Consider the following 144179-nt stretch of genomic DNA (forward strand, 5'->3'; position numbering starts at 1 on the left):
ATTCATACAGATCAACCACGATTACATACGAGTACAGTATGTTCTTTTAATTAGTTCAAGTAAAATGTTTAATTACTATTTGTTGGTATAAAAAATGTCCATTAAACTATTATTATTATTCTAGTGCTGAATAATTACAGCATTAGGAAAAAGTAAAAGAAAGTGACTGTACTACCACAAGGAGAAAATGCCTAAGAATATAGATTTATAGGAGATTAAATAATCATGATCAGCTACCAAAGGGGCTATGAAACTGTACTCTGGCATTATCCAGTTGGGTAATTTCTGAAACTGGTATTCATAAACAAATCCTGTTTGCTATTTGAAAGACATGAATCTTTTCACAGCTGTTCCAGGATAATTTACATATGCTTTAAATATAACAAATGACTCAAGAGAACATTATTCAGACATGCAAAATGAAGAAAGATTTATAGCGCACTGGCTCAGTCAGTAATATATAAAAAGAATATTCCGCTTATCACAATTCATATTGTTTACACCAACTTCCTCAGTTAAGAGTTGTGTCAAACAACTAATATAGCAGAAGAATGAAAATTGTAAATGATTATTTTGTTTACTTTTTTAACTTTTTTTTAAAATATGCATAGCAGTAACACACCATCATTTTTAAATCAATTTGGCTGAGAGACCAGATTTAGCATTGAAATGCTGAAATGAGTAACAGCATGTGAAAGACAGTTAAATTCTAAATTTAATGTGCTACCTGATCTTCGGGTTTGAATTTAAGGATGTTGAAGACAGCATTTTTTAAGTTTGTTAAAGAGATTTATTCCACAATTCCTTAATTCTTTTTACAGAGGGAAGTACAAAATCCATATTCTTTATAATGACTAGAGACATCTGGACAGTTAGTGCTTCAAGAGACAGTAAGTTGTTCCTATTGCAGTATTTATCATATAATGTTTATATTGTGACCATCATTGATGTGTCAGTAATTATGACCAAAATAAGTTTCTTTGAAAAACTGCATTAAAGATGACATTAGCAGTTTAAAGAAATGTTATTTAATATGAACTTCTACCAAACACATTACAAAACAAATCTTATCAACACATTTGAAAGTCAATGTTGTCGTTGCTAAACAAACATTGCTAATATATTTCAAATGGTTTAAATGTATAAATGTGGGGATTACTGTATGTTGGTTCCATCATGCATTTCAATTACAAGTTAACAGAGAATAAACAGAATAAACAGTGGACTAGGGCAACTCTATACTGTGGAACCTCACAGTTCTCCTAGTTTAATGCCAACTAATACACATTTCTTTTTGTTTACTTTGTATCAGTTTACCAGGCTCCTAAAATACAGCAGCATGTCTCTAGTGTGTATTCAATTTCCCTTTCTAGAACCAAGCTTTGATTTGAAACACAAAGATGAAGAAAGAAAACTGGATTTGTGTGACTCCAGTAAGACATGTGATGAAACGAGATCACAAGGGAACAAGCCCGGAAAGAAGGCAGCTCAGTTTGACACTGATGTGCGCACCCTAATCTCATCTCCAAAATGGCTGAAACGTCATGGCCTGAAGGAAAGTGGGCTTAACCTCTCTCAGGTCCTGTCAAGGATCGGCTTTAAACACCGTGAAGGTATGGGCGGGGCAGACAATGTGCGCATACAGAGACATCAAATATTTGAAATCTGACTTTCAAATAAAAAAACAACATTAAATTGACAAATATATGCTTCTCATTCTTCATCCATCTGCATGTGACTTCTGTGTCATTAGTGCTGTGTTGGCATTTTCCATTTTTACTGTTTGTTAGTACTGTAGGTTAATGAATGTTATGTTGACGAATAGTGTCACTGACTCACAATAAATCTGTTGGCACTAGTTATTGATACAATTTTTGTGGTGTAAATAAGAAATAGGATGGACTGAGTTGAATAGAATTTATAAACAATACAGACTTATACTAGGAGAACAAATTATATACTTACAGTGAGACAAAAATCAATTTAACACAAAAATGGATGATTTTAAATGCACCATTTATTTATAAAAGGCAGGTTTCAACATCAAAAAGCAGATGGTTGATGATCAGTAATGATACATGTGTAGCTTCCTTAATTGTGTTTCTTAAAATGAATATGGACAAACAAATCATGGACTCTTAATTTGAATACAGACCTAATGGCAAAAATCAACTTGAAATAATCATTAGTTATGATTAGAACAGAAAAGTCTGAGTTCTGCTTCACACTGTTTTAACTCTGATGATGTTGCTATGTAAACCTTTTCAGGAAACATAACATAATATATGCCTTTTGACTACAGGATTAATGATGTAACTTGTTATTTATGTTTTTTTTCAGATTATGTTCTTACTTTGCAAAAACCAGTCTCTTCTCAATATGGTGAAGGCTTGTTTTCCCAGTTCAAGAAAGATGGCAGTATTTATAATGTAAGTATATTTATGCTGGCACGACAACCTGTACATAATTAGTGCATACAATGATGATTTTCCTGATTCATGAAACAAAAATAATTGCTGCATTTACCATTCTTTTTACCACACTGGAAACATAAGCTTTTGTGGACACATGGAATGCAAAAAAATCCCTGTACCATTTGTTAAACAAAATAGAAATTTAAGGTATCTGTAGTAGTCAAGCTTTTGTGTAAGGGAATAAGAAGGCATTTTCAACAAATGAGACTTTACCATTATTAGAATCCAAACCAGGAATCAGAAAATTCTGAGAGAGGAAGTTCAAGAGAGCCAACTTTATTCAAACTGCAGAGACTGTACAGGGACCATCACACAAACAATTCTCAAAAATCAAAAGTGGAGGAAGCTGCTTAAGTAGACCTTATTTGAACCGCAAAAGTTGTTCAGTTTTTAAAAGGCTACTTATTATAACAGATGTTTTTTACTATTTGTTATCATATCTCAGGAACCCCGCCAAGCGAATTCTGTCCTCAATCCCCCAATTACACTCCCCTTCTTTTTTCCTTTACTACGTATCTTGTGTGTTCCTCATTAGTACGTCTTTCCTGTGCTCATTAGTGTGCGTTCAAGGTTGGGCATCAGCCTGCACGGCCTGAGCCTCTCACCATTAAGAACAAGAGCTGTTTTTATCTGTTCTCTGTAATTTCCTGCATATGTTCTCAATGATACAAATTAAAAGCCAGAGCTGATTTTGTGTGCTTAGTACATGTGCTTTTTGTGTACCTCAGCTAACAGCCAGAAGAAATGAGCTTCAAGAGATCGTAGAAAGGCTGACGAGAAAGATGAAACTGTATAAACAGAGACTGGACTGGTTGACCAGTGGGAGTCGGCAGGTTTTTGGTGTGATCCAGGAACGATCTGCCACTCTTGTCCTTGACTTTGGCAACATATCCAAGACTCAGTTTGATCTGAGCTGTGAAGCAGTGTGTCATGTCATCAAGGAGCAAATATCACAGATTGCAAGATTTAACCTTATTTGGTAAGATTAGCCCTGACACAACTCCTGATTGAATTGTACTAAGAATAATCTGTACCTGTAATGTTATTTATACACTGTAGTATAAATGGTTAGTTTATTACATCTTATTAATGCTAACCATAATTTCAACTCTAAGTAGAAATTATGAACTATGTACAGATTATCCTGGTTGAGTATGACATTTACAATCAGATGTGCTCCATCTTACCTTTTTAGTACTCAATTGAATTTATTTCCAAACCTTTAAATCTACTGCCATACAACTGATTTGATCTGCCTTGAAATTTACAGCTGTGCTCCGGACTTGAAAATGTGGCAGACAAAAGCAGTCCATACATCTGGAGCTAACATTGACTCTGCGGTAGAATGGATATGGAAATTAAAGAATGAGCCGGCCACCTCTCAAAGCAGTACCGCAGAAGCATTGCTAATGGCCATGAGTGATAAAACAGTAAGGGAGGATCCTTGTTAAACAAAATGAACAGTTTGTTCTCTTCAGCAGGGGTGAGGTCCATGCAGCCTTGAGAGATATTCATGGGGGATCTATCCAAATAAGAAGGGATCCCTTTTGCACACATCAATACTTTGTTTTTTTGGCATTATTCGGTCAAATACTGCAGAGATGCAGGAAGTCAAATCGCAGTTCAGTGAGGAATTGTGATGAATTTTAATTTGTTACGGAAAGGTCATTTCCAGAGAACACTAAAGAAGATGCATACAAGGGGTGTGCCTCATGTGCTCTGAATTTAAGGAGTGCTGCAGGGAGTTTTGATAGTCTGATTAAAACTCTTGTCACTGTCTATTATTACCACAAATGGGCACTTATAAGTGACCACTGGATACATAATGAAACTATCACACATGGCATAGTGGCTATTCCTGATAATTATATCTCCACCTAAGTTCTTTCTTAACTAAAGTTATTTCTGAGATGTCATGTACAAGAGCTATTTCTGAAATGTCACAGACAACAGGTGTCTGTTTAAAATGCACTCAAGCCAGGTTAGAGGAATGACCCCAGGCAAGGGTCAGATTTCAACAATACTAAACATGATGCTCTTTTATCTGTGAATAACACATAAAGACATAACAGCCTGTTCATAAATCTAGGAATTAACCATTCTTCAGTGAAGCCATTCTACAGACATACATTGGCAGTAAAATGCAAGCTACATACTGTAGCCTGTTACGCAAAATTAAATTGTTGTTTTTAATTACATTTTGGTTGTCATAATAGAGAATTATATTTATAAGAAAATGTATTGTTTTATATCAGATCATTTTGAAATCAATAGCACATAAAATTCAAATTAAAGCTGAAAAATGATGTCTACCATATTTTTATTGTTGTTTTAGGCTTTAGATTTACTGCAGTATATTCTCATTTTCTTCTCTTTCTTTTTGTGATATCTAGATTGAAGCAGTTTATCTATTTGCTGTTGGAGATTTCAAAGACAATTTGATAGATCTGTTGAGGAATAAATTGGTGAATAGTGTGTGCCCCATCCACACAATATCTTTTAATGCTAAGAGTGAAGAAACTGTTCAGTTTTTAAAGGGTGTAGCCCATCTTACAGCTGGGAGGTAAGAGCAACCGAATACATGTTCCAAAAGAATTTCACGAGATGTCATTGTTCATTAAATATACTTTACATTATTTATTACACTTTAAAATAGCAAATGACCTTGTTTCAATAAAAGGGTGCTACCACGTACGACTGCAGATGTAAAGAATGGATTTCTTACTGCTGAAAAATTGAACTTTTGAGCTAATTTTACAAGGAGAATTATAGTCATTAATAGAAAAATGCAATAAATCATTAAGTGAAACATCTTCATATTTACTTAAATCGACAGACCCTGTCAAATCTGTCAAAAGCTTGTTTGCTTTGCTTCCAGTTAAATAACATAATTCCCCTAATTGCCTTTAGAGAGATAAAGTATGTAAAGTGAACACTGAGTTAACATTTTATACAATGCTTTTATTGACTTTAAGACTGTTTAATTTGCTCAGATGTGTGAAATATGATATTAAAGTAAATCATTATAGGACTTTGGCGTGGTTTTTTCTCTCAGGAAGAGCTTACACTGCATTTCGATATGAACTCATAGAGCAAAAAAGAAACTTTTTGCATACACACAGACTGAATGAAGACTGACTTACTATTATTGTGTTTCAATCGTCATTACACCTTTGAAACATGAAACAGAGCTTGTCTTTGTAGGTTCCATGCTTTTGCAGAACTACATGGCTCTGAGCCCTTCGTGTGCGTTGGGGAAAAAGAAGGGGATGAGAACTGTCACACTCCCCACATGTCAAGGAGACTAATTGGGGGTGTGCCTCCAGGTAATGCTGTTCCAGTTCTTTCCTTTCCATTTAATACAGTCACTTTCCCCACTGTCTGTATGGTGGCACATTTAAAACAAAGACATTTGATGTAACTAGGTGCACAAAAAAAATGATTTGAAAGAAAGAAAGTTTCTAAAAGAAAGTTTATTACAAGACATTTCTTCTACATTACACTTTAGATGGCTTAGCCTTACATTTTAGAAAAAAAGGCACAATAAAGGAAGGTGCCACATTCATGTCACATTCTCACAAATGTCACATCTGAGTTATCACAGGCACTGTACAGTAGGGCCTATAATACAGTTGGTTAATACAGGCGGTAGCCCAGCACTAGTAATAGCCTCAATGTTACCCTACTCTGTGGTACCTCAGCACATTTACATCCTGTTCTCACAGGCGCTGGTGTCAGGGAGGATGTCTTCTTAATCTGGAGAGAGATGGAGGAGGCGAGAACCACCGCAGCTCAAGTTCAGGCGATATTACTGGAATCTCACCCGCGGTTTCAAGGTGGAGACTTTACTGCGTCTTCTTCTTTAGCCACTATCAGCAAACCCCTTTTTGAGCTAATCGCAGCACTTATACACTGTGTTTTTATCTGGTCCCATACGGCAAAGTGCAAAAAAAATACAGTATAAGAAGCCTGACTAAATGGAACAGTTCCTTTGTTTTTCAATCCATTGACTTTACATCACCTCTTGAACTACATGCTGTCTTTTGGGACTAATAAAGCTATTTTTTTTGCTTCTGTGCAGAATTCATAGCTGGTTTTCTCCTTTATATTTAAATATTTAGATCTTAGCAAAATCTAGATTTAAATAATACCTTGCACCTTTATGAACTGCTTTGGGAGTCAATGTGTCTCTAAAATCAAATTTCATAGCCTTATTTGATTATTAAAACACTTTGGATTTGCCAGAATAATAGTTCACATTTTTGCTGAGTTTTAGTTTGATGATAATTTAGTACTGTTTTTTTAGAAGCATTGTGGGTTGTGATATTAAGAGATGATAATGTGTCAGTGCTGTTACAGTAAATATATTTATATCCATAGATTATCCTACAGTAGATATGTTTGTCCTCATCTGTGATGCCTCAGTGTGCTTCTAATAAGATGTTGCTATGGCGCTGTTTACGTATTGACATCAACAAAGCCATTTTCTCCGGAAACACATTTCCCTCTTGAGCGACCTTGTTATTGTTACTTTACCTGTAATACATATATTTTGTGCCTGTAATGACATGAACACAGACATCTCACATGAAGAGCTGTCTCCTCATTTCCTGGGTGGTGAGTGGTGAGTGTTTGCTGTACAATACTACTGTTAGTGTTAGAGAGCTGGAATAATGACAGACTGAACTGTCAGTGTGAAGCATGTTAGCATGGTGTTCAGTGCTACTGCCTCACAGCTCAGGGGTATGTGTGCATTAGGCATACACCTAATGAAAGGATCAATGGATTAACGGGCTGGTTCAGTTCACTAGAGTGTCCTGAATAAGGATGATCATTCCCTTTTTAAAACAGAGTACCCAAGAATTAGGCATACAGTATTCATGGTAACACCATAATTTCAGTTGCTATATACAATATATACTTGTATAGGCTTTCTGGCAAAGGAAATAAAGGCTAATCGGTTGCATGGAATAGCACTTTTGTGTGATAAATTAATGATAACTTTTGAGTGATTTACATAATTCTGGGTCTATAAATAACAACAAAATATATTTTCTTCCCATTCATCCATTTTTAATGCACAATGATTTTTTTATTTTATATATCTTTATGCACCCTAGAACATCCAGGAGATAGAAGGACTGAAATGCCAAAATCAGAAGACTGTATGAGCTCCAAAACCTGGCTGACAAAACACGGACTGAAGGCCCAGAACTTGTTGTTCTATGACGCTCTGGCTGATTGTGCCTTTCGCCATTCTGACGGCATTGTTGATATCAAATCCAAGCCAGACGATGAGAGTCTTCAAACTGATGCCGTGAGTAACATGCTTAAACAAAGTGATCATTCCACAATGATCATGTTTCCTGCCACCATAATGTTATTTAAAATTCAAATGTAATTTATGGTATATTGGTTCTTAAATCATAGTAAAATCCTACAAATCATCATGGATTCAATGCTTCAGCCTAATGAAGTATTCCTTAATCTGATGTCAGTGTACAGTGTTCTGTATATAGCCTCTTGAGAATATACAGCAGATCGCAGAAATGCTCTTTTGACACCTCAGGTTAGGTTAGCATTCACACACTACTTCGACCATTTTTAAGCAGAGCGCTGGATTTTGGGACCCAGTTCAGGTTTAGGACGAGTGGTGTTTTGCTCCTATCTGAATTTTCTTTTCTGAAACTCCCTGGGGCCTGGATGGCATGGTACACCGCGCGGTAATTGGATCCCAAAACTGAGTCAGACGGATCAAAAGTTGTACCCAAGCATTATGGAATCTCATTCAAATGCAATAGCTTTTATCAGTGGTCTTGATTGTTTCCCACTCATACGTTTTGGTTTGGGGAACATGTCAAAATCCAATGCCTAGAAATGTTCAGATATACAGTAGAGTCATAAATGACATTTTGGAAATTAAGTTTATGACATTATGGTAAACTCATTTAACTCTCATTTAACTGTTTCAGTTACTTCAGTAAAAAGCGTTATGACAGATAAAAAAAAATAGAAGGTTGGTTCATTCAGTGAACATTTCATTAGTGCTCACTGAATGTGTTTCATATTTCAACAGTAATGCTGATTCAGTTGAAATTGATGTGTTCAGTGTCCAGAGTCCCTTCAGGTTTATGATACAGCCCATTGTTTGAAATAGTAGCTGAGGTTTGTAAAATCAACAGTAATAAATCTGTTGCTCTCCACAGAGGCAAACCATTTTTATTCAAACTTGCTGCTAATCTAATATTTGCTCTACTGACACACTTATTGAATCTCTCTTTTAGAGAGATATGATAAGTTACACTCTAACTTCTATTGACCTACTGTATTACCATTTTGCTTTGCCATCCTAAGACATTTGAAAACAAAGTTACCTAGCAGTTAAGGTCTGTCTTCGATGGGATTACGTTATATTATTATAATTTGCTTCTATAATTAGTCCTTAATTAGAGTACTTAGAGTTTTAAAAATGCACTACTCCAAAGTTATTGTTTCCTTCAAATTCACTATCGAGAATACAAAAGCACTTACTTCTTAACTTTCTGCCCTTTGTTTCTGAATAAACTTCTGTTATTAGGTAACTTGTTTATGAGAAATAGACACAGGTAGGAATTACAATGTATCAGACTTTTTTTCTTCTCCACATGTCCACAGGAGTGAGGGCAGTTTTGAAAGTCGGAAATTGGTACAGGGGTATTAGCAATTACAAATCCCATTCAAGCTTTTGGAGTCTCATTTAATCTTTCAACTCCACCAATGCTATTCACCCACTCCAGATAATCCAGAAATGCGCGCGACTCCCATTTCTTCAGCCTCTACACTGGTTCTCACTTGCTTGAAAGACATTTGTGCTTCCCCACTGTTGTCTCAGCCATTCTTTCTTTAACTTTAGGCTCTCTCCCTGCACTTCATCCCACATTCCCTGCTCCCCCTTTCCCCCCACATTTCCTGTGCCCCCCCCTCCATTTTTCTCCTTCTGAAGCACATTTATCCTCCATGCTCACCTTTCAGTGGTAGAATGGACCATCTAAAGAAATCAGAAATCAGAATTGTTGCTTCCCCGTCCACTCGGTGCTTTCACATGACTCATCTGTTTATAAAACACGTGTGACATCTCAAGCATGAACTAGATCTTACACCAACTTGTACAAATGTAACAGATTCTCAAAACGGTAACCTAACTTGCTGTAACTTGCTTTCTATAAACATGGAATACATACTAACAGGGTGTTTACATTGCAAAAGCTACATTACATTGTTGTGTCCAAAGCTATAGACTGTTGTAGTTCTTGCTGTTTAATTTTGATTGTAAAACTCTTGCAGTGCTTTTCCGTTCTGTTCTAGTCTTATTGATATTTTATGAATTCAGTTTATTATTTTTCATATTGTTTCTACATGTATCCACATGTTTCCTATATTGTAAGTCACTCTTGATAAAGACAACTGTTAAGCAAATAAATCAAACTGGGCGCAGTAGGAAAAAGAAGGAACTTATTCTGCAAGCTAAAGTAAAAGGAGCTGTCCTCTCCACATCTTCACCAGGAGAAGAGGATCAAGCTGGTCAATGCCAAATACTGCGAAAGATTTGCTCACACACAATGGAAAGATGGGTCCATGGTCCATGTTTATGTTTCAGCTGAGAAGTGTAAATGGTATGAAGACAGGATGAATGCAGCTCTTGAGAATTTGCAGAAGAGGTACGTCTATTTCTGGTGGATTAGAGCTTGTTTTATAAGGATTTTCCAATTGCTTTTTGGTGACATCCTGGGATAGGCTCCAGGCCAACCTGACCCCGATTTTGATAAGCGGTTATTGAAAGTGATGTGATTTTGCAGGTCTTCTAGATACAGTATGTTACACTGGTTCAAAACTGGTTGATACGTTTGGATTTTCTTTGACCCTTCCCATATAACTGTGTCTCTCATTGCTGAATTGGGTTTTGTGGCAGGCTGGAGTGGCTTCAAAAAGGCAGCAGGGAACTTTTTGGAGCCATTCTCGAGGATCAGGTGTATGTCCTTGTGGACACCTCCGAATCCATGAAGGACCAACTTCCCACACTGAAGGAAAAAATTTTCCAGCTTATGCAGGTAAAAATAACAATAACAGCAACAACAACAACAACATTAGAAGAACATAAAATCTCTGCAAAAGCTTTCTTTTTAAGCTACTCATCATTTTGTATTCATACCACTATATCCTACCATAATCAGCATAGATTTCTGTCTTTTTAGGAACAGCTTCGTCATAAAGCGAAAGTGAACTTTGTCCAGTTTGGCTCACGGGTGTCTGCTTGGTGGGATAGACTGGCTGAGGTGAACGAGCAAAATTTGGAGAATGCCTGGTATTGGGTGAAAGGGCTCCAGGTAAAAATGAGATAAAAATGTGTGTGCTCACAAAGTGCATGGAGTGTCTAGATCATTGTTTTTTTCTAAAGTTAAATATCATGATGACCCCAAAGCCCTGTAGTGGTGTACTTACTGAAGTGATGACCTTTTCCTGCAATGCAGGTAATGCTCTAATTGTTATAAAAACAGTTCTTACAAAATAGATGTGTTGGATACACTGGAACATTTGTTGTGCTGTTTTGGAAATATTGCACTATGCTGCTTTTAACAAAAACAATGTAGTCACAGTGAATATTCATCCATTCTTTCGGTCTCCAATGTTAGCTAAATTAAAGTCTTTTAGAAAAATTGTTTTTATATGAATTTAGTGAGTAATACCTTGGTTCCGGTGGGTTTGAGATTTCCAGGTGGATATCACACGGATTCATATCAGGTAACACAGATAGTGAGTTTCATCACTTCAGGTATTAGGGAGCCCATTAAAAACATTTTAATGTTAAATGTAAGTGTTTAATGATTTCCAGATTCTCTAGGTTTTGTTTTGCATCATAAGGCCATTTGCACATTTTTTCACAGCGAATACCTTTTTATTGACTTCATATGATGCTGCTGTGAACAACATAATACAGTTATGCAGACTGTGAAAATAATTTTTACAGTTATTTTTAACTATGTCAAATTTGCTTTTATTTCTTTGCTCAGGGTTATGTGAAGTAACGTGGAAAAACTTGACCTGTCTTATGATGTTTTTCTGAGTTTTACTAGGAACTTACAGTATGAGCCTGAGGGTATTAGGGATGTCTTTTGAGGGTCGGAGGTGGCTGGGGCAGAGTAAGTTAATATTTCCAATTGAATTTAGAGAATGTAATGAAGATAAAGAATTGGAAGTTTAGGTTTTTTAGGAAACACAAAAATAATATATTTTTAGATGTTACCAGTGGGCAAAAAGGTTGTAGTTTTAAATAGCTGCTTCCAAAGGGATTTAATTTGCTCTAGGTTGGGGGCTCAACCAACACACTGGGTGCATTGAGACTGGCTTTGGCAGATGTTGGCACTGATGCAGTGTATCTCCTAACAGATGGAAGACCAGATCAGGTATTCACTAATTGAAAGTATAAGACTGTTATTTTATTTTTGCATTCATTGCCCAGAGTGTGTGAAAAATTACCAACTACTGTGAAAAGTAATTAGAACTATTTTTTTTACAGTATTTAAGGAGGATGGTAAATTGGCCCATTGTTTTTTATCTAAGAGATGGAAAAGTATGTTGTTTCAAATATTTTAAAGTACTGTAACTGCCTGCCAAATGTTACCATTACTCTGGGTCTTAATGTATGTCTTTATATCCTAAAGCCAGTTAAAACTTTTTTGAGCTTTATTTTCCCCCTTGATATTTGAAAAATATGTAGTGCAAATTCCTTACATTGCAAGTCAAATAGCCATCCGTTTTTTAAATTGGGGAGAGGCGTATTTAATGTATGTCTAAGCTTCGTAACTTTAGAAACAAGCACATTTTACTCAATAATTGATAATCACGTCTACTGTAAATGACAGCATTTTCTTCTGTATCTTGTATATCCTAAACTCGGCACAGCCTCCAAAGACAATCCTGGCCCAGGTACAGCTGCACCCACCAGTTCCTGTTCATACCATCTCCTTCAACTGTGATGACCTGGAGGCCAACAGGTTCCTGCATGAGCTCTCCAGAGAGACTGGAGGTCGTTTCCACTGCTACCATTCCGATATCAAAGAGCCGGGAGCACCCCTTCCATTTGTGGTAAATAATACCCACATCACCTGTCATGACTTGCCATGGATCTCTATTCCCACTGATGAATCCTTGGATTCTCTGTCAGACGCACATTAAATCTAGGATTGCGCCCTTAATCCCACTAGAAGGGGGTTACAGATACAGTTTCACAAAATTACATCACATTACTTTCACTTTATTCTTGTTATGTTAACATCATGTAACTTTTTACAACTGTTATTTTATTATTAACTTCTACTAACTACACTTCTACTAACCACAGTGTGTTCCAGATGATTTACTTACTACCAATGTGGATAGATGCTCTGAACAGCCTCCTCTGATTTATAACCTTTCATATTTTTTATGATCTAAGAATGACTTATAGAAAGAAAATATAAAATAATTTATGGTGCCTTATGATCACGTTTGACAAAAATGCAGTATTTCTAACAAAACGTGAATGATGAGGAGAACTGAAGTTATGCTGAAGTTTTACTGCACTCCTCATAAATCAATCAACTTTGGAATGTTTTATCTGTTTTTCTTGTGATTTCTGTTTATTTAGAGTGAAGACACCTACATTTTAAAGGAAGAAATTGAACAAGGAAAGGAGGACTTGGAGAAGGTACTGAAGCTCCGTGCGGAGTGTATGGTGTTGGATTGGTATCACAATGGCGCCAGTCACACAGTAAAAAGGTTGGGTACTTTGTTTATTGTAAAAGATTTTATGGAAGGAACTGCACAAATGAAAAGGGGGATCATGATGTTTTCTTTTATGTTTTTGATTGAACGCAGAAGGCTGGAGAGAGCCCACAGTGCTTGCAGATTGCAGACCCCTTGTAAGGATAAAGCCCCTGCAAGGCCTCAGTCAGCTGTAGATTGGGCTGCCGCCTCTCATCACGGTCACAGGCATCTCAGTCGCACCCACAATCCCGCCGAGCACAAACCACACAGCCTGTGTAGACAGAAGATGCGACATGCTGGTGGGTAAATACGTGGCGATAAAAACAAAGTGTTGGAGTTATTATTAATGAAGTTAAATAAAAAAATTAAAAACATGAATGATAAAAATAGGGTGGCATGGTGCTTAGCACTGCTGCCTCAGAGTGCTGGAGCCCTGGACTCAGTTTCCAGGGTCTTAGGTGCATGGAGTTTGTATGATCTAACCGTGCTCACGTGGGTTTCCTCCATGTACTCCAGCTTCCTCCCACATTCCAAAGACATGCTGACTGGTAGGTTTATTGGCATGTGTGCTGTGCAGGGGCCAGGCGTCCCATCCAGGCTAGGATAGGCTCTGGCTCCCCCATGACCCTTTATTTAATAAAGCAGTCAGAAAATTGATGGATCTACAGGATTCCCTAGAGGGAAGGAGAGGATCCAGCTTTGCTCCCTTTGTTTTCTTCTCCTCCGAGCTCACATGGTTTTCTGTTACTGTATAATATTGTACAGTACAGATGTCTGTGAAGTACTCTGAGTCACCATGTTGTAAATGGTGCTAGAACTAATTCATTTATCAAAACACAAAACAGATTTTCAATATTTATCTGGTCCCCTAATTTCTCTTGTCATTTTCAGGGAACATGGAGATAGACTTTACTTTTATGCTTCTATTTCTTTATTATACAAGACATTTCAGAGCTCTGAGGTGTTCTATATAATGCATTTTTTTCACGGTTCTTCATTACACACATATATTGTTAGATACTCTGAAATACTGTGCAGTTAACTTGAAATATTATTTTGCTTTTATGCTCAGTTTGTATATTGCTCCCAATGACCTTGGCAAATGAACTGACATTTGGACTAGGATTGTAAGAATACAGATAATAGGTAGTGGACTAGGTGCAAGTGATCCCATAATGCTTCAGAACTACACTAAATTTGTATTTTAGTTAGTCTCAAACACAGCAATCCAAGTACTAACAAATATTCTCCTGGTGCATATAGTACTAGCATTAAACTCAATTACAACTAGTTCCAACTGGTGGCAGCTGCCTTATTATGTTTCGATATACTGTAGGTTATTGAATTAAACCATCAGATAATTTGGACTAAGAAGAAGAGTTAAAAATAGTTATGAGAATTAAAATAAGTAAACCCCCTTCAAGATATTTTGTTCTATTTTCATAAAACAATTATTTAAATGGACACCAGGAATTTTGAATTGAGAACATTCAAAGCTTTTAGCAGAACATCTGAATTTATAATAAGCTGTTAAATGTAATTATATAATACACAATAATTATGTGCCTAAATTGTCACAGCATGGTCTGTAAAATGAAATAATGGAAGTAAATTTAGTCTTTAACCTATACATGTACTGGATAAAGCACTCTTTCTTTTTTAAAAGCTCATCTCACTGCTTGTAAACTGTGAACATGCTGTATGGTACTATATACTGTCACATCTGTCAAGTACTGTCACATCTGCTCCAAAGGCATTTTCAAGTAGAATAATGTCCAAACAACAGCATAATCACCTTAAGAAATTATTGCAGATGTGACAATAGATTAGTGAGACTTAAATAGTTGGAAATATCACTTAACTCTATTTTATGACACTATAGTTGTTTTAATATTTTTGTACTTAAGTTATTTTTGAGCATGATGTTCCTCTACCACTGAAGCATAATAAATGTACAGTTTTATTTGAAAAATATTAATATTTGAGGCAGGGTGTTTATTTTTATGTCATCTGCCTCAACTTCTGTTCAGAATAGCCTGTGATTAAGCATATACTATTATCTAATAGATAACAGGCTGATAAAAATTCTGTTGTGTGGCATGTTAGCTGACATTCTTCTGTGTGGAGAAAGTAAGCTGGGTATCATGTATTTTATTGTAGGCCTATAACTGGGAAAAGTAACTTTCTAATGCTGAATTAACATGTGGTTGGATCTATGGATTTTACAATAGAGTTTGTTTTTGCCACTTTGAGTCCCTTAAAAAGTTATACATTTTACACTAGTTTCTCTCATCTTCCATTACCTTTTTATGAACTCAACAACTTGAAGTTCTAGTTCTGCTGAAAACCTTTTTATACATGACTTCCAGCCACTGTTCTTAGTCTATGAACACAGTGGGTATTACACCCTTAAATAGCTTGACAGCTCATTACCACACCTAATTGCATTTACAGATTTTATATATTTCTGTTCTGATTAATAGAGTTTGTTAATGAAATCCATTGCACTTGTTTATCTAATTAATCTGTCAGAATTGTTATTGTGATCTAAAAATGTTGTTTGAATATTATTTTGAATACGAGCATTTCCTTTATTACTGAAGCTGTGCTTGATCAATTTAACATTTTGAAACAGAATAAATTAGAGGCTGTTTGCAAAATGTGGTGTCTGAAAAAATCCCTTTATCCATCCACTTTCTAACCACTTCATCCAATTCAGAGTCGCAGGGAGCCGGAGCCTGTCTGGCCAAGCAACATGGTCAAGGCAGGATACGCCCTGGATGGGATGCCAGTCCATCACAGGGCACACACTCACACCAGGGCCAGTTTTCTCAGAAGCTAATTAAACTGCCAGTATGTCTCTGGACTGTGTGAGGAAACTGGAGCACCCAGAGGAATTCCACACAAACAAGGGGAGAACATACAATTTCCACACAGATAGCACCCCAGCAATTGAACCCAGGGCCCTAGCACTGTGAGGTAGCAATTCTAACCAAACCATGGCACCATGTGACACCTGTCTTTATCCTTATTTGTATATTAAACCTGAGATTCACATGATCCTCAACAGAGAAGTTAATGCTGAAAGTAACTTGGGAACTGACTCATGACAGGTAAGATCTTTCATCTCCTCGTTTCTAATTTCAGCACATACAAAAACCAGCCTGTTAAGATTCCTGAGCAATGGAGTAGACATAAGTGAGATCAATAGTGTTCTGGATGAATGGATGCTCCCAGAAACGTTGTCTGTGTTCAAAATGAATGTAGACAAACAAAGTCAAGTTCTAAATGGTAAGTTTAGAAATGGACACGTCAGTGTTTTCAATGTTCAATAGGATTTGTGTGTATATGTTGAGTAGAAATGTTCATTCACCATCTTTTAAAGGAAAAAATGTTATTTTCAATAGTTTCTCATGTTTAATTGGTCATTGTGTGTAGTCTATAATTCTTCTATCTTCTATATCTGTTTCTGATATCTTGTTGCACCACATCTTTCTAAAACTATTTCTTTAGAAGCTCAACCTAAAGTGAATTGTCAGTGTTAAAGAGATTTTAATCACAACAAAACAGTACAGTAAGTAAAATGATTATAGAAGGCGTACTAATGGCTGGTTCCTAAAATACATTTGTGAACACCCCCCACAAAAACGTTTTTGAACCAGCTTTGCTTCATTTCATGCAATTGGTTAATTTAATGCTTGTATGACTTGAGCTTTATTTTCTAACCTAGGTCTTAATGTAATACCTCTTGATAAGACCCAGAAGAAGGCAAGAAGAAGAAAACCAAAGGAGTAAGTTAATACTTCCATTCTCAATTCTCATGTCTAACAGAAATACCATTAAGATGTCATAATTTAAAACAAGTAGGTTTGTTTCCTGCAGTATAGTGTAATGTGTGCAACATGGAGTAGGGAAAGGCAGGGGACATGCTGTGTTTATTAATTAAGAGCTAAAGTAAAAAAGAAATATTATAGTACTCCACATCTGCAGAAGACAGAGTCACAGGTAGTAGGAACTCTGCCCTATTACCCCCAACATTGTGGACTGTGACCCCGCGGCCCAGAGGAATTCCTGGGCATGAGAGACCCCCATTCACTAAAGGTCCATCAGCCCATCACCCTGCGGTCCCTCTATTCACATCACCTCTCTCTCTTTCTCCCATGGAGAGGCCCCAAGTGCCGCAGAAATACAGAGACATACAGGGAAACCCTAACAAGAGTACAGAGAACTACAAAGTACTTACAAAGCATAACAAGGCTTCAGGGCTCCATATTGGTCACAAGATGAATGTTCTCTTTTATTAAATGTATTATGTTTCAAAAATATGTATTTGTTAAATGGAAAATGTTTCCACTTTGAATGGGTCTTTTTCAGTTGTTAACATTAAAGTTGTTGATAGTCGGTTCCAGTTGCTTGTTTGTGATGGACCTCTGAACTGACCTTTGCTCTGCTCGTGTCTTTGTGAAAGATCTCTGGACATGTCCTCTGCTCGCTGGCTTAAAGCGAATGGTTTGGTTGCCAGGAGACTGACCATAATCGATGCTTTAGCCCCTACAGCTGTACCACAGACCACCAGATACGTTCCAATACTGGACAAATACATCTATTCTAAGGTGTTTGATGAGGTAAGGCTCATAGTTATAATTTAAACCACATTGAACACGCTCCATTAAAATGCATTTTATTTTCATTTTCACTCATATTGTTAATATACTGTTCTTATTTCTAATGACACAGGCAAATTAAAACACAAACAGAGCAATTTGGGTTTATATTCCTTCTTCTAAAAGGATGATTTCTCTGTTATTTGCACCGTTGACATTAAAATAATCAGAAAAGTTTGTAATAAGAGAAAACAAGTTTATTATGTTTATTATGTGTGCTCCTAACAATGAAGCTTTAGCTCTGATTATTGCTCTAATCATAATACTACTGTATTCCTCTAATGCCTCTTGGTGTTGAGGTTTTCAGAAAATACAAATGACAGTATTTTTATTTTATTGAGCTTTCTAGCACTTTTGTTTTTTTTCAGATGAATGAAATGCTACAGTATGTAACTGCAATGGATTTTTCTGTCGATGACATGATAATGTACAGTATTTTCTCTGTATTCTCCTGCAAACCTCCGTCTTCCTTGCACTGTAATTAACACCATTCACCACTAGGGTGCAGTTGTGGCACATTTACATAAAAATACCTTTAGATGTCTAGAATTGTTGTTATTCAGTATTTGAAAAAGTTTAAATTAATTGAAAAGTGTTTTACAAAAAGGATTCATAAACATGGAAGATGTCTAAATTGAGTGGGGGGGGAGTTAACAAATGAAAATGAATATTTTAGATAACGTTAATGATTTATTTAAATAGAAATTTCACATTTCCCACTATTTAATGAATAATTAATAAATGTGTCAAATTAATACAATTAACTTATTCTATTCATTGACACGGTCATTAACTCAATTTTTAATTGAGAGAGTGAGTTAGTGCAGAGTTCAAAGCTGTTTCTTATATTCATGGAAGTCAAGTATGTTGTTATACACTTCTGTTGAAAACAAAGCAGGATTACAGAATTCTAGCTCATTTTAATCTCATTTTGTACGTAAAAAAAATTTTGTTCCTAAAACAATGCATTCATTTGTAACCACTGAAGGCTTGGTGTGACTAATATAGTAACCTGCCATGGTGGTTATGTGTACAAACACAGTGCTCTCTGAGGAGCTTTGGTAAATTATGCATGTTTGAATTATCCTGTATGCAAACAAAGCAAGTTTGTACTTGTTTTTGTGTTTCCTGGAACATAATTCTCCTTAATTTGTCTGGTAGATCATGTGCTTCACATTTATAAATATAAGCCTCTAAGGCGTAGGTTGTCTTAAGCCACCATGTTTACACTGCTATTTAACAAATGTAACTGTAATAATGTTTACCCTTTTTTGTTTATCATTGCTTTTTGTTTATTATTACTGTTTATTTAAAGTTCTGTTAAAAGAATTCCCCCCCAAAAAACTTTGTCTCTAAATCAAAATATACCAAAACAAACTCCTTATGCCTGCCAGAGTCCTAACTATACTTTTACAGAAACCCTTTTCCTAACTATATGAGAGGTCGAACTAATACCAGACCTCTAAAGAATAATAACAGTTAACTATAATTCTTTTACTCTCTTCTCTCTCCGTCTCTCTTCATCAGTGTCCCCTTCTCAAAGAGCCTCTCACCTCCTCTCTCCCTTCTGGTTTATACCAGATGCCTCTCATCAGCTTTGTCAGCAGGTGTACTTAACTGTGGCCTCTCAATCTCATTTTCACCGAGCGACTGCACCTGGTTCTTTCCAAGCCCCGGAATGGCTTCTCCCCACAGAAGCCTTCCAGGGACACCTCAGCTGATCCCTCCAGTCGGGAATGTAGCTTCCCTAATAGTGCTCATATGAGGCCCTTGGTTAGAGAGATAATGCGTGATTTAATGAGTGTCATGCAAGCTGTGTATGATTTAACTCTGTATGAATAGCAAGACAATCCATCCTGTGTGTAGTCTATTTTTCTTTTCCAGAGAACTGATTTGTAGCTCTCTGTGTTAACCATACAGTCACTGCTAATGTCTAATCTTGAAATAAAAAACAGTACCCTCTTACCATGCAAATACCACTCCAAATCTTAAATGCCCCCCTCTAATTTCTGTCCTACCTTCTCCTCAGGTCTCCTTAGCTCCAAATAGAAAAAGCATTCTACCATAATAGAGAACTGACCTTCAGTCAACTTAAGTTCATAAACCATGTTCTGTGGCCCAGCTCATAGTGAAACGTGCATGATGCTGAGTGAGAGGTGCACACTCTTTTCCTCACAGTTGTCCTCACAGCCTGATTATAAACTATGTGTGGTAGGACCTCTTGTAATTTTATAAACTGTGTTAAAGAAAAAACAGAATGATGAACATTTCAAATTACTGGTAAAATTTAAAAAATCTGTATCAAACCTGGAATTAAACAGAAGCTTAATTTCAAATAATTGTGAATTAGTTCAACAGGATACCTGAGTGCTCAATGGCAGAGATTTCAAAATCACTGAATTTTTTCTTCATACAGAAGATGCCTGCCTTAAAGAAAATCCAGTGTTCTCTAAAAATGTATTGTCTAAACGTAGGTTGAGGGGTTAGAAATAACTTTTTACTTTGCGAAAGAAAATGTAGTAACATTATACAGACATCACAAAATATAGTAGTTTGAAATACACCGATTGTAAGACTGAAGAGATTGTGATATTTGTGTAAGAACAGTAGAGGGTGTCCTAACATCTCCACTGACTAAAATGATTCAATTATAGGCTGTAATGCTAAAAAATGTCCTATAATTCTTTTTTTTTTGAGTTTTGAATACTTACTAGGAAAACTAGGAGCTGTAGTACAGTTATTTGCATACATTTCTCCAATTCTAACAATCAAGAGAAACTTTTGAAAAACAGAGCTGAACAGATATGTTTGACACACCACTTATATTTCATATTTTTTTAGGCATTAGCACACCACAGGTTTGATAAGCCAATAAAGTTTTAAGTTTGGTTGCTGGTATATGATTTAAATAATACATAAATAAAAATAAATTATTGACGTGCCAGAATCTCAACAACAGTGAAAGAGATAATATTAAGCACTGTTTCTAACTCGTGCAAACTAGAAAGCAGGTAATCTTATTTGAGTCATTATAGGATAGAGGTGCCCAGTAAAGGTGCTCCTTGCTCTTGTAAGAAACGTGGTGATTGGACCCCTGAGCCAGAGGAGATTCAGGTTCAGATTTCTAGTGATTGGGCCAGAAAATTCATGGACCCAGTTGCTGATGGGGAAAGTAAGACACCAGTTCTCTTCAGTACAATGTTCTCAGTACAGCTCATTTCAGTTATATAAATAGATTGCCAGCTTTACTGTGTGTTTTAAGCATTGTCAATCACATATCAGCCTCATAAAACCCTGGTTTTAATCCTATACTCAGAGACCAAATTATAGTGGACATTTGAAAGGAGGCACTAGACGTGATTATGATAACCTTGATGCAAGAGCTGGGGTAACTAACCAGCAGGTGCAATTTCTCTTCCTCCAAAGCACATGAAGACAAATGGTGATTTCCACATTCTCAGTGTGTCTGTGACCTCTGGGTGGCAAGACTCTTCGGTCGCTCTGTGCTGAAATGTTTTTTCAAGGTTAACCAGTGACAGTTAGCTGTAGCAGAGTGTACTGGCAGCATTTATTGAACCTCATCAAACTTCATAATTTATTGTTGCTGTTACAAAATTTATAAAAAGGAATTCAAGATTCAGCAGTATAGTTCAGATTGACAGTGTTTCTGGTGCTTAAAGTAAGTGATCTCTGCATTCCTGCACTAATTGATTTTTATATTTTTAAGCAAAATAACTGAATCAACCCTGATGACTGTGTACATTTGTGCTGACCAAGAAACCGAAGGGAAAAATGTATTTAGGAACAAATACAATAGTATATTAGAATGGTTGTGCTCGCCCCGATGTAAGGGACTGCTTAGGATAGAAAGTAGCAACAAAAGAGGCTGCCATGGCAACCCTTCATTAAGGGGATGCACTACTCCTCTTCCATCGTAGGGGTGAGCTCAGGACCTCACCTAGATAATATCAAACAGATTAGCCTGTTGCTTTTTCATCCCTAACATGCCCCTTCTGCAATGTTTTGCCAAATTTTGTGTGCTGCCCTTCCTTTTTCATAATGCAAAAGGGAAGGCTACGAGGGATTGTACTGTATTTGATATTATAAACATACGTTATTTACTATACATATAACTTGTGTTACATTAAATATGTATATGTAGAATTAACCAAATGCCCAATGTTTTATGTTATTAATGTACATGTATTATTTCTGTACAGGGAGTATTCACGGTACGCCACTCACATATGCATTAATTATTTTGCTTTATATGCTTTAATTTAAAGTTGTTAAAGTATGTTTCTTATTCATTTCATTTTATAGTAAAGCTGATTTTCAATCAAAATGAATTGATGTTATATGGTGGAAAAAATGAGAGTGTGGGAAATTTAACTCTATGATTGCATTTGGAATGTCTCTTGCATTATTTTGACTTAACTGTCTTTTCATTTAACTTTCTAGCTTTCCAGCTAATTTTTTCCTCCACTTAACGAATTGTTTCCTTTTCTGCAGATTTGAAGACATTTAGGAACTCTCCTTCCTCAGTTTCTCACAATGTTCTGTCCGGGCTTCAGTGTTTCAGTCCATTTTTAAAATATATTAACCTTAAAATATATTAACCTTGGCTGCAGGTGCTGCCCTTTGCTCATGTCAGCGGAAGTAAGCAGCAGCTCACTCTGGTTAACCCTCAAGCCGTGAATCTAGAAGGCTACAAGAAGAAGCTTGAACACGCTTTGAAATCCTATGAAAGGTGAGCCTGTTCCCCTGTGCCCACTTTTCAGCATTATGTTCACAAGCAAAAAAAATCAATAGAGTTCCAAGGGCTTTGAACAACAGTTTCCCCTTCGTTTGTGTGTGTTCACAGTCTTAATATTCTCAAAGGCTGACAACGCCTTATTCCTTGCCATCTTGTCCTCACACTATGCAGTGTTTGATGCTTTTCAAAAGAGGACAGTACTATAGGAAATTATTCTATATTGCTTCTCTAAAGTGAAAAGGAAACAGTCTTTCTCTCATTTATGAACATAGACACTACAATGAATATGAATCTGTGTTTTAGGATCATCATGTTATGACCCTGTTGCTGTATTAGCATGTTCATTGATTTTTAGGTATGACATCTTTAGGATTCTGTAGTAGAGGGAGAATCAAGTGATAAAAAACACAGGCAAATGATAGCACAGATTCATTATAATAGTTTTTACTTAAATTTAGCATGATTAAAAAAAAAAACTTTTATTCTGCAGGCGCCTTAACTTAATTGTATGGAGAGCACTGACCCAAGAAGAAAGAGATAAGTATGACATTTCTTAAAATGAAGTGTTTTAATAATAATATAATAATGGTAATTAAGATGCCTTCCTTAACAGTAGCTATACATACAGTACGCATACAAAATTGACATATAAGTACGGTATATAGTGGTATTTCATTATAAAAAATAACGATAATGAAAAGACTGTGTACATGAGATAAACACTTTAGGTAGCTCTCTTTAAAATAATTTGTTTTGATTTTTGTATAATTGTTTTAATTGTTTTCTTTTTTAAATGCTTTGACCATCTGGAGCTAAACACTGTCATTTAGTTGATTTTTGTAATGTTTTATTTGAGAATTTTTCCCAAACGTGGTATATGTTTGTTCCACCCACCCACTTTAAGAAAGATCTGGGCAAATAAAATCTGTTTCCCCGAGGTTTGGCAGTGAGAAGCCGGTGACGTTCAAAGAGCACAGGGAGGCCTTGCTTCAGGCTCTGGACAGGCTGGGCTGGCCGATTGCACAGGAAGATGTGTCACTGCTGGAGGATGAGATAGACACTTGTCTCTCCTTACTGCAGCAGGCCTCTGACCTGCAGAAAGCTGTAAAAGGGGAGGCAGATTCAGGGGGCTCTACAAAGTGTAGACAGCCTGACGTGAGTAAAGATTTTCTGTCTGTTGTACTCATTGGCTTTTACAGTAAGAAGCTTGAGCACATTAAACATTTTTGATTAAGGTGAACAAGTTCTCCTCATGCTCGAAGTGTAAAAGAAATGTGGTGAAAGTACATTTACAAAGGTTTCATGAGATCCAGCATTCTGTCCTATATCACTGTTCCAAAGTTACATTTTGGCCAAAGGTATTGTAAAAAGAACAAATAATTGTTCTGAATTATTAAGTAACAGTGTTACTTTTAAAGGTAAAGTACATTCATTGCTTCAATGTTTCTCATTTCACCTCAGACGGCCATGATCACACTGATCTCTCTGTCTGCATTCTCAAAGAAGGGTTTCTTAACTCCCATAGCAGAAAGACATCAGAAACAAAAATTATCCTGAAAGGTGGTTCACACCTTCCCCCTTCTCTCAATGACAGACTTGTTTTCATGTAATCTTCTCTATTCACATGCACGTTTCGACTTCACCCCTCTCCACTTTGCACCACCTGAATGGCCTCTCTACCTCTCTCCTCTCCCGCCTCCTCCACTCTCCCAGCTTTTGTTCTCCTGCGCTATTTAATCTTTGTTTTCTGCTCTTTCTTTCTCAAGACCCGAAGAAGGCTCCACAGCCGAAACGTTGTGTTTTCTTTCTTCTCTTTTCAGCATGGAATAAACCTATTACTTGTTCCTTTGCAGCCTATGCATGCTGATGCAGCTACCCACCCAAACTATATTATTTCTATCTAACTAAGAATATTGATTTTCAATACAATAGAATCTCTATGAAAAAAATATTTCAGGGACATTTACTGTGTGGAAAGAAGGATGCTGAAAGATTTTTAAAAAAGCTTTTCTAAAAAGTGTTTATTTGAAAGAAATTAATAATAGAAGCATCTCATTGGCAATCATTTGGACACAAATAACCTGTTTTATCCAACCCTTAAAAAGTTAATATTTATTTTTTGTTTTCTTTTAAAATCGGATGTATAGATCATTTTGTGTGATATAACAAGTAGTTGGCTTAATTTATAAAAACCTAATTCTTAAACATAGTGATGTATATACCTAGATTAGATTTTGCTGAGTTGTGTAAGAAAGAATTTAAAAAAATACAGTGTAACCTGTAGTTGACATCAGTAGAAATCTGCTTAAAAGTCATGCATGTAGGATTTGATTATTTTCCTGGCTGGTACAAAAATATTTTGCTTTTTGTACAGTATTCCGGAACAGTGCTCTAAATGCTGTTTGGCAAGATGTTCATAAAAATGCAATCACCCATCAGCCATCTAATCAGTGTCATATTCAGCAATAAGTGATCTCCTGCAGCAGGTGTTTGGTTTTGAGAGGGGGTGCTTACACTGGAAATAGCACTGAAACAAGCTAAAAGCGTATAGCAATCAAATACTGTGTGATTGGAAGCGAACTTACATATCACTCAGGCATTTTGCTCAGACACAGCCTAGAAATTGATTTTCTCAGATTATAATTTAATAATTTATAGATGCAGAATTGAACAGAATGGCATATAGGTTACATACTGTACTTACGCAGGTTAAAACAAAAACTGGTTAGAGAAAAAAGCAAGAACAAAAACAAGCATTTTTTTCTGTTAAGGTTGTAGTTGGTTAATATTTAAAGCTCATAAGATCTATTGCAAGAAAGACTAGTGTTTGTAAATCTTTATATTATTTATGTCTAGTTTCCAAATCTGAACATTTTTATTATACATAGCCACTGTATGACATTGTATTGTCTCAGACTTCATCATCACAAAAGACAAGTAATCCAAAAGTCCCAGTGGTTTTGCAAAATCGTTCCAGGTCCTTTATCCTTAAAAATACATTTCTTTGGGTCCACATGCGCAACACTTTCAGTAAAAAATACACCATAATGCAGTATCTCACCAGTTTTATGTAAATCCATACTATATGAACAAATAATAGAAATATCCTGGTTACAGTATAGCATAGATGGGAATACTTCATCCTCACTATGTTTAACCTGGTATAACCTTGAATTTAAATGTATAGTGCATTACTTTTATTTCATTATTTCACTCAGTGCCTTATGGTCACAGAGTCATTTGCAGGAATACTGCTTTTCTCTGCATTCGCTAAATTAGAGATTATAGTGTAAAACTGGAAAGAATTGCAAGTAACTACAATAATTTAAAAATGAAAAAATTGACGATTAAAAATGTCAGCTGTCCTAAAAAAACATTGTTAAGAAAAAAATAACCCTTTAATTCAGGAATTTACACTGTTGACAGTTACAGGAATTTCAAATGCAGGAAAATTCTATTAAATAAGCCATTGTAATTGATGTTATTATCAACATCCAGTTTTCCTAGATTTAATTAAAATGTGTATGGCCTAGTTCTAAGACTTCAACAACTAGGTGTTGAATTCGAAATATAGCAATGTTTTCATGAATTCAGAGCCAGTGTATCCTTTTTTAGATCAATTTCATTTCTACAGTAAAGCACATTCTGTTATGTTCACTATTACAGCAAACATCTTTAACTTTGAATTAGCTACTTACTCTAATTGATCATAAATTGACACAATGACACAATTAATTACTTGCATCAATTTAATGTTTTCTTGTATTAAACCCAAAGTTAAAAATAAAATAAGAGCTGAAAGAGGGTATAAATGAGAACAATGAAAATGAACATTATAATTTGGTAAGCATGTTAAATTTAATTTAATATAACAATATAATAATATCACACACATTGTCCATAATGTTACATGTTGCCCATGTTAATGGAGTTTTTCCCAGAGCATGGCTGGCAGCTTGAAGAACTGGTGCTTCTTTATTTTTCAAATTTGGTACCTTTTAGTTTATTCCTGAAACATTTTTCATCTTGATTTTCAAGCGTTACTTGCTATCTAACTACAGTATAATGTACTTGGAGCCTGCATTTTCAAAGGCATTAAATGGAATTCTTTTGCCAATTTTTTTTTTATTGTTTTATTTTTAAAACCTTCTGAATATTTAAATTCACCATAATATGATTTGTGACACCATTATTTTTCTTGTTTGGTCAAAGAGTTCTAACAATGTAGTCAAGTAAGATTTAAATGATCTAAATCCATGTTAACTGTTCCTTGCAATCTTATTGCCATACAGATGATCCTCTAGTGTAGTTCTTAGTGTTTATTCCATAGCCTTTCACGCACAGTAAGTGAAGTACAAGCTGTTGCTCTATAATTACCTGGTGTGGTTTTGTCACGCATTTCTGGATGGATGCTACTGTACATGAGCAATTTTCCAAGTGTGTAAGTCTCTCTTGAGAGACTGCTGGTGGAAGGATTTTTCTGAAGCAAGAAGCAGGCATGTTTGAAGCAGGAATTCAAAACCCAGCATGTTTAGTAAGGGGTCAAGTTCTATTAGTTCTACTTCTGCACTCTCTCGCTCTGTTGGCTATGAATGTATGTAAGCACCCTTGAGGCTACTGGGAAGTCATTTAAAGACAATGCAGTAGTAGCTGAACCAATGTGTTAATTGGTAGCTGTGTTAGATGAACCAAGAGGATTAAATTTATGTCCCCTAAGTTTATTAGCATCCTTGGAAGGGCTGCATTTCAGCGAGGAAATCTAAAAGTGGCTGCTGCTACCAAAATTTCTGAAGAATTCTTTAAGTCCGTTTTTTGTTTTTGTGTGTTGCCATTGTAATAAAGTGGTACCAAGTTCCCTAGGAAGTGAAGAATAATCAGTTATGTTTTAGTCTAACTAAGTCTTTACAAGCGAACATTATTTATCGATCATTTAATTGTCATTCGTCAGTCAGTTATTGGCATCTCACGTCAAAGTGAACTTTTGGTGTTTCAAACTTTGCAACCCCCTTGTTTTTGAAGGAAAATGTATTAGATCATATATTCTGTTTATTGTATACAGTAAGAAGATCCAATGTGTTGAGCAAAAAAAAACTTAAATTATAGGATACTAGGAAAACATAAGGCATAGGTTTACCTGTGTAAAAGAGAAAAGATCAGGGAACCAAAGATGAAAGTTATGAGCATTCTGCTGTTGAAGGACTAGCTTTATAACACTACATATTCATCAGTGCTTTGTCCTGTGTTGACTTACGTTGTGTTTAAAAATAAAGTACAGCATGAAATAAAAGAAATGCCTGCATGTTTGCTTTTGCAGGAAAGAGAGAACCAAATGAGAAACACTTCTGCTGTGCCTAATAAACGCAAAAGGATGTTGGACACACTCAGAGGTCAGAAAATCATTGCAAGGTCAGAGATTGACGGTTTTTATTATCCAGGTGAGTTTCCTTTCGCTTCACTTTATTTCAGTGAATGTGTGAGACCTGTAATCTACTCTAGAACTCGTTCACTTTTCACTGTTCTTTGCATTGTATTCAACAGCATTCGAATTATGAAACATGTATCCTATACCAGAAAATATGTATATACCATGTTTTTAATGTCTTCTAGCATATTTTGACTTTGTGTATATGTTCAATTTAAGGTACTGTGATTAAATGCCTAAACTCCAAAAAAGCTACTGTAGACTTCACACGTGGAGACACTCAAATTGTTCCTCTGGGCTTTTTGATTTCTATTGGAGGATCTGGACCTTGTCCTCCTCTTGCGGTAAGAATCCAGATAGAACTGTAGTGTTGCATTTTATTATTGATCACATGACTGCAACACTGATTAACTCTAGGAGACGGCAGCCAGAGACTTGGTATTCTATTTACGTGTCACAATGTCATTTGTTCCTACAATTTGAGGACTTGACACTGCTGAATTGCGTCCTTCGTCTCTTCCATTTTATGGAACAAAAGTCTTGTCAGAGTCCTAATTATAAAGAAATGCTTATTATACCCTGTTATTGAACTATCAGAATTATTGGTGAGTGCTGATTGGAGAATGATGTAATGTAAAAGGGTGCTGGCAGAGAATCTAAAGAAACACTTCATAGACAAACGCTTGCATACAATTATTGTTGCTGCTTGTACCAGGCTTTAGCACCTTGCTAGGTTGCTGTTGTAGTTTCTCCATTATGAACTGACTTGATTGGTAACTCTTCCAGTAAAATAGCTTTTTAAAAGGCATGTTGAAGCTGAATGCCAAAACATGGGAACATAACTAGTAGGGCACAAAGGAGTGAAAAGGTTACAAACTTGGGAGTTGAAAAAGTCCCAGGTCTTGCAGGGATGAAGAGAAGTAAAGAAGTATGATGTACTGTATATCAGAAGTTAAAATAGTTCAAGATTCTTGTTTGAAATCTTATGCTTTCAGTGAAACATTTGACCGTTTCCTGTGAAAGTGTAAAGGAAGAATAAATCATCAATCAGACTAGGCCTGAAAAGATTTCTAGAGTTGAAGATGTAAGATGAAATACTGTAAACTCTGGACAAATGAAAATACATTAAGATGCTATTGACCTTCAGCTACAGAATGTAATTTGTTCCTCTCCAGTTGTTATTCTATAATTTGTTATTCGGTAAGTGATTCCTCAATTGCTGTCATCATGTATTCTTCATGAGATGGTTCAGGACAGAAGGTTTAAATCAGCGTTTTTGGTTAAATGTGAGTTAGGTTGTGTGCTGAGTTATGATTGATTACAGTTAAATTTGACATCGTACAAATCCAGGCTCCTGATTCTTTATCACAGGTTGGGGATTTTGTGTTTGTTGGAACTGGGACAGAGGATGCAGGTGATTGCTTTGTCCCTGGGGTTGTCATAGCAACTCCTCGCAGAACTGAGGCATCAGATAAACTGTACACTGTTCTGAAATACAACAACAGAAAAGTAAGTACAATACGCAGAATTCAAAAGGGATGTTATATCTTGGGTAAAATTAAGGCAATACTGATAACATGCGGTACGTGTTTTCCTTTTATGTGAGCCATCTTGACATTTTTTACATCTGTCCTGGACATACTGATGAGCTGCATCAGTCAAAGGAAATGTTTTTCATTGCATTTGAATATATGCAATTTCCCTGTTCTTATTCCTCATTCTGAATTCCCCAAATCAATCTGTGGGTTACGCTGAAACATCTCTGCAAATATAAAGCCGAGTGCTCAACTGCTTCTTTCTAGTTTTAGGCATTTTTTTCCAAGTTGTACTATGTAGATGGTAGTACTTAGTTTAATCAAAGTACTGTGAAAGTATCAAAGTGGGCTAATGCAAAATAAAACCTCCATACTGAAAGATTATAAAAGAAAATCAGAATGGATGAAACTAAGTTTTAAGTTGTGTAACAGAAAAGTAGACAATGTGGTAATAAAGTAGTTTACAGTACATGTACTTACATTTTATTCTGTACAGCAGAATAACTATTGTCTGAAATTTGTTCTAACAAATGCTTTTTTTTGCTATAAGAGTATATATGAGTTTAATATATTAATATTCATATTTGACAGAAATCCTGATATATTTGTTTTCCGCTTGTTTGTGTTTGATTGTTTGGCACAGCCTTGTGGTGAAGTAGTAAGTGCTCTACGTTTGTATCTCTGTGTTCCTGTAGCCTTGAGCAAAATACTGCACTCACATTGCTACAGTAATAAGCCCAGCTGCATGAATGTTTTCAGATGTATGTTGCTTTGCATAAATACCTCACCCAAATAATTTACCCTCTGGGTACTCCAGTTTCCTCCCACAGACCAAACAGATGCTACTAGGTTGATTGGCTTCTGGGAAAATTGGCCCTGGAGTAAATGTGTGTGAATTTATGTCTGAGTGTGCCCTGCAATGGACTGACATCCCGTCCAGGGTGTATCTAGCCAATTGCTTGCTGGGATAGGCTGCATCTCCCCCATGGCCCTGTAGTGGTAAAACAGATTAGAAAATGGATAAATGGATGGGTGGGTGCAATGCAGGTCTATTTAAAATTTGAGGTGAAACCACCTGATGCTAGAGAGGTGTTAGTGAGGAAACAAAGAGAAGGGGGTCGAAGGCAGGAGCCTGGAAGAGTTGTGTGGGTTCTGTGTACAAGTGATAGGTTTAAGCATTGGAGCAAGGAGAAAGAGAGCCAGAGTAACCTACAGTAAGAGATGGCAGCAGAAATATGGGAAGCAGGAGAAGGTGGGAGGTGAATAGGCTGAGTATGGGGGACGGTGGGTGAGGCAGGAGATGAAGTGTTGAAGAGTTTGCAGATGTCACAGATTTTAGAGGAAAAACAGGAGGCACGGTAAAGTCCTTGGATGAGAGAGGAAAGGGGAAGAGGGTTGGTAAGGGAGGAAAAGGTGAATAAGAGGGTTGTTTGTAAAATATTGAATGTTTTAAATTATGAGTGACAAAAGTGTACTTTGAAGAGAAGGAATAAAAAGTAAAGAGTGAAAGATAACCAAAGCAGAGTTCAACCTACATTTCTGGCTGAACACAGTTCTGGTTTAGCAGAACAAAGGAGAGCCAGGGATAGGAAGGGGATGAACAGGCATAGTGAGAAGAGCTGGGATAAGAGCAGCAAAGAGAATGGGACTAACAGTCTCAGTTAAACTTAAAGAATGAGTCAGGCTACTTGTACAGATTGAAAATAAAGTAAAATTAAAGAGTGATAGAAAAATGTGACAATAGGATCTGGTGGAGGTGGGAGACATGAGAGAGGGAAGGAGATAAAGTAGAGTTCAGAATATAAGAAGTTACAAATTAAAGGAGGCTGTTCTGCTCATCTAGCCCTTTTGTTGGGTAGGTAGTAGCTAATAGACCCAAGGATCTTAATCAGCCATTTCTTGAAAGAAGCCAGGATATCAGCTTCAACAACATGACTTAGAATACACGGGTAGAATTAGAATAGTCAAGACGAGTGACTTTGAGTGTGACGGGGAGCCGTCTGTAAAGATAAGATCCAGTTGAGGAGTTTTGTGACCTTTGTGAGTAGTTGGAGATGAAGAAAGGGAGAAGCCTGAGAGCTCAGGAAAGGAAGTAGACCAAAGATAACTAGTAGGTTCAGTTCTTATAGAAGGTTAGCAACACCAGAGTTCGCCTCAAATGGCAGAAGACTTGGCTGTGGTTGAGGAGAGAGAATTAGTGAGGAATTCAGGCAGGAGGGAGATGGTATGAGGTTGGGAGTGAAAAGAGAGGACCAGGAGCTGGGAAATAATGAAGAGGACTGGAGCAGAGAAGGAACGGAAAGGAGAGGGAAAGAGGGAGAGTTTGCTTCTCATCCTGGAGCAGAGGCACTTGTGAGCAAGTTTGATCAAGCCTCTGGCCTCTTCTTGGCATCCTCCTCTTATTGGACTCCTCTTTCTGTCTGAGGGGCTTCATGGCCTGCGGTGCTTCTCTGTATTGGTCACTATTGGTGCTGCAACCAACACCCATGGAATTTGACCAATTAGTATGTTTTTGTTTTAATTTTCTGTCTCTCCTGATTTGCAGGAGCACTCTCCACGAAGAAGAATCATTAAGATCAGCCAGACTAAATATTCCTTTGCCTGCCGTTACATAAGGGAATGCCAGATGGTGGATTACACAATGTAAGTAATTTCTAGGTTTTTTTGATGGTCCATTTTTTGTGGTTATTTTTAATTTCATTCTGTTGAACACTAACATAACGTTGAGCCTTGGGGATTTTACCATGAAGACCCAACTATGCTGAGACCATGCTGTGTTTTTGGTATAGGACAGGTGTTTGCATTAGTGCTATTAGCAGTACTCTGAATAATAGTTAATACCACAGTGCCAATCTTTATTGAATCTACTGTTGTTTATTTGTTCATGATTTTAACTTTATGTGTCAAGTAAAATAGTACAGGTTTGGAGAAAAATATAAAATTTTGCTAGTTTGCTGTTTATGTACTGTAGTTTCTGATTTTCTTTGCGTGTATAGCACTGTTGACATGATCTATATCTGCATGGCTTTTTTTCTGAAATGGAAAAAGAAACGGGGAGTGGCACAGTGGTGTAGTGGTTAGCGTTGCTGCCTCGCAGCGTTGGGGACTTGGGTCCAATTCCAGACTGCTATCTCATGGAATTTGTATCTTCTCCCAGTGTTTGTTTGGGTTTCCTCCTGTTGCTTCAGTTTTCTCCCACAGTTCAGAGACACACTGGTAGGTTAATTGGCCTCTGCCTTTTTGTGAGAGACAGCACAGTAAGTGATCAGACTCATCTCTGTCGCATGTTTGTCGTTTGTGTTTTAAACACTACAGTGTTTGTTATTTTCATTTCTAGTCCAAGTGTGCAGTTTGTGAAACCAGTTCCTAAAGTCTCATCCCAGAGCAGGAAATCAGGCAGTGTGTCATCACCAGAAGAGGAAACAATTAACACAGAGCATAAGAAGAGGAAGGATAAGCTGAAAAATAAGCACAGTGGGAGACCATCAGACAAGAATGACATTTCTGACAGTGACATGACCCAGGAGGAGGACCAGGAAAGCTCATCAAGTGATGAAGGTGGCAATCAGTTTAGTAGTCAGGGATGTAAAATAATTTGCATTTTAGAGGAGGCTAAAATTATGATTTTGCTTTGCTCTTCTGTATAAATCATTTCACCTTCTATGTCCTTTTTACTCCCTTTGATCCAAAAGGTTAGTTGTCATGATAAAGTAATAACTATTCTAACATTACCTCTCCGGTTCTCAAAACTGAATTTCTCAGAATTACACAATGCCATTGCATTTTTGGACAGCTCATAAGTATTTGTTAAACTAAAATTATCTTCCCCTTTCCTAAGGTAATTTAAAATTTAAAGCTGACAGAAGTGAAAGAATATTTGAATTATGTCTTTGTTCCTCAAAGCCATTCTGCGCTTTTCTACTGGGTACATGTTTATATTCTTTAATTTAAATTAATTTTTCTTCTTGTGGCACGTCCTTGGCTCAGATTTGATACAAGCAGGAAGCAATTTCAACATTTGAATTTAATTTAACACCTGTGTTGAGGAGAGCAACAGGCTGGCTGTGCTAATTGTTTTGTTTACCTTCTGGCCTCCTTGTTTACAATAATTTGTTGCTTCTCTGCATCCAGCGTTGCATTTGAGTTCTTCAGTCAGCATTTAGATGCACAAAGAGAATGAGAATGAAAATGAAGGAATTCTCAGGGTCAAAGCAACTTTTTTATTTCTCCATCTCCTTTGAAGTGTCCTCGGGATTAGCATATCATCACCCACCAGAACATTTCCATCTGTTGCTGCAGACTTTACTTGCAAACAATTATTTTTCATCTTCTCTTCTTTGATCTTTCAAAACTTTTCTCATTTATTTCAGGATAGATGTTCAGAATCATAAATTTGAACACAGGCAGCTCTGTGTTAATTTGGCTAGCATGAGCCACTCTAGGTCTCCCTTCTAGGTGTCTAGACTAGAGCAATGTTTGAAGACTAATACAATGACAAGAAAGATTGTTTTTATTACCTGAATGGTTCAATAATTCTACATTATTATTTTTGCTATTGGTCTGATGCTTTTATCCTAGATGTCTTACATATACTGTAATTATACAGTTTGAATTGAAATATTATTAACTCACAGGTACTTGTGAATAAAGTGTCATGCTTAATGCTATAGATGAGCTAGTATCTACACAGTGCTGGCCACACTTTGTATCTCTTGTCATTTAGAGCCAGTTACCATGGTAATTATTCAACAGTAGTATTGTACCACCTGGAGGCAATTATCCACTTTGCTCACCTCAGGTGGTTCAGGAAATCATAAGCCATGACCTGGCAGTGGTCAGGAACTCTGTAGATTTTGCTATGTTTCAAGCTTTGCCCCGAGTTACCAAGTTCTCTCTGTGTTTGCTTCCTGTATTCTGCACCCTGCTTCGCCCTGACTTCATTCATTGGATTCTCTTCTGGAGCTTTGCACTGTGTTGGTTTTGAACTTCGCTTGTCCCTGTTTATGTAGCTGTAAACAGTGTGCCACTGTGCTGCTTAATCACACTGCTGTTTGCCTGTATTTCTGTGCCTGCTCTTGGGTTCATTTTATGAAAATGTGTCACTGCTTCACCATCTTCAGCAGAAATATATTAGATTGAGAAGTACTAATTACAGGGGTCTATAAAATTGCATTATACAGATTAAATACGCTGAAAAGCGAAATAGTATTAAAGGTATAGTATAAAACATCCACCACAGCAAAGACTTTGCATGATTTCTATATATCAAAACAGTACATATGAACGGTAAATTGTTACAGTTGAAGAATAAGCACAATCATGATCCACAAGCATTTCTGCAGGTATTGTTGTCACGTCTGGTTATGATAGTATGCAAATAGCAAGCAAATAGATTATATGATTCTTTAGTTAGGAACAGATATTCTGTCATATGATGGTTAAGATATTGTGCAGTCCTGATATTTGCACAGAGTCTGAGAATGAGTATGAGCAGAAAAAAAGCAGAGAGGTTAGCCTGGTAAGGCTAAAATCCAGTTTTGAAACAGCTGCAACAGAAACCCAAAACTGAGAATAATACTATAGTAGGGGCTCGGATACTGAGCTGAATGATCAGTTATTAAAAATAAATAATTATAAACCCCTAACTGTGAACGATATGCCAAGAATATATTTTACAATGGAGGAGGAAAAGAAGCAGGGAGGAAAAAGAACAACCGCTGGACAAGATGAGGTCTCCTTAAACAGTCCCATGAGCAAGAGGTGAGAAGGAGAGCTGAGAGGAGGATGGACGATGAATTCTAAATCACCTTGAAATCACTCTAAAGAATGAGGGTTATGGGAAAGAAAAGAGAAGTCATAATTTAGAAAGTGAGCAGAAAGGTCACAGTATGATGGAGAAGAGTGCTGGAATCTGTTCTGAGGGGGTGCAGTTCTACATTGTGAACCTGAAACATTTTACAGAGACAGAAGAGAGCAGAGGACACACAGAAAGAGCAGGGCTGAAGATGGCCATTATCCAATTATCCAAGCTCATCCAAATGATGGAGGGAATATTTTTTTTACTAGTTCACAAACACACAATTTGAAATATTTCTGAGAGTGTATTTTCAGAACTGTATTTGTAAATGTTATCATTTTGTAAATTTGTCTCAGGCCTTTTTATTGATCTCACAGGCAGGCAGAAGCCTGGAAATGAGCCACAGAGCAGCAGCTCTTATCTGTGCAGATCTCAGGAGAGGTCAGTTGATTTGCCGGCCTCACTGATGGGGACTCCACTCTCTAAGAGGCTGTCTACCCCCTTAGCCTCATATTGTTCTGAGAGATCAGAAGCCCAGGCTGCGAAACCATCTTCTACAAATTTGCTGGAGAGAACTGCGTCTACCAATAAAAAACTAGAGGAGCTGGTTCAGGAGCTGCAGAAGGCTTTGACTGAACACAGGTCACAGCAAGAGGTACAGTATGTGACAAGCAGTATTTTCTCCATAATTTTTTTTTATCCTACTTTAAATGCAACTTTCTGCAGTTGTTTTCCCCACCTCTTTACATTTCAGGAGTCTGCATGAAAATTTACCCTTACTTTATTGTTCAGAATATGTGAAGAAATTTTCATTTCTCAGAACTACTTTACCATACTTTGAATAATGGTACCGTTATCTGTGAACTTTAAACTGTAGTGAAAGACATTTCACATCTAAATGGTCCAATATTTTTATTCTCTTTTTAAACATTTCGCATCAAACACTTTTTTTCCAATTTACATTTTTTTCTTTCACTTTTAAAGGAAGAAAAAGTAAACATTTTTTACATAAACAACATGGTACTATATTGTTTTTTTCTTGTAATCAGTACTTGAGATCCAGGTATTTTGTATTATCAAGTATAGCAGTCTTGTAAAATGAGAAACCACACTGTAATTCTGGTTTTGTAGTAGTAGTAGTAAATAATAATAATAATTATAATAATAATAGCTTACACTTACATAGCACTTTTATGCAGACTGCGCTCAAAGCACTAATGTATATTACCCATCTGTATAGTGCGAGGGCAGCCGAAGTGTGCCAGTATGCTCACCACATACCAGCTTTTAGTGGGGAGAAGAACAGAGTGATGAACTGATAGATGGGGATTTGTTAGGAGGCCATGATTGGGAAAGACCGGTTGGGCAATTTGGTCAGGACAGTGGGGTTAACACCATTCCTCTTTTTGAAATACTAACCTTCTGATAGTTAATAAAGGCTTGCTCTATTGCGTAATTATTGTAATCCAATTCTACATCAACATATTTTCGCTAAATTACTTAATCTCTGTGCCAGTTGGGCCTTTGGTTTGCTGTTCATTACACAAGTTCTAGAATCAACTACTGGAAATATTGGTTAGTTCCTGCAATATTATTACTTTTGGATGTGACTGTGCGTGATCATTTATAATGGTGTACAGTTGACCCTGATCGTTATAACGCTACATGCTAATGTGTTTTTATAGCCTTAATGGGAACAGGGGTTAGATGGTTTAGAGTTAGATATCGTAGAATCAGCGATGTACTGTAGCTAATCAGACTAATTCTGTTTGTTTTATTCTACTGATTTTTTTTTTCTTGTAGCAAATTCAAAAGTGTGTTCAAGACCTTGCCAGCCTGAAGCTGCATGGAGAGTCTGATTTCCTTGCAGAGCAGAAACAATTAACCACTCAGCAGAGGGAGTTTCTGGAAGGGCTGGAGAAGCTGACTCATTTCTCACACAATGGAGCAAGCCAACAAAAGGGTAAGGAAGCACTGTGCTCCACTGCTGTGAAAATGAAGAATGGAGGCTGTTTCAGGATGCCAAGGCAGAGCACAACCTTAAAATCTGTCTTGAAATGGCTTGATGCCCAGTTAAAACCTTTGGGTTATCTTTGCCTAAAGGTCTGCAGTTCCTGTATTATTTATTAGTGAGGCTATCAAACAAGGTGGAATCAACATTTGTCATCTCAGTTTTTATTTAGCATTCTGCACCAAAACATGTATTTTGCATATCTTCCATTTATGTATGTGCAGCGCCTGCAGAAAGTCTAGACCCCTTTGAACTTTTTTCACATTTTTCTGTGTCAGTACCTCAGCATTTCCTACATTCTAATGAGGGTTGTGTCCTCTCATACATACACTATACTGTAATTTACAGTTTTCAGGGGAAAAGTATTTGATTAAAAATACAAAACTGAAATATCATAACTGGATAAGTTTCCATCCAGCTGAATTAATACTTGATTGACGAACTGCAATTAGTTTGCCGGATAGGTCTTTACGAACCTTGTTTATCTAAACTTGGCAATATGTGACCATGCTTCTTTGCAAAACTGTTCAAGCTCCGTCAGGTTTCTTAGAGAGCATTAAAGGACAACAATCTTGAAGTCTTCCCACAGCTTTCAGGATCTTTGATATTTTTATACCTGTCCCCAGAGATGTGCCTTTCCACAATTTTGTCCCTGTGTCCTTTAGAAAGCTCCTTGGTGCTGTAGGGGTTTTGTGAATTTACTAGCACTATATTTAGTTGTAACAGTAAATTGTTTACAGTAAAAAAGTTTACAGTACTGTCACGATTATAGTCCCCCCTCCTAAAGGGTGCTCCAGCCCTTTCACTCAAGACTTTATTCTCTGCACCTGTTTCCCATTCCCAGCCCACCTTAAAAGCCAGGCGCTGACGCTCTTCCGGGCTCTGCATCTGATTTCCATATCGTGCGAGTCCGGGACCTGGAAGCGCCTGGTCCCGTTAAGGTTTTAACCTCTGTTCCCGTTCCTGTTCCCCGTCCGCCGGTTCCGACCCGGCCTTCGTGGTTTTTAACTTGTTCTGATGGATCTCCTGGTTTTGGACTTACCCTTGCGTTTTGGATTATCCCTAAGGACTACTCTCTCGGATTGTTCGCCTCGGCCACACCTTCCCCGTGCACCAGCGCACCTTGGACACGCCCCCTGTCTTCAGCCCCGTTTTCCTGCATGACGTTTCCCTAGTGTTTCCCTACTCCGTCGGACTGTGTCGTCCGCATAGGGTCCGGAAAGAACTGTTCGTTACAAGTACTTTGGCTTAGGAATCAATTGGCAAAGCAACACGGAGTCGTCACAAGTATTTACAACACATGGAATACATTTATTGATACATTGAAACAATGTGTACATAAAATATTCAAAATATTAAGCTGAGACAGAAAAGATATATAAAAACAGGTCTATTACGTTAGTATACTGTTGGTTACTCTAACTTCCTCATCAGTCTCATTAAGTTAATCAACATTGAGGCACTCTTAAGTAACTATGGCTAGTAAATGAATTAAACTGATAATAATGTGTTAATATAACAATTTTTTTCTCAAGAGGGTGAATACTGAATTATACTCATCCACAACCGTGGATTTGTAACAGAAGGATGGGGAACAGTTGACTGGGTCCATCCCAGCTCTGTCCAATCCATGCTCTGCTGGCTCAGTGCCACTCCAGTCCTGAGGCAGCTGGAGACGTCAGGGAGAGAGAGAGAAGGATCCCGCTATAGCCTCGCGTTGACAGTCCATTCCCTCAAATGGATTGTCCAGGTTAGCGTTGAGCTGAACTGGGACATAGTCTGTGCACAGGGAGGGAACTGCTCAGTCGGGGAGAGTCACACAAAAACGGGAGAAAATCAGTTTGCTCCCGGTGTAGTGGCTGCTGTTGAACTATGCTCTGTGCAGGTGTATCGACAAAAAGTCCAACCGTTTCTTTTCGGTGATCAAGCGCATGCACGGTGATAGCTAGGCTAGACCTCAGGCAGAATTCTGGTTTTATGTACAGGCTCACCCTCTAACTCGGCGCTTGGGGAAAAAGTTCCAAAAAGTCCCGAAGTTTAGACAACAAGTGTAGTGGGTAAGTGGTTCTGTTGTCAGCTAGGTTGGTTCAGCAGAGAGAGGAGGGTGGCGGAATTAGAGGAGATGCACTGCTTTTTAAGTTGGTGATTGGTCAAGAAGCTACCAGGTGGAGTGGAGACCCAGGTCCCTGATTGGTTGTCGTCTTGCTAGATGATTGACCATGCCCTGTGATTTTTAGGATTATCTCCAGACGTGCTAAATTAGGAGTGCTATTACAAGGGAGGTGGACACTTATCCAGCAAAGCTATTTTAATTTTTCTAAAAAGTTCTTTTTTTTTACTCGGAAGGTTAAGGATATTATTTGTAGATAAGAAACATTTCAGTTCTTTTTAATTACAGGCTTCAAGGCAACAAAAGGTGAAAATTGTGAAAACGGGGTGTAGAATTTCTATAGGCAAAACGTCTGTTTTCCAGCAATACATCACTATATTTAGATTCTGAAGTGCTCAGGTGAAAATCAAAATACTTATTTTCTCCTGAACACTTGAAGGCTTGTGATGGAAACATTACAGCAAAATGAACTTTTGGAAAAATGACACCCACATTGGGCATTTCTGATGACACAGAACCTGAATAATTACAATTGTTTCTTGGGAAGTCTAAAGAATATTAATCAACCTGTTAGCAAAATTTGAATTATAAAAAAGATTGTATGTAAAATTATTCAGAGAAGCACTGTGTATAACTGATTAATTCCATGTTATTGTTTCAGGCAGAGATGCAGTTTATATTCCATACTCTGTTAATACTAAAGGAAGCTACCTTACAGATAACACTGATAAATCAATTTATATTAATAAACAATACTTTAGATGCATTCTTGTACAGTAGTTTTGTACCATTCTGAATGTGTTTCTTATGGTAAGTTTCACAGCTTTCATTTTACTAAATGAATAATGTTGGTACAATAAATATGAGCAAAGAAAGATTCTAGAATAAGTTCATACCTTTTGTTCTAAAGGGAACATGGAGTCAGACTTATAGAATTTAATGGGTATTGCATACAACAAAGGAAACTGTAGGAAGGTTAAACTCTCTATAATTGCCAGCTGAAAGTCTGTAGATAGTCATAATACAACTACTCCATGAAAAACAGAGAAATTTTGTTTTGTTAGAAGCTTTAAACAAGGTTGTGATTAAGAGTGTCACTGCTGTTAGGGAAAGATAATCACAATGCAATTTAGAATGATGGAAGTGGACATAAATTACTGCTTTCTATTTTAAAAAATGGTGTAGTACATTGATGAGTAGCATAGTGGCACAGTAGTTAGCATTGCTGCCTCTGGGCCCCAGGTCCAAAGACATACTGGTAGGTTAACTTGCTGCTGTGAGTGTGTGCTTGAGTCTGAGTGTGCCCTGTGATGGACTGGCGTCCCATCCAGGGTGTATCCTACTGTACCTTGCGCCTGTTACTGGTTAGGACAGGCTCCAGCTCGCCATCAGTCCTGTATTGGGCAAAGCAGGTAGAAAATGAATGGATGCATAAACTGGCAAACAGCCTTCTTCTCAGTTTGGGAAGTCCAAGTTCATTTTAATCAGTAACTTATATTTAATTAAAATTGGCTTGAATATACTAATTATTTTTTTATAGTTGTTATTTTGTGACTCCCTATGAGAATTTCTGGACCTAAAAATAATTTGTTTTAGTCAGTGATTATCTTTACCTGGCTATTTTTAAATTATTTTTAGAGTGCAATGATAGACACTTTAGATACAGTTATACTTAATACTGAAAAAGTTCAGTATTAAAGTATTATATAGTATTATATATTATATATCCTCTACTCAACAAAGAAATCAGTTAATTATTAATTTTCTTTTAAATAAATTCAATTAATAAACAATGGAATTTCTCAGTCTAACTTTCTCATGTAGAATGGATTAATTAGTAGCAAGCGTTAATCTCAAGGATTATTGATATGTATTTTAGCTTTAATACATTGTCCCTTTAGGTAACCATTGCTGGTAGTATAGTGCTCTTTCTCCTAATGCTAATGCATAATTTAATCACACACTTCTCTTTCAGCATCAAAGGTGGGGAACAGGTGATCCTCTTGTTTCTCTTGGTGTTTGTGACCTGACCTGATTAAAACACAAATCTCTAAAGTTCTGAGTTTAAGGTCTTATAATCCTTTGAACTTAGATGGTACTGCTCTGGTGTAAGTCATTGTTTCAGACACCTATTAAAAACAGAATAATCCGCTGTGACAGTTTCTGTCAGCAAGGAAGAGATTCAGCCAGTTTCCTCTATACGTACGTATTTAAAAGTGTAGATGATAATGGATGACCCATGGGTTTATCCAAGCAAAATAATTAGTACTTGCCTGTTGGTGCTTGTCTGCAGAGGCTTTTAATTGATCCCAGTGCATCTAGACTTAGTGAAAAGAAAATTCTGGTATGGAAAGCAGATTTATGTTATACTTGGACAGAAAAAATATGTTTCATACTACATAATTTTAATTTCATTGCATTGCTTTAAATCATCAAAGGAGACAGTTTGCTTTCTGAGCTTCAGGATTTGCCTAAAGCTACATGGTGCTGTGTGAATAGTGGCTTGAAAGCAGTAATGATTACTGTTCTTCATTTTATTTTACTATTAAAAATTTAAATTAAAGTTAAAATTTTAAATCTGAATGCCCCTCTAAATATAAAAACCCTACGAGTCTCAGAGTCTATTTTTTTTGTTTTTACTAAAAATAATTAAAAAACATTCATGTTTCTATCAATGATTGATTTATTGCTGTGTTTGTATTTGATTTATCACCTTATTGTATAGCATTTGCATGAAACATACAGTACCTGTACTCCATGCTATACCATTAAATTTGGATTGATCAAAATCCAAAATATTCAAAATCTGGAGATCACATCGAATTTTTCCTTTATTATGCTTCCATATGATAATGCACTTTAACTAACTACAGAAGAGGAGACATACATATATATTCTGTATTACCCCTACCAAGGAAAGAGCTTTTTTAAAGTATTGGGAGTGCCTATTCAGTAAAGTACTGTAGCAATGTAGTCTGTTTCTCATGAACTGATAAGCCTGTTTACTGCCAGAATACTGAAGGCAGATAAGGGATGCTGGGTGAAAGTGTGCTGGGACTCTGGGATAGACTGCTGATGGCTTCTGACTGCTGAGAGGACCGAACTGCAATTCATACCTTACTCTGCATTGCCTTTCTTAGAAACCTCTTCTATGTGGCAGCTGTTATGCCACTTACATTTAACATCCAAATGGCATCAAAAGATTAGTAACAATCTCATTGCAGCTGCTAATCCCCAGCTAAGAGACGCAGTGAATCCAGAAGCTTGCTTGGTCACAAATCCAGATATGAGTGCTTGGTGAATAATTAACAATCAGAAGAACAAGAGACATGTGAAAAAAGGCGGCTACAAAGCCCTGGAAAGTAGCCCTACAAGGCCACATGGGTGTTATTATAATCAGACGAGCTCCATAAACTGTTGAAGGGTGTTGAATCCAAGGCCCAGTACTGCACGGCAGCAATGCTGATCCCTGTGTGACCATGCTACCCAAGTGTCCATTCATCACTAAATTATTTAGTGGAGGATGAGGCTAGGTACTAGCCTATTGTCCTTGGGATCAGTGGAGACTAAAGTGATCAACAGTGGACATACAGTATTCAATATTGTAGTGTACTTTATAGAACCTTGTATGAATTTAAATTAATGAAGTTAATTAAATATATATTTTCTTTCCCTGTCAGACTGTATTGCAGATCTTTTATTTTCTAGATTTGAGAGACATCTCATCAGAATAAGAAAAAGGATTTTCAAACATGAACATTTTACTTGCTTAAAGTAACTGCCATTTGAAAATAGTGAAAAACATACAGTATATAAATTTCTTAGGAGAGTCATATCCCCCTTTATTAATGAAGAAAAGCCACATCTACTTGAAAAATAATGCTTTCTCATGTTTTATTTATAGCCTATGACTACAATTGCTTATTTGAGAATTTGTGTGCCAAGTGCTTTTCTTTAGTGTTGTACTTTTATAAGCTTTAAATTAAAGCTTTACAGTTGGTACGTATTTTCAACTCTGATCCAAGAAAAGGGATTAGGAGGCTCAAAGAGGAGATGAGTTTTAATCTGTGATTAGCAACATTGGGCTGCAGATTGTTAAAAGGATTTCCCAGGTCTCTTTAGGCTGGCCTGGGGCTGACAGTTACTGTGGTGACAATGGGTGAACAAGTAAAACTCCATGTGATGAGTCCTCAGTTCTATGGACAGAACAACTGTCAATACGTGTCAGGCCAAGGACTGTTTTGCACTTATTAACAAATGTGAAATACGGGCATTTGTAAAGTTCATACTCATACACTTCTTTTTCAATGTTTAATATGAGAATAGCTGTCATTTTACTTGAAGACCTGTCTAATGTTGGAGGTCTACCAAGCTTATTTGTACTCATATTATGTTTTGGTTAAAGGGTTTGTAAATATTTTCAGTGATTGTGCATATTGTAATTAATGTGGCCTTTACCAAAATATTGTTAATTGCAGACCAGATTAATTAACAATTATAATTTAAATGCTTCTAGATATGTACAAATCATTGCTGACAACATATTTTCATTTCAAAACATTTGATGCATTTAATAATTGCCACCCATTTACATCACAAATATCCTGAATAATTTTAAGTGTTTTATATTTTCAAGCTTATACAGTAGCAACAATGACTAATGACTGAGAAGCAGTTGCGTCTTTTTTAGACTGAGAGTTTTGAATCACTGTGATTTAATGTATTAGGTGGAATAAGGATGGTTTGAAGCACTGTTAAAACAGTGTTTTCTTGTTGTCCTGAGGTGCTTCACTGATTAATAACCTCTGAGTTCTCCTGTTATGTAACTAGAAATCTGCTGTGAGATCCTCTAAAGATATTCTGCGGGACTTGAAAATGATCACCTGCACTTCGTCGAGAAGCCATTAAGTTCAGATGAGGACTGAAGGCCTAGCTTGTTAATAGATCCTGAGCAGTGACTGCAAGACACATGATGATCAAAAGTCTTTGTGTTTATTTTTAAACTTCAGGTTTAAAAAGGCACAACGTTGCTTTATTTAGACTATACAGACACAATTAAGATGTCGGTACTTGAGGAAATACAGTGTGGAGTCAATACAAAGAAAACATTTCAATAGTGTTTGGAGCATGTTATATCAGTTGATTGGATTTATAAAGTTCTTATTAGGAGTCTAAATGTTGCACTTAGATAATGCATTAATTAACCAGTTTCTTTGGTCAACTAACATGGAGACCACCAAAAATGCTTTTTTATAAAATAAAGTATTTTGGTTTTGGTATTGATTAAATGTTTTAGCATAATTTTGAGTACTGAATCATTCATAATTGACTGTAGTGTGACTGTGACTTTGATTAGACACAGGTGATGAGGTGATGTACTGTACAGTAAGTCCACTGGTGAAAGTCAAAAAAGGAAATCCCATCCCAAATCCCAAATCTGCCTATCAAAACAACAGTGCTTTCATGACAGCAGTATGTCGGAGGTGTGAGGATGTGTAAGGATCCTATGGGAACATTGATTAATTCACATGACTGAACAAGGCTCCTCTAACAATCAAGCATCCCATACGGATTATCTAAATAGTATACGCTTGTATGCTTCAAACATAATACTAGTTCAGAAACAAAAAAACACTGTTTTATAGAATACATGAAATGTAATTCCAGATTTACACTTGGTCATACAGACTGGATGCTCAGGACTGGATGGATCATCAGTTCGCGTTCAGCAGAGACTGGACAAAGAGGAACCTGTCATAGAATGAGACTGGCACTAACAGATCATTGTTTTGGCACTTCAGGATTTGCAAGAAATGAAGTCAATACAATAAAGGAAATAGGCTCTATTCCTTTAAATGGGTACTTTCCCGTAATTCCAAGATTTCACAGACACATGGTAGTGCTGTTTTTTTAACAGCCCTGTTCATCTCTTAATCCAGTTGACCTCATTCACTTGGACTCATATTTTTTTATTGTCACATTCCATTCTGGATGGTTTTGAATATAAGGACAATAGATAGAATATACTTCTGAATATAGAGTATAGGGTCTGAAGGGCCTAGAGCAATTCTGTCTAGAATGTTTAACCTCCACTCCCTTTCAGACGTGCCAGAAGCTCATAGCATTGTAATCTGGGCCAGAGGAGGTTTTATAAAAGAAATGTGACAGTGTTTTCTGGACTTGAATTATTTCAGACAACTATGACTTTAGTCTTATGTTGCAGTATGACATTTTTGAATGCTTTCAGCAGGACATAATACATAATTTTCTTTCATGTTTTTGTTCCTATTTCATCTGGGGTACAACTAAAGCTGGAAGGTACTGAATTCGTCCTCAAAGGAAACTTCTAAGGAATTGGCAATAACCATCTCATATGCACTACTAGATAATGTAGTTTTGATCACATCATGTGAAATTCTATTATATTCAAAAAAGGATTTATAAAGTATATTACATAAACCTGTTATGTGTGCATGAAGTTTCAATATAGAATAATGACTGCAGCAAATAGCAGGAAACAGTATATAATTATATATGCACATAGAAAATTTGTATAACAAATAACATGAAGTGCAAATATGACATACTATTTTTTATATCCAGGATCTGACAGATTTTTAGGAGATAACTGGGTTTAATTTTTGTTTGTCAGGTACACTGCATTTATGGATCCTTCTCCCATAAATCAACCTCTGTAGGGGCCAAGAATATAATTTCTTCCTCTGTCCCATCAGCATGAATGGAGCCTGGCTTTGCAGAAAACATTGCTCTTCTGTCACGCAATGCACAGCTAGACCTCCATATTCTGTTAAAAGACTAGTTTTATGAATAATTATTTACATCAGACAATAACCCGTGTGATATATTTCATAGCCCTTTTTATGTGTTTTCTTTTAATTTATTCAAACTACTCTCAGTAGTTTGGATGAATTCCATTCCATCTGGAGAAGGCATCATTTTGTAACAATGTATTCTTTCAATCACCTTTCTCTTGCCCTTAATATAATCTCCTGAATCTTGTACTGTACATCGATAAAGTGCTGGATGTAAATTATTAAAGGGCCTGGAATAACACCATTCGCTCTAGGTGCGTTTTCGAAATGTCAGATGGGATAGCTTCTTTCTGCACTTGCGTTAATCTAAAAGATGAAAATACAGGCAACTTTGCTCGTATAGTAACACATTACTAAAAGTTAGTGTACTTGATTAATCCTGTTATGCGATATCAAGCCATTAACATTTGCTTCCACTTTACACGGTAATTAGCTGTGCATTCCACAGTACAGTACCATGGGAGAGTCCAATCTCTTTGAGATCAGCCAGAAGTGATTGGTGCAATGTGATTTTATGCTGTCCTCTCTTAATCTGTGCTCACCTTAAATCATTCTTTCATTCTCATCACATGCCCGAGCCATTCCTGTCTGTGTTGTCTCATCTCATCAAATAGAGATCTTAGTAAGTGATTTTATTAAGCCAGAAAACATGATTACTTTTCCTAAGGTGTATGTTATAGAAGGTGGAACTCAGGAAAACACCCCTGGGCCCAGAGAAACCTGAGCCAAAACAAAATTGTAGTATAACTTATTATTCATTTTATGTCCAGAAATGCTCGATGTTCAAAGATTATTCAACAAAAGCAGAGTATTTTCTTCTGCTTTAACTCAGTTATGTCCCTGGATGTGTGAAACAGTGGGATCACTCATTTTGAAACTGGCATCTAGTATATTCTCAAATTAGTGTCATTACGTGTGGAGATTTTGTCGAAGAGTGAACTGCTAAAGGACTCCTTGGCTCTTAATCCAGTTTATTTTGCTGTCAGGTCTTGTTATGTAAAGTGCCTGTTATGAGCAGAGTTGCTGATTTGCACTGTGATGTACTATGGCACAAAACGCAGTAGCTCCAAATTAGTTGCTTCAGATTTTTGTACTAATTACAGTATGGTTTCAGTGATGAATCTGAACATTTCAATATTTGTATTCAGTATAAGTACAAATCTTATGTGCTCCTTTAATAGATTATGTGGGTGAAGATGTGCTTTTAACTTCATGAGTCTGCTGTCTATGGCAACTTGTAGTGATATTGTTGCACAGTAGTAAGAAACCAGAACTCTTGTTGACATATTTCATAGATAAGAATGACCAATTTAACACCACGTCTGGATACTCACTCTCTTGTGTGGCATGCCTCTCTCTCTTTTTTCTTTATCTGGCATTTTTTATAAAAGCTACCTGTACATTATTAATGTACAGTCCGTACCATCTTAAGTAGTGTGGAGGAGAAGACACAGAACATTTGAAGCTGTTGTTTTTTAGATTATTTGAAATTATGCACTTTTTAGTGCTTTTCTCTTATTTTTTAAATATCACATCATATTTTTCTTTTTTCCTGGTCACTGAAAGGTGAGGCTGTGGCTGACATTCCTGAGTATGTGAACAGTGCCAGACTCAAACTACCCAAATTGAGTCCAGGACAAGAAGTCCTTGCCCGTTGGTCTCACGATGGCTGGTATTATCGCAGTAAGTCGATGCTGATGGTAGAAAAAATGGAATTTCTAAATATATGAGTGCAAGAGGGGACATTTATACAAAGCATTAATACCATGTGATTTTAACGATTGTGAAGCGCTCAAGGTCACAAATATTAGAAATTGTTTGCCCAAATTCTCACAACAATTAAAGTTAAAATAATAAAAGTACTAAAAAATAATCTTTGACAGGTTCAGTCATCCACTCCTGTGGAGACCAGAGCTACTTCCTGCAAAACAAAGAGGGAGAGTTGGAGAGAATCTGGAGAGAAGATATCATTACAGAGGGTCAGGACTCTGAAAATGTAATAAAGGTAAAGGAGACTTAGTCACCATGTACATAGATATGCTGGAACTTGAAATGATAAACATACAGTACAGTAATTCTATAATTTATATTTTGTTTATGACCATACCTTTCAATATTTGTATAGTGCATCTATGACTATAAATGTATTTATATTTAGATTTGTGATGTGACTGAATTTAGAACCTAAATTAGTTAGTGTGATTGATCGAGTAATATTCCTCCTTATTGATATAATGTATTGATATACTGTACATATTGATAGACAGTCAGGAACGTATAACGTCATATTCACTACACTACACTATTCTTACTGTAAATACCTTTGAGGCAATATAGTGAATTTCATTAGCCAGCATTATACGTACAGTACTTACGTTTGTTCGTACAAGATGGTCTAAATGAGAATACATCCCCACTTCCTTTCGAAGCATAAGGATGTTTGATTTGAGATACCAATAAAGCATCTTTGTGAAGAAAGATGACAGTAAAATATTCTATCAATGCCCAGAGCCTACCATAAGTGATACGTACAAATAGTCATATAAAGAAACATAGATTCATTACATGGAACTTCCCCCAAATCAGGAATCCATTTTATTTTTCGAAAGCATAAATAAGGAAGCAATCCATGATACCCAAGCACTAAGAAATGCAAAAGATTAAGGAGATCAGCAATCTTTAATTAATTATTTAAAATTTTCTTTTTTTGAATTTGTTTTTCACTCTTTTTTCATATACTGTCATTTTCATTATCTTGATACAAAAAAATATTTTGTACAAAACACATTGAGGAATTTAGAAAGGTTTTCCAATTATTATAAAAAAAACTAAATGGATTCTTATGGTCCTTGAATTGATAAGTTATTAACAGCCAAAGGAATGTGTTAAATGGCCTCATCTAATTTGGAATATTCTTGTTATATGCTTCTCAATTTGCATATGTTGTTAATTAGGAAGTGTTTCAACAACATTTTATGCTTTTTAACAAATGCTAAAAATGCTAAAAAAGTAAGCAATGAAAATAATTGAAACCATATCATTTTTCAAGATCTTCAATTGCTTTTTTACAGGACAGAAATATACTCCATTAAAAAATATTTTGTTTTGACTATATTTGTTTCTAACACTGCCTTTGCAAAAGATGTCACACGGGTGTGGATTTTGTAAACTTCAGAAACATTTTTGTTTCCAACAAACTGTGACAGCCTAATGTACTGTATGTTATAATAACTGTTTAACCCTAAGCTCTTAATTGTAAAAATACTATATGCTGTACTTACTTCCAGATAGAAGATCCTGTAATTGCTGTCCATCCTCTGTATCCTGAGTGCTATTGCCCTGGAGTGGTAATAAAAGTGATGGCTGACTTAAAGCTGGAGGTGAGATTCAACTGATGATTTCATCATTTACTAGAGCAATGTGAGTGCTAGTAGCCTGATTTCATTATTTGTTGTGACCTTAAATTTTAAACGTGTTGATGAATGAATCACAAACATTACATTGGAACATCCCAAAGAGGAAACAGTCTCACTATGGCCAGTTTATGTGGTCTTGAGACATTGACTTCTGTCCAGCAATCAGCTACTGAACTCTGATGTATACAGTACATCAAATTTTGCATTCCATCTTTAAAGATTTAATAGCTGTCGAACAGGCCAAAGGTTACAGAGTCGTGTCTTCTTTCTTTGATGTTTGGGGAGCTGAAGATGGAACTGTCCATTCCAAAGAATTGAACATAAAAAAGCAATGAACATACATTTAATTATTAATTCAGAAAAAGATGCAACAATTTCAGTTTGTTCTAATGGCCTAGACGTTTACGATGTATCTATGCATTTATCTATACATATCACCCACTAATAGCTTTAAATTAGACTTGAAATGTTTAGCTGGTGAGCAACTTGGAATAGGTTTTGCTCAGCCTGCTGAGGGAGTTTAGCCTAAGGAAATAAAAGCCTGGGCATAAGGACAGTCCGAAGGCTATTGGAACCCAGAATGGAGATTTCATCCCACATTCCTAGGGAGTCTCTCTTCCAGATGAGCATCTTGGATTCCCTCTTTGCTATTCCGTTATTTTCACTGAAATCTAAATGTGAGGGATATTTCAGAAGTGGACCCGACAAAGTTAAATCTGCATCTGTCCCTTTGTTTTCCTGTTGTGTAGGTCAGATATTATGATGGAACCGAAGGCCTGGTCTCCAGAGAGCAGACATATTTGATTCCTGCACAGAAGTTTGAGCAGGATGTGGCCTACATGTTGGAGTGTGAAGAACGATGGGTGGGGGAACCAGTAGTTGCAAGGGATGATGCAACTGGAACCTATCATCTTGGTAAATCTGTTTTATAGAGCAAAATAGTTTTGTACAATTAAGGTTTCCAATTCCAATTAAAAATGATATTCTGGAAATGCTAAATTGAAAAAATAGCATTACTTTAGCTCTGGACAGTTTGACAGTGTATTAAAGAAAAGGTGACACTTATAGTACATCACAGTCTTTACAGGGAAATAGGGATATGCTACTACCACCTATCTTCCTAATATATAACAGTGATATAGATTCTGGTATAGTTGGTAAACTTATCAAGTTTGTACATGATACCAAAATAGGTGGATTAGCAAACAGCTTTAGAAGCAACAATGGAAAGATTTAGAAAAATTCAGTATTGGGAAAACAATTGTCAGCTGATATTGAATGTAGATAAGTGTAGAGTGTTACATGCAGGTAGTAAAAGCTTAAATCATAGAAATAAGATGGGGAAACACCACCTATATACTATATAAAAATGTCTGATTATAATATGTTTATGTTGTGACGTTGCTTACATATTCTCGACAAAGTGGTGAAGCAACAATACAGGTGAAAGGAAATATTGTAAGGATACAGTATATTTACACTGTACACATGAAAAGCCAAACTCACATGTAATCAAGTCCACAAAAGACATAAATAACCCTCCCTTGTACGTTAATTAAAGTACTAGGGCATTTTCTTTAAGTTAATTAAAATAACATTGATCAAGTAAAAGAAATAACAGTAATCTCAAACTAATAGTTATCAGCTAAAATCTGCACTCTGCATCTGTGATTATTACATTCCACAATATTCACTGAGCCTGTAAAGTCACCTCTAGCCTGTCATGGCCCATGCTACCAGCACTTAACTGGGAGTGTACATTACAAGACCAAGTTGAGATGTGGTTGCTGGGTTGTGGGTACTTGGTCAGGCAGCTGGGAGAGACTTACTCACTGGCTTGATTCTACTATGCACTAGTAAGACCTTAATTAAATTGCTGTGTACAAATTGCTGAGTACAATTATGGTTAAAGAGGTTGCTGCTCTGGAATCAGTCCACATAAGACTGACCACCAGATATGATCAGAACATCAAAGGAATGTCTCTGACTCTGTCTGGCTAAAAGAACAAGCTATTTCAAGTTATGAAGAGAAAAATTATTCAGAATTCTCAAAGGCATTTACTGTATATAGCCAATCCAACAGACAGCAAACCTGGAAACACAAACGAAAGGACACACTATGGGAGAGTGAAAACTATTAAACGAATAGTGAAAATAAATTAGGGGGATATTTTATATAAAAGATTGTGGGAATCTGGAGCTGAGCTACCCAGCCTAATTGTTGAAACTTAGATCCTTTCTTCTAGAAACAAAATGAGCTAGATAGCTGAATTGGGTTCTCTTAACTTAAACTTTTCTTTATAATTCTAGGATTCTAGAATTCTTTATTGTTTATGATACTCACCTGCTATTAGAATCTTGACATGAAATTATTTCTTTTAAAAATGTTATGTCTCTCCTTAATAGCTGAGGTGCAGCAGCGAGTGGGAGATGGAAAGCACTATGTGGTTTGCTGGGCAGATGGCACAAGCACAGTGCAAAGAAAATCTTTCATCTTCGGAAAGTTTAGCCGCTCTTGCAAACTGGCAGAGGGTGACTTTGTGTTAACCCTAGCAGACCCCGTCTCACTGATCTTCCTACCTGGTGTTATTCAAGGGTTCATTGGCACTAACCTGGATGTTCAATTCATCAATGGAAAACGGTAAATCTATAAGATCTACAGTGCTTCAAAATATGACTTTTAGGATTTAAAAGTGCATCTTTAAGTGTTTATATTTTATTTATCAGTTATTTTACTGTTCTTTTTATCTCTAGTGAATAACAGATTATAACCAGCCCCTAAAAAGAGCACAAATGAGTAAAAGTATTAACCCCTTGTTCTTCTTTGCTGTAGAATTAAGAGTGAAAAAGTTATTATAAAGATTTTCTTTTACAGCAGACTATCTTGCCATCTGCTTCAATTTACAATGCTACAGCTTTGAGCATGTTTCTGTGCTGGAATAACAAAGTCACAAATGAGTTGAGTTATTGAGCTGGAACTGTGTAATAGGTGGTGGTTGATTGGGAAAGTGATATTTGTTATTGTTTTTTTTTTGTCTTGACAGCTGTCAGCATGTGGAAACCCATCACTGCTTTTGGCTCTCAGAGGAACAGTTTAATATAGAAGTACAAATGTATAATAACAAGTATTTGAAGCACCAACGTGTACAGGAGAATGAGGAAAATGAGAGTGAGGATGAATTGGCAGAGTCTGTTTACTCTCCTGACTCAAGTACTTCCAGTCACTAATTGTGCCACTTGATTGCTCAAGGAACACAGAACAATTGTTCTCATGAAAATTCACAAAGTATGAGGCTTTCTAAATGATAGTAAGGAACAAAAGACAACGAAACTGAGCTGTACGCTATTACAGGATGGCTGCGTATACCAGTATCTCTGAACAGAAAACCAATTAAATAACATTGATCAAATTATCCCACTGGGATAGACATATAGCAAATATTGACTACAATTCTTACCTCTCAAGAGTTTTAGCAGCTTTACATATGTTTCCATCTATCTCAGTTTGGGCTCATTATGCAGGAGTTATTAGTGGATATGTGCTGAATTATTATTTATGTGCCTTTATCATGAATGAGAACCCCTTGCCTGAGTGAGTAAGTACTAAACATAGAAGCCATGCGATCCCCACTCTGTCTTAGTATAAAAAAGATTTTTTTTTACATGTTTTGCTTAATTTTCATTAAGTCTTCAGGATGTAAATTAGAAAAAAATAAAATAAATCTTTAGCTTTCACCTCTCTAAGCCACTGCACACAGAAATTGATCAAACGATGAAAGGCCTGACAATCAAATTGTTCAAGACAGAACAATAGTTATGCTGATTCGTATTTGCAACAGTATTATTTTATCAGTCGTCCCAGGTTTCTTTCGAACCATATCTACTCCAAACACGCCCTCCCCCAGCTGTCTTGCACATTGTAGTCAAACAATTTGAGCTAAAACACAGCTTTTAACTGACTTGAAAAAGCACAGAAAAATTCACAAATCCCTGGCAAGTTGCTATGCTTACCTAGATCCCCGAGGTTTGAATATCAATCCATTCAAATAAGCAAATAAGCCCTTCTTTCCTTAAGTAACTTAAGTATCCATCAAGCACGTAATCTATCTCATACATATTCAGACACAATATTTTGCCAGTAAATAGGGTAATGTGGCAGCTTGCAGAATAACACTCGGCATTTAGTGTCTCATCAATAATCATTATAAACAGCGATGACATTTTAATGAAGCTGTAAGTCAGATTGCTTTTTTAGTGTTTTTTATTTCATTTTTTTCCCTTTTTTGATTTTTGAACTTTTGTTTTTTTACTCTGATTTTAAGGATTCTGATTTACATCTACATCTAACATTATACATCCATTAATTTGAAATTCATTGGGAACAACACTATTTGAGAGCATTGCTCTTCTTTTATAGTCAATTTTTAAAAGCCCGTGGCTTGTTTAATTGTATTCAAATGTAAAGTAACACTTCAAAATATTTGTTAAATTGATGTACAATACTGTTAGATTGTACTGTAGAATTGTTGAGGAGTTGTAATTCTTTGGGTGGAAATTAAAACAACATTTATTTTGATTTAAAATATTGATGCTGGTAACAATTTGATTACGTTTACAATATGCTTAGTATTCAGCAAATTGCAACTAAGTGTACTGATAATTGTAAAAGAACACTTTTTAAGCACTTTCATTTAATGAAAAATATTTGCATTTGAGCCTGCTGACAGGTTGAATTTTTGAATAAGACAATGGAGTACAAATATTGAATTGTATAGTGAAACACATTACATAACCAAACACATTAAATAATACATTTTAAATACTTTTTGAAGCTTTTTATAGTTCTCATTCTGTGTATTTTAAGAGATTTAACAGGAAAACAGAATGTAAAAAGTGTAGAAAGTAAATCAAGGGATGTTATGTTTAAATCATAAAATATACTAGAAGATCTAATTAGGTACAGTATACTGTGTACAATTGTGGTCACCACATAGAATCAGCCCAGTGAAGAGTGGGCAGATACTGTATATCCATAAGCTGAAAAGTGTCTTACTCTGACAATCTAAAAAAAATCATACGTTTTTTTTAATCATCGACTGAGAATATTATACAGGGACCAGATTCAAGTATTCAAAATCCTCAAAGGCACTGACAACGTCAACCAGAATCAACCAGAGGACAAGTGGAAACTAAGGGGAAATGCGATTAAACTGGGGAACAAGAGGCAGCTCTTTACACACAGGGTTGTGCGAGACTGTTACCAGCCACCCCGCTATGTTGTGGAAACTGATACACAAAGTTTCACAAATCTTTCTTATGTTCTTACAATAGAAAAATAACATTTTATAACATCTTGATGTTCGTTATTCTACAATAATATTATTTTTTATTATTATTTAATTCTACTTTAGTATTTTAGTCTTTACTATGTTAAACAGTTACTTCTTTTTTTTGCCATAGATTTGCCAAAATTCACCATATTTATGAAAGAAAAGGGAGTACCATCCATTTAAAACTATCTTAATACAATCGTACACCAGTTCAGAACGTTTGCAGGAGCAGTTGTCTTTATACGGAGCTAGCTATGCTTTGCAAAAGTATCTCGCTGCACGCACATGAATGTGGTCAGAAATGCTGTACGTTGGTTTGTAGTGCCCTGGTGTTTATACTGATGAATATTAAGAAGATGAGGTGCGTGACGTTTGAGAATTTACTGAGTGTGTGTGAAGGGGGGGGAGAGAGAGAGAGACAGAGATCGCGTCGTCGTTCGTTGACATCTCTGCCCGGAGCTGTCCGGCGTCCAAGGTGCTGACACAAACGAATCGCCTTTCGCATTTAACTGAAGTCTTCAAACTCTCAGAAGGATTTCTTGATGGCAGCACAACTATGGAATTATTGCGTGAACTTACTGAAGAGAGGAAAATAATGGTCAAATAAAACACGGGATTAAATGTGTTTCGCATCAATGGGATTATTCAAAATCCAACAGAAGGATTACTACAAGTGTCATTTTCTACAGATCTCCCCAAAAACGGCGTATTACATATATTGTACTACCAGGTATGGTTAATTTAATACACATAATTGCTTTTGTTTCGTTTTTGTTTTTTGCTTTGTTTTATTTTAGAATAAAAGTTTCCGAAGAAAACTACTGATGATTTAGGATATAATGTATGTGTTATGACCGTGCAAGTGCTTGAAGAGTGTGTTCACGCCTTTTGCACTTCAGACTAAAGCAAAACAATGTATCCGGGGGCATCTACAAAGTGAGATTAAAGTTTTGTAAAACATTGAAATACAACAAAATGGTGTATGCATCAAATTAAAGCTAATTCACCTTAATTTAGATTAAGATAGTTGAGTTATTTTGATAATGAAGTTAAGATATTTTGATGATGCTCGAACTTTTAATCTGTGATCAAGTGACATGGTTCAGAGACTGTTAGGATTCAAAATAGCCTAGGAGGTTATTCTGATCCATGCAAAGTACCTAACAAGATAGCAAAGGATCTGCTTACTTTTATTTAGCTGGGTTAACTCGAGGTTTTAACACTAATCTAAATGCGGCGCACACGTGTCTAAACTGCATTTTACACACCCCTGAGTTGGAGGCTGCAAAGATCTTGGCTAATATTTTAATTTACTAAATCTGTTGTGTCTCCTGCATCCTCACACTTGTTACCCATTTCTTAATATTCTGTTAAAGGTCACGCTGACCATTTCCACTTTAGTGTTAAGGTGAAACCATATTGTCTAAAATTATGTACCGCTCGAGTCAATAGTTAATTACGATAATCGTTGACACCAAGTGAAAGCAATCCTGTGCAGGACATGCTAGAATTAATTGCTTATTTATGTACTCACTTAATACCGCCTTAAAACAACTTAAGTAAACTTTTAGGGGTTCTTTTCACACAACAGCTAACACTCAAGTGCTTTTTTCGAGTATATTATTTCTTTTTTACATCTACAACATTAGGCTTTTTTAAATGCTCTAAGAAGAAAATAAAGGTAGTAAATCAAGTGCAATTTGAACATGGGATTAAATTTGAAAACAACTGACTTTCTACTAAGAAATTACAATATTTATGTGATCTGGCTCAATTCAAAGACAACCCGTTCCTGTAGTATTCAGAAGCGGGGACTTCTTGCCTGTTACTGTAGATATTTTACAGATATAGCTGTATCAAATTTACTTCACACATATTCTGAGGCATACAAATATTGTATGTAGATGTTTGCGACATCATCTGTCGGGAACTTCGTGCGCTATCGAGACAAAATAAATCGAACTGTGTGATATCCACACGGTAAAGTCTACTTAAAGACGGGAATATATGATGAACTAGTGTAAATACTGTATATGTAACAAGTAACTATGAAGAGGAAACCAGGGACCATGTCAGGGAGGCGATAAACAGGAAGTCCATCAAAGTAGCTATTTGAGACAGGTCCTGCGGATGAGAGGGAGACAGTTATGTATATCATTTTAATTCGCAGTCCGTTGTAAAATTACATATTTCCTTTTATTGTGTCACATTGTCATGGTTACCAGTCTAGTAACCATGGCAAGCTGCTTGGGTTGAAAGCAATGAGTCCAATAGATCTCCATCATTCAAAATGTTGCCAGAGAGACATCACAAAGACATACTGTATTTTCTGCAGTTTAAGGTGGAAAATTAATATCAGTCACACATCCCCTTGATTCTGTAATGTGCTAATTTATGTGTAAGATATCATTCAGTAAGCTTCAGAGTGAAAATGTAACGGAACACTGTTATGTCAAAAAGATAGCTATATTCTGTATGATAGAAGCATTTCATGTTCTGTTATTAAACTTTATTAAAAGCGAAGAAGTGGCAAATTAAATTAGAGTCAGTGACTCTGAGATAGTGGATAAGGAACACTATAAACAACTTTAAGCACACTGTAATTTTACAGCAATTGTCTTTTAAGCAAACTGCATATCAAAAGCTGAATTGAGGTGAAAAAACAATAAACCTTGACTGTATTGAACAACAATTGTATAAATACTTATTCCAGGATTTTAGTTGCATTAGTAAGCCTTTGTTTTCAATATGACAGTGACATGTTAATGTCCTGTATAAGATGGTGTATTACCCTCCCTATTTACTGTATTTCTTATCATTGATTACATTTACAGATATGTTTTACAGTGTACCGATATACACTTTTTTTACACAATTCATATCATATAACCCAGCATGTTCTTCATCATTGTACTTTTTATGGTTTTAATTTCAATAATCAACAATAACAGTCATTTAAACGTGGTTTTTAAAAGTGGTTATTGTTACAATGCAAACTGTAAAGGAGTAAAAAATGTTGGGGCTATTGGGCAGTATTAAGTGAAGGGTAAGATTTTTTAAATCCAAAGCTTTCAATTGGAGAGAGAGTCTGGTGGATAACAATGTCTGTCTCCAGTGCGAGTAGCAGTGCTCTTTCATCTTCTCATGAAACAGAGGGGGTGATGTTGCTTTCAGCATTGTCCCTGCTCTGAGCCACTCACTCATATTTTTGAACTACCAACCTTAAGTGCTCTTTGTGATGGGGAATCTAAGATCCCTAACTCTGGGGGTTTCATTTTGTGCTGAGTGATTTGAGGTCTCGTCAGAACTGAAAGGGAAATGTTTAGCTCTTTGGAAAGCACAACTGTGAGATAAAGCTGTCTGTAAAAATAGCACTCACGTTTATTTTAATACTGCAGGTTTAATTGAAACAAACACCAAAATAATCAAGTTTGTTGATTAAACTGAATGCTACTGTGTGAGGGAAAACCCATTCTTATGCTCTGCAATAGTGTTGGGAAACATTATATTGATATCGGAGCTCTTGACTTAACTGAAATGCTGATTGCAGTAGGAGTTTTGCTTGGATTGCATGGTGATTTGTCCTTGGCCATTTCACGTCACCAAATGCATATTGCTGCAGTCAAGGGTGGTTGAAATGTTTGACAGGGACACACGTTATGAAGTATAGCTGTACAGACCACACATTTTGGCATTATTCAGTATCTACATGTGTTAACGCTAAATCAGTTTACTCTACTGAAATTCTGCCCATTAGGTCGTTGGTCTAGTTATAAATGATGTTAAGCAGTGTACTGTTAAACACTTACATTTTGTATAATACTGACAGTGATTGACCGAGGGTTATACCATAAAAATGCTCTTTGATCCTGTCCAATGTTTGTTTAAAGTGTTAGTGGTAAAATGAGATGTGTATATGGAACCACTTGCTATATTACGTGGGTGTCACAACAAAAATGACATCACAGGCTGACAAACATGATCTTGATGGACGTAATGAAAAGGAGACGGCAAAATGTAGTTGATATTGTGAGCGGGATGTTAAATAATGCCAAAAAAGTTTAACTGGCCTCTTGGTAAACCCATTTAACCAGTACTAACTTAAAAAAGACACAGCATTGGCTAACCCCAGTCCAGCACAGTTTCATTACAGTATGTTTTCCCACAGTCCAGGAATGGTTGTAAACAATCTAAATTTGAAGAAACTAAATAGCATAAAGTCCCTCTTGAATGAGAGATGGCATTCAGCGTGACATTATATCCTCTAGATTCTTTGCACTCAAACTGAACTCTGTGTTCTTGGTGGGATTTCAGTGGGCATCATGTTTGTTTCCATATCACTTCTCATAAATTAAGATTTTAAAGGGAGATGTTCACATTGTTGCTCCATGTCATTAATGTGGTTTGAATGGGAAAATTAGCAAAGCACTGCACCTTCCTGTTTCCAGAAGGGTGGGAGAAAATACTGGCAGAAATCACTGATATTTTCTATTATACCCTTTTGCAAAAAGGTTGTTATGAAGCTGTATGCACTGTGAACTTTAATAGATTAGGTCGATTAAATAGTGTTTAAAGTGAAAACAGTAGTAGAATGTCACTCAACACTAGTTGAATTGAATTTACAAGAAGCAGGTGATACATCAAAGCAGATAATGCAATGTGCCTTTTTATCTGTGTACTGCAGCATTTTAATCACATTTCACCACTCAAATCGCAGGTGCAACAAAAGCTACTTGTTTTCTTTGCTTAAAGAACGGAAGCACATATATTGTCATTATTTACGTGAATTTATCGTTCTTTTTTGTGATTGACAAAAATGCTTGTTCATTAACAATTTTCACAGCTAACTGAAATAATCACAACTCAAAATCTTTTTACTGTCTCCCCAAATAAATGCATGATAATTATTACGCCACTATGTCATATTATGAGTCACTTCACTGTAGTCTGAGGTTAATATAGTTGCAAGTGTTCTCTTGTATTACATTAAATATGTCTTACCTTACATTCATAATTCTACATACTATTACATACACCTGTTACTTTGCATTTTGACTCTGCATGATTCATTTTAAAGGATTATCACTACTCAGACATTAACAGATATGTTCAAATATTTTACTTGAAAATCCATGTCAATTTACAGTAGGTTAAGGATTTGCACTAATGAAATAGTTCAGTATAGTAAGGACATTCTCAGCTGCCCAGGCCAGTCTTGCAGATTTCAAACTCATTTAATCATATCGGAAGAAAATAAGCGTTAAGTGCTCAGTGTAGAAGGAATGAATGGTATCAGCCCAGAAACCCAGATATAAACCTGTGAACTTTACTAATTGACTTTTGAACCAACTGAAACTTAAGAAAATGAGCAAAAGCTGAAGTTGTTTTTAACTGATATGTGTATTCTGTAGGAAAGGGTTTTATAACCTTTTGTATACTCTAAGTATATAAAGAAGTATATTTCCTGTATGTAATTTAAGGTTTTTTTTATGGGAAAGGGATTTTACTAATTTGCATCAAGGATAAGGATCTTTATTCTTATTGTTACACTTTATTTCTTTTAGAATTTCTGTGATTAATTCCAATTTATGCTTCATTTATTACAAATATGTAAAACAAGCATTGGGGATTATAATTCCAAGAACTGAAAGACTTAAAATTTAAAGAAGAAAAATATGTTTTCTATTTGTCCAATTCTTACAACAGCTCCAGAATGGCATATGTTTGATGTCTTTTGGAAATGACTACTTGACTAAGTCAAAAAAAAGATTGCATAAACCTGACAAATATTTCATAATTATACATTGATCATAACAGATATGTTTTTTTATGTGAGTGACAATATCACAAAACTGCAGGTCATTTAAACAAGTAATGACACCCCTTCCACAAGCAGATCAAATTTAATATTACAGACAGGATAAAAACAGACACCATAACCAGCCAATCATATGGTCTTTTAAAAGGCCTTATAACTCGAGACATTTATAAAAGCACACTTGACATACTAGTAATTTGATTGACTAATCCTTTTGTGAACACATTATTATTCGTCCAAACACAACAAACAACAAAGCCAAACAGAAAAGGACCTTTCCCTGCCCCACCTGATCTCCCCGAGACAGCAGACTCTGGTCCCTAGAATTCTCCCATGCTGCAAATCAAATATAACCGGCTCTGTCGAACTCCCTCTCTTCAAGCTTCTGCTTTGTGGTTTAGATTCTAACAATTCCTAGTGGGCAAGCTCTATCAAAGTAGAACAACAGGTCAGGATTCAGTGATGCCAGGAGAGGAAATTCAAAGGCTCCCTATGCAGTTCCCACCACTTTTTAGTCAGACCAGTCAACCAGATCTGTTTCTGTTGCTGCTGGAGGCCTGGATTACAGTGTGAACAGGGAATATCCCCAATTAGAAGAAGGGGCAAACAAGAAGAGACCTGTTCACATTGAAAGACACACTGGGCAGGAACATTAAGTGAATCTTTTGATCATACATATTTTTGGAGGCAGAATTTGAATTTGTACTGTCTCAGGAAGTAACCTTGTCTTTAACTTTGAGGTCACTGTTCCAAAGAGTGGCTCCTACTAAGAGTTTATATGAATGTTCTAATAAAAAAATACATGAAAATAAGTCTTTTATGTATTATGTCTTTGTTTTACCCATGGTATCAAGCAGATTATGCACTGGGTATATGAATAACTTCACGACACAGAGAAGGTCATGGGAACAAATTGCAGAATGGAGGCATAAGTATAGAAAAGAAGGCTTAGAAATTTGTTTTGTGATTGCTGGAACAAGTGAAGGCCATCATCATTGAAATATCTGTAAGAACGTGAATTACTTTCTCACTGCAATGTGAAAAAGAGAAAGAAGAATTGCTTGTAAGGGGTTTACGACTGCAACAAAATAGAAGAATATGTGGTACAGTATGTCTTCTGTGAATTTGTTTTTCTACTCAATATCAAATCTTATTTGCGTAGTTATGATAGCACAATACAGTCAATACAATATGTAAGGGGTACCCACAGTGTGAAACCTTGAAGTCTATATGGTGAAAACAGACTCTTCAAATGTACACCAGGGTACAACCACATAGATAATGGGTGTAAATTAAAATTCATCCATCAAAACAGTGCAAAACGTAATGGTTGTGATGCAGACTTGGGGCAATTAATTTCATAGGACTGCAACATTCAAATATAGTTGGGGCAAGGAGACATTCTCTATCTATAGAAATACATACTGTAATCTTAAGCAATGTATGATCTTGATTATTAACAACACCAATAGAGGTGGAAGCAGCAGACTGATGAACAGCCCGATCTACACGTTCCAAAGTCAAGGCACACAACAAACAAAGGTGCTTGATCAAACAGTCTTGAGGATTACTCGAAAAAAGTTCGGATTGAAAATCAGAAATTTGGACGGAAAAACAATGTACTCTGAGGACAATAAAGTATGTTTTCCAAATGCTATGGAAGTGCTCCCGTGTGATGTGGCCACTATTACTGCTGGGGGCCACCAGTGAAGCGTACAGTATGCTGACCACAGTTAATTTTTCTGCCCACAGCTGCCCGTCTGAGGCTGGATGTCCCTGACAAGCAGAGTGTGAGTGAGGATGGCAACAATCAGTACTCAGCAATCTTACCCTGCTGTGCATCGGCTATCTGTCAGGACAAACGATGACGACCTTGATAGGATCGAGAATGGAAACAGCAGGTAAAAATCCCCAAATGAAAAAAAAAAACATATCAATGGACTGACTCATCAATTTAAGACCAATTTCCTTCCAGAAATGTGCATATCTCTTTTGCTTCAATATGCTTCAATATGATATTCATTATTCTCCTTAATAGGACTCATTACATTTCAGTTAGCAATAACATTACTGAGGTATAATAACCAGTCACATACACTGAATACTGCATATTGGACTCCCATCTCTAGAATGTAAGTCTGTCTACATTTCCACATTCGGACGATTCTGGTGATTCCACATTGGGTAGATATAAACAAAATTCAAATTACCACACGAAGCCAGTTTAAATCAAATCCAATTACCCAAGAACAGAGATTTATTGTCAAATGTAAAATCGACTGATGTGAGATCAAAAACAAGGTACTGTTCCTTCTTTACTGGCGTGAATGGCATTAAATATCTCCATGTCTGCTGTTGCTGGAAATCTCTTCTCACATCAGGTACACACACTTGATTATAATAAAATAAAATCTAGATGGTATGAAAAAGCACATGCTGTAGGCTTAACTTATATGAGATAAAAGGTCCAAATAAAGACAATTAATTTGCCTTTAAAATTGGTTTCTATCATAGATGAATGGGAGACAGGTGACATCTACTGAGTTATGGGGAGCTTTTTGTTAAGTGATGATTTTGAATTTGTTAGCAAAAAGATAGTTAACTGCAGGGTAGAAATGTTTTCTGCTCCATTATAATGCAGATTTTTAAAATTCAGTGATGTTTTTGCTTCTATATTACTTAAATAAAGAGGTGTTATGGTACAATGCACTGGTAAGACAGACCTCATTTAAAATATTGTACTTGGTCAGCACAAAAAAAAATTGCTGCTCTTGAACCTGTGAAAAAAGTGCAAACAGAAATGCTTCCAGGCTCAAAGCAATGTAGAGTAATGTCAAAACATTGACAGCCTATAAGACCCGAATTGTGCATTGAACACAGAAGATTCTGAACTTATTCATGTACCCTGAAATGTTGTGATTGAATAAATGGAGTTTTTCTCAAAAACAGACGTTCTGGAGGAAGTGAAATTCTAAGCTTGCCCACTTCCACTCTCCTATCTCACCTTCTCAGCGTCCCTTTGCACAATCTTCTCACATCCCATCTTCACTCGGTGGCAGGTTTTGTCAGTCTCATCCCTACAGCAAGATTCGGCTTGGCACGTTACACCAAATAAACTGCCTCAATAATAATTAAAGCTGTTGCAGTGATTAAGAACTGACAGAATAAGTGAAATGATGAAAATAAAAAAAAATTGCTAATATTTTTTCCCTCTTAAACTAAGTTGTACAAACGACCTTAATGATCCAAACCATACGTTGAGTGAACTAAAGCAAAGATTTAACCAAAACAATGCAGGTATAAAAAAACTTCAATGACTATTAATGCCGTTTGGGGAAGTGGAAGGCATCCAGATGTTTTCTAGATCAGGCTGTACTTACAAACTGCAAAGAGGCAAGGTGGAAACAGGTTAGAAACAGATGCCACCGTGAGACTTTAAAAGAGTTACAGTATAGCGACTGAGATGGGAGAAAATGTTCACATCCCATATGCCAGTCATTCCACAAAGGGATTTTTGTTTTTTTTAAAAACATTTCAATTCCTGCATGGGGTTCACAAAAAGCAACCGTATAAACGTGACAAAAGCTGGTCAGAGATGGCAAACCTGAAAATTTGTGGTGTAAAAGCTATGTTTTACATCTTCTACATAGTCCATCACTCAGTAAACACCATCTCTGCTGTCACACATGATGGGGACATCATTATGTAACAGTCCTACTTCTCAGTTTGGACTGGGTCATTTGACTGAATGCAACATAAATGGGGCAAAGTATCGGCAAATTTTACAGGAAAACCTGCATAAGACCTAAAACTGGGATAGAAATTCACCTTTTAGCAGGACAGTGATCTAAAGCACAAGGCCAAAGTTACACTGTAATAAGTTTAGAATAAGAAAGTGAAAGTCTTTTAATGACTCAAAGTCCTAACCTGAATCCAACTGACAATCTGTGGAAAGACATGAAAACTGCTGATCATAAGTGATCGCCAATGAGACTAGAAAGAGCTTGATCAGATTTATCAAGAAGAATGAGCAAAAATAGTCCCAAGCTGGTAGACAAACTTGGTACTTACCCAAAAAGACTAATTGCTTCCACAAAATATTGAGTTAACAGGTGTGAATACTTATGCAATTAACATATTTAATTTTTTCCTCTCTAGTTTGAGCCGAAATGTATTGTACTTTATCTTACCCTTAGAAGAAGTTAGTTTTGAACACTCAAGCTTTAATTAAAATGTGAAATTAAAAAAGTGTAATCATCATTTTGTAATCTCACAAAATGGACACCATAGTTTCACGGATGTCGGAAGGGACGAACCGTGGAATGGCAGGAGAGCGGAGAAAGACCCTCTGCGCAGCGGCAGAACAGGGAGTTACCCAGGGCTCAGCAGAGCAGTTCTGGAGTGCTGTATAGAAACCTATGCCCTCAGGCCATGGACGGAGCGCGACCTGGTGCTAGGCGGGTCTCAGGACATCCGAACGTCAATGCTGAGCAAAGCAGAATAAGTGACCCGGAAATATATAGCCCCAGAGAGAGAGAGGAAGGAGAGCAAGCACAGGAAACTAGGGACAGGACAGAGAAGGAGCGCCCTCTGGCTGCAGAGGGCATGACACTTCCATAGGAAGGGTATATGGCTCCATATCTTCAGTGAAAGTGGCCCTTTTGCTAAACATTTTAAAAATCAGAATATCCTGCCGTTGGGGCCCTTTTTTCATTATGAAAAGGAATGAATGCATCAGCTCCTAAGGCAAGCTTCAGAGTGTCTAATGATATTCCTATGATAAGACGGATAGTCTTCATCAGCTGTGAAATCAAATTCTTTGAAGTCAGTGGAATATTGTGGATTAAGATGATTAATTATTAAGATTATATATTGTCTGCACTTGTCAAAATACAGTGTGTCTTTCACAATGTGAGTTCCCGCCATGTTCCAGTTTCTAGTTAGGTCATGAAGAGTGATTGCTTTTATGGAATGACGGTGTGTTCAGTCTGAAATGTGCCAAGGCAGACGGCCCGAGAGCTCAACCGGCTGCGTGTTTCTTCCTCAGGGCGCACTCACTGTGTGAGGACACCTCCTCTGAGCTGCAGCGAGCGGTCTCCATGGAGACCAGAGGGCTGCCTGAGTCCCGCAGGAGCTCCTTCACAGGGACCGGCGCCATGGCCAGGTAAATATGCAACCATAACGAGTGTCCTCTTCTGCAGCTGGTCCCTGGGAACACGTTCTCACCTCACCAAGGCCCTCCTAAACACAATCTGAGGAGCCTGCCCGTGTGGAAGAAAAACATTATATTAATTAATTCATTTCGGTCCTCCGGGGGCTATGGTGACCTGTGATTTCCATTCCATCTGTGTCCTTAATTATATAAATCAACAAATTATTTTCTCCCATTGGACCAGTTTGACTTTTTTTCCCCAGATCTCGTGCTGTTGATTATTAAAAGAATCCTGCAAAACGCTCTACAGCACAGTGATGAGAGTGCAAGACGAGAAGGCAGAGAAGTTTTTCTGCAACATACAGACATTTATCTTACTTTCAATCTTTTACATGTGCAGATAATATATATACAGTACAGTAGAGTCTCAGCATTTGTTAGGGTTCGGTGCAGAGGACTGTCACTAGTAGATAAATTCACATATAAGGTACAGGTGAAGTACCTTATAGAAAGGAAACACAGCATTTCTGCTGTGGAGCCTCACACCTGAAGAAGGCTCCACAGCTGAAACATTGTATCTCTTTTCTTTTCAGCATGGAATAAAACTTTACCTGTTCCTTTGCATGCTACGCACGCTCCCTACTTGAAATTCACATCTAACCAAGTCCACCCCTTTACCATGTATTACAGTATAGAATATGTACTGTATGGTTAAAAGACATAAGAAACCGTTCTTTATATGATAACTAAAGTACTAATGCATTGGCTTTACGTTAATTAAAATAAAATAACATTGATCAAGCAAAATGGCAGTCCGTTAATATACACCAGGGTCTTGACATCTGCAAATTTAATATGTCTGTTTAAGTATTTAATATTAGTATGTAATTGTTCATCAACGGTTCTGTCAGGCTGACAGGGTCTTGGACAGAAGAAGAGCATGGCAGGATGAAACTGAGTTGAACAGTTTAACAGACTATCATGAGATTAATGTAGCCAGAGAGTGAGATCCTCCCTGTCCCCTGCCCAAGACCCACTACTCAGAATTTGCATCTCAATGTGATCATAAATTTTGTATTGTATATTGTATGAACACTCATGGATCTGTGTCGGTGTTATCGTTGTAGTGGTGTTCTAATAATTTTGCTTTAGACTAATTGTGTGTCAGTTTGCTTTGATCTCATCTATTTGAAAATACCTGGTATCCAGAACCCCCTACCCCCTTTCTTCCAGATACAAGAGAGTTTACTGTGTTATTGACCTTTTTTATTTGTATAATTTGTCTTATAAACTCCTCTCAAAGTTCCCTTATTTATTACCAAGAGAACTTTTTTTCATTTCAACTGTTTCTGTTCAGAAAGGTAACTTGTGCTTTGTAAAGGTCTATTTTTGAAATTCCACAGTCCCAATTTGTGGGTGCGGCTTATATTCAACATCAAGTACCTTCACAGGTATTTTATGGAAGGCACTGCCGGTAATTTAAACCGCTTTATAATTTCATAGTTTTGTATTAACAGCAGTAAATGTAAAAAAAAGGTTTTCCCTTTGCTGGAGCAGCATGAATCAGCCCATACAAAAATCCACAATTGATCTGATCTACTGTTTCTATCCCTGCTCCTGGAGAGCCCCAAACATATAAGTTTTATATTATATTGGGGAGTCTGAATGGGATCTTTAAAATGGAAAAAAAAAACACAAGAAAAAAAGACACAAATGCACATGTAAAGTATAAACCATACTCATTTTTTATAGTGTAAGGAAATACATAACCACAAATCCAAAACAGAAATGTAAGGTGTTCTTTGATCTATTGCCTAGATGTCCTCATTGTCTTCTTCACTCTGATAATAACCAGGCAGCTAAGCGGCTATCCAGCCTCAAAACAAACCTCTCATAACTAGTCTCTGAGACTATATCCAAAAAGAAGTCTCTCAAACTCAGTCATTAGGTGCTACAGTTCGGTCACTCTGGTAGATATATTTATCAGAGGATCTGCCATCTTTCCCCAGACAGCAGATTAGACCAACCTCTGCTTCCTGGCTTTTTCCATATCACCTGAACAATCAGCTTTTCAGAACTGGTCAGGTGATCAAGGGCAGCATTTCATTCCATATAGCATTATTAAGAATCCCCTTCTTGTCTGAGCCCACTGCCTTTACAGAAATCATTCAAGCTTCAATTTCTAAAAAACAAATGGAACATTTTTATTGCCATCATTCAAGCAGGTGATGTGTTAAATTAAAGTAATTCGGAGATCATTAATAACAGAAAAATTGAAAACACTTAATCTATCAAGGAAAAGAGTTCCTTTAATTTAAGAACACTAATAGACGTGCTTAATTGATTAAATAGTTATAAATAGCCAGTCTTTCCAAGCCGGTGATTTAGGACTTATTGGATTGGAGCTCCTCAGAACTGGAGTTGAAGACCCCTGCTTCGGTAGATTCCATTTCTGTATATGTTATTTATATACTGCTTACACTCAATACTTGTTCAGCATACACCAGTAACAGGCCCACAGAGTTGGACTTAAAGTCTGTCTGATTGTATTTCAGGCTCTCTCGGTTCATCTTTGCGTTAAGGAGCTGGGCTACCAGACGATTACATCATGAAGACCAAAGACCAGACTCGTTTCTGGAACGATTTCGAGGTCCAGAGCTAAAAGAGGCTTCTAGTCGAGAGAGCAATGCCCAGTCAGCTACTGGAAACCCAGACCATCCACACAGGGGGAAGAAGTGAGTCTATACAAAGCTGGAAACAAAAAGACAGAAAGAAATATTCCATATGTAGTGTCTGTGCTGTATAGCGTTAAGTTATCATGGTGTCATAATGTCATAGTGTCAGATTGCCTAGCCTAATTGCTTTCAAAACACATTTAATTTATTTTACACTTCTCATCACAGTTGACATTTTTAAAGATTCTACCAGATACGGGCTTTGAAATATTGGTATTAATAACAGGTTTAAAGATAGTTACATGGTGATAAGTCAATATACAGTACAGTGTGTGACATGATGTGCCTCACATATGTCGATAAAATTGCAGAAATTCATACAGGTAGGCCCTGGCTAGTTATGACTTTCATATTTACAGTGGATTCAATCTTATGCATATAAGATTTGTAATGCTGTATAACTGTCCACAGTTAAAATTATAAGATATATACTGTAGGTTGAGTAAAATGCTGATTTAAATTGATTTTTTTTAGTTTCATTACATTGTCTACTTTTACAATGCAACTGTAGTACCTTACAGCACAGAAAGCAAGAGCACAGGTGGAGTCATCCTGCTCTTTTGGTAACATCAATATGTTTCAAATACAGCCGCCGGCCGCTGGCAAACTTCAATATCAACAACTGCAACAACACAGATGAGTGAGTGAAACCTGTGTAGACAGAAATTGAGATGGAGCAGATCCTCTAGATTTTCTCCTCCCTAGTATAGTGCAAGTTCTTCTTCTGCCATCAACAAGGTCTCATTACAACGGATTGAATTTTGTGCCTGTCAAAGAGGACCTGCAATTAAGTTTTGATGAATACAAGAATCAAAGAATAAGAATAAGAATAAATCTCATAGGATCCAACTCCCCTACCATCTTGAACTGGATAAAGGAGTTAGAAAAAAATGGATGGGTAAGAATAAGAATTTAGGTTGCAATCCTCAGAGATCCACAAAATCAATCAAATAACCTTGTTTAGGATGGTAAAATGTACTCCCTTTGTATGCATATCTTTTTAAAGATATGTACATACTGTAGTATACAGAATTGGTTCAGCAATGTCCACATAAAATAAACACACCTCTGTTTCACATATGAAAGAGACAGATGAATTCATTTCTTGGTCACTATCATTGTACCTGCATGTTTGCATGGTTTTTTGCTGAACTGACAGGGTGAGGTCAGAGCCTGAGCCTAATTCAGCAGAATTTACAACTATGGGTTTGAAAGGTTGAGGCAATGATTTTTAAAGCTCCTGAAAACTAGGCAGTTTCATATTAGTTAAAAAAATAAATAAATCAAGGACCAATTTTTCTGAAGTTGTTAAGTGATATTCTAATGACTGCAGGCATCCAAATTAAAATAAACGTGCATGATAGTTTGGAACTAAAAAGTAAAGAGAACCTTTGTTTTGCAATATATTTTCTCATAGGTATATGTTTTACCAACATTGGAAAATTAGGACCTAATTTAAAAGTGTGTTGCACATTAAATAATGTAGCTCAATTAAAGAATGTTTATCATGGGCTACACTTACTGTCATTTACAAATAATTTCAAAGGTATTTTGTAAATCTGAATAGCTACTGTACGTTTATTCAGGACTTATTTTATCAGGCTATCATATCGCAGCTTCTCTGTATTAAAAAATGTGAGTGAAGAGAAGTGGAATTGTAGAGTTTGTGTTTTTTGGTAGAATTTAGATTCTCAGATCTCAGTACTGCTTTCAGGATGTTGTGCTGTGGACAGTACAATCCAACCTGGAGACAAAGAGAGGGTCTCTCAGTTGCTGACTGCTGAAATCTCACCTTAGTCCTCATGAACTTTCTCAGGCTAGGCTTCCCCCTGCTGGTCAATGGAAAAATAAATCAACCTTCACACTGGAGCTATACAGGTAAACTAACAGAAAATTCAAGGATCTAGTATCAGCAGAAATCAACTAAAAGAGTCTTTAAAACCAATGTAGAGAGACAAACATGAATTAAATATTCACATAAAGACTTGATGTTTCACAGAAAACTAGCTCTCTAGCTGACAGTGAACCTCCTCTGCCCTCTAGCCCTTACTACTCCCTCTGTATAGACGTTTCACATATGAAATGTTTAGTTGTTTCATATGTGAAACAACTAAAGGTAGTGCAATAGAACTAGGGAAGTGTAACATACCGTTTGGCTTTAAGTGTAAAATACAAAAAATCACCCTCAGCAAAAAGGAGGACAAGAAGGAAGAGAAGAAAGAGGAAAAGAAAGAGGAGAAAAAAGAGGAAAAAAAGGAGGAAAAGAAAGATGAGAAAAAGAATGAGAAAAAAGATGACAAAAAGGATGACAAAAAGAAAGAAGAGGAGTAAGTATACTGTGCAGGAAGTAGACTAGAGAAAAGTGGCACAACGTGAATTTGACTTACAGTACTGTCCGTCGGGTGGTCCTGTCAGCCTGTCTTCGTCTTCAGAAGTATATAGTGTTGTCCTAACAGTGTTATGTTTCCACAAAAAAAACATTTATTCACATGAAAATGAATACAGACAGAACATTGATCATTGTGTTTTGTTCTCAAACGAAAGACTTAAAAAATACCCCACAAACATACACAGAATGACATAAGACTTAAATACTACCAATTAAATGACAAGAGTGAAGGGCAATACATGAAAATATATATTACATGATATGTACTGTATGTAACATACAGTACATCAGGATCCTTATATATAATTACAGAGCTGAATAGTTTCTGGAGTTCACTTGTTTTTGAATTGCCTTTGGTATGTAAGTGTAGTTCTTGAGATCCCATTACCCCATATCTCAAAGGCAAGTGTTAAGAATGTGCTTTGAATATCTACTCTCATTGTCATTAGCTGCACACTTTGACAGGCAGTTAAGACAAAGGTCAAGGACTTGTTGCTATGGTAGCACCTTTCACAGGCTGCTTTTTACGACTGTGGACAGGCTTTGAAAGTTTGCATCAGATGAAGTCTGCCGTAGGATAAATATCCCTGTAGGTTACATTGCTTATAGTATGTAATGATTTTTTATTGACCATCAAAATTAATTGTATTTTGAAGAAGATTTCTTTCCCACTTGAGAACAAGGAATTATACATTGTAGGACAAAATTGTGCATCGGTGCATCCAGTGGGTCCTTAACTACTTAGAAAAATTAAATGTAATTTTCACATATACAGTACAGTACAATCTATATCTTCATTATGTAAATAGCCAGTCAAATAAAGGTTTTTATAGCAGAACAAATAATTTACTTAAACAGGTTTATTTGCTTACATGGAACTTGTATTGAAAACATTTTCTCATTTTGGAACTTTATTTTTAGGAAGAAAAAAGAAGTTCTTATTGTTGACCCAGCTACAGATCTCTACTACAGATGGCTTACTATAATTGCAATCCCAGTCATGTATAACTGGTGCATGCTTATTTGCAGGTAGGTATATTTTTCCTGTATTTTACTATGCTATAAACTGGCAACTGTACTGTAATCTATTGCATGCATTATTTTTTTTTCTGTAGAGCATTTAAAGCCTTATAGAATAAACAACATTCTTGCAGCAAAATATAAATGCATACTTTATGTCTGAAATGGGGCAGCTCTGGGGCCCTGCATTCAATTCCAGACCTGGGGTGCTTTTTGTATTGAGTTTTGCAAGTGGTGCTGCTGTTACCTCCCACAGTCCAGAGATATACTGGTAGGTATGTTGGAGTCTGGGAAAACCGGCCCTAGTTTGAGTGTGTCTGTGTGTGCCCTGTGATGGACTGGCTTGGGCCTGTTGCATGTTGGGATAGGCTTCGGCTCCCCCATGACCTTGAATTGGATGAAGCAATTAGAAAAGGGCTACATGGATGGATGTCTGAAATTTGCCAAAGTTGTATGTCTGGAGCTATAAGAATATGTATACAGTTCCATAGAGAAGAGATAACACCTTCGATTTAGTTATTTGTATCACAGATAACTTTTAAGTTTCAGTTTATGTTCAATGTACTGCGCATTTATATGATATTTCAATGTACCAGGCATTTATATGATATTTGTCAGTAAAACTACTTTGTACAAATCACTTTCTCATTATGTCGTAGGGCCTGTTTTGATGAACTGCAGACAAAATATATTACTTTATGGATGGTTTTGGATTACTCTTCAGATGTCATCTACTTCGTTGACACATTTGTGAGATTCAGGACAGGTGAGTTCCATCCACATTTCCAGAGGTTTTTCCAAGTTTGTATGCGTATGATTGAATTATGAACTTAGGCGATTAACAGTCTTAAATATTAATGAAGTATATATTTTTGATGCATTAATGAAATTATGACGGAAACAGGTCGATGAAGTAGTACAAGTAAGTCTTTTGTTGAAGATGCATGTTATGAAATCATTAGTAAATGAAATAAATCAAGAAGTGAGCTTTATTGGTGGCTGTTGAAAGAAAAATGTGTAATAATTTAGGATCATTAGAACTGGGATTTCATATATATTCTCTAAACTAATACTTTACATTCAAATTCTATCATTTAATTAACATTTTTAGATATGCAAGATCCGTTAAAAATATCAGGTCAGTTCAGGAGTAGAATGATTGTGAAATGAAGGTGACTTTCATTTTTATTACTGTTGAAGAGAATAAAGAAAATATGTGCATCTGTTTAAGTCTCCATCTGCCTGTTTAAAAAATGTCCTTAAAATTCTTTACCGTGGAATACTGGGAGGGGCAAAGTTTTAGCCCTAGGATAAAGGATTCCCCAAGATATGATTCAGAAATGGTTGAGCACCAAGAGTAGAGTGAGATTAGTCAGCCAGGGCGTTCTAGCCTCCATCGTCTCCTTCCTGGGTGCCAGCAGGCTCACAGGGTTGTAGGTGAGGGAAATGCTTCTCCTCCAATTGGTGTGGAGCCCCCAGAGTTGCCTGTGACACATTCAGTTAATAGATGAGTGTCTTGAAAGTGGGCAGGTGGGCAAAACTTATTCCCCTCTTTATGTGGCACTAGGGCTGGGGGCCTAACCTAGAGTTAGAGGTCATGTGAGAAACAGACAATTTGCTATTCCAATTTGGGAACACAAATAACTGGAGATTCTAAACAAGTTGTTTACAATGATGACCTGTATGGCGTGCATTCTTCACTGCAGAGCTTAAGTATTGATACTGTGACTTCTTACAAAGATAACAATACTACACCATGAGAAATATGGATTGACTAAGGAAATTATCAGATTTAGTTTGATGGTTCTAATGAAAGATAACACGGCAATATGCGTATTATTGATTTTTCTAGGTTTCCTTGAGCAAGGATTGCTTGTGAAAGACTCAAAGAAGTTACGAGAAAACTACATGAAGACACCACAGTTCAAATTTGATCTACTCTCGATGGTGCCAACGGACATAGCTGTGATTAAAGTGGGGAACAACTACCCAGAGCTGAGGTTCAATCGCCTATTCAAATTTGCACGCCTTTTTGAATTCTTTGATCGCACAGAAACTAGAACCAATTACCCCAATATTTTTCGAATAAGTAACCTTGTCCTTTACATTCTCATCATCATCCACTGGAATGCATGCATATTTTTTGCTATTTCCAAAACCATAGGCTTCGGAAGTGATACCTGGGTGTATCCTAATATAAGCCACCCTGAGTATGGGCGACTGGCAAGGAAGTACATTTACAGCCTGTACTGGTCTACGTTAACACTCACCACTATTGGAGAGACCCCACCACCAGTGAAGGATGTGGAGTACCTGTTTGTTGTGTGCGACTTCCTAATAGGAGTGCTGATCTTTGCCACTATCGTCGGTAATGTGGGTGCCATGATTTCCAACATGAATGCCACCAGAGCAGAATTCCAGGCTAAAATTGACTCCATTAAACAGTACATGCAATTCCGAAAAGTGTCAAAAGACCTGGAAGCCAGAGTGATCAAGTGGTTCGACTACCTGTGGACGAACAAGAAAACGTGCGACGAAAAAGAAGTCTTGAAGAACCTGCCAGACAAACTGAAAGCTGAGATTGCCATCAACGTCCACCTGGACACGCTGAAGAAAGTGCGCATCTTCCAGGACTGCGAAGCCGGTCTCCTGATCGAGCTGGTGCTCAAGCTGCAGCCGCAGGTGTTCAGCCCCGGAGACTACATCTGCCGCAAGGGGGACATTGGAAGGGAAATGTACATTATCAAAGAGGGAAAGTTGGCTGTGGTGGCGGACGACGGAGTCACGCAGTTTGTCGTCTTGAGTGATGGCAGCTACTTTGGGGAAATCAGCATCTTAAACATTAAGGGAAGCAAGTCGGGTAACAGAAGAACTGCTAACATTCGGAGCATTGGCTATTCTGACCTCTTCTGTCTCTCCAAGGACGACTTAATGGAGGCCCTAACAGAATACCCAGAGGCCAAAAAAGCTCTGGAGGAGAAGGGGAAAGCCATTCTAATGAAAGATGGTTTGATAGACGAGGAAGTCGCCAACCAAAGCGGGGACCCGAAAGACCTGGAAGAAAAGGTCGAGAAGCTGGAATCCTCTCTTGACCTCATGCAGACCAAATTTGCAAGACTCATGGCAGAGTTCACTTCCAGCCAGGTCAAGCTAAAGCAGAGACTTACAAAAATGGAGACCAAAATGAAGTTGCTGGGGAGTGGAGAACTCTGTGATGGTAATGAAGCAGACAATGAAGCGCCGAAAGAAGAGGAGAAAAAGGACAAATAAAGGGTGTTATGCTGTTTTTTTGCATTTTCAAACAGAACTGTACTCTGAGCTAGAGTTACTGCTCTTTTTTGTAAAATACTGAACAAATAAAAACAATGTAGTTTAATACTTTTCAAAGCTGATTTTTTAATTTAAATTATATACTAAAAAATAAAACCATGTTTCTGCATAGAGATTATTTTTCATCGGGGTTAAAAGAAATATTTTACCTGGCACACCGAAACTACTCAATTGTACATAAGCCATTTATATTGTCTACAGCCCAACAAAAACAACAGCTCATTCTAAAAAGCATAATTCAAACAGAATAGCTCTCGAACAGTGACCAAGGATGTACTGTCTTTCAAAATCAATATGTCTATGCTTATGGACAGCATTTTCAAAAAATACTATGGCCAATTCTGTGCATACTGTAGTAATATTATAATTTTCAGCTTTAATTTCTGTTAACTCTTTATATTACCGTTTCACTTAAAACAACTGCGTGGTATTATGCAGTGTATAACAGGACTGGGGATTCTTTCCAGCAAGTTTAGATTATGTAAAGGCAGTAATATGCCTTCTGAAGAAATTATACCAACTGGATTCTGCCATCATGTGCTTTGATTAACAAATGTGTATCCCATATTTTCATTTAATCTTTAATGCAAATCTTTAAAATTCATGGAAGATGTCCAACCATAAGCTTTTCCTGTGCTTTTAACCTTAGTTTTGCACCTCAGGATACTGTAGTGTAGCTCCTATCAAAAAAGGATTATACTGCCATAAGTATAGATTTGCAATACTCCAAAATTGTTTATTGGCGGTTTTATTGATTAAGATATTTATGAAATATAAGGATGTAGAGGACTTTGTTCTAGAGTAAGTGCTGTATGAATGTTTTACAAGCGAAAAGCTGGACATCTTGGTGCAAGGTTAAGGTGAAAATAAATAGTTGTCTTGCAATGAATCTTATTATTAAAAAGAGAGTCAAGAAATTGAAGTTATAATCTTGAAATCTTCAGACTATAGACATGAGAATGGGGTGTATGTATACAGTATGTATCCATAGACCACCATACAGACAAAATCAGCATATGACACTTCATAACTTGGGTAGATCATTTTAAGATTGACCTAATATTTACTATTTCTGCATTTATATAAATGTGTGTAATGTAATTTTATTCACGCACGTTTTGCTAAAAACTTTCAGATCCCAATAAAAGTTTTTTTTTCCAGACATCACTGTTTGAATTATTTGAATGCATTTACTATGAGATTTACACTTTTGTTCCCTGTTAAACTGAATTTGAATATTTTGGAAATTAATTTTCCAAAATAAAAAGATTGGAAATAATAAGATTGGAAATTAATTTTCCAAAATATAATGCCAAAACCAAATGTCTAAACAAATTTGAAAGCTATGGGCTTCAATATCTGTCCAGAGCCAGGTGCAGACAGGTTGAAGTTTTCAAGTGTCTTCTGCTCTTACAGGAGCTATAAAAGTCTGGGATCACTTCTTATGAAGATGCCAATTTCACAACAACATCATGCAATCTTGTTGTTCCAGGTTGTATTATGATTGGGCTGTCCATGACATTTTTGATTTGTACATGCTGTTCTGGTAAATACAGTATGTGATTCTGTTGTGCCAATGAGCTTGAGCTACACTATCTTTGGTTTTTAAAGAGGATAATATATCAGTAAATTGACCATTTCTCACAAAAACTTACTTTCCCCTCTGTGAATGCATGTTCTGGAATGTGGAATTTCCTGATTTGCTTTGCGCATAAAAAAACGCCACTGTAATACAAGATCATCTTCATAGAAGCCCTAAGCAAACTTTCATGTCACCAAACATTAAAACTAGTTCCTTGGCAACAAACAATGAGAATGGGGCTGGGTTTGCAAAGACAGCTAACAACAACCAACAGCACTCAGGTGGTAAAAATCCAAAGCGATCTATTCATAATGCTTCTTGGTTGTGTTGATAGGATATATTTGAAATTTCATCAGGCTGAAGATATCTGACTTTTTGATTGTTACAAAATTTCAAGCAATCTTTTGTACCAGAACTTTGTGACCAGGAAAGCAAAATGACAATGAAAACTAAAGTAAGAGATTCGGAGAGATCTCCCCTTATCATTTCCTTTAACTGGAAGGAGGAAATGATGTTGAAGAAAAGGCTGAATACCTTGGAATCCATGAAGAAACAGGTAGAAGCTTATTATAGTCTTGACCAAAGAATTTTATATAACAGGTTCCAAATCAAACTTAAAAGATCAGAGCTAGCACATGCTAGACAGACGGACAACAAAGATCTATTGCAGCAGCTGAAAACCAGAGCTTTTTCTTTCAACACCACGGTTGTAGATGACAATGAAAAAGCGGTGAGGCAGATTGTGAAAATGGCTGCAAGGGAGAGATCACGAAGCGCTGGATATTCAAATACCAGAGGCTCTGCATCACGCCAGGTGAAGTCTGCATGTGGCACACAAATCCACTCACAGATTGTCAAGGACAGAGAGAGTGCTGAACAGAGCGTTAAAGAAAACAACCAACAGGAGGATGCAGAGTGCACATATGCAATACCTGAGAGGAAAAACAGTGGCAGAAGAGTTGCATTTCTAAAGTGTAGACCCCACACCTCGAGCAATCTGCCTTCCCTGAAAGAATCTTTAAATGCTCGTCCTCATACTGCTCTCGTCACTCTCCCAGCAGATATGGAAATGCTGACCAAGTCTGCAGAGCCGATCACAGAGCGGCGCAAGGATGAGGGCAGTCACACTGCAAAAGGCAGCATGGCGACTTCTGTGGCGGAGGAAAACTTTGTGAGTGGCAAGAACGGTAAGGTCCATGTCAACGCAAAGATTAAGAAGCAAGACTCCAAGGGATCTTTATTAAGCACCATTGGAGAAAAGAAGACGACATGGCCTATGGTCATGCAACCTGTTCCTTCTAGAAAAGAACTTGACTTTGGTGACAAGATGAGCCACTTTGTTGATCGGGTCAAGGATCTAAAGCAGCAGCAGTGTACAGCGTTAAGTGATTACTATTCAGAGAGGCTACAGGAAAGCTTAAACAGCAGCAAGCAAAAGATCAGAGACGTGGCACTACAGTCAGCCATGGAGGAAGAGCATGGAAAATGGCTTCTTGTTGGAAAAGAGATGGATAGCAGAAGCATCACCGTGAAGCCACTGGAATGGGATTTTTCCCAGAAAGATGTTTCTTCTGAGGTTTTGTTTTTGGACAGCTACAGTGCTGTGATCACCAAGGAGAACAGGGAGGAGAGAAACTGGATTGATAACAACCCACACTGCACAACGTTTAATGTCACTTCTGTTAATGACCATGAGACAAACCCCACGTGATCCACACTTCACACGACACGCCTAAACGATACAGTTCAATTTGTAAGGACAATGAGCTGGAAAAAAGAAAAAAAAACATGCCAAAGTGAATTATTTTTTTCCGGTCACTACCTGCCATATGGAAAACGGAGTGCCGTCTGCTTGGTCTGAGTGTAAGACTCCAGATTTCTGTTATTGTTCTAATTTCCATTATTATAATGATATGGATTTAAAATGATGATGATAGTATCTTAAATGTACAGCTTTAAATTGTTACTTCAGTAAAAAAATAAATAAACCTATTAAATAGACTATCTTCTACAAGGGCAAAAAGACTGCCTAAAACTGTTACAGACTATTGTTTTATATTAAATTAAAAAGTTTATATTAGAAACAAATAATTAAAATATTTCTTTCCATAAAATACAACATAATCAATGCCTTTCATCCCTGAATTTAACTTGCTCATGAAATATGTACCCAAGTCTTATAGAACAGCAACTGCAGTTCAGACCACAGGGTGGACAGGTTACACAACTACGCTATATAAAAGATTACATAAAAAAACACCTAAAACAATGTTTTAAAATTAAGGTTTGTTGGTAGAAATACAGCAGATTCCAAGGTTACACACAGAAAAAAGATTTCTTTCATTTTCCTAATTCTACATATGCTTATATTGATTGGGACTAAAAATGCAACAGATGCTATTTGTTCCAGTATACCTTTGTTATGTACTGTGTTATCAAACTCACAGACATCCATCAGGGTGTTCCACATCAAACCATTGCTTAAGAAGAGTTGACCCCTGCAGGTGAGGTAATTTCAGCCTCCAACACACAACTGGCATGAAGACATTGCTTTCTTCATTGGCCAGGCTTTTTAGTTTCCATCTGTATCTTTCTTTCATTTCCCAGGTATGGCATCCAACAGGCTATCTTAATCACCTCACCTCCTGTGCCCAGTCAGATCTCTCATTAGTAAGCTGATTTACTGCACCCAAGTATATCACAGTCAGTCATGAGTGAGCAATTAATCAAATTAATCAGAGTGATGTCAAAATCAATTAATCAATATATAGTCTGTAACTGTATTCCTCTGGAAACATACATGCATGGAGAGTTAAGTTTTATTTTGGTGCACAGTATAGTAAAAAGTGTATAATTCAAGTTCAAGTTCAAGTGAACAAGATTTTGTATGTGAATGGCCTCCCATCTTTGACCAAGTTGTGGTTATATTCAGCTAACAGTAGAGGGTGCTAGTGGGTGAATTAATAACTAAACTGCTGTTTGAAATGGAGTTTGGATTGTTATATGCTTCATCATAAAGCCTACCTTACCTTAATCATGACAGAAATGTACTAATAAAGGCTCTTTATTAAAGACCTTCATTAAAAATATATTATAAAGGTTCTTTATTAAAGTTTAAATCCTGTCAGAAAACTGAATCAGTGAAGTCCAAGCAACAGTGAAAGCACTTTTAGATCATCCCCTCTCCGCCTTCTCCGACCAGCTAACATTACAAAAGTAATTTTCTTTGTGAAATCCGATAGTCTTCATTAACCGTTTAAACTGAAGATCGCTGAGGAATATCAGATTTTTCTGGCAGGTTCTTGCGTAATTCCAGAGATGTAATAGCTAATCATCAATCACAAAGCATGTAAGCGGAATGCAAACGTCAAACTGAGGTGAGCATGAAGCCCACCACCACTGGCCACTGTCCAAGTCACAGTGTTAAGACTAGAAGGTAAGACTGACCTGGAACATTTGAATTAATTACACCTGCATGAGCTCATTTCCAATTTGGACCTAATTTCACACTTAAACAAGATTTCTTAATGCTTTTTTCCCCTCCGAACAGCAGTTTTTTAAAACTTTAAAAAACAGAACTCATACTGGTGCTGCCCTGAACATGTTGCCCCAGCTTTACGGCTTTGTTTTTATTTGGTTTGCTTTACAAGGATTTATTTCAGTGCCCACGTTTACAGACGTGTACATATGCCTATGTACAAGGCTTTTACAGTCTAGTTTTACAGCGACATTTTCAATAGTCTATTGGTACTCGCATTTCAAAGATCTGATATGCATAAGAATGTGACGGAAGAGTAAGTAGGAGTATGTGAACACCTGGTTATAAAAATCCCTATTTCACATTAGAATGAAATCCATCTCTGCAGTTAATCACAATGCCACATTTAAAGAGGCACTTCATATCTTCCTCGTGTTTACTTTCAATAATAAATTAGGAAAACAAATTGTTAATAATAATTGCAAGTATTTACCTAGTGCTTAAATACAAGAGATCTCACAGCACCTCACAAGTTCAGCACCTGCATTGGTGCTGGGGTGACAAGCCGCAGTCATTATGAGCACTGGGCCCCACCACACACCTGATCAGAAGGAACAAATTGCTTTATCAGTTGAAGCAAGGAGGAAATTTAAGGAGGCCAGATTGTGCTAGCTCAGATTAAAAATGTAGCCACAACACTGGAGTTAACAACCCTGTACCAAATAGTGCCACGTGATCTTTTATGAACAAGTAGTCAGGACTTTGGTATAACATCTGAAGGACTAATGGCAGTGCTAACGATCAGAAGGATGCCCACAATACAGTAGACATTGTCAAAATACTGACCAAATGAGGTCATCCATTTATACAGCTGTTACTAGAATCAAGTTGAAAACAATGACTCATTGACAAAAAATAAACTACAACACACCAGCTTAAATATTAAGATTTGTTTTGCTTTATTCTGTTAAATTTCTTACTAACTCTAAATTGAAAGGAGAAAACTCTTGTTAATCCAAAATCCAGAAAAGGATTAGAGCAGCTTTTGCAGTGCACAAAATAGTTCCACTTCATTCAACATTTCTTCAAAGAATAATGAACTGAAAGTTGCATATTAAATGGAAATTTCAGCAACTGCTGTATCATTTAACAGTGCCAGAGAGTATCATTACTTTTGTATTATTAGAATTTAAATGCTGTCCACTCCATCATAAAAAGTCTTTTTTTTCTTTTAATAACTATTGTTCTGTGAGACCTATTGCATAAACTCTGGTTCCCATGTGACCCTGTAAAAAAGTGGTTAGAAAATGAATGGATGGATGGAAACATATCACAACAGAAGTTTAAAAAAAATGGAAGAAACCAATCAACCTCAAAAAACTAAATATGAAATAGTCATGCTCTAAAATGCTACCTGGTAGAAAAAATATTAATACGTTGATTTCCCAGAGTAATCTTTAATGCTGTAGTTTGGGAATGAACAATACAAACACTTGTCTTTGGAAAGAAGGAAATATATGGAGATTAAGAACCTGACGTAAGTGGTGAATGATCAGATAAGAAATTAAGTGTAATTACTGTTAGTATCCAGGTTTAGAAATGTGCACTTTACTCTTCCCATGTTGGTTCATCAGAATATGATTATATCAAATCTATAGATCCACTTGCACTCTCGAGGAAATTTGAGGGATAAAACTTTCCAGTGTAACAAGACATACAGTATATACTGTCTATGCACAGCTGCTAAAATGCTGAATATTTTCAAAAAGTTTGATAAAGTCAAGAATGACCTTTTGTCATTCTCAAAGGTAAGACATCAGAAAGAAGGCGGGGCAAAGTTTGAGCACGACTGAAGTACTCTTCTTAAAAAATGGACAACCAGCATAAACAGAATTAAAATTTAGAACAATTCTTTTTTGTTCATTCATTGGAAGCATGAGCTTGTAATAAAAAAATGTATTCAAGTATTTTTTCAAAGGCAGAATTCAAAGCCAGTACTTACTGAATATTTAGAAACATATTGGCTTTAAAAACTGCAAAGAATGAGTATTGGAAGCAATAGCATTTACTGAATTTTTAATGTCGCTTAGTATAAAGAGTACTATAAACGTCAACTTGCATTTTTCTAAATTTACCTTAAAACTCGGGCTTTAAAGCATTTAAAAATCAATTTGATGTCCAATTGGAAAAGCTATTTTACCGTATGTGACACGGCATGTACAGCAGCGCAGTAAAAAGATAGCACAACCCTGTCAAAACCCAAAATAAAACTTTGAAGGATCCTGGTCATCAAAATAAGACCCTCAGATTACAATCAAGTTAAATTGGTGTCTAAGATATCAGGTACTGTACATTGAAAAGCATCTTCTCACTCAATGCTCAAATTTTAATTGGCCTGATTACATTAAGTGACTGGTACGTCTAGGTATAATTTCTTGTACACCATTCCCTTTGATAGACGTGGAAGAGGAATGACATCATACATCAAAGGCAGACGAACATCAATCTCACTTCTCTTTTGCATAAAATATGTATCACGTTATCAATTTACATATCAAAGATAAAGTACATCTGACCAGTCTGAAAATAGTTCTCAATGTGACACCTCCCATCTGACTTGCTGACGTTGATCAAACCTGAGGTGATTCCGGCTCACCCCTCCTGTCCCCTTGTCAGACACCGTGAAGGAAATCACCTCTACACCACCACAACTTTTAATGAGAACTCTGGGGCTCCAAATACTTAAAATCACCACTTCCAGATAGACATGATGAAAAACGCTGTCACTTTTATTTAACAACTTGTTTACACACCATGTGTTACTTTTTTAGCCGCATTTTTTAGACGAAATCTGTTCAAATAAACCATTCACGAACCATTAATCACTTCCCTTACAGATTAGTTCAGAAACTTAAAAACACTTTGCTTTTTTGCTGAGCTGTATTTTTTCTGGCACTTGCAGAAACACAGCATCTGAGGATAACAGGTTGGGCGACAGAAAACATGGATCAGGGCACATTGTTGATGTTAGGTCACTCTATGCTTTTCCCACTGAATATCTAATATGGAAAATTGTTTTCATGCTGTTCTTAATATATTGAATGTTTGTATAGTGCCGTAAAAGTTACACACCTTCCAGTATCTGTGTCTGAGGAACTGTGCAGTGGATGAGTGGTAGAAAGAAATGTATAGCTAAATTTGGATGGAAATTCACATTTGGCTCTCACAATTTTTAAAGTATGTACATATTTGCTTTTACTTCAAAGTATTTCTCACATGTTAGGGGCTCAGAAAATACTAAAAATTGACCAATGTGCATTTGAAATTAGAAGGTCCAAAAAGAAGTAAACTAATATCTCCTAATTCCAAAAACGAAAAAGTCAGAATTTAAAAACTTCACAGTTAATAAAGATGTTAATAACCTTTTCTTTCCAGACAGAACACCTTTTAGTTTTAAAGCAAGATGCAGGACACTGGCCTATAGCAGCAGCACAAATTACCAAATGGCATTACAAATGAATGCAGTAACATCATAAACATAGATACCTCAAAATATTTTTTTCCTGACAATAACTTGTGTAAGTAAGAAACTCTTACTGTCAAAACAAGGGAAAGCTGGGAAGACTTGTGATTGATGTTCAAAAAAAAAAATGATAACAGGCAGTTAATACAATCCACTAACATTTTTTATAAGTGCACTTTCACACGCTTAATGATTATACAACAATCTTTTTTTTTTTCTCTGCAGCACTCTGTACTGTTTGCTTGAAAATGCATCTTTTTTTGAGTAAAAATTCAAAGCACAAGTTAGACCTTTTACAAATGATCAACATGTAATAAACACTATTGCAATTACTAGACTTATGAGAAGGACATAACAACTGTGAGACAGGCTTTGTGGGCTTTTTTTGTGCTGGGGCTAAAGAAAAATTCTCAAAGCTTCAGTTTCTTAACATTCCGAGGTCTCCCTTCCATCTTTATTCACGAAAAATTTGGAGTCTCAGTGAGGCCAGAACAGCACTTATTCATATTACACCATGTCCAATGTTTGAAGATCCAAAGCAGACTGGTGAAGAACACCACAGCTCCACAACGAATGAGGTTACAAAGAAGGTAAGGTGGCAGAGCTGGAGACTACAAGATACTTCTTGCCTTACAAATAATGGCAAGATTTCCCAGGGAGAATACAGTTTCGCTTCTTTGAAATACTCCCATCCCTCCCTCCGCACAAAAAAAAAGAAAAGAAAAAACAAAAGGCTCAACTCCAAGTAGATGTTGTAAGAAACTGATTTAACCCTTAAAATAAATAGTAAGGAAAAAAAATCTTTTCTGTACATACATGAGAAGGAATATGTAACATTCACACAAACGAGAAAAAAAAAAGTTTGATCATACAAACAGTACAAGTTGTTGCTCAAGCCCACTGCCCTCAGAAGGGAAGGGAGGTACAGACACAGACTACTGGAGCTCACTACTGCATGGCCGTTTTTTTGATTGTTTTTTGTTTTCTTTTTTTCTTATAGGGACAATAACTTCCAAAAACAATTAGTTCTTTGCAATATCCCCTCTTTACACCAATGCATCTTTTACAGCATGCCGAAGCCTTTGGCGTATGTAATGGCCTTCAAAAGTCTCTCTTTCAGTTTCTCCTTAGTTGTGTACTCAGGAAGCAGGAGGACATTAAAGCAAGTGTGGGATGTTGGTAACCTAGGGAAAGAGCAATGAGTTACACATTTGCCTTAAGTAACATTGAAAACATTTCTTCCAATTCAAGACCCAAAAACACTTCTCTGCATGCGTTCTTTTTAACATGGATTATATTAAATAAAAAGGCTTAAAAATACAGAAATTAACATATTTTATTTGTACAAGAACAAGAGAAATCAAAATTGCAGAAAATGTTGTCAAGTACAAAGTTTTAATGACTACTTCAGTATGTCCCACACATAAGCCTCAGGTCTTTACATGTTTTGGAATGCTTACTGGCTCCCAACAACAGCTATGCAAAGTCAGTGATTTGAGGGTCATTGACGATGCTGAAATTAAACCCTTGACTGAAGTTAGAAACCTTGATGTTATTTTTGACCCTATGTTGTCATTTGAATCCCATCTTAGAAACGTCACAAGGATATCTTTTTTTTCCATCTGCGCAACTGCCTGGATAAGGTCCTTGCTCTGTCTGATGCTGAGATAGTTAAACGTCTTCAACAAGATTAGAGTACTGTAACGCCTTACCAAGTGTAGAATCTATTAAAGTACTAAATAGACTTCAGTGTGTCCAGAATTCTGAGTTTTGTGTGCTAACTAAAACTATTATGTCCTCTGCCTCATTATGTAACTGCTGTGTAAATTACACTGGACCCTGTGAAATTTAGAGTGGATTTTAAGGTTCTGCTACTTACAAATAAGCACAGAATACTCTATCTCCAGGTTACCTTCAGGCATTACTATAGGACCTACTGAGTAGACTGCATGGTCAAACACGTAACCTGAAATCTGAAAATAAGGTCTTCTTATTTTATCTTGTACAACACCAGATCTGTGGGGCTCACTGCCCAAATCCTTTAGATAAACTGCAACTTTATCTAAGTGGACACTTATAAAGCTCTCTTAAAAACTTGTCTTTTTAATACTGTTGTTCATGTCTCAGTTTGTTTTATTCTCAGTTTTATTTCATTTAGAGTGTTTACTTGTTACATGCATGTACTACAGTACAGAACCCAGTTTTTCTGAGCACTGTTCTACAATACAAAACATTTGTAAATAAAACATATTATTGCACACAGTTGTTGGAAGAAAAGCCTAAGTGCAGGGGAAAGAGTTGCATAATTATGATAGTCGATCTATTAAATTTAGGTTATAATGGTTCAGAATGAATTTTGCATTAGATGCATAAGACTCCACAAGAGAAGTCTTTATTCTTGCTCCTGGAGAACTCCAATCCAGTACATCTTATAGGTCACCATGAAGCATATTACTCTCAGGACTGAGAACATATGATATCTCTTCAGGTAAGGGAACTCTGGTCTTTCAGGGCTGAAGTGTATTCTGATTTTTTATCTAAATTATCTCCAAATTACTTAGTTTAACACTCTCTACTTAAAGGATCAGAAATAAGTTCTTCTAAATCTTTAGAAATTGAATGGTTACCTATAAAACCTGTGGGATTGGGGCTATCCAGGACCAGGGGTGGAGAACATAAAATGAGAAGCAACTCATCATGCAACCAGATCAGAAGTACGTCTGAAATGCAGGGATTCACAGAATTATGACTTTTTATGAATTATGATTTTTTAAATATGTAAAAATGTGTAAAAACTGCTGCTCTAAGATAAAACTTAGTCTCCACATGTGTTTCAAATTTGTGTATAAATTTGGGCGTAATATGAGATTAGGGGACATGGTTAGGGTGATAAGGTGGTGATTAACTATTGAAATTGTTGTATTGGACTTTTCTGCGCAAAACAACTGAAATAATACTTTAAAAAGCACCGTATAAAAAGCACTTTCATACATTATATTAACATAAGCTTCCTCCAACTAAATTACAGTGAAGGTCAACACTGAAGATGAGAAGTTTTAATTGTAGATATGACTGGGACACTGCAAAAACCTATCTGTTTCCGATTTACTTTTGCAAATCTTTCTTTAGTTTTCAGTCTAATCTCCTCCTGTTGCTAACCATCTTACCTGTCTGTATCTGGGCCATTCTTGGCTATAATCATCTTGAGTTTGCCAAGCCCCCCGACAGGGGCTCTGTCCGTGCCTGTGGTGAACTGTAAAAAGAGCCTCTTCTGTTCCTCTCCAAAAGAATGAACTATATCCCAAAAGTCCCTATAAAAATAAGCAATTAAAATGTTTTATGTATTCTGAGCTTACTCTTTTTCTGTGATAAATTGTTATGTTAATTAGTTTTAAATCAGTCTCTTTATAAAAATCTTTATGTTCAGTTTTAGTCTGCAGAAAATGACAGCAAATGTGATGTGCATGAAAAGAATTATAATTCCGCAAGTCAAAAGACAGAAGAGAGAAATCACACTGCCCTATGGAATCTGGCCTTGGCTGGACTGGAGGTTCATTTAAAGACTTTAAAAATCAGCAGAATGTATTGGACCATCAATGTTAGAGTTAGAACAGTGATGGTAAAAAGCAAATACGCTGAACAGCTTAGTAGATACTTTCTATTCTTCCTCAATATCTTTGGCTAATCACATAAGAAAGCTAAGTAGGGTTGTTTTTTCTTACAATATTTCAATTCAAAAACACTTAGAAAAAACTATACCAGGTCAATCATAGTAAAACTATGAAGACTGCCATGTTTTAAAACATGGTGAATATAAACGGATGGATATTAACAATCCCAGGACTTTCTTCCAAAGTGTCAATAATTCTCAGTGTTAATCCCATAGTCTCAGGATGCTGCCATATTCACTTACATATGGCCGCTTTAAAGCTTTGAAAGACACTAACTGCTCCTGTTTGGCTTTTAAAACAAATATTCACTTTGGCATTCTTAAGTGTGAAGAAGTGATTACAGATGACAAAGAATTTCACAGGAAAAGTAAACTTTTTAGGGTTATCCAACTATTTAAGCGGTCTTAAAAATGATAAACTGACTAGAGATTATTTCAGCTCTGTCACATATAAATATGGAAATTTTTGTTTCCTTCCACCCCAAAAAATTCATAAAAGCTAAATTAAAGACTTACTTAATAATACGAGAGTCTCGGTTGTAGCCTCCATCATATTCTGTTGTTTCTTCAAGTGCTTGAAAGTCTAGGTTCTATGTTTCAAACAACAAAACAAGCATTTACATTTTTTGGGCTTGAAAAAACAGGTAATGACAAGACAAAGTATTTCCCAGAATCCAGTGACCTTACCCTGCTTCCACAGATAAGCAATTCAATTTCCTCAGGCCTGAATAAATATTTTAAAGGGGATTCATTTGTGACCATGTGAAACCCTCTTCGGAAGGCTTTAAACTGCTTTTCGACAGCTTTGTTGAGGATGTATTCTGCATACTGGGTAACAAAATCCTGCAAAATAAAGGTCATTAGTGAAACTGAAAAGTAATCCAAAGTCAAACCTGTTTTTCAAAATTTGATCAAAATACTACAGGACTACAGTGAAAAGATACTGAGCTAACTTCATGTTAAATGTTATGTAGAATGTTTTAGTTAAAATTGTTAAATACCTTTCTGTTTTCATTAGTAACAGGTATTTTGTCTCCATTTTCCCTTAAATCATACATGAGAGGGTTGCCAAAAAGGTCAGTTTGTGATATCTGGAAAGTTATCATCATGTCTTCTTCCACACTGCCCTCATACTCCAGAAGCTCTTTTAAACTCTGAAACAACACCTGAACAGGAAAGGGATGAGGTGAGTGAGTGCTGAAATGCAGGCATGCTAGCCATGCAAAGGCTGCAACTGAACAATAAATTGTGATTAATCTCTTAAAAATATGATACCTGGCAAAATCATGTTATTAATAGATTTTTTTGCATCTTGGAGAACTGAACAAAAATGACTAGATCTTTATAAATACAGGCATATAAAAAACACAAACTGCTAAGAGTGCTTTAAAAGCTGTAAAAAATGAAATTTGCTACATTAGCACAGAGCATCTTAAGTCTATCCAAAAGTATTATCTGTATAAAGAATTTCATTTTTATCTGGTGTCTTCAAATAGTCAGTCCTTGATGTTCTTAAATCCTGTTTTTTTGTAATTGCAATTAAATAAAACCACTGAAATACCTTGATTCTATTATGCTTTTGTAAAACATTGCTTTTCTAAAAAGAAACTCCATGAAATCTTTGCATTGTACACAAGATCCAAACTTCAGAATTACAAGATAAGAAACTAAAGATGTTCAGAGATTTAATAATTTTCCTATTTACAGAGGTGAGATGTACTTAAGAATAAGATTCTGTTATGCTGAAAAAAAAGGCTGTAGCACAGAATTTTAGCAGACGGACACTTCACATAAAAAAAACTGCAAACCACCAAACAATTTTCTGGAGTTCTCAAGAGTATAAAAAAATCAAAGTCTTCAGTTACCGGATGAGAATCTGCCAGGTCCCGAAAGGTTCCTTTTTTACCCATTAATTTTCTGTAGACCACCATGGGAAAATGCACATCCAGGATACAGTTATTGTAAATGGCAAGGCCCAGAACAATACCAATGAGAGTAAACTGGCCTTCTGTTTCAAATGAGGAAGGGTTAAACCAAAACAGTTTGGTTGTTTCATCATATGTGAACATTCCTGCAAAAGAAAGATTATGGTGTTATATAAAGTCCATGTTGAACAAATACAATCATCTTAACAGATTACCATCTCATATCATCTTGTTTTTACACCTTATCTGGTTACTGCACTTTAAGCTATATGATTCCAAACTACTATCCCAATTCTACTGAGATAAACTTTGCCGTCACAGAGGGAAACCTACAGACTTGCACTCTCGTCAGAGCTATAAATGTGTACCTACTTACAAACGTAATAAACTTAGAAAAAAATAATAAAGAAAGTAAAACAAAACAGGGGATCCTGGACACAAAACTACACAAAAGAAATAGGTATAACTGTTTAGCATTAAATATTTTTAAAAGCGATATCATAGCATGTGGAACATAGGTGTATGCATTAAGACCTCAGAATGCTTTGGATCAGTTTTATTTCCCGGTCTCCTACTGAATACAGGTAAAAGCCCAATAAAAAGCAGATGTCTACACAGAATTTTCAGTGCTTATTAAAAGAAGAGTTTTTTTGTTTAAAAAGAAGAACATGAAAAATTACCACATAACAAAACAGAAAATAATAATACAAGCAATATAACTAGCAAAACAACAGATAAGAGATGATACTGACTCTTAACGTGATCACAGACACTCTCACACAATGTCAATACCTGACTAGATATGCAGAAGTATTATAATAAATGCTGTTTATCAACCAAGTTGGAACAGTCCATCCTTTCAAGTAGTTTACTTTAACCTTAATTTTTAATAGGAATAAAATACTTGTGGCACATCACCACAATTTACAGTATATTCAAGTCACCGTATCAGGCAATGTAACATAAGGGGAAAAAAAGAATTTCCAAACACAAACAGGTAACACAAATTTAGATTACAAATATAGTTAGGAATTAGTCTTGCAAATTTCAATAAACACTGTGGAGGATGATTACCGATATCGGGGTTGAAGATTTCCTCTACTACAAGTTGAAAGAACTCTTTGGAAACTCCTCCTTCATCTACACCTTGCTCTCCTTCGAATTCCACATACAGCTGTTTCTTCAAGTCTGCAGGATTTTCCATGGCAATCATCTCAAGCTGCAGTGCAAAAAAGAACAGACACTAAGTATGGTGTTGCACAAGCTGTAAAACAACACCGGTTGGAGTCAAAGTACCAGGAACATTTTTTGTCAGCCACCATCCAAACACATCATCATTATCCCTGAAGGACAAGAAATATTCTATTTAAACAATCCCATTTGAAAAATATTTTTACACAAACATAAGCTTAACATCATAAGTTACTAGCATGCAACTTAATAGAAGGTTCTGAGAGTGCAATATGCATTTCACCTTTAAGTAAAAACATAACCTACTAAACCCTGACACACCTTCAGCTATATATTGCTGACAGCAGGATACATCATCAACATCAGTTTTAACAAGAAATTCTCCTCAGAAGACTTCTTGTATTTTGACTCCTACAGATGCACTGTACAACTTCTGGTAGTTATGAGAAGCAAAAAAAAAAGCAACATATCTGGGTGATGAACTTAACTGCTAATGTTCTCAATCTCCATCAAAGATAATAGCTTTGTGCTTATGGAGTGACACCTGAGACAAACAGCATTTTACACACAGCAGGTTTCAACCTTAAGCGAATTACTACAAAATCCAGAGTTAAAGGTAAAATCAGTATTTACTATAAAAATAGGTAGCAGCTCATTAGATACAGATGTTTAGGTTTTCAAAAGCAATAAGCCGAAGGAGCAATTCAAAATTGCCACCCACGAATTAGTGCAAACCTTGCATTAGACAATGAATGTAATATATGCAAACACTGTAGTGAAAGGAAGAGACAAGCTACTGTGCCACAAGCTTTCAACAATTGTACATTCTATATATGTAAATAAATGTAGAGATCACTTTGATTTACAGATTCCCATGTTCTGGCAGTTACTTTATTTTTATTTGTAAAATGACTGACACCATGTAAGCTCATTTAGAAAAAAAAGCAACAAGGATCAAGATGAAATTAAAGAGAGGTTATAGTTCATTAAAAACTCGAGTTACTTCTTTCAAAGAGCAAGTGGCAGAGCAGTAGGGTGTTTCAAGAATTGCTAGATGTAGTTCTGGGATCAATCAACTACTAGCAATGAGCTAGCAGTAATCAGAAAGATGGTCTCAATGTAACTGGCATCAACCTTGCACCAATTACTGAGTTTTAGGACCTGAGTTTTAGGTCCACTCTCATTCAAGTGTTTGCCTGAAATAAATAACTGAAATGGACCTCTGCAGCAGGAAAAAAATAACTGAGGGAGTGTTTAAGATATTTTCATTGCCAGCTATGTCTGTTCATCATAAACCATATAAAAACACTTTAGTCTGAAATAAGGGCAAGCAATTATGAAGAGGCTGAATTTGTATTCTGTAATGTACATTTGTTGGAAGATATACTCCTGAAGCAGGGTCACTTAGAAACTCAGGACCGTATGACAAAATCATGTTAGGCAAAAGTCTTAATATCAATTAAAAAATTAGCACTAGAAATTTAAAGCTCAGCTGGAAAACAAACTGAGCAGTATGAAAGGACCACTGGACAATAAATCACACAAATGAATGGCATTGGCACACCTTTGGAAAAAAGGTGGGTGTGTTAATCAAAACTATTTTTTTTATTTCTTTAAATGGTAAGTCTTAATATGTGTTATTAAGTTTTAAAAGGTGAACACAAATTGGTAACTGCTCAGGTTTTGGTCAGTTTAACAGGTTAAAATAAAGAGATTAAACTTTTAGATAAAAGGTCAGATGTTGTGCTCCAAAAATATAAAGGTACAAAAGAAAGCTAGCCTACATATAGAATAATTCACATGAACATCAAAAAGATAACTTAAATTGTCAGTAATCTTATTCACATCTACTCAAGTACACAATCCAGTAAGAATTACAAGCTTTGCATTCACTAGTAACTTCCAACAATTAAAAAAGGATTTTGAAGCTTCATGGTGGGACTATTGTGAATTCCCCATTATATAAGCCCAATTAATATTTGTTCTTAAAGCTTCACAATAACCCATGCCAGATGTAAATTTTGGTTAATCTACTAAATGCTTTTTAAATCTGCTGTTTCTGCAATATTGTGCCAGGCTTTGATTCTATTGAAATTACTACAGAAATCAAACACAAAAACAGACTAATTTCAGGGTCTTTCAGAACTTTTTTTCTTGTTAAGTCCACGGTACACCCTTATCATTAAAACATTTTATCATTTTCATTTTATTCTATTTTCTAACAACATAGATTATCTTGTGAGAACTGCTTGGATTTCACATTTTTTAACTCTGTTCCTATCACCTTTTTTCATTCTAGCAGGAGAAAGGTTTTCGGTTTCTGATGTTTGCTGTGCTCCACACTATCTGGAATGCCCAACTCACATTGTACTAGGTGGGACATGGGAGTCATGATCTTAACTGTTTTAATAAAATATGCATTGTAACAGGTTGATTTAACAGGACAATATTATTTTGGAAAAGTCTAGCGGAAGAACTTCTAGCAGAGGCACTGAAAGTTTACCTGAAGTTCCTGAATGCAAATCAATGCGAAGTATATTCACATGTAAAGTGCAGTAAAAGATTATGCTGTATGTCCTGGAAAGAACATTCACCTCGCTTGTTTCTTTAAAATATGTAATCAATTTGTTACTACAAAAAACATTTTTTTCTGTATGAAACGACTTCCCTCACAGTCTTAAAATGCTTCTCATCTTATGGTTAAGAGGTGTAGACAACTCTTACATGGACGTTCCCGAGAAACGACAAGAATCATCAAGAAGATGATTCTTCTTGCAGATGTACAGTAGATGTACACACAAGTAGATGACTGTGAAAGATATATAGCTGGCACTGACAATAATTAAAGAGGTTAAAATTAATAAAATATAATACATTAAAGTGAGAATGGACCTAATCTGTACCTATGAACAACTGCATGTTCAACACAATATATATATAACCTAAAATACATTTTCAAAAGCAGATAAAAAACAAACAGAATCAACAGAAACAAACAAACTCTTTGTATTCAGTCTATGCTGTGATCTTAGATGTGTCAATAATGGTAAATTATCGGTTAGTCAGATTAGTGACATACAGGGAATTAAGAAAAGCACTTACTCTTACAAGCGCATCATCAATGATGTGATCTCTCCTGACCTTCAGCCGTAGATAGGGGTTGAGCTGCTGTCCCTGGACCAGGCTGTAAAGGACAGTGATACGCCGCTCACTGTACATTCGAATTCTATTGTCATAATAGAGTCCGAGGTTCTTGGTTACAGCATTGAGGATAAAGGGGCAGGTCATAAAAGAGAATTTGTTCTCTGTTTCGACCTTGAAAAAGGTGTAGTCCTTGTCCATTTCCAGCACATCGTTCAGTGGTTCGTTCACAAACTCCTCAAAGGGGATGAGTGGTTTGCGGCAGTCAATAGTCTTTACGCCCAGCTCTGTCTCTAGCGGGTCCACCCGGGGGCCCTTTTTGTTCCTCCTCTCCTCCCCCAGGAGCTCCTGCAAGGTCAGCTCACTCGACTCGGGGATGGGCTCGTCATCCTCCTCCTCATTGTGGTCTGTGTCCACGTCCCCTCCCAGGACATTTGCATAGTAAACTATTTTCAAGCATTTTGTGGCAGCTACCACAGAATCGTCGTCGTTGACGAGGTTGCGGCTGTTGAACTCGTTGCTGATCACTTTGTATGTAATAAGCTGCTGAAAGGTCTCCATCATGCGGCGGATCTGCTCCGCGCTGTACTGTGACCACAGTCGAACCAGTTTGGCTTGAGCAGGGAGCGGCAGCTTGCTCATGGCTTTGCAAAACAAAGGCAGGGCGATCTCCAAGTACTCGGGGCTGTGGAGGTTGCTGTTCTCCATGACTATGATAAACAAGTTCAGGTAATTAGGATCCCTTGAGTACACGTTGTGGTACGTCAAGTCACATTCCACGTTGGGTGACAAGTACACCAGTGCATTAAGAAAGGCGGTTTCTATCTTCTCATTGGCCAGCAGTTTGTTATAGACCCTCCTCACTGCCTCAACATCCACAGACACTTCGTCAGGACCAAGCTTGTGCACGTTGTTGTCTCCTTGCGTGGCACCATCTCCTATCCTGGAAGAGGAGGCTCCTGAGTCTTCCTCCATAGCAGCAGCAGCAGCAGAACAGGCAGCTTTCTCCTTCTCATCCTCATCCTTGTCTTCGTCCTTTCCCTGGAGGGACTTCAGCTCTTCTTTAGTGTGTTGCTTAGCCTTGCGGAAGCTCTGCACCAAGCCTTCAGCACTAGAGAAGACTCTGCCAATCACACGTATCAATGGGGAATAATCTTCTTTCTCTCCACAGATCTCCAGGATTTCATATACCTTCTCCTCTGTCAGGTAATTCAAATCTAGGACAGAAAAACAAAAACTTTATTTTTTGTTGTATTCGAACTTACATGCAAGATGCTTTTTTTGTCACATTTCTTAAGTGAATAAAAAGCAAATATGAAACAATATCTGTTGCACCTCCACCTGTCATTCAACTCAACCAAAATTGACTTCCAGAGTTGTACATACTTCATGTGTGTACTACACTGATGAGAATTATACAGAAATTCAAATCAAAGATAATATTTGTATTTGGTAACTTGAAACCCAATAAACACTCAGTCTGCGCCAAAAACCATGGAGTCTACTTCCATAGATCAAACTACATATCATGGAAGCAAAGGGAATGTACTCCATGTGTGTGATTTACAGGTCACTAGTTAAAAAGTATTCCAAGAAAATAAGCATTTGCTTTTAAACTGTCAGACTTGTTTTCATATCCAGTTTGTTTTGCTAGCTTTTAAAATTAACATTACGATTTTGACTTCAACTTTACATCACATTATAAAAACCTGCAGACAGACACTCACCCTCTCACCCAGTTACTCTGTGAAGACAAGCTAATAGGCAAGTGCCAGTCAGCAACTGTCAAATCGGTGCAGTTTTCCCACAATGGATCTTGGCTGCCAAGACTGAGTTTGTTAAATTACAGATTTGAAGATAAAGCAAATGTGATATAACTTTAAAAAACAGACCACTCATTTAAAATTTCTTTGATAAAATTGATCAAAGACACTCTTGGAATGGTGGGATGAGAACACTATATTCTCACTATATTCAATTACTGTACTTAGCAATCCAAGAACATCTATGCAACAGATGAAACTCAATCATACTTCAACTTAAGAAGTTACTTTTAGTAGCAGCTGAGAGTGCAGCAGATTTCAGTTTTGAATTTGACCAACACTTTCAACTTCAAACATTTATCCATTAAAGCAATCATTTGTTACAATAATTTCTGTGGTCTTCATAAAATGCCTTTATAAACTAAGTTGATTTATTAAATGTATTATTGTATCATTTTCTAGCTATTAGTTGACGCTGTGTTGTTAATTATGCCTTATTATTCTTGGTAAGTGAACATAACAAATTCTTAAATATTTAAATAGATTAAAGAAAAATAGCATTAAAAAGGGTATGATTAATATGCTATGTTTCTACTACATAAACACATACTGTATAAATATGGATTTTTACTGCTGAAGTGTACAAGTACAAAAGGCATGCTTTGTGTTGATCCTGTTGTTTTTGTGCTTTCCAGAAATATGTGACAGGATAAAATGAACCCTGAAACTCATAGTACAGCAAAACACAACAATGTACAGAAGCTTTTATTTCAGCTTCAGGGAAACTGCTAGAGGTTTTTATGATGCAAAGAACACAGGATGCTGACAAGTGGATGGCTTCTGCTATTTTGTAGCTTACAATGTGTAGCCACATTGCCGAACATCTTTGAGTTGCCTTCTAAAGAAAAACTACTCCTTTTCAAGTAATGTGGAGACAAAATATTTTTTATATTTTTTGCCCGTGAAATTTCTGTTAGCAATTTTTTCCAAAATCTATTAAAGTTCTGGTTTGTTCAACACTGCTACATGCAGCAAAGCAGGAGGGAGGGGTGTGCTACACTTTCATACTTTATTACTTGGCTCTTCAAACAACCTGAAAAGACAGTATTGTATCATAGTGCAATACACATTCCAATACGCTTATTAGCTAGAGCTAAGCTTTCAATTACTGACAAACACAAATCTTGTTTTGAGGCATGCACAAAACATTTTTTTTATTTAAAACTCCATTTTTTTATTCCTGGAACAAATTTTAAGATCTAGTCATCCGAGAACCAGGATCAATAAAATGGTTGAAGATTCTGACTCTTTAAATAATTTCTGTTAATATTTTCTATATTAAGAAGGGGCAGAATTGAAGGCAAGAGAAAGAAAATAGTTTCTAGCAATCACTAAAGTTTTATAAAGCTTGGGTAAAAGCTCACCATGAAGTTTACAATACATTGTGCTTCCTTAAAGTGCCTTGAATGTCTATGCCCTTGAACAGCTTTTTATTTTGTTTCGTTAAAGCTTGCAGTCTAGACACACTGAAGCAGCAATTTATATTTGGTATGTACGTTTAAAGCAAAAAACAGGAAGAACTGAATGAACAACGTTAAAGAAAAATTTAAAAATCACAATTGCATAAGAATTGAAAAAAAAACAGTAGTCTCTTAATATCCTTTTATGAAAAAACATCAAAGTCTCTGAATATCCAATCGACTCAATAAATGAAAGGTACATATAACACCCAGACAGGTGCTTAGGTCAGGCTGTTCCTCCAAGCAGAGCAGCTGGGCAAGGGAGGAAACTGGTCAGGGAAGCATCTGGGCCCGACAGTGATTTTGAAAGTGGGAAAAGGGCAAATGGCTGACAAGGGAGAATATATTCATGAGTCAACAATACCCCAGTCATTCCACAAAGCTTAACTGTATGGCAGAGTGGAAAACCCATTTCAAATTTCACAAGTGGTTAGCAACAAATCTTTTAAGTAATAGTGCAAACATATAGTTAAAGGTTTTGTGGTTAAACATGGATCTAACACAAACCCAACATAGTGTATCACTCAGTCAGCACCATTCCTACATTCAAGCATGGCAGATGAAGCATTATGTTGGAATTGTGCTTCTCATCAGCAAGGACTGGAAAGCTCGTGAAGACTGACAGGAACATAGATGGAGTAAGGTACTGACAAATCTTAAAGCAAAACCTGCTCATGACCTAAAACTGGGACAAAAATGCACTTTTCAACAGGAGAGTGATCCAAAGCTGCACTGGAGGGCTGTAGAATAAGAAAGTGAATGCCCTTGAATGGCCAAGTGTACTAAACCAGTGTGAAAAGGAGCTAGCAATGTATACAAAGAGGCTTGCAGTTGCAAATGCTGCCAAAGGTGTTTCCATCAAATACTGAGTTCACAGGTATGATTACTAAATGCATATCCATTCTATACGTCTGAAGACTAATACAACTTATTTCAGTGTTTTCTCTTTAGTTTTTGCTGACATTTAATGTAACTTATATTACCCTTCAAAGTGAAGATTCAGGTTTTGAACAACATCCAGATAAAAAAAATGTGTATGCATCATATCTATACAAAATGGGACATCACAGGAAAGGTTTGAACGCTTGCAAGGTAATGTAGCGCTCACATAAAACGACAGCTCCTTCAGATTAATGTATTCCACTACTCCAAACGCTGGTGATGATCTGTTAATGTCAGGAACAATGCGTCGTGAGCAGTAAGAGCACTAGAACGCCCTCGAATGGCTTACCTTTAAAGTCATCTCTCGCAGCGTGCGCTTCCTTCCGGTTCATTTTTCTGTCACTGCACGAGTTGTTGTGGGCTCCTTTGGCACTGTTTTCTAGGTAAGCAGAACTGGTTCCTTTCTTGGAGGGATGAGGATCACAGAGTTTTGCATTAATCTTATAAAGCTCGAGGGCCTTAACGGCCGCTGCATTGTTATCCATACGATGGAAACTCGGACAGGAAGCACAAAACTCATTCGTGCAGGCCTCATTTCCACAGCCCTCAGTTAACTGGTGGTAGTAGCGCTCTATTAGATGCTTTGCAGCTGCTCGCTTCCTGTACCAAATATTCAAACAGGAGGCACAAGGATTAGTACAGCCTCTAGGTATGAAGCTCATTCATAAGAACAACATAGCAAGAGTTGTATTTAGACACAGTGGAGCAGTGCGTCAGGGCTTAATTACTTCTGTCTAGAGATTACTAAAGAGTAAAGTACCACTTCAGCACATTTTCTAATTTTACATTTTACGTAATTAAAATGACCAACCATTTAGCAAATGTAGCTGTATCTGAGATATTATTATACATTTCCAATACAAATAAAAGCAACTTTTTATGGAACAATTAGTAATATACCAATCTCAAGATATTTCCAACAGAAAAAACAAACTATAGGAAACAAAACAATTTCAAAACAATATCTTAGTATGCATGTCATTAGTTCTGTTGATAATACTTCCCTGAAATATAAAGGAAAACAGAAATTAAGAAAATGAAACGAAACACTGTATGAATGTTCTACATAACTGGGAGCTGTGGAAAACACTTGAATGAAGACATCTAAATACAAGTCCAACAAAATGGCAACAGTTTTAAGGCCAGACATCTTCCTCCCGTTTTGTGTTTTAAAGACTATTGTACAGAATGGTTTGCTGCACAGTAAAACTATTCTTTTGTTTATTCAAAGAAAGATGGGGAAAGTTGGTCTCTCAAATATGCAATATAGTCCTATATTTTTAAAAGGTGCAAATATCTGAGTTATTTTTTCAGCATTAATGAACTCCACTGCTTCCACAAGAATGTACCAATATTTGTGTTCTTTAGCAAACACACTTTCGTGTTCATTGTAGTGTTCCACAGAAACCACTGCACCAATGAACTCAAGGTGATTATAAGCTATAAGAATTCAACTGTTATACAACTATGGTGATGTTGTAATCAGCCAATATACTTCTGTTCTGTTGTTCTATTCATAATAAATGTTACTGTAACTAATAAGGATATGTGCATTTTCAACTTCTCTCAATTAAAAAGTTTTGATTTTAAATGACTATTTTTTAATGTCATCAGCAAAAAGAACAAAATAGGAAAATCACACAAATTATTGAAATGTTCTAAGTAACAGTATGAAAATAATCACATGGGTATAAACTACAATCTGCCTCATGTCAAAACTTAAGGAGCCAAGAATTATCTATAAAAAAGATTAAACCTACCCTGAGATAGAGAGTTGTGTATTTTGGGAAAATACATACTGTATCTGAAATTGCAACATTTTAATAAATCTAGTACAGTAGACAAGTCCAATATGTTTAACATTGCATCCACACCGCATCCCACTAATCTCTCTCCCTGCTGTCCTTCACAGCCAGCTCTACGTCTTGCACTTTCCCTATCATTCACGATTGCTCCCCCATACTGTACATCCCACATTCTTAACTCAACCATATTCACTTTGTTCTTGGATCATTAGCTTACTGACATGTGCCTTAGATCCCATCCTTGCTCAACTTTTCTGGACCATTACCTTTAATTTCTTCCTCTTTATTTCTTCACTATTCAGCAACTCTGTACTCTCTGGCTGGGTTACTTTATGACTTTAAAGAGGCTTGCATGAATTGTATTCTTAAAAAAATAATAATCTCAAGTCCTCCTCGCCCTAGCAACCTACTGTTACTTTCTTCTGTTTCTTCACATCCTTTTGTCTCTGAACAAGCTGTTCTTCATTAGCTGTCTGCTTGACCCCTTAGCAGCCTGGTTTTCACTCCATACATGCCACAGAAGCTATACTACCGTCTGTCACTAATGGACATGCTTCCCGTGTTGCATCTCTCTCCACTGTAATTATCCTTAATCTGTCAGCTGCTTCTGACATTGCTGATGGCACCATCTCTTTAACTGACGGCTCCAGCCAGGTTTAGTGGTATGGCTCTCTCTTCATGTCACCCTCACTCTATAGACACTCTCCAAGGATCAGTACTATCCCTCTCTTTCCTCTCTCTAGATTAGTTCTGTCAGCTTTATTTCCAAAATGTAGGCTATTTCTGGAAATGTATCTACTTTGCGGATAATGCTCAGATCTATCTTCCCTTTAGAATCTCTGCTTTTTTGATTGTCCACCCTCATGTTCTGCCCTCTTTTTCTACTTCTCCTGAAACTACTACACTGTTTCTCTTCTGCTGCCAAGAACATTCTTTTTCTCTACACATTCCTCCAATACATTCAGTGCCTTCTTTCTCTAAACAATATCTAATGGATTCTGCACTTCTTAAACTGCTGCAGTCCGCTTCTTGTCTAAACATTTGTTCTCTGCAGAACTGACTACCTGCTCTCTTCTAGCTGGCCTCTCTGCAACAGGAATCCAACCTCTTCAACTTATCCACAAGCCCGTGGCTAGTTTAGCATCCCCTTGATGTAGCTTTAGCCTGTGCAGTGTTCACTGGCTTCCTGCTTCTGCTTAAAGTTCCTTGTCCTTACCCACTGATATATTCATCGCTCTGCCCTTATCTCCGGTCTCGTCTCTCCTCATACTACCGTTTCTTTATTCCTCTGTGCCCCTGTGATAGAACCAGACACCTCAAAGCCTCAGCAGTACTCAATCTCTGACCACCTCTCTTAGCTTCCTAACAATTCTCCTGTTCAGACTGTACTCTTCGATGGGAATATTCATTCTGGCTTTCCTGTAATACATTTTCTAGCGTCTGAAAGTAGTCTGTGACTCATCCGAGAACCCCAGCAATTATTGTACTCTGTACTGCACTTCTTCAGTTACTGTATATGTTGAATGATTTCATCAACTGATTTTTTTAATTTTAACTGGATCCATATTTTTGTACTCCATGTTGAATGCTCACACATTTCATTTTGAATCTAGACTCTTTTACACTGGCACATCCAACCCCAGTGACAGCTTGGCACGGCCCAGAAGAAAAAGGCCCTGCTAGACAAAAGTAACAACACCTCATGCAGCAGGTTGCCAAAGAGTTCTCACAAGCTTGTCTGGAATTGCACAAAGTAAAACAAAAAAATGCTGAAAGGGTTTCATTTGAAGCAAAAAAAAAATTTAAGGATGTTCTTTCTTCTGGTATGAATTCAACTAATTTCAACTAAGAGTACCTCCAGGAGTTATTTAAGCAGAGCTTCACTTTAGATGTCTTTTTATTCTGCTACTTTACCACGTCAGCCAATGTCAGACTAGACCAAAACCTAGTGCTGCAAGAGTATAATGTGTTTTATTAATCCACTTCAGCTTTTTTGAAAAAAAAAAAATATGGTGGGGGGATTACACCTGATTATCATCAGGCAGTTTCACCATGTAATAAAAATAACTGAATGTGAAGGAAGCTCTCTTCTGACTAGTAAGGACTGGCTGGAAAAAGTACAATAAGTGAAAACAATAATACGAGAGGTTTAAAGTCTATACCTACAAGAAACAAGCTGATCCAGAGCCATGAAAAACACTACATATGCTGAACAATCTTTATGTTGGATTTAGTGTGCTGGGCACAGTCGCCCACATGATCATCATCAGCATCACTTTAGTTAGTCAGTCTGCAGCAACTCCAGTGAGGCCAGTATCCATCTGGCCTCGGTCTGCCAGAGGACAGTGTGGGTATACCAGTGTAAAAGGAAGTAAACTGCCCTGGATTAAGATATCACCTGATATCAGTAGAACATGATCTTATAGACATGGATTTGAAACCACAGCTGGATTCCCCAATCATCTCTAGAAAGGGGCAGGGCGACTCCCTTTGAAACCACAATGAGTGGCAGAAGTCTGGGAGTGCTTCCAGTGGACGTAGTGACAGAACGAGAACTAGAAAAGTAATAAGCTGAGAGCAAAACCTTGAAGTGATTAGGTTAAACGAGAACAATGAACAAACACGTAATGTTGTGAATCACCTGTGCGAATACGGACAACATTAAAGCAAGCTGTGCTAGGGCTACCCCTCTTGCTCTAACGGTGCTGATTAATTTCTCTTCAAACATAAGCAAAATGTAGACATAAAAAATGCAAAACCGAAAAGCATTAACCAAAATCTAGTCATCTTAAAGCAATATGTCTAATGCAATTTCACCTCACACAAGCCTTTCTATTGTGTTAGATGTGGAATACCTGTAATAGGTTACAAACAGTGCTTTGTGAAAGTATTCAGACCCTTCCTATGGTGTCCCATTTTGTGAAATTACAAACTAATGCACACAATAATACAATATGAATGATTTTTTTATTCAAAAACTGAATGCTCAAGCTGAAAGCTTCTAAGGAAAAACATTAACCAGAAGGCACGAGTGGAAACTAAGTGGAATTGCATTTAAAACTGAAAACAGAAGGCACTTCTTCAATCTGAGGGTTGTGGAATATGGAACACACTACCCAGCCTTGTTGTTCAAGCGGATACACAGGTTTCTTTCAAGAAAAGGCTGGATGAGTTCCCATTAACTAATAACTATCCAACAGGCTAAATGGGCTGGATGGCCTACTTTTGACTGTAACTTTCTTATTTAAGATAGGGAACAAAACATTTCAGCAAAAAAACAAAGAAAAACACATGAAATATGTTAACTGCACAAGTATTAATATCTGTGAACATATATATGCTCTAACACACACTGGTCTTTTTGGGTGTCTAACAAGACAGATGTTTTCAAATCTTTCCACAGATTCTGAATAGGATTCTTATTTTTAAGGCACTCTGGTGTAGCTTTTGGGTCATTCTCCTATTGAAAGGTGATTTTTTTGCCTAGGTATTAAGCCTCAGCCAGGTTTTCCTCTAAGACTTGCCAGTAATTTGTTTTATCTTCATTATCATCTTAAAGTGCTCATAACAAGCGTCCCAGTCTCTGCTAATGAGATGCAGAACTATAACTACAGCAAAGTAATGCTACCACCATGACTGACGGCAGGGATGGTGCTATATTAAGTGCCTTTGAAATGTTTTTATATCCTTTTCCTGATCTGTGTCGATGGACAGCTTTATCACTGTGTTGTTTTGAAAGCTTCTTGGTCTTCAGTTGAATCAAAAATCATTTGAACTATTATAGCCCACAAACAGAGGCCACTTAACTAATTGTGTGCATTAATTTACTTTACCTCAGGAAAAGGTTTGAATAATTATGCAAACATTAATTTTCCTTTTTTCATGTAATAGATGTATTTACTTTTTTTTGCTTTCAATGCATAGCGTAGGGTGTGTAACATATTAATAGGTACTTATACATAGTATCATAGACTACCTAGTATCATAATGAAAAGCTTTAAAGCAACAAAATGTGAAAACTGTGCAAGGGTCTGCATACTATATATCTGAGGCCAAATTAGCTTTTTTGTTGATGTGTCCCTATCCTTCAGACGTTTAGCACTACAATTAATCCATTATTCTTCACATATACTAAGTCTGCCACCTTACAAAACCAACCTATTTTTGTTTTATCCACTTGTCATTTCTATAAAAACTCTTCTCTATTTAAAAATATGCTACCTACTCACAACAGACCAACAACCCTATCTTTAATATATTTAAACATCCTCCAAAATGCCTACTGTGCAATGACCTGCTTGTTTATCAGGTTCACTGGCACTGGTTGCCTTTTTTCTGTCTCCATAGCAGCAGAAATAAAAAATTAATCATTTGACAGAGGAAAACGGCAGATAATTTGGAAAAATAGAACTTAAAACAATTAGGTTTTCTATTTCATTTAAAGCAAATGGTATATGATTTTTCTATTTCTAAGGTTAAAATAGATACCTTAAACTCAGTTTTCAGGGATTTACATTTAAAATGGTGTAAAGAATTTCTTATTCTGTCATTTATAAAGTTTAGCATTTGGTGACATATGTGGTACACTCATGGTAACTTAACATTGCACTACTTAATTTTGTTGCTATCTACATTAAATCTAAGCTTTAAGTCTTCAAGCACTTTTGAAAATCCAACAAGTCTTTTGAAATCCCTTAAAGACTATTTATCTTAATACGACTGTTGAGATATATAAGGTACAGAAAAACATATATACAGTATGCTTGTATACACGTATACACATTCAGAAAAACATATATATGCTTGTAGTTATGTAGAGTTCTGTGGTCACCTAGATGCTAGTACAAATACAATCGCTTGCATGAACAAGAACAAAGTGAATGATACACTTCAAAATACCAAACCAATATAACACCAAAATATAAATATACACTAAACAAAACATAAATCGGTGCAGTTAGCTGTCTGGCCTTTGGTATCTGATGCTTCCAGCTTTTGGCATGAACCAGTGAACAAATGAACCCCAAATACCACATAAAATACAATTATAATAAGGCACATGAAGCGTGGAATGATGTCCAAATTATGTGCACATCTACTGCTGAAATAACTTGTGAAGTATGGAGAACAGGGCTCCTTAGTTGGAGATGACAGCTACATTAGAGTGTGCCAATTTAGAATAAAAAGGTCTAATCAAACCCTATGAGTTATAGCCCAAGATTGTGTAATCCTGACATGCAAACGATTACTTTAAAACCTCTTCAAAGAGGCTACTACTTATGCATATAAAATATTGTAATTTTAATTTAAGAAATGTATCTACCCAATTCATGCTACGAACGCTACCATATTTTAGCAATCTACTGAATTGCTATAAAATTACCAAATGTTTTACTATTTGGCTTCTTTGGCAATTAATTCTAAACCTGCTCGACAGGGAATCACACCAACATGCCCATCAACACTGTGATAATATGGCTCAGTGCAAGCTCACTGCAAGCCAATATGGCTCAGTGTCAAGCAGAAGAACTTGCTGCAACTGGAGAAGTGGCTTGCCTCTTACTGATGTCTGTGCAAGCTTGCAGGTTATACACAATCTGGAAGACACATCTGTGGGAAGAGATTTGGCCAATTCATATCAATACTATCCCTGCAGCTGTGTAGTGACACATTGGGAATCTCAGTCACAGATAGTTAATGACTTTAAACAGACATGAACTAGCAATGGAACAAGTAAAGATTTATTCCATGCTGAAAAGCGATACCTTCGGGTGTGAAGAAGGCTCCACAGCCGAAACGTTGTGTTTCTTTTCTTCTCTTTTCATCATGGAATAAATCTTTACTTGTTCTTTAGCAGCCTATGCATGCTGACACAGCTACCTACTTGAACTGCAATGTCTGGGCTATAAAGCCCAACCTGTGCTCCAAGCAAATGTCTTTAATGGTTCAGCCAATTGTCAGCAACCCAAGAGGGAAACATTTTAGAATAAAGAAGACAGGAAAAAATGGATCACACATATATATTGTGCTGTTTGATTTGTCAAAGCCAGCAGAAAACCAGCTGTCTCATTTATTGTTAATAGAATAATAAAAGATTCACATACAAATGGTGGTACTGAAAGGCTCTGAAGACATCTTAAATTCACAGAACAAAAAAACTGCATAATTTATCTTTGTTTTCTTAATTTTGTATTATTAGAATACAAGACTAACCCAGGATGGTTTTTATTCTTCTGAAAGGAACTGTTGTATACTGATGGATTGGATATTCACATAGAGAAGTTTAAACACCTCTCCAACAGTATCTTCATAGCTTGCCCATGGTATTTTGTACCCTAATGATTTTTTTAATATATTTTTTTCTCTTATGCATTTAGTTTTTCTGAGACAGGCCACATTTTTTTATTCACAATTAAGTCCCCAAATTAAGTTCAAAGCTCACAAGCCCACCCACAAAACCTACAGTGAACATAAAACTAAGTCAGCACACTTCTTCAACAATATCAGATAAAGTACTTTTAAAAACTCAAACGTGGAAGAATTGTAGAAAACTATTAAGGCGGAGAAGGTCTCTCTCACAAGTCAGAACTTGTAAAATTTTATTAGGCAAGTTGAAATTATTCTGAAGCACCCATAAAAGTCTTATAGGAGTTCATTTTCAGCAGTAGAGTGTACACAAATTAGAATGAAATATTACTGCATTACAGCACACATAAAATGAAAAGAATAAGGTGTTTTTGAAGAAAGGCACAAATTCTCGAATTCTTTTCTTGAACAACGATATGTGCACAAGTATTTGGAGTATGAAAATAAGATCATGCCTTAAAAAACGCCATGCATACACCTCTATATTGGAGAAAGTTCATGCTTACAGAAATGTGCACCTTCAAGTAAAAAAATAATGCATTGAAACATTTAGTAAAGTATGTGAGACATTTCAATGGGTCAAAAATCATTGGCATCAAAACCAGTGTTAAAGAAAAATACACGACCGATGCTGTGATGATAAAGGTAAAACTACAGAGTAAAGACATGGTACTGCAAACAATAAAGCCCCCGAGCATTTCACTCACATTCGGCTTGCTTCAGGGTTCTCTATGTCAGGTTCTCCTGGTGATCTAAAAGCAATGCAAAACAATATTGGATAAAGAATTCATTTCTGACAGAAAAAGAAAACTTTGAAAGAACACACTAAAATCACACTCAATGGGTCGATTTCGTATATTCATTAAACATGATCACTATCACAAAAAAATCAGGTTAAAATAATGCATGCTGGAAAAAACACGTTTAATTTAGTAAGCTTTTATGTTCATTGTACAGTAATTGTCACAACCTTTCAACAAAGATAAAAGTTCTATCATTTTGTTCATTGTACAATGACAAGAGATGGGAACCTTGCTTTGCTAAATGAAGTACTATGACTTCAGTCCTATATTTTGGGTATCAAGCTGCTTCAGAAAGTGAACAGATGGGAAGCAAAAAATGATGTTCTGTTGCGAGAAATACTTCAAGCAAGTGACACATGGGGGTATGCCTACAAATAAAACTGCACTATTATCTCGAATTCTTCTAATACTGTCCACACCAGCACCAACATTCACTGCACTAGTTAAGTTATTTGAATACCATTTGGACATTATCCTTCTCCTAGAATTCACATAACCCTAAATCTCCAGTCTAATAAGTATTTGATTTAAAATGTGAAATTAACTCTGTAGTTTCAAATCTTACACTCCCAACCTGACACTACACTTGTCTACTCTAGGCATGTCATTCCATGAAAAATCTGCAGAGTGCCTACTTTAAAGACATAACGCACAGTCTAGTTGTGCCTTGGTATCAGATTTTTAATCACAATTTCCATTACCCTTTCACAAACACATTGAACTCTGAGGTCAAAACTGACTACCTACTACTGGTTTGGACTCTTCTTGTTCTCAGCTTTGAACAGTTCAGAGGATTAGTATGAATGACAGCATGGAAAGTTTACGTAGCAGCTTCTCCAGATCAATCACACTTGGTCTGACACGACAATTGTAACTATTTTTTATTCTAAAGATAACTTTGGGAACACTGGAAGGACCTTTCTCTTCTGTATACATTAAAAACCTATTCATGTGCTCATAGTGACAAATTATGGCAATGCAGACAACGTGCAGCTGATGCTGAAATGTGTGAAAAAAATCCTTTTCATTTTAATCCTGAGTAGTGGCAAAGGAAACAGTATTACAGGTAGTGGTATGTGGTTTTGGTGTGGAAAATATCAATCACTGCTCCAAAGGTCATTGATATCTTTAAGGCAGTAGTCTCAAACTTACTTCCTGGAGGGCCTTGTGTCTTCTGGTTTTTGTAGTGAATTCAACATTGAACCTATTTTTATTTACAAAATGTCTTTTACCGTTCACTACACATGACATTAACTTCATCAAAGTTAGTTATCTATAAATATCTATCTACAGTTAGCACATCAAAGACTGGTTTCGATGTATTTCAATTAAGCTTATTAATTCATTAAGCGGACTATTTAACCGAGATCAGGGGAGTGAAACAAAAATCAAAAGACACTAGGTAGACCTTTCAGGAATTAAGTTTGAGACCGCTGCTTTGAGGAGAGATGACAACTTCAGCTACACGGACACTTCTACATTATTCACAATATGAGTTATTTTTATATGGAACTACCCCATACAATTCATAAAATAGAAAAACAGAGACACAAACCACCACTATACAGCTCCTTTTAAAACTGAAATCAAAGAAATGTATAAACATCAAAAGGAATAATATGAGAACTTCTATAATCTAATAGAAAATAGACCTGTAACTCAAAACGTTTACTATGGGTAATTTAAAGGCTTGCATACTGCCATTGGTAAATAGAGTAAATATGTTTGACACGGTGCACTGGAGGGGCCTAGCAAAGGATAAACCTTAGTTGCTCTATTAACCAAGTCAATGCCGTCATTCTCCTTAATGCGAGCCGTACGAAAGTAGTTTAATGAAAATATCTGATCGTGCATCACTAAACGTCATAACCCTATATACTACCCGGGTAACAGTAACTAGCTAGCTCCGTGCAGCTGACAGGCCTTACTGGGTAATGACAGTGCATGATTAACTATTGCTGTGCATTTAGATGCTAAAAACAGAATGGCATTTCCCATAACTGCTTTCCGTGTGTCACTTTAAATGGCTCATTCTCTTAAGCACTGTAAAATCGGAACCAGGTAAGCGCTTGCAAGACTGTAACAGTTTTGAAATTCTTAACATATAGTACAGCCTACGGCCTAAAGCAACTTGTTTACTGTCAACATCCAACTGTCAAAAACAAGACTTGGCAAATGTTGCAACCGAACCTTATCAGAATAAGATACCGTTTTTTTAAAGGCGGAGCACGAAAGACACACACTCCAAACACGGGGACGCGGAAAGGTATAAACGGTGGATTAATAACCTTGCACCTGCCGTACAAAACAGGCAACCTCTCCCTTTCCTCTCTCCTACTTGCCCGACCGCGACCGGAATCCCCGGCCCTTTCCCCAGCCCCGTACCGACCTGTCGGATCCTCCTGTAGGGGCTGGCTCGGCCTGTGGTGGCGCACACTCACAGTCCTGCTTCTCGTCGGAATTCATACGAGACTTTCTCTCTCAGTTGTGTGTGTATATAGTGTGATTTGGTTGTGCAAGGTATTCCCCTAGTCACGACGAGGTTTCAGCAAGACGGCAAGGGGGTTTATTGCTGCAGCTGCGTTAACGACGGAGGTCCCTGGATTACTGAACTGATGTTTCATTTGAGGCCTGTTCCACTCTCTGATCTCCACAAAATCAATTCCGCCATCTTGGTTTCAACAGGGCTAGCCGTGCACAAGGGTGCCTATCCCAGCATGCAGCGCTGCTTTCGCTCCTGCTAGCCTTGGTGCCGCAGCGCTCTGGCTGTGTTAACAGAAATGAAAGGCAGGTAGCTGTAGTAAGGTTGTGGTGTCCAGAGAAAGTGATGTTAGTGTCAGATTTAGAACTTGAATGTCTTCTACAAAGAGCTTTTATGACCGGGCACTTTTTGATCAATATGTACATCCATAAACAAAAGATCATAATTCTTCACGATGTATCTTTACTTTCATTTTTATGTCCTTACAACCGGTTCTTGCTAAATGTTGAATTTTAAAAAGTAAATAAACGCGTGACCTTTTTTTGCTGGTTTTTCGAAAGAAAAATGCGTTTAAAATGCACACTGTTACTGACACTCTGTTAAGCCAGGTTTCGTTTTGAAACAGGGTGGCGGTTAACTGGTTTCAAAAAGAGAGCGTGAAAGACGAGGAATGCTGGGAAATCATTTTATTGCTACTTATTTGTTACTGTATATATTATGAGTATACCTATATTTTTTAACAGATTGCTTCACGGGGTTTCTTTGTTGTATCATATTAGCTTTTACATCGATCTTTTAGCTATCGATACGAACAGCTGTGAGATGAGTGGGAATTTCTGTTAGTGCTCAGAGCTTTTTTTTCTCATCAATCATGTACAGTAATCGATATTAAATGCATTCTGTTTATAAAGGCATACGAATGCATTTCACTAATTCTAATACACGTACCACTTTAAGTATACCTATTATATAGAGAAAGCGGACGTATGGTATGATCATTTCAGGAATATTAAAATGTGTTTGTGATACAGTAAAACGTGTATATGCATAAATATATATGGTAATATGAAGTATTCCTCCAGCAAAAATAAAAAGCTAAGAATGTATACTTAAGAATCGAAAGAAACGTATCCCTCTATGTCACATGTGTTTTAAAGTATACCGATTTGGGATATTGATTTACTTACATGTTCTGCCATCATTTTGTTTGAACATGACTCATGCACTCGTTTAGCTTAGACACACGTTAGCATAAGCGCCAAACCATCTCAGTAGTGAGAGTTGATTGGGCACAGATTTGCACGTGATTCAAACTGTGGAATGTCATAACTGGTAAAACTGAAAGGAAAAAACATTGAAAGGGGTCTATACGGTATGTCTTATTCATTCATCAAGAGAGCATGAAAGTGTTCATGCTATCAGTATGTTGGAGCAAAACCTGACAATTTTGGAGCCAATCCATCTTAAGCAGCGAGGTGTCTCAAATAAATGGCAGGCTCAATACAAAACCGTCAGAAGACACGACGGTCGTGGGGTAACGAGACATAAACTACTATACTGTATATGGTAAAATGAAAAAGATCTGAGTTTAAGTGTGTTGAAGTAATTGAGGTCAGAGGTCAAATGCCCTCATTTTTCATAACTATTGCTTTCCACTGGAATTTCTAAGAAGTTTGATAATCCCATATACAAGCATTAAAATGGTATCAGAGTTGTTCTTCTGTATTTATGAGTGAACTTCTCGTGCCTCTGTCTCCTAAATGGTTAGTCATTCAGATTCAGAAATCAGTCTATTTCTCACGTGGGCAAACATTTATGGGCATTTTCATTAACATTTAAAAGGGTGTTTAACTGCTACAGAACACCACTGGTAGTGATTCATGGCCACCTAACGTCATGGCACTATATTGTTCATGTCCTGGGATCTCACCTGCTGTCCTTCCTGTGGGCTCACCTGACAACACTCCTCCTTCTGTCGCTTGTGTAACAACAGCTTCCTTGTGTGAAGATGGTATTACTGTTATACCCATGTTTGCCCTACTTGAACCGTGGGGCTGGAGCCCCATTACTTATCTGTGAGAAGAGTGAAGGTGACACTTGGCATCTCGGGCTGTGAAAAACATGTTTTCCAGCCTCTAAAAGAGGATAGGATCCCACAAAACAGCATCTGCAACCAGGTGCAAACCATGTATCACAGACACTATTAGACTCTGACTTTCACTGTAGACCCTCTATTGATTCATCCTGTTGTTGGCAAATGTTAAGCATAATAAACCCATCCATGTCACATACATGTTCAATACCATTTCAGTGCACGAGCTTCAAAAAAGGTGTTGTCATTTCCTGAAAACTTTGTTGCAGACAGAATTGGTCAGTTTCCTTTGACACCTAGTATGTATTATTTTAAATTGCCTAACTGTTGAGCCTTAATCCATTAAATGCCGTAAAAGTAATAGAAGACCAAGTGTTTTTTCAGAAGCTCTCCTTGTTTTCAGGATTTCAAGGACATCTGTTGTCTTAGTGCCATTTACAGGTTTCCATATTATTTCTTCATTAAGAATGTAATTAATTTGCATGTTTCTTACCCTCTAATCATTTGTACAATTACTACTACTTTTATATATCACAAGAGTGTTTATGCATTTCTTCTGAAGTATTTGTATCATTTTGTAAACCTAATTGCTTGATTATTGAACTATTATTTGCTGAGACTTCGAGCTGTGAACAGATTACGTGCAGTAGTTTTAGTCAGTCTGCCGCTGGTCTTAACCTGTTTTGTCTTAGCCAATCATGGTATCTCTCCACTTCTTGTCTGCTTTTCAAAAACTTCAGACATTCTGAAATTTACAGTAGGAGACCTTCACAAAAGAGTGAGAATGGTATAGGAGTTGTAGAAAGGGAAGGAGTAATTAGAACTAGAGCAGGTGAAGAGGTGAATTGGGTGAAAAGAAAAGGAACAAGAAGGGTCAGAAATATTAAAAAATCATAGACAATAGAATACTTCTCCAGTGTTTCCATTTTGGTGGTCGGTGGGGTATCACACCGTTCTGTTAGTCTATCTAAAAAAGTAAAGGTTTATTCCATGCCAAAAGGAGAAGAAAAGAAACACAACGTTTTGGCTTTCTTCTTCAGCATGTAATGAGCCTTTACTTGTTCCTTTGCAGCCTACGCATGCTAACGCAGCTACCTACTTGAACAATCTAAAGAAGTGACAATCAGTTTGGAACTCATTAATGAAAACTAAAACCTGTTTGATTAAGGCAGTAGCATGTGCAGGCATCAGAAGTGTTCCCAACGTGCTCTTTCCATTTCATCACAATGTGATGAGAAACCTAACTGATTGCTGAGAAGATCTCAAACAACAACGAAGAAATTACAGATGAAAGGAAGATGTTAAATGCTCAATTTACTCCTAACAAAGAGATGAGGCCAAATCGGATACATCTTAAGAATGTCTGAATGAATGACTCCTAAATGACTTTCTGACTGTAATGTATTGATCAATATTGGAATATACAGTTAATCAATTTGTGTCCCTTGAAGGCTGTTATTCAATAAATTATGTCCCTGCCTCTAATAAAAGCTGAAAAAAATTGTTCTTGTGAGGACACAGCATTATGAGCAGTTCTATAGTTTTTATAGTTCTATGTAAAGGTGTCATGTAAAATAGTTATCTGTAGCAGATTCTCGTGATGGCCATAATTGAACATTAGAGGAGTACTGTAACCATTAAGCAGTTATGGAAAGTTTGCCCCATGATGCAGGAATGTTGAAAATGTTTAATTTAGAATCTTTAACATTTTTTAAATCCCCCTATCCACTTTTGTTTCAGTAGAAACCGGAAAATGCTCTTTCATACAATCCTTCTATTATAGTGGTTATTGCTTTCATAACTAGGAACTTATCTTTTATCACCAGAATAGTAATATTTTAGTGCTTTAGTATATTGATTTAGCTGGGAGACATTAGGTATTGAACAGTGCAGAGCTCTGAACAGCAGTTGGGCCTAGATGACCTTAATCATGACCTCTTATCTACAGTATTTGCCTTGCACACAAAGTTTTTTTTTTGTAATTTCTACAAATAGCGTCAAAAAAGCTCTTTAAGTCAGCACCACCTTCTTTTGTTCTCACACAAGTAAGCTGCCCAGCACTGAATACAAAAACCAGCACAGGGCGTAGGTGACTGACTTCCTTCACTGCATGGATTCCTCCTGTGAAGTTTCCCCTTTCTGAATTTGAATTTCAACTGGAAATTTTTACTGTTGTTTTAACCTCTAGGGATGTTTAATTTTGTTCAGAATTTGCGCACTACCCTGTGCTGATTTTATGACTCTGCCGGCAGTGCTGGTACCCATATGTGTGGCTTCATGAGATGTCAGAGGGAAGAATTTTGTCTCCAGCTGGAATTCTCGCCAGTCAGTGGATCACCATCAGTGTAATTTTGGTGGCATAGGTGACTAAATCATTTGAGGTTTGCAATACATTGGTAGGCTTCTTTGGTTCACATTAGATATTGCCAGTGAGTTACGATACAGATTCTCCTGTGTGTGAGGATGGTGCTGCCTAAAAGTAGATCCTTGTGTGTAGTGTCAATCTGTGAAGCTGTAATTCTCCCATGGAGTGGCTTGAATGTTAAAAATTCTTGATTTGTACAGAAACATCATCAGTTTACTTCCTGGGATAAATGTATCAAAGAGATTTACAGCATTTTATTCTTAATATACTGTATGTTTGTAATAAGTAATGTGTTTGAACTTATAGAAGTAGTTCTTTGAGCTACACCTTTGACTGCTCTTAAAGTAAAAATTAAAAGACTGCATGCTTAATTACAATCAGCCCTTTTTTCTTTATTTTGGTGATTGAGCCATTATTTGCTGTTTAGATGTGATCCATTGCCTTCTTGCACTCAAATATAAGCAATGTTGGATTTAAAGGGGCATAAAAGGGGCCTTTTTTATATATTTAGAACAAAAGCATAGTGTTTGCATCAGGAAGAGTCGGTGCTGTGTTATTTAATAGCTTAAATTTCCCCAAAAAACTGGATGACTGGATCAACTCCAAACATCATATTATAAAAGTGAGGGTTTGCACTGTTCGGTGGTCCCTCACAAGTTCAATGTACATCAAGTTTATTGTATTCCTTTATGATATTGTGGACTAAGGAAATTGTATTTCTAGTTTTCCAGTATTTGACCTCCATTTATTTTAGCAGTATCCTAGTGTTCCATTAATGGAGAAATACTGTATGACCTCCAGAAAACAGAGGGTTGTAACACCTTTACCTCTATTTTGGTCACTTAAATTGGTTGAAGTTACTGGCAGCTGTAGATAGGTTGTGTGCTGAGGAGATTTTGTTGGAATTAATTTGCGTTAAGTTCCCAGTGCAGTGGACTACATCAGGTGATGCCAACATTAAAGCTTTTGTACTGCTGAAAAGCATCTTTCATTTAAGCTGCACTGCAGCTAAATACTGCATGTTCTCGTGTGATATTTATTTATATTGTTTTGTTAAACATTCATAAAGACGCAAAGCAATAGAGAAGAGAAGCTGATAGAATGTTTAGTGCACAATGGACTGCAAGATTAATAGCAAAGATATTTACAACATTAAGGTCAGTTAGAGGTTATCATATACAGTAAATACTGGATAGTAAATTTATGGGAGTTTTTATGTTGATATACCTTTGTTCACACTTTAACAACTCCTTAGCTGTTGATTGGGAGAGTTTAAATGAAAGACTTCAAGGTATTTTTCTTTTTTTTCGTGCATATTATTGCTACCATTAAGTATATACAGATATCTCCTTACTAAGTTTGCCTTTATCTGGTTTTGATTGATGAAGCAAAGAGGAAGTAGTTTGTGATTTCTTAAAACAATTACTTGAAACCATGATGTATCTTCATCTTTTGTAAATGCAAATCAGTAAGTGTACATACTGTACCTTTGGTAAAAATGTGGGTTTGACCATTTGTTTAAGGAATTGTGGGTAATGTTTTTTTTGTTTGATTTGTACAGTATATCAGTCTTCAGTTTGTTTTGTACAGCAAAGCTTTGGAACATGCTCCAAAATATAAAAGTATAAACCCATATGTACTGTATTTTGTTATAAACAAACATAATAAATAAATACAATTATTGAATGGTGGCATGGCGTGGTAATTTGCTTGTGAAAGATAATACACTACCACAATTTTAAGTAATTATGTACAGTATTGTAATATGACATATGGTGTGGTTTTCAGTACATCTCAACAACACAACGATACATTTAATGACTTGTGTGTAGAAGTTTCCGATGAATGTTCATTATATACCACTCCTTACTTTGTATACAATTCAAGTTGGAAAAATCAAATAAACTAATAAAAATAAAATCGAAACAATATTTGGATTTCAATGGTTAACCTTGTCGTTGGGTAGAAGCGAAACCTCTGTTGCTCATTTTGGCCAGCAGATGTCAGAGTGGAGATGAGAAACCTCTCTTTAAAAAGGAAGAAACGTAGAATTAAGTATAATTCACCACATAATTACTACAAATTTGAAGATTTGTGACATGAAACATCTTTGTTCCCAATAAAATAGCGAGTCTGGAGGTAAGGAGTTTGTCAGAGCAGATACAATTATGTACTGTAAATGTGTTTATCAGTAGTCAATGACTTGCTGACAAAACCAGAAATCAAATTTTAGCATCAATAGCTTTAATATTTATTCCTCCCCAGAAGGGTTCTGTAAGGCAGATGGTATATTGTATTAGGTATTCACTTAAACATTTGATATTTTTTGTACTGAGTCCCACTTCTCCCCCAAATCACATGACCCTGTATTCCAAAAAGACAAATTCTATGATTTTCACAATCTACAACTATAATAGACCGATGCAAGAAATTGGCCAGCTGCTGTGGGCCTTTCATTTTATACTGTATCAGCACCGTATGCAGGGTGAGGTGAGGCTCAAAAGGTTCCACGGCAGAGATTAGGAGAGAAAGTGAGAAACGATGTAGCTATCCTACAAGAGGAGAGAAACGGCATAGTGCCAGGATGCCATAAAAAGAGCTTTCTCACAAAAACCAGACATTTCTGACCAGCACATCTGAAGTGAGGCACAAAAATGGCAATGAGCTACTGCATCACTGCGCTCTCGTAGAAGAAGGGAGGAGGTTCTGAATCATGTGGTACTTTCCAAGGGGCCAGCATTGCTCCACAAGGGAACGCGACTTGAGCTGCGCCAATGGATTATATGGGTTAGCAGCAAGGGCAGAGCTATTAAGAATCCGCAGGTAATTATTTTGAATAAGTGAGGTGGATTTTCTAGTGAAAGCCTCCCATGGCTTGGCCATCCATCAGTTTCCCTGGATGACACACCCTGTTCCCCCAAACCATCTATAATATGTGCTGTAGATCTAGATTCCATATGTTATTAGCCTGAGCCATTAACCTTAACTTAATTGCATTCAGTACTCTGACCACAACTATCATTCATTGTTACCACTGAAATTAAGCTAAGCAGAATATAGGTTTCAGTTTCAACAAAGAATGAGGATGAGAATTCATCTGAACCCACTTTTGGTGAGCCCTGACTACTGGGAACAACCCATCTGTAACAAAACAACCACTTTATTAGAATTTTAATGTTTTAGTTAAAATGTAATGAACACTTCTATTGTTTTATCTCTGTTGCACTCTAAAGATCAGTGGAAAAATAAGTTATTGCTCTGCAATTCCTAAGTTGCAGTAAACTACCATAATTTAATTTTTTAGAAAAATTACACAAGAAATGTTATCTGCCTCAGCAACAAGCAAACTTTTGTTCTGGATGTGCCTTATTTTGAAAATTGATAGATTTATATATCTCACTGAAATTGCATACATTTTATCCCTACTTTTGTATACAGTATAACATTAAGGTCCATGTCAGTGATACATATTATCTGTATTAAATTGGCAGTTTGTATTATGCTCGTGTCTGAAATCTGATTCTGCTAGTACAAAATATTAAAATCTTTGAAAACATGCACCAATATATACTGAATGTTTGAACTAAATTATACATTAAGATTTCAACTTTCATTATTCATTTGTGTAAATCCCTGAGATAGGTGCATGAAATACAATATAATAAAATGCATTTTATTGTTCGGTTATTCAAAAGGTTTTCCTATCATGTATCACTGTAGGTGAGGCTAAACCATCTCTGCTTAAGTTTAAAAATCCGACTCAGTGCACAGTAATAACCATTTTCTGAGATATTTGGTTATTTCGAATGTTGGAAATAGTATTTTGCAATCAGTTTGTGATCATTAGCTGTAATCCAAAATACATCCAACATTTTAATAGCAATCCACATTTAAAAAAGGAAGAATTGTTTAGTTCATCACTAATTCACCTGAAGTCAAAATGGAGATCTAAATATCGGTTACAGTTTTTGCACAATACTCATAGCATGTCAACAAGAAACCTGCAATTATTTATCTAATAAGGTAATCATGGTTAAGCAAGTAATAAATGATCCCCTACTATAAGGCTATCTTTCTTACCACACTCAAAACATCCTCACAAGAACTCTATGCTTCAGGAAATCAATTGATTTCCCTTATATTTATAGATTTTACTAAGTCATTGTTAGATTTTAACTCCAATTTCATTCAGGGAAATTAAATGTCCTAGTGACAGACCCCACCGTTAGATAAGGTGGATCTAAGGAGCTCAGCAGGTGTGAGCCTGGCCAATACTGGGATGGGAGATCTCCTGGGAAAAACTAAAGTTGCTGCTGGAAATGGTATTAATGGGGTCAGTAGGGGGTACTCACCCTGCGGTCAGTGTGGGTCCCAATGCCCCAGTATAGTGACATGGACACTATACTTTTAAATACATTAGGTGCCGTCCTTCGGATGAGATGTAAAACCGAGGTCCTGGGGTCCTGTGGTTGTTAAAAAACCCAGAGCGTTTCTCGAAAAGAGTGGGGGTGTTACCCTGGCATCCTGGCCGAATTTCCCATTGCCCTTTATCCATTATCCACCCTTATCCAACCCCCATCTATGAATTGGCTTCATTACTCTGCTCTCCTCCCCACTGATAGCTGGTGTGTGGTGAGCGTTCTGGTGCACTATGGCTGCCGTCACATCATCCAGGTGGATGCTGCACATTGGCGGTGGTGGAGGGGATCCCCATTACCTGGAAAGTGCTTTGAGTGGAGTGTCCAGAAACGTGCTATATAAGCATAAGGAATTATTATTATTAATTATGCAGCCCTCCTGGCAAGGACCACTTGAAGTCAACATAGTTCTCAGAAAGCCACCTTCTCACTACCTCACTAGGTGATAAAGGCACCCTTGCTAGGCTTCACTTGCTTTTGTTAGCCCTTGTTACTGGCAAGTTAGCTAGCAATACAATCTCTCTATAGTTTGGCTTTCTGCAGTCATACACAGTACAATTGTATAAATATTTCTTTTTGTACAAGCTAATGACAAGCATAAATGATTCAATTATCCAAGAAGCCAAAACATGTTTCATTCATTTATTTTGGTTTAAACAAAAAATAATAAAGTAAAGATGAAGATGCATGTTTTTGCATGACTGTCTAGTAATCATATACAGGCTAATAAATGAAAATAATAAGAGGCCATTGTTTTTCAATGTTCATAAACCCTTGTCATACTGAATAATGAAAAAGGTAGCAGGGGTGAAAATTGATGTGTGATAATGCTAGCGTATTGAATTGAGATCCCATGAATATAGACAGCTGTTTAGCCTCTAGGTTAACTAGGTCTTGGACTGCTCTCCAGTTTGTAATTCAGTTCAGAGTTTGTTGGTAAATGTGTTTAACACTGCCAGAAACGCTTACTGTAGTGTCTCCTTTTTAATTATTTCTATGGAAAAAATAATTTAAAAAACTCAAGCACAGCTTTTTGTTCTCTTAAAATGATAAATCAAAAAGCTTAATACATTGATAAAAGCACCCACTTCAAGTCTAATAATGGGTTACTGCACACTCCTTATTTTGACTTAAAACCACTCCTGTAGCCCTGTATTTTGAAAAACAAAACACTTAATGCATCGTTTGGAGAAACCAAAAGCTTGAGATTTTGGAGCCTCTCTATAGAATGACAGTATTTCCAAAGAGAAATGATGACATGAAATCATTTCATTTGAGAAATATTTCTTGAGAGCAACATTTTTTGGAACTTAAAAAAAAAATTAAGACCCGTTCAGGCTCTATTAGTGAAAGAACATGTGCACATTTTTCAAATGACAAACAAAGAACATGAAGTGTTATTAAAAAGTTGCTGTGTGACCTAAGGCCACCATTGTTGTGTTATTCTGAGTTTTGCTGGTTTGGAATTGCCAGTTATCGGGATGATGTACAGATTCACCTGTGAATTAATGAACAATCTAGCAATTACAGGACTGAACCCCACTAAATTGGGAAGACCTCTTTCCCATGCAAGGACAGACTTGACCTCAAGAAAGATGTAAATCTAAAATCGAGCTCTTCGGGGAGAATTTTGTTGATATCGATCATGCGTAGCTGGAATTAGATAATGCCTCTGGGACCAGATGAGCCACTACCCTGACTGTTGAGGTGCATTCTGACATCCCTTGTAAATTCTTTGAAAATAAGTACAGCTTTGAAACACATAGATAGCTGTAGGTACTGTTTATACTGGGATGTGAAAGAAAAATTCCTCCTCTACCCTGTTGGTAATCTTTGCAAAATAAAATTCAAAGATCAATATGAAATTATATGTAAATATGAACATACAGTATATACATTTTTGTGTACAGTCCCAAAGAAGAGTTTGTAGCTCTGTTACACTGGCTTTGAAAAAGTGATTTTAAAAACTGAATACATACTGGCAAAGCCTCCCACTTGAGGAGAATGTGTTAAGCATATGTTGTAACTTGTCAATTGGTTTCTGAGCTTTTGCAGACCTTCTAAAACTCCCTTCATCTACATACATGGACATTATATATCAGACAAAATAGAGCTCTAAAATTACTACATTGATAAGAGCAGTAGTTTTTGCAAGTGAGCTGTATTGCGCATTTCATAGTTGAAATGGTCACAAACAAATTTACAAAGGTAGCAATACAAAGGAGAATAATAACATATACATATAACATATAAATATAAAGTTAACAGTGTCTGGACGACAAGTAGCAGAAATATTTTAAATGTGTGCTCTGTGTTCAGGTGGAAAGTTCAGATATACTAATGGAACTCAAGTGAAGAGAATTTAGTCACTGCAAATTATTTTATAAATCACTGGTGGGTATAATTTCTGGTCAAATGCCCCCTTTCCTGCTTTCATGAAAGAACGAAGAAAATCCCCACCATTAAAAGAACACCCCCCTCAGCCAAGGCTGCTAACGTCTCTTTGGCAGACAGCCAGGCAGTGGGAGGAAAAAAACACACATTTCTTTAAAAAACATACATGCAGTATGTTGGCTCTGTTGTAATTCTTTCAGCGATTACTTTAGCAATAAATGTACACAAAGGGCAAGTGGGCAATTTAGATAATGCACTCAACATTTTTAAGGAAAGCTAAGAGCAAAGTATCAATGAGATATAAAACTGTGTAGAGCAGTTAAGATGTGATGTGTGCTGCATATAGCTAACCTACACTAGGTAACCTACACATTTTTGAGGCAGTTTTTACATGTCTGCAGTCTGTTGTTCCTGTTCTGCGCCCAATGTAATCAATACTGCGATCTACACCTGCAGAGTGTGCAGCACAGCACAGTGCCATACCCCACTTCCTGCTGATTTTTTACTCCTCAATTTCAAGCATTTTATGTTACGTGAAGTAGGGCATAGAAACACAAAAATCAGCTATATAATTCAATGTAGATATTTATTTTTTTATCATGCCATCCGAGTACTGTGTCCCAGTGCACCACCAGTGCTTCAGGATGTTTGCAGTGGTGCTGGACGGCCCAACTGCTACTAGTTTCCCTGAGCCGTCAGTGGAAGCCCACTGATGAACTTGTATAACCAGCCGAGATGTCATCGGAAAGGTAAACAATGAGACTCTGGAAGTCAAGAAGTCAACAAGCATTTTACAGGTGAAAGAACAGCTTAAAACATGTTTGGTAGACCATGGTATCTCTGGATCCAGAGGTAAGCATGCCCTCTGGTTTAACTGCTAGAATAAAGCGTTAATAGGTGCCCTTCATTTGACTCCATTTTGATGGTTCCTTGAGGGATACATGACACAATTGATTTTCACGACTCACACAATAACTATGCCTTTCTTGTGACTAATTTGAAAGGTTTCAATGTGCTCATTGTGTTATTCCTCTTGCAATATTTTACATTTCATATGTACTGTAGAGACCTCCAGTGAAAAATAATACCCTTGACGTACCATAACTAAGTAATGTATGACTCAGACATATTATCTAATAAATGACTGTCAAATTGTGTTATTTTCTGTGTTTTTCTATTGCGTTGGCTTGATAGATGTGAGCCATTGGTGAATGGAGATGGTAAAATGTGTCCTTCACTTTATATACCCTTCACATCACACTTAATGAAACTAAAGAAACATTGTTGCAAGAAGCAATAGAGGTAACTGTAACTCAGCGTCGTGTACTGTGGTCCACAGAACAGAGAAAGAAAAAAGTGTTTTTCATTGGACAGTGATCTGAATTCTCCGAAACAGCCCTTTGGTTTATTAAATCACTGTGCCAGCTACAAGGATGCAATGCAAATACAGCAGTAATTCAATTATTTCTAAGGAGATCATAGTACATCAGGAGTTGGGCAACAAGACCTAAACATAAAAAAAAATATTCATTTTTTTAACCTCTGCAGTAAATTTGAGTTTCAGCTGAGTATCCTGTTTCATTTTGCAGGCTCTGACTCAGGCTGATCCTACATCTTCTGCAGGATTTTAGTATTCTTTTGTAACTCATTCAAGCAGGACGCTTTTAGCAGAAAGTCCATGGAGTGCAGATGCTACTTATTGGAAACTGTATTTAAGCCATATGGTCTTCTGTCGTGGAGACAGCCTTGGAACACATCAAATGCTTGTGATTTATGTCACAAGTGAGTAGCTTTAATAATTTAATAACTGGGAGGGAAAGACTCAGAACAATACTGGAGTATTGTTTATTTTGTGTCATTTTGACTGAAGAATTCAAACAATTTGAGGCACATTGGAGAAAAATGGATTTTGCACTAGCAGCAGGGACAAATGAGGGAAAAAACATGTCTAAAATCTAGATCTTTTTTTGAAACCATTAACCCTCATTATCTTTGCTATTTTTTGTATGCCTTTATTTTCAGCTTGTGAAAGATGAAGATTTGAAGACTGTCTAACCTTGTATAAGCTCAGCAAGTCAGAGTAAAAGGTTTCCTGAGAATGTGCTTCATCACTTTTTATTAGGAACTCCTTTGTGTGAGGATTTTATTTTCTTTGTCAGGAAATGTAAGTAAGAAGTCAACATGAATTTCCAATGATTCGAGATTGGCTGCACAATTCCAAAAAGAAGGAATGAACACAAAACAAACACAAACAAACTTTCACTCTCCCTTATGTTACCACATCTGAAAAACACATTTGGAATGAAGCTCATCTTAAGCTATCTCACCATACATGCCTTTCTTTCAATGGTATTGTAACCAATATTTGAAAGATAAACACAAAGAGTGTATTTCACAAAGATATGGGATTTCCTTTCATTTAAAATATAGTTTGCACATTCTTTCCTGAAAGAAGGGGTATACTGTATTCTTGATTAGAACTTTAAATTATTATTTAAAGATTAGCATGATTTCTTTTATTTCAAAATGACTGTTGTTCCAATATAAGAACTACAGTACTTATATAACAATTAACAGTCAGAGATGTTGCATAAATAAATATATAAGTAATAAATAATATTGGATAGAGGGACATAGTAGACTTTTACAATCACACTAAGTTGCTTCTTAAATCAGGATTTTTGCTTGTTAAATCAGTAGGTCTTTCTGGCCATGAAATTGCTTAATGGTTTTGTGCCTTACTGTCCACTAAGAGCTTAAAACCAAATTATTTTTGCTCAAGACTTGCTCTTAGCTAACCTTGTTTCCAGGTGGAATAGCTTGAACTTACTGGGCTTGTAGTTAACTTGTATTCCCTGGAGAATTTAGAGGTCCCGGCGTGTTATTGTGGGGTTTACGTTTTTTGATGGGTGAACCAGCACAGCAGACTGGACCCTTCCCTGTCAGTCTTCATTTTATGATCTACTGTATCTATTTACTGGAACAAAAGTAACACTAATCCTGTAAATGCTTTTAGCTTCATTTTGGAACTTTCAAGAAAACGGAGCACCACTGGTTCAGAAAAGTAATAAAGAAACTACATGATTTATGACTCACTGGTCCCAATAATAAATACAATTATTAACCCTCTGCCTCAAGGACAGATCAACAAGGGTGCTCTTAGAATTGCTGGATAACATCTATTCCTCCCAACTAATTCACACATCCAGAAAATTCAGTTATCTGAAATTCACCTAAAATGTTTGAAGTTCTTGGCAATTTTCTGGCTTGCCCTTTGTCCAAAATAGAAGTCTACAATGTGTGGGCCAATTCTACATGATGCAGAGATGCACCTTAATTTTTTAATACAAGAAAAGAGTTTAAGATAAGCTCATTGTCTATAAATGGTATATTGATTAAGTTTCAAAAAACCTCTTAAACATGTGATGTCTAAAAAGCACAAATTAAAAACAGACTTTAAAAATTGATTTAATTGAACAATGCAGCAGTTTAGAATGCACATATTTCCATCACTACTTCTCAGGGATAAATACCCAAGAAAGGCTTACATTAACATCCTCTGAAGTTATACTAAGTTGAAAAGAAATTATATTTTTACATTCATGCAGAATGTCCCTTTCTGTTGTTTTTTTTTTCAATTACAGGAAAATAATAGGAATACAATTTAAAAGTGTTTTTATAAATTAGCATTCAGTGCTGATTTACCACTCATGTATCACTGCAACCTTCAAAATCACTGCAAAAGATGATTTATTGAAACTGAATTGTCTGTTTCTGATGTACTGAAATAGTCATGGACGTAGCTGAAAGTTGAGAGAGGAGAGTTCCACCTGATATTGGTTAAAAAAGGGGGAGTTTATGAAGCCCCAATTTTGCTTATATTGTATTCTGTCACTTCAAGAAACATACACAGAGAATTTCCAACAAGACACATTCTAACATCTGCCCTCAGGAAAATATTTGTTATTTCTAACAAATAATTGTTATTTCAGTGGTTGTTTAGTTTTACCACTGCATCTTCGCAGTAATATTTCCAAGCTAGTCAAGGTTGGCCTCAGTCATAGGAAAACCATTTTTGTTATTAATTCTTATTTTCAATGGAAACCCTTTAACACAGAGACGGATGCACTTCGGAAGGCCAGCTGCAGTGCATTCCCATTCATGATAACCCTCATATTGTTTCTGTCTGGTTGTCGTTAGAGATGTGGACTTTGTGATCTAATAAAATATTCTGGCAGCCTGCCCTGATGCAACGGAACTGCTCAATAACTTAGATTAATTCTTTTTACTTACACGTAATAGGTCACAGATTTTTATAAGTATGCAAAGAATGTAGGTAAGGAAAATACTAACGTTTGTTTATGGAGGCAATGTTCTGAAAATCAAAAAAACAAATGAATAAAAAATGAAAGAAAGTAATTTGCAAGGCAATTTTAAATGCCACAAGCCTTCAAAGAATCCATATAACACTAACAATTAATGCATCTGGAAAACCATAGAGAATAATATTTGTACATTAAATACCAAACCTCTCAGATTGTCAGAGGTCCTGTCCAGGGTTTATCCCAGCTTGAGCTCAGTACTTGCCCTGACTCTGTACTAAATAAAGCTGTAAAGAAATTAAAGGACAGATACCATACCTTACAGTTCACTTCTGTTGACAGAGATGACATGTTTTGGTAAAGAATCCTCTAAAAAATAAGCATAAACAAACATCAAACATGTTGGTACTGTGACTTGGCACACTGTGTGGTAGGAGGTACCATCCTTTTAACGAGGTCCTCAAGATCAAGATCCTGGCTGCTTGGTTATTAAAGAGCCCATGGTGCTGTTGTAGTGTAGAGTAGTGGTATTAATTACAGTGTCGTGGCCTTGCACAGTCTGACCTCCAAACACCTATAAATACAATTGATGATATAATTTCTCATTTCTTCATCTGAATTGCTGTGTAGTGGTGACATTTGGTGCAGACTGGCAGCTGCTGTCATGCAGGTGGGGGCTGCTCCTCAACAGTGGATGAAGTGGGTCTTTTCCTAACTGCAACATGTTTTCAGATGTTTTGGGATTTAAGAACACTGCACAAATGCTATTGTTTTCCCACTCATTTGTTGCAATTTTACAGCCTTTCAATATAAATACAATCATTAATACATATAGTACTGCAAATACTGTATATATGAATAAGCACTTTTTGTTCAACAAAAGAAACCACACCAATTCTTCCATTATATTTCTCAAAAGCCTGTAGATAATGAATAGCCTATAGGCAATGAAAATTATTTAGCACTCTGAGGCTCTTCAGTGCAGCAGAACTACAGTATGCCTTGACTATTGTGTTATTGCTGGCCTCTTCTTCTTTTGTGTTTGCAGCTTCATCTTCTTGTAAGGACATTAATAGTGTAGTAAGCGTCATGACTTCAGCTTCCTCTAGGAAAACTGGTTGCATCAGGGAGTCTTTTGCAAGTTTTAACCAAACACCGCTCTTTATAGTTACAAACACAGCTGTCACGAGCAGTTCTTTCTGGGCCCTATGCAGACGACACAGTAGGGAGAAAATCATGCAGGAGAAGGGTATGGAGACAAGGGGGCGTGTCCAAGGTGAGCAGGTGTCCGAGGGAAGCGAGTCCGGGGCGAACAATCAAAGACGAAATCCAAAACGGGGAATCCAAAACAGAAGAGTAGTCCAATGCCAGACGATCCATCCAAAGGAATTAAAAACCAGGAGCCGGGTCAGGACCGGCGGGGGAATCAGGAACGAAGGGTTAAAACCATAACGGAGCCAGACGCAGCAGGACCCCGAGTTCTCACGAAACGGAATTCAATGAGGAACCTCCGGTGACGTCTGCGTCTGGCTTTTAAGGGAGAACGGAAATCAGAAACAGGTGCAGGTAATGGGGCAGAACAAGGAAGGGCTGGAGCGCCCTTAAGAGGAGGAGTAGCGATTGTGACAACAGCTCCACATGGGGTTAATTTAATTCTTACTTTGTCTCACAGCAGAAAGAGATCTGGTTGTTCTAGTCTGCATGTTGATCCCTTTCGTGAAAACCATTGAAGCGGGTGTTCACATGGCAGCTAATTTTTCAACTGTTTCCTCTCCATCAATTTCAGAATCTAGTCCAATGGCACTGACAAACTACCATTCATCCATCAAGCATGCAGTAATGTGTCATCACCCTTTCAAAATTTCAATTAATACATGCCTTGAATGTGTGCCATCAAGTGTGTGTGTCTTTTTCATCCTTTATGGCCAAACATATTTGAAATGTTTTCCTGCAGTCTTATATTAAGCAGAAATATGCTGCAAAATACTGAAGTTTGTTTCTCTTGAATCTACTTGAGAAGGTTATTTTAAATATTGGAAATCAAGAAATTCTCTCAACCAGCAATGTTTTATTCAGAGACTTCTTGTGTGTTTAAGAATTCATTATAAGTTTGCTTTTTTCATCTCGCAGCTCATTTTAAGAACATAAGAAAGGTTATAAGAAAGTTTTTGCCTGTCTCGATCATTTGGTTCCTAGTAGTTAATTGATTTAAGAATATTTCCCAGACAAATCGTTTGCTTTGTCTGCAGCTTGCTAGGTAGCTAGCTCCAGACTCCAGACAACCCTTTGTGTAAAATGGGTTGACATTGGGTTGATATTGGTAATGGCCTGAGAAACACTCAACTACAGATAATCTAATTCACCCCATATGTAGGAGTGAGTTTTGCATTCCAAAAACTGGCCACATTTATTAAATAATAAATCTGTTAATCTAATGATAGAGTGATCATATTTTAAACATTGCTATATATAGGCTATATACCTGATACCTTCCAGCCTTGAGACTCTATACCGTATCTAATAAGGACACTCAACAAAGTAAAAAAAAATATTTTTATCCCTAACATCTACAGATACAGTAAAGCAACATGGTAATATGAAATTGCAATATAGATTGACTTTAACTCTGAGTCTGTAGTCATTTGTGTACTCCATTAAATTAATTCAAATTAATTATTTTAAAAGTATGTATCTTTACATTTTTTCTTATTTTGTATGTTTTTTATTTTGTTTACTACAGAAAGGGTTGTTCAAAACTGATATCCATAACATACTGATGTACACTGTACAGTAATGTATGTACAAATAGAACAATGAACAAAAATAGTACCTCTGTCTTTATATACAGTAGATATAGATACTGTACCAATATCAAATTCTATATTAAAGACTGCCAGTCTATCTTCATTACTAATTTGTGTCTTTTATCTACAATAGTAGATAAATTAAATTTAATAAATTTAAATTTAATTTAATAAATTAAAACACACAATGTAGTGATTCTAAAAAGAACATTACAATGTTGCCTTCTTTTCCTGTTTTACTGTAGGTTTGACTTAGGCGAGAGTTCGTGAGAGAAACTCATGAGAATGGTTATTACATAATAGTATTGTATTGTGTTTTATTAATTTGCATTTTATTAGATATAAATGGTTATTTATTTCATGAATACAGTCACATGAAAGACAACTTCCTAGTTACAACAAACTTTAGAATGCTTTTCAGTGAACAATTGATTATTTTTTTTACAAAAGGGTGTTTAAAGTCTAATAAAAATGAAAGCACATCCAAGAACAACATTCAGAGAATATTGATATTAGATATTTCAAACATGAAACGTTTTAAAAGTATTCTTGGATACAAATACAGAAATACAGGAAACATGCATTTGCGTCAACAATTGCATAACTTGGCAGTACATTTAAGACACTGATCAACAGAACAAATTCAATTGTTAAGACTTTGTAAAGTAATGCACACATTAAAACGCGAGTACACATATTTCCATAAATCTTTTTTGGAAAAATGGGTAGAAATGAAAAGTTTTGACAAAGTAGTGAAACCTACTGTGGAGTTAATGTGTTTTTTTTTATAAAAGGGAAATTTCACAGCAGCTTTCAAGGTTTGCTCTTCCAATTTATTTGTATCGCAGGTCTCTACAGAATCAAGCAGATGCACTTGTTCAAATCATGATCTCACTGAGAAATTAGAACTATTTGCAGTTGCTTCTTAACTGAATAATAGGTGCCACAATTCACTTTTAAATACACTGCTAACTCACAGAATTTAATTTCAGGGCTGCCTATTAGTTTTGAGACAAAATTAACTCTATTTACAGTAGAACTGATTTACCATGTTTATCAATTTAACTTAATTCCTTTCCTGATTTACTGTAATTAAACTGTGTTTGCATGAAGCAATCCCATCTCCAGCTTTGCAGCAATGCCATCATTTACTCCTCCCTCTATATGTACAGTACCAACCTACTGTACTTGTCCTATAGCCAGGGAGCTGGTCCTCAACCAAGCAGCTTAAGTCAGTTCTCAAAGGTTTAATATGAAAAATGTTTCTGGTTGGAAATAAATCTAATGCATTATAATGCAATTAAACATTTCTGTCTAAATTGAAAAGTTTTGAATTTTGAATTAAACTACAAAGGGTTTCCAGGGATCTAAAAATGAGAGTGTGTCCTGACTGTGTATTGAATCAGTTTTGCAGTACATAGACTCTTGTCGGGGGCTAATTTACAGAGCTTTCACACATTCTTGGGTTCAGTGTTTCAGGAAACATATTAAATCATACTATCCATTCTATCTGTGCTTTAGTTATGATCATATTATGTTATGTAGGTTATGTATTTAACCCTCATTGTTTTTCACCAAGATGATTAGTCAACCCACTCTTTACCTTGCTCTTTTTGAATCTTGTAAGGCAAGAATGTCAGACATTTTATTGTTAGAACAAAAAGGAATTTTATTTGGTTGAATTGCAAAGCATAACACAAACACACACTTTGTCTACTACCTTCTTTACAATCTGGAGTCCACACAAAACTATTTCATTTTACACCATGCCTTTCTACTGTCAATGATTCATCTGCTCTTTTTATGTGTCTGTGACTTGTTTTCCAGGGGAAGATAACTATCAGCTACTTGTTCCTGTCTTCTGGAAAGTTACATCTGAATTGCTAAGAAATGGCTTTTCAATTTGGTCATCCAGCAGCCTGCTGAAGTAAGCATGAAAAATGCTGTGCTGCATCCTTTTTAAAAAGCACTCCTCTGTTGCTCATAATAATGAACATGACAAACATCCATTGCTTGAACAGAATGTATAGACAAATATAAGCTTAGTATCAGATGAAGTTGGTTAATCTAGTAACATTTAAAAATAATATGCTGTTGCCTTTGTACTAGGAGCTGTCTTTTTAACGAAAGTTTAGTACAAGCATCTGAAATCTTTATCTTTATATCTTGGGTTTTCAAGCGACACAATTTCAAACATCTACTTCCAAATCACATCAGATTAGCAGCTGTAATCGAGCCACATGTACAGTATGTCAGGCATGCCCGTGAGGAATAATTTACGTTTCGTAACACCTTGTAGTGGGATATCCGTGTATTTCAGAACTGATCTTGAACCTATATTATAGCTATTGCAAGTGTAACGGACATTTTAAAAACCTTTCTGAGAAGCAGGTGAAATTAATTTATTTAGAACTAAAAGCATTTTGCTGTCAAGAAAGTGTACCTATACCTGTAGTTATGGGGGCAGACACAATGCTTAATTTTAGGGGCACTATGTCCCTGTGTTCGCATGGGTATCCTCTGGGTGCTCTGGTTTCCTCCCACAGAAGCCAATTGATCTGCTATACTAGCATCCCATCATAGGTGTATCCTGCCTTGTGCTTGCTACTTGTATCACAACCCTGTATTGGATAAAGCAGTTAAGAACTGTCATGATCGTCATCCCTCCTCTTAAGGGCGCTCCGACCCTTTCGTATTTTAGTTCATTACGTGCACCTGCCCCCTGTTTTGCCTGTTATTATTTAAGCCTGGCGCTCTCGCTATTCCTGGCTCAGCATTGGAAGACGGACGCCCGGAAGCCCGCCCACCAGCGGGTCCAGGAGAGACCCAACAGCATCGGCTTCCTCACGGCATCCTGACCGCCCTGGAGCGCCTGGCCTCGTTATCTTGTTTTTAACTCCTTGTTCCTGTTCCGGATCCTGTTCTGGATTTTAACTTTGTCTGTCTTGGATGGTTCTCCCGGCACCTGGACCCTGGACTGCGCCCTGGATTTCCCCCCTTGGACTTGTTTGGACTTGTTTGCCTGCGCCACGCCCCCCGGGCACCAGATCACCGTCGTCACGCCCCCCTGTCTGTCAACCCGTCCTGATCCTCATCATGTTTTCCCTGTTGTCCTTCTCCACTTTCTTCCGGATTATACTGTCTGCATAGGGTCCTAAACTAGGCTTCACGGGACCGGCTCCCGTTACAGAAACATGATGAATGGATGGACATTATCACTATGGGTCCATTATCAGATGGCTGTTGTTGGCACAGTCTCTTTCCAATGGGCTGCAGGAAAGGAAAGGTTTAAGCAATTAACTCCAAAGTACAAAGTACTCCAACATGGCCGCAGAACCAGCACATACAGTACGTCAGATTTATTTTTCATTCTGGCAATAACTAGCAAAGACTTTTAAAGATAAGATTTCTGTCTATAGCGTTTGCAATGCTACTGTAAGTCAATTTTTTTTAACATTTTTTAACAGTTTTAATGATCTCAGAATAATAACAATTGAAGATGTCAATGAGGGAAATATTCAATTAAAATTATTCAGATAATAGTGCACATCTTACATAATTGCCTGTGAAGTAACAATAGTTTTGTGGTTAGAAAGAGAGGACTCAGGTGCAAGACATCAAGCCAGGATGCCTTCGAAGCAAACTTGAGTTCTCTACACATCATTGTGTTTTCTTTCATGAATGCTGAGGTCAAATGAGTTGAGATTATTTCAATTCAATCACATCAAGCAGGAATCACAGCACAATACGGAATTTTCTTTAATGTGTTTTTTCCCCATGTTTTGTAACATCACAAGTCTTCTAATATTATTAATGTGGTGGCAGAAAAACAGGATGAGAAATAGACAGCCAAGACAGGATGTTTTTGAAACAAAGCGGAGTTTGATGCACATTATTAACATTTTTGCTTTCATGAATGCAGAGGTCAAGTGAGTTAATATTTAGTGCCTCTGGATTTTGCTTTCAAATGCACATTCAGGCAGTTTCCTCCGGTGTCCTCTGGTTCATGTTTCACCATTCATTCAGAAGAAATCCACTGGGTTGGCTTTATCATTGTCTTTTGAGGCTTCTTTTGTGACTCTTGTTATTTATTTTGTAGTGATTTTTTTAAAAAGGGTTTTGTTACCTAATTTCAATAAATGATATTAACTCTGAGGAGTGTGTTTAAAAATGGAGTGTGTCTCTTTATTCAGGCACATATAAGATGGCAACAAATTGAAATTCACCCTTAGGAGCAACCGGGCTTTAAACTTCCAAAACAAAAACCCCAACAACTTTCTAATACAGTACATATGGAAATTAGTTGAACCATAATAGAAACACCCATCCATTTTCTAACAGGGGAGCCAGAGCCTACCCCAGCAAGCAACAGGCACAAGACAGGCTACACTGTAAACATAAGTATAGTCTGTAGAGGGCACACATTCTCACTAGGGCCAATGTCCAGAGCAGAGCACCCAGAGGAAACCCACTCCACCAGGGTGAGACAATACAGACTCCACACCGATAGCATGATAGTACCCCAAGGATTGAACCCAGGGCCCCAGTGCTGCAAGTCTAACCACTGTACCACTATGTCTCCCACAACAGAAATATGAGATAAAATTAGATAAAACGTAAATACAATTTTAAGGTCAGGTTCACATTATGTGCTAAAACATTAGGAAGGTCTGTTTCTCCTCCAGCTACAGTATGTTCTTAATTGCAGGGAAATCAATTTATTTATTTTTTCCAATTTTAGGGCTTTTAATACATTTTTTTCAGCACTTGGAAAGCCTCATGGGGTTTGTAATTGGCATCAACCCTGTGCTAGTCCTTAGGTTTCAGCATCCCTCTGAAATGTAACCAATTGGATGTTAGCAGAAAAAAATCTATAACACTAATTGTGAGGGGTTTTATATACTGTCTTTACTACATGTGACTGTTCATCATAAACTGATCACTTATTAAGGTCTTGTAAGCCAGCGAAGAATTGTTAATTAGCAATTTTGAGGAGAGACAGTATACAGTACAAACCTGTGAGCTGTTAAGGGGATAAATTGTTGGAAATAATATACTGTACTTTAGGGTATTTTAAAACCAAGAACTGAGTGCGGAAAAAAGTCTGAACAAGCAAGTAGATCTGTCATAGGCATAAATTAGGAAAAGCGATTAAGAGAAACTGGACTGAAAATCAGCAGACCCTCAGGGCCATCACTGAGACCCATTGATATAGCGGCATCAGATTTAAGATTTAGAACCCTACCATTATGTACTGTAGTTCATTAAAATTCTTGTTCCACTGGTTCTACCACTTTACAATAGGATGGAACAAATTATTTTGTCGGTGTTTGTAACTGTGCATTGCCCGCTAATACGCTATTCATACAGTATGACTGGATGTTCCTAATCATTTGGCCACAGAGTGGAGCTTGAAATAAAAATACCCAGCTGTTATAGCTACTTGGCCAGCTCCTTCCACAACAGTCTCAGGACCTGGGGCACAATCACTACGTGCTGTTGGCCATAACACGTACAGTTTGCGGAACACAGTGGAACAGTCAGGATTCCGTCTGCTAGCTACAAAGAAGTCCATGCCACTGGAGGCTCTTTCTGGGTGACCAACTCCAGACTTTCAGCAGTTTTAAGCTTTCATTCTTTTGCTGAAGCTTAAAGAATGCCAGTGCTTGAAGCGCAATTCAAAGTAAGTTTCCTCTTCATTTGATTAAATAAAGTATAGCCTGTGGTTATATCCCAATGGCTGTTACTGAAATAGTTTTTCATCAAATCAAGAGTAGGAGGGCACAAAGAATCATCTGACTCAGAGAACACTCCTGGTGCCATCTGAACTGCATAGTCTAGATTTCCTGAAGCTTTGAAAATGCCGTACAGTACAATTGTTTAACTTTCATTGTTTTTGGGAGCTTTATGATTTTTAAAGCTTCACCACTTGTTAATATCATTGGCGATGCTTTGATAAGATTCTAAGAAAGGCAATGCAAAACTTGAAAGTGACTGAGTAATAATAAATGAATTCTTAAACCACAGTAACTCATTCAGCCATTATGTATGATGCTTGTTCTTGGAGAACACTGAGTGGATAGACAAAGTGTTTAACTTTACATATTGAACGCATTTAAACAATAGAAGAAACGATGGCATAAATCAGTAAAATGAAGTTATGGTGTTCTATCAGCAGATTTTCACTTTGGGTCTGTTCACAGAAAGCACACTGATGGGATAAGAAAACATGAATCTTGTTAGGCATGACGAATACCACACCCATTCACCTTTAAAGTGATGATTCGATTGGAAGTAAAAATGGATTACATCACGTTTATCACGTATTGCCCTTTAAATAGGCATGTTAATGGAAAACACCACTTTCCTTTCACACTCCAGATGGACGCTAAAGAGCTTTATGAAATGTGATTACTAGATGTTCTTCCTAAGAGGCTGAAAATAGTATTACGTGGAATAAGCAGCCCTTTTCACTTCTGCTCCTTTAGATCTCAAGAAACAATTCTGTGCTAGTGAAGGAAATGTACAGGCCAATAGAAATAATAACAAAGCTGGCAATTCAGAGCAGACTATATCCCTTTATCTAGCTTGTTTGGCTTTTAGTAGCCCATTGACCTTAAGAGCACATTTAGCCATTTCTATTTCAAACAATATGGCTGGGTAGTGTGTTCCAGACTATCATAAATGTTTGTGTAAAATTTACCTCCTATACTCATTTTAAATGCACTTCTCCATTTTTTCCACTATTCAGAATCATGAGTCGTGAAATATGAACCTCTCATTTGAATCTCGCCTGATTCTGAAGAATTCTATTTGGGTTGACTTTGTTTTGCGTTTGAGGATTTAAAATATTTGAATCAGGTTCCTTTGCAGACTTCTTTTTTAAGACTGAACATTTGTAATTATTTTATCCCGTCAGAGGAGAAGAATCAGGAAATGGATCTGGTTGCTCTGCTCTCTACTGATTTGAGAGTACAAAACATGATGACCAATACTCTAAATGAGGTATTAATAGTGCAGTATAAAAATTGTATTAAAAAATGTCATTGGTTTAAAATTCCTACCATTTTGGTTGCCTTTTTTGTTGCTTCTCACATTATGTCAAAATTATGAAAATCATGTCAACATAGACACCTAGTCTTCTTCACAGACAATTTATTCAAATCAGTATTTCCCATCTTCTAAAGTTTGTTTTTGTTGCTTGCAACTAACAGACTAGACTATACTGTTATCTGTCAGATGGTTATCCAGTCTTAAATCCTATGAAAATATTTTTACATTTCTTTTGCAGCATCTGCAGTGTTTGCCAATCCTCTTACTTTGGCATTGCCTGTAAGCCTAGTCTAGGTTCCTATATTAGAGTCTAGACCATGGATATACAGTAAATTAGAAAGAGCTGTGATTCTAATACTGATACCTGTGGTACTCCACTTACTGCATCACTCCAATATGAATATTCACCCATGCAGTTTGCCCTCTCCATGAATTTAATAAAAACTACAGTTTGAGCATTTCAAATCCAGTGCTCCCTTATTTCAGAAATTCAAAGCTTCCTTGCATGACACTTATATCACCCTGCAACTCACAACTGGCAACCTACTGAAGCTGAACAGGTGTGAGCTAGGACAGTACCTGGATGGGAGTCCTCCTGGGAAAGCTAAGGTTGCTGCTGGAAGAGGTCTTAGTGGGGCCAGTAGGGGTCTGTGTGGGTCCTAATGCCCCAGTATAGTGACAGGGACACTGTACTGTAAAAGGCACCGTCCTTCAGATGAGATGAAAATTGAGGTCCTGACCTCTGGTCATTAAAAATCCCAGGGTGTTTCTCGAAAAGAGTAGGGTTGTTGACCCTGGTGTCCTGGCCAAATTTCCCTTGGAATTTCCCTTTACCTATCATGACCTCCTAATAATCCCCATCTATGAACTGGCTTCATCACTCTGTTCTCCTCCTCACTGATAACTGGTGTGTGGTGAGCATACTGTGTGCACTCTGGCATCACATCATCCAGCTGGGGCTAATCATTGGTGATGATGGAGGTGAGTTTTCATTGTAAACAGAATGTCCAGAAAGGTACTACATCACATCAGTGTAAGGAATTATTATTTACAGTTTAGTCTGAAGCCTGGCCCAAACAATGTGGCATTCTGGAATGTCTTTTGTTTAGGGTAGTTATTGTGAATGACTTCCAATTGGAGTGCTATTAAATAATTTTGGTACAATCCCAGATGTTGGTATTTTTAGACCATACTGTACTATATATCTCAAAATGTTACTACATTACTACAATTCATATTTCCATATTTGAAACAGGTAGAATTTGTTGAATTCAACAAAACATACCATATACCAAAGAAATGTTTGCCCCCAGAAAGGAGCATCATGAAATTAAATTCACATACAGTATTAACAGGGGAGAGGATCAGCACGCTACCCTGTTTGTGTTTAGAAATGATGCATTTTGCTTCTCTTTTGCCACAAACACATTGCTGTTTTTTAAATATGATTGTCTGTTTTTCCATGCTTGAATTTGTACAGGTTCACCTTGACTAGTTTGAGTGGACTCTACATTCCTCATTGCCCTTAGGTCTAGTCTTGCTCTTGGTGGTATTCTTGACATATGTACAGTATTCACTATTCATATTGTTAGAGTCTTATACATCACTTACAGTGGATAAAATGAATGCTGAAGTATTAAGTACAGTATAGCAATTAGGTCATTAAGAATCTTCTGGTAAGGCGGTAAACCAATTAAGGCTGTTTAGTATCACCTTTTGTTGTTCATTTTCTACAGAAAAAGATATTAAACACATTAAAGACATTAGGAAATAGAAAGAAGCTCATATCTTCTTACTAATGAAGGGGTTCGTAGTCAAAATTACTATTTTTGTCTGCAAATTATGGTTTGGTATCTTAACCAAGTTTTACATTTACCTAACTGCTGGGGTGCAGATCACTTGTAGTAACATAGTTGAACACAAGGAGTCTCCATAACCTCACTAATGATATAATTTATTTTCACACTAACAAACACAAGTGAATTTCTCTCCAACAATTACAGGGATAAAAAATAATGTGCTATAAAAAAAGAACAGCTACTAATAATCTCTTATCCCTTACAAGTCAAGTATACATACTTCGGAATTTTCCTAGGATTTTTCAGTCATTTTCAGTGGCACACCAGTATGACTGAGACATGCAAGTAGGTCTGTTTTTGATCATTGTTAAGATTGTTCCCAGAATTTATGAACATATAACTTAATATTACATACAATATTGCATTGAAAATGAGCTTGCCCATGGTCATTGTTATCTATATGATAAAATGCAAACATCTCACCATATTTGTTACACAGTATGTACTCCATAAATAATTTGTAGCAAAACAGATTAACTCATTGGCATTCCAGGAAAAGATATTTAACTATGTCCTTACCAAATTGGCCAAATAAGCATTTTCATGTGGTCGTTTATAGCTTTGTTGCCATGAGGAGTTATTATAAACAAGCATGGAACAGTCCAATGCTAGAGAGAGCAGCTGGTTTTTCTTCACTGTGAGTCGTAAGGGGATCTGTGGTTGGTTAAATGGTGGTGGGGAGCTGTGATTGGACAGCACAGAGCAGGATGTGTGGAAAGCAAGTCAAGGCTAAGTGGGGGAAATCTTGCCGCAGTGTGCAAGCCCATTGTAACCGAGGCTCCTGCTAGCAACAGCTATACTGTACGACACCCTGCTTTGGCTAACTTCAGATTTAATCTGTAAGCCAAATCTGACTAGAGTTCACTGCAGAAAAAAAGTGAGGCAGTCAGTGCCTCAGAGGATGACTTTAACTAATTGGAGTTAGCTTGAATTAAGAGGGAAAGGGGGTGGGGCAGTCTTTTCATTGGTTCAAGAAGCATTCTCCTTGTAAAAAGAAGTGTTCCCTTTTATCCTGGTTAAAAAAAATCATTTCAAGGGGATCACCCTCTCCAGGACTCTTCCCTTTGTCTTTTAGAATGCTTGCAAAGAGCAAATTCTGTGATTCAGCTCACAGACACTCAGTGTTGAACAGCACTCGCCTTTGATATGATGCAAACGTTTGCATTTCTGTGCCGCAGAAAGTGACGATTTGAAGACAGAGATGTGCACAGTATCAAAGGGACAATTTGGAGGAGAAAACGGTTAACCAGACTAAACAGGAGTGGGGTGAATGTGGCCAACAGAGGAGGACACAGCTATTGCTAGACATCAAACACAAATTTCTCCAGACATTTGCTGGACAGACACTTACACATCACTTGCAAAGGGAAAATGTAAAACTCATAATCTTGGTCCCATTATCACAGAAGAGATTGTCAAAAGAAAAGCTTGTACTTAAAACTGTATTAGCTTGCAATTCATAGTTCACATAAATTATTATTCAGATTTTTAATTAACATAGATTTCTTATAATACTGCAAACAACCTGTATATTCACTTATATTTATTTTTCTTTTAATTAAAAAATCTACTTAAGACTGTACATAAAACTATAAATTGTCAATTTATGATATTTGTCCTATTTTTTTTCCTGTTAGAAAAATGCCAGTAATGCAAATTCCTTTTTTCAATATACAATTACATTATGTGACTTTTATTTACCAAAAAATATCCTAAAATAGACAGTGGCCCAAACAAACAAACAGCATAAGAACAAAAACAAAACAAAATGAAACAGAAAAGCAAAGCGAAACGGGAACAGATGTGAACTCTGTGATTAAAGTTCACTATGCTGCATGTTAAGCAGCACAACTGGTTATCCATCAGGAAGATGAGCAGACGATGCTGAAGGAAAAGATAAGATCACTCTATTGGCCACATACAATTTCTTGTATTAGGAAAGTGTCTTTTCACAGACCCCAGCTTGCTCTCCATGAGACACACAGGCAGGGAGAGAAGCTGGGGGTCAGAGAGCAGGGTCAGCCATTTATATGGCGCCCCTGGAGCAGTTGGGGTTAAGGGCCTTGCTCAGGGGCCCGACGGAGTAGGATTCCTCTGCCGGCCACGGGATTCGAACTGGCAACCTTCCAGCAGGGTTCAGTGTTTCAGAATGACCGATGGTTAAGTAGTAACGTTCTTGATATATTGTTGTCCATTTCAAGCCTTTTCTACCTTTTTTTTGCCATGAAGGTAATCCAGTCAAGTGCAACATTAGGCAAAGGGGAGTTTTTATAGCCATTTTTAAATTATTATTTATATTTTGCAGCTTCCGGAAGAAAATAAAATGTTGTGTCAATGCCGGATCAAAATAATCTAGAATATGCATGATGAATTTAATCATTGTAATTTTGTTTTCATGTATACCTTTTATGTTTAATCTGCTTTACATACACAGACATGAGGAATTATGTTATGTTATGTACCAGATTAGCAGCTACAGTACATGACTGCAGTTAATCTGTGTTCTAAATATGAAGCTTGGGACTACTCAAGGATAAATAGCAGATTAGAATAGAATGTTTCTATAACAATTAACATTTAGTGGTGTAACCTCAAATTGGTTTAAACCCCTCAAGTGTAAATGCTTTTCTCAAAACACTTTTATAAAAGCATTTTCTATATTCTTTGCTACAACAAAACCTGTGCATATTGGATTTAAAATAATCAGAGGGAAATTATAGTGCAGTTGTACCTTTTGAATTCCAGTAAGAGTACATGCAGATGTGGCACTCCTGAATCAAGACATTTAGACATCAAGGGATTCTTGGTTTCAGCACAGAGAGCACTGGACATGGATTTAATCCAACAACAACAAAAGAAGAAGCACAGTGCATTAGCTTATTACCTTACTTCTTTAGTCTACCCTCACTAAAACTTTCAAGAACTACAATTGGTGGTCACACATCTCAATTGTTACAGTGTGCTTAGTTTCTTAAAATGTATACCAAAATCTATTGTGAGAGCATGTACTGTAAGATCAATTCACTAGTATCAGTTATTGGCTAAAAGCTGCTTGGTTAGGCAAAAGTTAAAATTCCAGACTGTAGCAGAGATATGCCACTCCTAATATTTTACTTAGAGCTGTGTGTGTTGATATAGCACCTTATGCAGATTCTGGCTTAGAGGCTTATACAGTATAAGTGTCATATATCAAACTGATTCACAACACAGATTTGCTTCAAATTATTCTCACAGCTGTGCAAATCAAATCACATGTTGAAGCAGAGATAAATGTATGTGACTATTTCATATCTAATGATTCTAATTCATAACTAATGAGTCATTATAGAATGTTGCACTTGCTATAAAAACTGATTTGCTCTTACAGTTTTTAAATCTCTCTTTGTAATAGGAGCAGGTGAAGTACAAGTAGCTGGGTGAAAGTGCACAACAAAATTGAAGCTTTTTAGTCTTGAACGGAGAAGACAATGAGAGGACACGATCCAAATATTCAGTATCAAAATCCTCAAAATCATTGACAAAATCAACACAGTAGACTTCTTCAGAATGAACACTGTAACAAAAACCAGAAAACACTAGAGGAAATTATGTGGAAGTGCTTTTAAAAATGAGAACAGGAATAACTTCTCTACCCAAAGGGTTGTGGAGGTCAAGAAAATCCACCCACATGTAGCTGAAGCGAATATCCTATCTTCTTTGAAGTAATGGCTTGATGAAAAACCTGGACCAATTGGGTATAAGCAAGTCAACAAGCTAGATATGCTGAGAAGCCTCCTCTTATTTAGAAACTGTCTAATGTTGTTATGGCTCATCAGTAAAACCTATAAATTTCAAAGAGACTTGTTGGTGTATTAGCTCATAGAATCTCTGTTCTGATAAATGTGAGATAGAAAACTCAGTAACGGATCATTCACAAAGAAACCCCCAGCAGGCAAAACGTATCATGAGACTAGTCTAAAATCACAACACAAAATGCATTATGTGGAAGGAACACTCAAATCTGGGTAATTAAGAAAAGACCATTCAACATCTAGCTTGAAACCAGATCTCTGCCTGTATTTGAAAGTTGTGTTTTGGTGTAGTAAGTGATATGATATTCAATGAGGGCTTGGGCATGCAAAGTCTTCCTTCGTTGCAAAGTATGTACAAACAGGGGAGTTCACCAAAGGTTAACAGAGGTCACCGTATTTTAGGAAAAGTTCAGTTGATTTAATTGTCGAATCACTTCTATTCAATTTGAACCACACAGTCCATAGAAAACAACAACAGCAAAGCAAATACTGTAGCTTAATGAGTTTCACTGTATCTTCACTAATCATTCTGCACCTGGACATCCTGCGCTTGGATAAGAATCAAACTGTCAGAATATTGTACGCAAATTGAAGAAGAAAAGAAAAATAAACACAACAAAACAAACATGGAAAACACGCAAGACAGTGACATGCTGCTTGCTACAGATAAGCACCCCAAACTGAGTGCTGCCATCACCTGATGAGACCTGTCCCAGACAAAAAATTCCAAGAACAGAGTTGAAGTTTGTTAAATTGTTAAAAAACACATTCGTATGAGAAAATGTACAAGTACTCAATAACTTACAACCCCATACAACAGCTCTGTAAGCATAATTGTGTCCAATTGCTTCTCCACAGCACCTGTATAACAATTCATTAATAACCACATTTCAGCTTCCTCTGACAGTGGAACAACAGATGTTGTGCACAGTGTGCAAAGACCCACCGCAGGGAGTTTTTCGAGAGAAAGATCATTCATCTTCCCTTTTCTCTTCTTTAGCGGGCGCTTTCATATTAGCATCACAGGATAAAATAAAGGACATCGCATTTTTTTTTTTTGCACAAAGAGAATAAAACAATCTGCCTGGAAACAATCTGTTCAGTAGAGGATTTTCAAGTATATACATTCATTGAAAGCAGACTGGATTTTGCATAAATAAAATGACTCAGAAAACAAAGAAATGACTTCTTTAAAGCAGCTACTTGCTAATATTTACTGTAGCTCTAGCCTATAAAGTAAATTTGAGAGTTTCACGGGGTATTTATGTAGTGTACTCTCACATATCATAATTCAGGATTAATACACACCTCAGATATGGTGCCTTGGGCAAAAAAATCAGCCTGTGAGTTCTGATTTTTCATTTGAACAATTCTTAAGGTTTCTTCTTCCAGTGATTCATGTACATTGTTTACCTGGTAATACCAAAGTACGTGTCTCTATGTTATTGAAAAAAGCTATGTTTTGTGATTTTGAGACCAAAGCTCTTATGATACAGTAAACTGTTCACATTCCCATTTGCTCCACATACTGTAGATAGCACACCAGGTCCAGAATCAAACCCAAGGCCCCAACATTGAGAGAGAGCAATACTAACCACTGTGTCACCAGAATAAAATGACTTGTCTGAGACCTGCAGGAGGTGTCTGTTGTACTGATAGCCAACAATTGACTTATTTTACCAAGTCATGGGGTCTATGACTTAAGTCTAACTGCACTTATGGAACTCATACCTACAACTGCTATACAATTCTGCCTGCCAGTGTACAGTAGTTGATCTATCCCAGCAGCAGCATATCATTCAATTCACACACATGGATCATTATAAAACTCAATTGTATTTTATTACAAAAATCAATGCAAGGGAATATGGAAGTTGAACCATGATGTCATAAAACACATTTGGATAAAACGCGAGATGGCAGTACTGTTTGATACATAAGGCTTAACAGTGCATTTGAAAGTTTAAAGAGAATCCCCAATAAAAAAAAAATCAGTCAGGAGCCATGGCTTGACAGTATGTACTGTATTAAATTTACTTTAGTGCAAAGATTTGACACCACTGGGACATTTCAGAATCCTACTAGGGCACTTCTTAGATGAAGTCAATCTGCTGTGTACAGATGTCTTACACAAGTGACAGTTGCCTTAATCTAGAGAGCATAATATGCATCTGTTACCTTTGCAATAACCTGCAGCGTGTCAAAGCAGGTGCTCTTGTGTGCTTAACAACAAGTGACTACAAACGTATGCACTCAAATGAATTTGCCATCATTATAGTAACTGAGACGTTACAAAAGAAAACTCCTTTTAGTCTGGGGCTAATTCACGCCCTTGTCTCTCCCCACACTGATTACTGGAAAGCTCTGCTTGCTGGGATTTTTAGGACTGTGCCAACCAGACTATCATGTGATCAAAGCCTTACCCAAGTCCTGGTCTGAGGCACCTGTTCTTGAATATCTGAAGATCTCCATTTAAGTTTGGAATTGGCTTTAAAATCCTCTGGCTGTTAAAGCCTTTACAACTATGGCTTTCAAGGTTTTGAATCAATTGTCCTGCTCTTACGTCACTGATCTTTTGCCCAAATACATCCTCAGTCTTCAAACTTGTGATGCGTGTCTCTTGTTTGTCCCAAGACCTTGTAGACCTTGGGTGTTAGGGCCTTCTGTAATAATGCAAAGATTTTAAAACACACTTTCAAATAGCATTAGGCAATCTGACTCACCAAATGTCTTTAAATCTCACTTCAACTCATGTGTTTTAACACTTTTTTTGTATAGGCAGTATTTTGAAATGTTCTGATTTAAGGGACTTTCAGGATAAATCTCACAGGAAAGCAATTGCACTAAAGGGTTGATTTTGTGTGAAATGTACACATAATAAAATGATAAAGGAAATGGTGAATGTTCATTCCATGCTGAAAGGCTGTGGAGCCTTCTTCAGGTGTGAGGGAGAGAGGGAAAGTGCCTACAGTATAATGTGAGACAGATCAGTAGCAACTAGTTTCTCTTAAAAATATATATTTTTTAACACTAGCACATGTTTAAAGCTTAAGTGAAATAACACTTAACAATATTTCGTATTTAATATGCTGTGTCTTGCAAAAATGTTCACCCCCTTCAAATGATTTTAATTTCAACAAACTCTGAATTCTTTAAAGTGATTTTAATCAAACCTTGAATGCTTGAACTGAATTATTTTTTGGGTGGAAGAGATTGAATATCAGCAAAAACAGCAAACAAAATTTCCACACTAAAATATGATTGATTGCATAAGTATTCAACTGAGCTGATACTCAGTGGAAGCTCCTTTCTCTGC

The 144179-nt window shown here is 36.7% G+C and overlaps 3 protein-coding genes across 4 annotated transcripts; 2 read left to right on the forward strand and 1 right to left on the reverse strand.

Moving 5' to 3' along the window:
- The first annotated feature begins 850 nt into the window (after positions 1-850).
- On the forward strand, positions 851-54383 carry LOC148835823 (von Willebrand factor A domain-containing protein 3B-like). Its single transcript, XM_088913180.1, has 35 exons — positions 851-890; positions 1374-1613; positions 2341-2429; positions 3203-3453; positions 3745-3904; positions 4868-5037; positions 5679-5800; positions 6200-6310; positions 7595-7791; positions 10017-10171; positions 10423-10561; positions 10706-10837; positions 11816-11914; positions 12414-12596; positions 13138-13268; positions 13368-13555; positions 16404-16547; positions 16987-17047; positions 17725-17881; positions 22552-22670; positions 23167-23217; positions 23615-23831; positions 27991-28111; positions 28318-28442; positions 29470-29607; positions 32179-32276; positions 32971-33191; positions 35808-36085; positions 37234-37393; positions 47951-48067; positions 48268-48389; positions 49672-49764; positions 50550-50715; positions 52207-52441; positions 52845-54383. Exons 1-35 carry the CDS (start codon positions 851-853, stop codon positions 53026-53028), a joined length of 5214 nt encoding a protein of 1737 aa, XP_088769306.1. The 3' UTR covers positions 53029-54383.
- Positions 54384-55562: 1179 nt separating this feature from the next.
- cnga3a (cyclic nucleotide gated channel subunit alpha 3a) lies at positions 55563-76731 on the forward strand. The gene is made up of 9 exons (XM_088913181.1): positions 55563-55860; positions 62701-62849; positions 65996-66112; positions 68656-68835; positions 69425-69475; positions 71025-71162; positions 72146-72253; positions 72904-73010; positions 74097-76731. Exons 2-9 carry the CDS (start codon positions 62749-62751, stop codon positions 75512-75514), a joined length of 2220 nt encoding a protein of 739 aa, XP_088769307.1. The 5' UTR covers positions 55563-55860; positions 62701-62748; the 3' UTR covers positions 75515-76731.
- Positions 76732-83402: 6671 nt separating this feature from the next.
- ube3a (ubiquitin protein ligase E3A) lies at positions 83403-109983 on the reverse strand. 2 transcript variants are annotated; one of them, XM_088913307.1, is made up of 11 exons: positions 109673-109983; positions 107188-107232; positions 98599-98909; positions 94046-95301; positions 90827-90971; positions 89693-89898; positions 88829-88993; positions 88515-88670; positions 88344-88417; positions 87325-87468; positions 83403-85341 (listed from the first exon to the last, which is right to left on the reverse strand). In XM_088913307.1, exons 1-11 carry the CDS (start codon positions 109747-109749, stop codon positions 85221-85223), a joined length of 2700 nt encoding a protein of 899 aa, XP_088769433.1. In that variant the 5' UTR covers positions 109750-109983; the 3' UTR covers positions 83403-85220. The 2 variants fall into 2 exon arrangements, with proteins under 2 accessions (XP_088769433.1, XP_088769434.1); XM_088913308.1 differs by having other exon boundaries at positions 98599-98713; positions 109673-109757.
- Between the last annotated feature and the right edge of the window lie 34196 nt (positions 109984-144179).

The sequence above is a fragment of the Atractosteus spatula genome, chromosome 4 (assembly GCF_055471065.1).
Source record: "Atractosteus spatula isolate fAtrSpa1 chromosome 4, fAtrSpa1.hap1, whole genome shotgun sequence".
In the NCBI taxonomy this organism is placed as follows: Eukaryota; Metazoa; Chordata; class Actinopteri; order Semionotiformes; family Lepisosteidae; genus Atractosteus; species Atractosteus spatula.

Coding starts and splice junctions, on each gene's coding strand:
- ube3a (XM_088913307.1), bottom strand. CDS start 109,749: ATGAATTCCGACGAGAAGCAGGACTGTGAGTGTGCGCCACCACAGGCC. Junction 90,972..94,045: donor TTGATGATGCGCTTGTAAGA/GTAAGTGCTTTT, acceptor TTTGCACTGCAG/CTTGAGATGATTGCCATGGA. Junction 89,899..90,826: donor AATCTTCAACCCCGATATCG/GTAATCATCCTC, acceptor TTTCTTTTGCAG/GAATGTTCACATATGATGAA.
- LOC148835823 (XM_088913180.1), top strand. CDS start 851: ATGACTAGAGACATCTGGACAGTTAGTGCTTCAAGAGACA. Junction 6,311..7,594: donor ATCTCACCCGCGGTTTCAAG/GTGGAGACTTTA, acceptor TATGCACCCTAG/AACATCCAGGAGATAGAAGG. Junction 23,832..27,990: donor CAAAGTGTAGACAGCCTGAC/GTGAGTAAAGAT, acceptor TTGCTTTTGCAG/GAAAGAGAGAACCAAATGAG.
- cnga3a (XM_088913181.1), top strand. CDS start 62,749: ATGGCAACAATCAGTACTCAGCAATCTTACCCTGCTGTGCATCGGCTA. Junction 62,850..65,995: donor ATCGAGAATGGAAACAGCAG/GTAAAAATCCCC, acceptor TTTCTTCCTCAG/GGCGCACTCACTGTGTGAGG. Junction 71,163..72,145: donor GACAAAAAGAAAGAAGAGGA/GTAAGTATACTG, acceptor CTTTATTTTTAG/GAAGAAAAAAGAAGTTCTTA.